At 37.0% G+C, this 144,179-nt stretch overlaps 1 protein-coding gene across 1 annotated transcript in view; it reads left to right on the forward strand.

Moving 5' to 3' along the window:
* Positions 1-4,183, forward strand: part of LOC116176760 (protein tiptop) — a 4,266-nt gene extending 83 nt beyond the window's left edge. Inside the window, exons 1-2 of the mRNA XM_031495523.1 lie at positions 1-133; positions 191-4,183. The exon at positions 1-133 is cut by the window's left edge and continues 83 nt beyond it. Coding sequence (XP_031351383.1) covers positions 1-133; positions 191-3,524 — 3,467 coding nt within the window. The 3' untranslated portion in view covers positions 3,525-4,183. The remainder of the gene's footprint in view (positions 134-190) is intronic.
* Positions 4,184-144,179: the final 139,996 nt, after the last annotated feature.

A 144,179-nucleotide genomic window follows, 5' to 3' on the forward strand; every position in this document is an offset into this window, starting at 1 on the left:
TGACGCCTAATTCCGCCGCGTCCCCTGCACCTGGTGGAGATGAGGCCTCCTCGCCTCCGCCGGGTGCTCTTCTATCACCAAAGAGCACAAATTCGGGCGAAGATTCCACCCACTGCAACCAACCTCTGGAAAAGTAAGTAGTTGTGATGGCAAACGCTTGCTGTGTCTAAACAAGCTTTTTAACTTACAGAGATCAAATCAGCCCACGATGCCATTCGCACGAGTCGGCAGAATCCTCAATACCTCCCAGATGCCTATCCGATGAATCATTGTACTCGGAACGGCCCGACCTACGCGGAATTTCGCTACCAGCAACCGCTCTAAGCCCCATAGGAGTAGCGCTACCTCCAACGTTACCTGTTGCAGCCGCCGCCGCGTTGTTACCCCCTCAGTCGGCGGCAATGGCAGCCTACCTTAACGCCGCAGCTGCAGCCGCGCAACATTCGCATCGGCTGATGATGACGTCGCCACTACCATCGTACAACAGGGTGTCCGCGTCACCTCTGATATCATCCTCCTCTCCACCCGACGGATTAAACGTCTCCAGCTCATCGCCTACACCCGACTCGTTGCCTCCGCCCGGTATACTCGACTTCAGTAAACGATCCTTGAAACACGACCCCGACGAGGCCGATGTGAACATAATGAACCTCAGCAAGGCGGATTCGTTGTCCTCGAGCGAACCACACTTCAACAGCCCGCTAGATTTGTCCGTAACGAATAGGAAGAGGGGATCGGAGGACATGGACTCACATCCGAGCCCGCGCAAGCAACGAACCGACTACAAATCGCCTCTACTCGCTCAGTGGGCCTCACCGATAGCCGCACCTCACCTACCTTATTTCGCGGCAGCGGTAGCGGCGGCGAACCTTTCACCAAAGACCAACGCCGTTAACGACGCTTGGAACGGCAAGCTGAAATACGGCACGGCAACTCCGAGTGACGCCACCAAGGCTTTGGAGAAAATGAGCGAACTCAGCAAGCTGGGCGGAGAAGATCTGTTTCGATCGATCGCGAATACGGGCGCGTCGGTGAATTCGTCCAACAGTCGACACAGTGCGTGGCAGTCGCATTGGTTGAACAAGGGCGCGGAACAGGCAAAGGACGTGTTGAAGTGCGTGTGGTGCAAGCAGAGCTTTCCCAGTTTGGCGGCAATGACGACTCATATGAAGGAAGCGAAACACTGCGGTGTTAACGTTCCCGTTTCGGTGCAATCTCAAAACTTACCTCCTCAACCTCCGATCTCATCCCCCTCGTCCAACGCAAGTTCAGGCGTTTCCTCGACATCCAGTTCTAACAAACCGAACCAATCCGACCTAAACTTACTTATAAAAGAGACTATGCCATTACCTCGAAAGTTAGTTAGGGGACAGGACGTTTGGCTTGGAAAAGGGGCCGAACAGACGCGCCAAATTTTAAAGTGTATGTGGTGTGGACAGAGTTTCAGATCTTTAGCGGAAATGACTAGTCATATGCAACAAACGCAGCATTATACAAATATAATTTCCCAAGAACAGATAATCTCGTGGAAGTCCTCCGATGATATGAAGGGGGGCGGTGGTGGTGGCGCCGGTGGCGCGTCTAGTGGTAGTGCGGGTAGTGCAAATAGTCACGTTAGCGCTGTACTAACTTGTAAAGTGTGTGACCAAGCCTTTAGTTCACTAAAGGAACTCAGTAATCACATGGTAAAGAACTCTCATTATAAAGAGCACATCATGCGATCTATTACCGACGGTGGGAGACGCAGGCAAACGCGAGAGAAACGAAAAAAATCATTGCCAGTTAGGAAATTGTTGGAGTTAGAAAGGGCGCAACACGAGTTTAAAAACGGGGACACCGCAAGTATTATTGGAAAGACTGCCGGGGTTGGAAGAATAACTTGTGAAAAATGTGGTGATAAAATTGACACTTCGCTTTTCGTGGATCATATACGACAGTGCGTCGGGGGTGGTGCTTTAGGAAGTAGTCAACGGAACTTTTTAAAAAGTGCTTTGTTGTCAAATAGCATTTTACCACCCGAAAGTTTGCTAGATTCTGGTCAAAATCCGAGCAGAGAGAATGGCAAAAACAACGAATCGCCATCGACACCGATCCACCAGTCGCCAACCGATCTCGCAACCGGTAAGAGATCTTCAACTCCCGAAAACAATAATGGTTCGTCGCCTTCTGTGTTGAATGCAATTGAGAAACTAATCGAAAAGAGTTTCGATTCACGCACAAGGCAAAATTCTGGGTTTGCTGCGCATGGACCTTCGGCGGCACCGATGGGGTCCAGTATTCTTAAACGATTAGGAATCGATGAGAGCGTAGATTATACGAAACCCTTGGTGGATGCGCAAACAATGAACTTATTGCGAAGCTACCACCAGCAACAAAGTCATCACTACTCAAAACGTGAACGAAGCGGGAGTGAGTCTAGTTCGGTTTCGGAACGAGGCAGTCGTGTGGATGCGCTTACACCGGAGCGAAAAATCGACTCGGCGCTGCATCATCCTATCACATCTACACCTAGATCCACACCCGATAAGCGAGATAAATCTCCATGCTCCGAGAAAGCAGCCTACGAAAACAAGTCCGATGGTGAGTTGTCCGTGAAAAAGGAAATTGAGGACGGCGATCCTTCAGAAGTTGGTCAAGGCGTTTGTCTCAAACGAGAGGTACCGGACAGTAGCGAGGATTTTGACAGAAGTAATTTTAGATCGTCCAAACGACTTTTAGAAATGAAAGAAGATCCCGATGCGGAGAAAACAAAAGGCAGCGATGGAATGAAGAGTAGTCCTGTAGATAGTCCACACCGGCAATCTCTTGCTGCCGACCCGGGAAATGTAAATAGTCCTTGTAGAAACAGCACGTGTAGCCCCGCCAGTAGTGATCGATCGACCACGCCGAGAAGCACAAACGGCGATAAAAAAGGTAACAACAGTTTGGGAGCTTTAAGCTCGATGTTTGATAACTTGTCCGGGGCCAGTACCTCCGCAGATAGTGCAAACACTTCAGGGAAACGAACCAGTAGTCACCCTCTGGCTGCGTTACAAAAGCTTTGCGATAAGACTGAAACACACCACACGAATAGGAGTAACGCGTCGGCATCGGCACCGCCAAACATGGCAGTTCCCAGCAGCCATAACGTAACACAAAGTGGCGGCCCGACTCCCGGCGCCATCTTAGCGTTCAGTTGGGCCTGCAACGACGCCGTCATGACCTCCGACTCAATTATGAAATGCGCATTCTGTGATACCCCCTTCATTTCGAAGGGAGCTTATCGGCATCATTTGTCAAAAATGCATTTCGTCAAAGACGGCGTCATTCCGGATCCGGTCGCCTTGAAAAGCCCCCAACCTTCGAGTTCTAGCGGCCCGGTAAACCTGAAGAGCGGAAACGGTAGCGGATCGAGCACTTCGGCGGCGTTAGCACCTACCGGAAGCAAAAGTCCGCCGATCACCGGTAACTTTGAGGAAAGTCCCCATTCAAAATTCCTAAAATACACAGAACTTGCCAAGCAGCTTTCTAGTAAATATGTATAAATAGTTTCGTTCTCCAGTATTTAATAAGTTCGGTAGCATTCCTACCTGTACAGATGAAAATATTTTAATTAAAGGCCGCTAGGCGGACCTTGTAAGTTGTGATGATATCATATCTTGCTACTGCAGACCATAGTAATAATATTAGTCTAGTGATATTTCAATATAATTGTGGTACTACAAATTTCTTTGGTGATTATACTATACAAAAAAAACTCATCTACACTGTACAGAAACCTACTTTAAGTATTCAGTATTTAGGATGTTACAAGAAACAATTTCTATGGACGTTCTACATTGTAATTAAATTTTTTGGCGAACGTCTTGTTAAAAGTTCCATTGTGTAAGAGATTGAAAATTTCAGTTGTACTCATGAACATTCGATCTACTTAAAAGAAAATGTAAATGTAGAAAAGAACTCTCAGTTACTTCATCTCTATTTATTAAGAATTGTAAATTTTAAGTAAGATTAAAACATTCGTATACGTATGTCGCAATCTGATTCTTCCAAGAGGATTTTTAAATAAATATTTATCAATATTATACTATACTGAATAATAAAAAGAATGTATACGCGTAGCTGATTAACAAATAAAAAGCTCTTCACTTGTGTTAATAAGATCAATCTCTTATTTCAAGATTTGTTGTATTTAAAGGCAATGAGAAGCTCAAATAAATATATGTTACAAATTACCTGAGTGTTTTATTCTAACGATCCATTTTTTTGGACGTAGTACGTGCGCAAGATCAAGTCGTCTTCTGAAAGGTAGGTGCAACTGTTAGGCGAATACTACCCACTTCATTTACTCAATTACGGATACTATACCGTAATATACCTGTCCAAGTGGTTTGAATTTTGCACTTTATAGGAAATGAGTTTTCAATCCGCGACAGAGAATATAGGCTTTATATAACGTCTTGCATGCAGGCGCCAAGTGCTAATTATGGACCGTTAAAATGAAAATTTTGTACCGTAAATACGATCGTTATGGCGAATTATGTCAACCATTGACGAATTCCATCACAACCGCTAGAGCCTATTTTTAACACGGGACGGCGGCCCGTGTTACATCAAATTAAATTGTGGGTTTTTACCCTTTTACTTTTATTAGTGGGTAGGTGTTTGTACTAACAATTTCTTCTAAACAAATATAAAAGCTAGAATGCGCATGAGCAGGTCTGTTTCCCTTCGTCCAACTTACTATTCGAAAGAAACCAAAGTCCAGATTTAGAATCTTCGGAAGAACTAAAGTAATTCGCGCAGGTACCTATCAGCTGTCTTTTTTTAAAATTAAAGATAGGATTATGGACTGAACACTGTAAGTTTTCACTTTCTTTTCTCCAGGGTAAAAACAGTATAAGTTGTGGATCAAAGTGCTAAATGTGGTTTCAACAAACAAACCGATTTCAAATTTTTCCGTGATTAAAAATTGCTTGCCACATTGTTTACTGTAGAAAATTAAATAATCTAATTTTGTAACAAAGATTGAAAAACATTCGCAATGAATTAACGGTTTTGCCCTTCCCCCGTGAGTGCGACGAAATTGTAATTTCGACGAAATTTGGTACCTGGATACGATCAAAATAACCAAACCAAATAAACATTTGTGAAAATTTTTCAAATGCGCAATATTTGGCATGACAACAACAAAAACCAATAGGTTTAACATTACTCTGACAGAGAACAAATTTTGTACAGAAGGTTCGTGCATTCGCGACTACTCTTATCGCGGCGTATTTGGAATCTATGCCTTCAGCCACAGATCCATAGTGTTGAGTTCGAGTTACAATAAAAATATATACGCTCGTGCTAAGGATTTCATAATATACCCTACCGCAACACTTTTCTGGGGTTTACTTTCATCTAGGAGAGAGGACACTCAATTTTTCTATATGTACTATAATGTATACCTTTTCACTCTCTCCAATTGTAATCACGCTAGATAACGAATACAGACAGGCAGAGAAAAGGACGTCTAGTTTTATATGTATTAGGATTGAGATTAATTATACAAAGAGAAAACTGATGAAAAAAATATTACCTATTACCTATAAAGAGAAAAATTCTTACTATAAACAAGTGGCGCGAATTAATAAAATTTAAAATAAAAACAGATATGACTTTCGAACTATCCAGGTAGTCATCATAAAATTAGAAAGTTTTCGAACAAACTTGCCAATAAAATTAGCGTATCGTTTTACTTTTTCATGTTTATCAGCTTTCAGTCTAAACTGCTTAGAGTACTTTTCCCCCTACTCAAAATCAAAATTTTCGATAAGAGCACAATGTTCGGTTATTAAACTGGTTTTATCTATTATTTTACCAATTGATTTTACACACTTTTCCCACTAATAAGAGCACTAAATGTATAGGTATTACCTTATATGCTTCGCACTCTCCTATTCACTTTATTTTCTTATTTGAAATCGCACAATTTAAACCAAGGATTGACACAAGGCTGGGATCTTCCGGAATTAGCTGCATTGTGCCCGATCCTGGTTTTCATATACAGGGTGAATTTTTTTCATTTTCACTATGGGATCTCGTAAACCGTAAAATATACAAAGTCGCTTAAATGGGTAAAGTTATATACCTACTGATTAATTTTCCCATTTAAAGATTCTTGTAGCTTTACAAATAGCAAAGGATGGCCAAAAAACTGAAAAATGTCATTTTGTAAAATGTATACGTTAATTTATATTCAAAGATGTCAAAAAATTGTTTTTTCGTCATCCCATACTGTTATTTCAATTTAACTCAACTCATTTGACAAGTGAAATGTCATTCGTAACGAACAGCGTCCGTTAAAAAAATAACGGACGCATATGCGGCCGTTAAGGAACAATGCTTTATTGAAATATAACTGCTTATTATAATGGATATGAAAATTAAAGTAACAGTTATTGCTAGAAATCTGTAGACCATCGTAGGAAACTTGAGGACCACTTGTGAATATTACACTTTATGAAGAATCTGTGGCTATGGATATTGTAATTTCAGCGTTTTCATCGGAACTTTGAAATAGTTGTTTGGTGATTTTTAATCGCTTCGAAACTTTTGTCCACAATGAATTGGGCGAGTACATTTCCGATTTTCCTTTTACGTACGCTAATAACATGTCTTCATTTACTAAATTGATCCTCTTAATCTTAAGCCATTAGTTGAAATCTTCATATTCTTAATGATATCGCTCCCTGTTTTTTCTCGTAGCAAATCAACACTTGCAGCCATGGAATCTGCTAATACGTCTGGAGGAATATTGATATTTCCTAAATTTCGTGCATATTTTTGGAAAAACGTCGTACAGCTTCTCAGCACGCGTTTTTAACGAATTGTTTACTTTTAAGTAGTTGCGTCCATGACAACCGCAGGCTAACATGTGACCATAAGCATACCATGATCAAGATAATTATTATATTTAACTATTACAAAAAGATGGATCTTTATGAAGTTAAAATATATAATTTCCAGATGATGGGATGACGAAAAATCTTGAACGGCACACGGCCGATACGCAAATAACGGACTGGGTTGAATATAGACCTCGGCTGACGCCTCGGTTTACAAACTTCAACCACGTCCGTTATTTGCTACATATCGGCCTTATGACGTTAATAACTATAACAAACCCTTTTACCGATTTTTTCTCAGTTTTCTGATGGTGCTAAAATAACAAGTCTATACGATTTGTGGGTTTCGCGTACATCACATTAACTTTCTTATTTCATATGGACGCCATATTGTTTTTTTGAGTATTGGATGAAGAGCTGCCCAAGATTTGCCTGTGACAGACATACGTCCAGGACCTCGTCGCAATCGAATTTGGATTTGTGGATTAGGCCTTCAGGGAATATCACATAAAAAGCGCCCTGATAGCTCTTCCTCTAGAGCGGTGTGGAAACGAGTAATACGATTAAAATCGAAAGATAGGTCCACTCATAACAGTCAAACAGAGCAAGTAATGAAATTTCATATTTATTCGTGAGTTTAGAACGCTGTAGTTCCGAAACTGTTGGCCTCAGCAAAAAATGTTATACAGGCTGTTTCACGCAAACTGTTACCTGAAAGTATTCAGACTTCCATTAATAATTTAAATCTGTAAGTTTTCATGCCAAAATATTATTATGATCGTTTCACTTCCGGTTTTATCGGATGTGGATAGCAACTCTCTTATTTTAATTAGAACACCATGTATTTTATTGCTTTTACTAAATCTACGTGGAAATCTATGTCGTTTGATACCACATTTCCCTATAGGTACCTAGCATCAATGGTTTTCAAGTTAACTCAATAAAAATGATTTAAATTTTAATCGCCCTTCTACAGGTTGTTTTAAGACTAATGGTTAATTGTGATAACTCAAACCTTAAAGAGTTGATTTATTCAAATGAAACCACTGCACTTTCAAATGTCGAAAAAATTCTACATCGAACAATGATTACCTACATTCCCTATACATATCTGTTAGCTTTCGTTTTATTTAAGATTTTTCGATCATTCGCATGTAGCATCACATCAGTATTGTTGATTTTCGAAGAGTTTTTGAAATTCATGTTAATGGAGCCATAGGTACAGGGCGCAAAAAAAGCAGTCAAACCTCAAAAATTTAGAAAAGAATTTTGAATAACTGGAAAACCTTTAATGCTGAGTATAGGAAAATGTGGTACCAAATTTTCATGTAGATTCCGAAAATGTAATAAAATATAAGGTGTTCTGTTTAAAATAAGAAAGTTGCTATTCAGATCCTGTAAAACCGGAGCTAACAAACCTTATATTATTATGCTTTTTAGTTTCTGGTTCATTTTCATCATCTGCTCTTTCTTTAAAAATCATTTCTCCTCCAGAGCAAGATGTGTCGTTATTTGTTATATTGCTGTCTAAATCTAAAAGAAGGTGCACGCTGGCCATTTAAATAATAAGGGCCATACAATTGTCTAGAGCTACACAATTTATTACACAGTTTTTATTTACAAAACTTCCTTCACGCGAAGCATCGCTGCCCTGATCGCTGATGTGTCACTAAAAACGTGAAAAAGTGGTGGAAACTGTAAATTGGACGTAGATTGTTACAATTTAACGAGATTAACACGTCTCAACGCTACTGCTGCAGGTGTAAATTATACAGATCAGTTGCGTTTTTTCATTAGTTGATAGCTATCCGCCGTTCATCTCTGTTCATCCGTTGGCCTATCAATTAACAGTAAACTTAGCGATTTTGAAATTTACTATTTTTATTGATTGACGAACAGATTCACTGAAACGGACAAATACTTGTGAGTAGGTACGCATTTGGTTCGGTTTTTAATTTTCCAGTTAAATTTATTTCATACATAACTTCATACATCATCGCTTCGTAAGCAAATCGAAATTCTTTCCAGATACGACCGGGGCTAAATTAAGTGGCATCAGCCCACTGAGACCCATTATAGCATTGCAGATGCTTAAAAGGCGACACTATTTGTTGTATTTCATGACTTATTCAGCTCACTCTATCATTTTAGATAAACGTGCGGTTTAAAGCTATTGCACAATTCAAATTACGGAATGAATTTGCTAACGTTAGGGGATGATGAAATACTAGGTCATCCTGATCTTTAAGAATAGAACTAGGCCAATAAAGACATAGTGCACGGCCACAAAACTTAAGTAACCTTTGTATATGTATAGGAAATATAATTAACCTTAAAGTTCTCTTTCAGAGATTAATTAGAAAGAAACTAAGCATTTTACGTAGTTTAAAACACATTAATCTTTACATAACTGCGATGAATAGTAATTTAATTGCCTAGTTTTATAAATTATATTTTTTTAACAAGAAGATTAATTTAGGTATTTAATTAGTATAAATAACTCCCCAAAACTGCAATGATGGACTGTCATTAATTAAAAAAAAGTCAACCTGTGTTTTCTATAACACATTTTTATTTAATGAACGCGATTGCGAATTTCACACCCTGCACAGAAGGTGGAAAATGACCAAATTGCGTTTGGCCGCTGCCGAAGATAAGATCTAATAGTAACACGATTAAGTAACTTATTTAGTGGTAACACTTGCAGGTGTAAGGTAAATTTATAACAGGAGTAGATTTAGTGCTTATCGGTTCAGATGTAAGCTGATAAAACGGAGGCTCTTTCATCAGCTTACAAAATCGCTAAATAAGTGTTGCCTAAATTGTAGAATGTTTTAAATAATCCTTGCGCATTTTTGGTGAAGTGTGAATTTAAAACTCTTGTATGAAAATATTCTACAGATACATGTTATAGAATATATGGATAGTATTTACGAAAGGCCAATCTTTAAGAATTAATTAATAGGAAGCGCTGTCAACTTGTATGCTATAATTCAGGCGTGTTTCTTCGTCATCAATCAATTTATCCAAGCAGGATCAATATCATCCAAATATTATCTTATTATGTTTCTGTGTCCCCATCGGCCATCATGCTTACTAAAATAAATCGAAGAGAGCTGCCCATCAAAATACAATAATTTATTTGATCAACCTATACATACAATATCAGGACATGATACTAAGATTAATATCAACATTCTCCTTCTTTTTATAAACAAATATATTAAATTAATTTTAGTTTTTAATTGTTTTGAACGTTCGATCGACTAAACGGACGGAGGGTCAAACGGACGGACGGACTCTGGCGCCACCAGAAGGTGCCGAAACCTGCTTCTGGTGAGGATTCGGAAGGGTGGCGATAGTCGGGTGCTCGAATGGAGATCGGCAGTCCCAGGGATTCTTAAGGGCTGATAACGGCTAAACTTGCATGGATTTGCAGTTACAATGCTCGTTTTAATTTACCATAGGCAACAAAACCTGCTAGTGGTTTATCATGGCTGAAATTCTAAAATATTAAACGTCAAAAGCTTTGCGGACGCAACAAAACCTACTAAAACGTATTAATTGCCGCTTTAATTACGGTAAGTGCGACTGCAACACAACTCTAGAAATTAAATTAAATTAAAGCTTCTATTTTTCACTTCTAGACCCACCACAAATACTTTCTAACGAATCGCATCTTTATACAGGGCGTTCATCAGAGCGGGTCGACTTCACAAATATATGGAGCGGTCATAACTACGGGTATAAACTTCAAGGTGGAAAACGGGTGCTTCGTTACAATGTTCCTTAGCTTTTCATAATACTATTTCATAAAAAATAAACAAATAACAATGCTGCTATTTACTCTAAATTAAACTAAATCTTTGTAGAATTCTGTTAGAACCTTTCCAATTTCTGAATTTGACACAATTCTTAAAACCCTTAAATGTTTCCAGATTATCCTTCGAATCTTCTTAGAATGAATTTAGCTTGACTAAACCACGAGTTCTTAGAAATATTAATGCACCAATCCCCAGACCAAATTCGACGACATTCAAAAAGTTTTAATTATATTTAGCCCCAACATTTTTTAATTATTTGCCTAGAGAAATACAAGAAATAAGGAATAGAAATAAATATCTGAGAGATTTGAAGAGTTTCCTACTAGAAAATGACGTTAGCAGGTTCTTTGATAATGTATGTTAGTAAATTAGTCTTATTATTTTATTATATTTTTTATTATAAATTTCTAATATGTTGGTATAATTATATAAGTTAGTCTGAAATTAGTTGCAGGGACATGTTAAGATATCGCTCTTGTTGTGTGACCGGCCAGCCACTCCACTCCAAGCTCACAAATTATAGAATCATTGTAAAAAAATGCCCCGAACAGGTTTCGACCTTGGGACAATGAATTTATTGGTCCCAGATTGTTTTTATAGGCGATATTAAAGTGGCAGTACTGTATTCTATAAATGATTTTTTGTTAAAGTATTTGTTTTCATTAAATATGATTTGGTTCTATCACATAAGTGTAATACTTAATCCTGTACTGTCTTGTTCGTTTAAAGTGGATTAATAAATATATTTTTCATTTCATTTTCATTTCTTCTTAAGGATTCCCTTAGGATCACCTTCCTTTGAATAGTGTTATTCAAATTTCCGTCTCCACTAGCCAGCCTTTACCAGCGACTCGAAAGCGTTTTCACCCACTGGAATTGTCATGATATTTGACTCACACTGATTACAATACAATAACCAAATTTTTACAATACTTCTAATTCGGCTTAGCTTGAAGTCACGTCGATCTCCGTAGAAATTATCTTGATTCCGCATTCTCCTAGGTTAAGGCTCGTATTTGTGGTATATTAAGTTGAACGGAGAGGACAACGGTCTTAAATATGTGGATAGATTGATTTGCCTTACATTGCTCCCAGTCAAGAGGTCTCCTTACTAGATTATACGGCTTCAGCTTTCCTGATGTCAAGGTGCGCCTTTGTTGAGAATGGATTAATTATTTCATAAATAAAAGTGCATTAACTTTGGTTCAGCTTGCATCACGTAATACATGCGTAGAATACTTCATTTCGAGAGAATATTGATGGTATTGTCGAATGGAAATATGAAGAGCTAACGATCCTGGGGCTGTTGATAAGGAAGTACGCCGCCTTTGCAAAAACATATTGTAAAGGACCACTCCCTTACGGTTGGCTCCTCATATCGTTTACTAACCCCCATATAGATTTAAATGATGTAAAGAGGGTGTTACAAGAACGGTAGCAATTAACGATTGAACTGAAAATTCGATTCGTGCTGTTATGCTGTAGCTAACCTTTTAAAGTTTAACCCCCCAATGCCACGACATTTACGAGCCTAAATAAAGTTATTAAAGTAATAAAGCCTAGTTTGTTATAGCCCTTATAGTTGTTTTCAGGAAGTGGCAATAAAACGTTTCTAGAAAGCAAGTTTTGTTAAAAATGTAATGCCGAGTTGTAAACCTAATGAAGATGGGGGCAGGTGCGATTACATAGCAAATACATCACCGTTTCTCATAAGCGCTCACTTGTCAAAGACACACGTAATATATTTACTCATAACCCAGTTTCCTGATTAATAGTCATAACTTTGAAATATGTTAAAATGTTAATTAAAATACAATTTTTAATTAATATCCACATATCTTGCGTCCGGACGTTGTATGTAATAAGTTTGCAGTGTTACTCGCTTGAATATTGACTTTCTGTCTTGAACTTATAATTTACACCCTTAAAATTCGGAGTGTAAAAACGGGTCCCAGTCTCAAACGCATATGAATCATTATGATGAATTAACGACAAACGTTTAGAAAACACCCCTCACTGTATACGACGCCAATCCCGAGCCACCATTCTATTACTAACATGACACAAGGGTGTACAAAACATTCTTTACAATTACACGCAGATGTGCAGGTATTACCTACAAATATCATTTACTTTCTAATTCTATTTATCAATTGTCTCTTACTTCAATTAGCACGTCTCTGCGCAGATTTGACATTCAGGATCGGTCGCCCACTCCTTCAAGCATCGATACGCAGAGAACACTACATCAGGTGGGTGTTGGCTGCAAGGAAGATGAAAATTTATAATTTTGATTAAATCGCTCTTGCTCCGTTAGGTGAAGTTAAACGATCATGACAAAGATGACATCTTATCATGACCATTGAAAAAAGCGTGTGTATAAAGTGTATGGTTTGTAATACGTTGTGACAACGTCATGTACGCTGAACACTTATAACCATAATTGGATTACAAAATAATTTCATCGCGTATCTTCTCATTCTGTAAAATATATACCTGCATGCTTAAGTTCGTAGCAGTAACTACAAGCATAATTTTTATTAAACGTGAAAACAGGATCCACTCAAATATTTTGACGTAATTTAGTGTGCCTTTGTTATACGGGATAGGTTCTCTTCTCTCTTTTATAGGGCGCGTTTATAATTTTTTAAACGTCAACCAAGCAGCTGACAGCGATGAGGTTGAGTTTATAATTTACTACTGATAATAGATTTGCCCTACCTTCTACCAATGGTTCTATTGGCCCGAAATTTTGGTTCTTAGATAAAGTTATGGTTTTAAATTAGTTTTAGCGTCACTCCTACTCCTACGTGACTACCAAACACATGAAGTAAGTATTATGAAACACAAATATTTAGTCTGTATAAACTAAAGGTGATTGTTAGTTGACAATCACTAGGCATGATGAGTAAATTAGCGCAATACAAGAAAACCCCTAAAGAGCATCTAAAAAGGCGGCAGAGCACCTCGGTGTGACTCTACGGGGTCATTGGATTTGACCCATTTTCAATAGACTTACTACATGTGGCATATACGTCAACTGTGTAAAGTTTGAACTGAATAGGTTCAAGCGTTTGGCAGAGACAGAAAGGCGTGACTCCAAGGGATCATTGGATTTGACCTATTTTCAATAGGCTGAATACTTGTGGTATATATAGGTCTACTTTGTAAAGTTTGAACCAAATCTGTCCAAGAATTTGACAGTAATTATCGTGTTCACGGACGGACAGACGGACACTATCGACTCCCCTATAAAGCTTGCGTCGCTGTCCCCTGTCGCTTAATAATGTATTATTACCATCACCAAAATTCAGGTATTACGTATCTAAAGTCGCAATGTTTGGAAAGTCACGTAGTCACGAGAGACTAAAATGTCATTTTTATACATTAATAAAAACAGTTTACGTGATTGAAAGATATATTACTTGATCATCAGGTGGTGTTTCGCAGTCCATGCAACCATCGCAAACATTGGAAATGCTAACCGTATAACGCCATACGTAAAACACAAATAACTCTTATTTTCTTGGATCACTTGCTACACGAGCGTCACCCTTCTGAATAATAAGCGTCGTAATGTGCTCGCAATACTATCGAAGGAGATGTGCAAGCATTCGATATGGCATAATCATCTGGGGAACCAGTCCACAGACATACAATACTCTACTTCTATAGAAGCGAGCTGTCCGATCTATATCAAGAGTTTCTTCAACAACAACCTGCAGACCAATATTCACTTAGCTCGAATTACTAACGGTTATTTCATTGTATATTTTTGAAGCGGCATGTTATGTACATAAGTTTAAGCCTCAATTCACAAACAAATACAACATCGCACACGCCTACAATACACGGTTTGATCAAATTAGGGTTCCACAACATAGACTGAATACAACAACTAACAGTCCCCTATGCATGCCCATTAAGATCTATAATCACCTACCAAAGACCATTAAACACTTACCTTATTACCCGTTTAAAAGAGCAATAAGGAGATACCTTGCAGAAAACCCATACTATAATTTAAATGAATTCTTTGCCAGGTCAACTCCTTAATTCCAGAATTATTATTACTAGTATATTACTTATTTGTTAATTTTTCTATTATGTGTATGACGAATGTATGTAATCTTCAAATTACTCGGACATAATAAAGATATTGATTAATTGATTGATTGATTGAGCATTCTAGATGGGAATAGCGTATCGACAGTATCCGCAACTTTTCCTTAACCTACCGGACCGGTTGAGTACGGTACAATCGTTACTTGATGCGATACCGTTGTCTTTTGGCATTGAACGCAACCGTAACTTTGTTACGAAGAAACATAAACATTTTCAATGTTCAAAAACAAGTATCTGATGTGAAAACTCGTTCTGTAAAATTAAATTAACCATAGTTCGATTAACATTATCGGTCACGTCACTGTCGGATCACGGTCCGGTCACGGTGCGGTCAATTAATTGTAGCGTGTATTCCTTATGAACATGTTCTGACCGTAACCTAACCGATAATGTGAAACGGGCTTAAATATAAATATCATATTTATAATAATTAAAATAACAGTTTTTGTTTGTATTTTATTTCTTAATAGTATCACCTGTAAATTGTAGTTAAGCCAAATATCTATCTAGAGTTTAACATAGATCTTTACTTATGAGTAGAGCTGTGAATTATATGCACGAAAAAATGGTAAAATATGCGCATATAGGTATAGATATGGAGAAAATTAGTGCAAAATATGCAAACAGTTTATCAAATATATGTAAACTTGCATAATTATATGTTGCAGAATTTCCAAGGAAAAAATAAATTGCGATAAACACTAACAATAAGATGATTCTCTAAATTGTCTGCAAGAAATGATTGCTTCTATCCCCATGAATTAATTTAAAAGCAGAGAAACTTCTCTCTCTATACCAGCAGAAGTAATAGGTGCATTAGAATGGGCCGACAAAATATTGGGAGCAATTTTCCGACCTTCCACAATATCACCCATCAAGACAAGTGAGGCACTATGTAAAATTTACAACAAGTATCATTTAATTTTTTTTAATATGTCGCGACCCAGCGCAAGTGGTGGAGATGCATCCCTGTTAGTTCCTACCAGGGACACATCCCCACCACAGTTGACTAAATTCAGGGAGAGGGGGCTACCAAAGTATGAAGTATCAAGCATCAATACACTTGCCAATTTTACCCTTTAAACTATTCATAGTCAACTAACAGAATTTTTTTTTTTTTTTTGAGTTGGATCCATCGTTCCTCGAAATGGGGGTTGAAATATATTGTATTATCAAAACTCTCTAAACCTTCCCCATATAGTTTTATCCGTTGAAGTTTTTTTTAAAAGTAAAAGCGACTATAGTTTCGGCGTACTGCCATCATCAGGCGACTAGAAGGGTATCACAATATAGCAAATTTGAAAACATTAAGAGCTAGTACTTACTGTGAAAGTTAACAGGAAAACGGTAAATTACAAACGTTGAAGACGAATAAGACGAACATTTGTTTTTTAATTATTAACTGGCCGAAGCCAAGTGAAAAAACCTGAAGGGTGGTTAAAACGGAAAGGTTGTCCTAAGTTTCAAAACGAATTATTATCAAGCCTTGTTAAGACAACCAACCGGAGGTTTTGAAACTTAGGACAACCTTTCCGTTTTAACCACCCTTCAGGTTTTTTCACTTGGCTTCGGCCAGTTAATAATTAAAAAACAACATGTTCGTCTTATTCGTCTTCAACGTTTGTAATTTACCGTTTTCCTGTTAACTTTCACAGTAAGTACTAGCTCTTAATGTTTTCAAATTTGCTATATTGTGATACCCTTCTAGTCGCCTGATGATGGCAGTACGCCGAAACTATAGTCGCTTTTACTTTTAAAATAAAAAAAAAAAACTTCAACGAATAAAACTATATGGGGAAGGTTTAGAGAGTTTTGATAATACAATACAACTAACAGAACATCTTGCTTTTCCAGCTTCAGAAATAGTTCTTTTGCTTTCCCGGGGGCCACCACAATTCCAGAATAGCTGTTGTAGGGTCGTTGTTGCTTTTTTTTCTATTGCTTTCACGGCATGTATCATGTATTCCAGGTTTCTATCAAGTGTGACTCCTAGTATCTATGTCTATTGTTTTTCCTACCGGGATCTCAACTCCTCCCACCCGTATGCATGAGTCTCCTCCTTCCGACCATCAGTGTAGCAATTCTAAGCCATTTTGCTCCATCCACCTTTCTAGCCTCCTTGCGGCTTCATTCGTATTTAATATTGCTTTCTCGAGGCTTCAGTCGGCAGCGGCTATCATTATGTCGTCCGCGTACCCAATTATTGCACCCCTATCGGCACTGTTACCTCCAGGACAGTGTCATAATTGGTATTCCATAAAAGCGGCTCCAGCACTATTCTGTTCGCGAGGCGGCTACGAACCTACCTTGTGGCGTTCCATTGCCTGGACGATCATCTGATCAGAGACTGGATTGAAATCGTGGAGCACATCCATAGAAATCATCACCACCACTGGTTTTCCTAGTTCTCGCCATTGCCCTCTCCGCTAGGAAGTGGATGCGTCGAAGCGATTCTGTTGTTCCCCTACCTTTGCGAAAACGATATTGCTTTGGAGACAATTTAACCTCCTCCTCTAGTCTTACTGTCCTCGGCTCCTTTTTTTGGTATTGGGACTATATTTGCCGGGAAGCCATGTGGGCTCGACGCTTGGTTTGGCATTTTTTTGTCGCCTGGGTGATTTCTTGGTTCTCTACTATCTCTTCCCTTCAGACTTGGCCTTTCATTATCTCTCTTTTGTACTCACGCAGGGGTAAAAGGGCTTTAAGTGTTTCAATTATCTCTGCATCTTTACCTACCACTCTCTCCCTGCGACTAAACCTCCCTGCTACTGTCTATACGCTTGAAGCCATACGTTTCCGTCCAATTCCTGACATAGATTCTTCCAACAACGCAGTTTCTTGTCTTTAATCATCTTTTTATACATCCTTTTTCTATCTCGATGATTCTCTGCTAAGGCTTCGTCGACTTCGCCTTTCCTCGATGCTCTAATAGCGCACCTCGTGGGACCTGGGAAATCCAAATAAGCCGTAAAGATTGGGGACACAACTAGCGAAGTGTGGCATACCGCAAGGAACCATATAGGGGCCTACATTATTTTTTTATATTTTTATATAAACGGATTACTAGGTTTATATTCAGAAAATTCATGGACTGACGTAAGGTAGACCGCAAAAAAGGATTTAGAGATATTATTTAAATGGCTCTGAAAGAAAAAAGTTGATATTGAAGCTAGATAAAACCGTTTGCGGGACCGTTATGCAGTTCTACGCTAGTTCTCTACCAACTTACGATCAATAATTGTCGTTTACCTTTCAAAATTAGCAAATTAGATCACTAACTAGTAGGCGGGGGACACTTTGTGACCCGAAGGTCCAATCTTCAAAAGAGTAACTTTTGTTTGAACAGTGATATTAAAAAGCTGTTCGACAATTTTGTTCCTTAACTTATCAAGTATGTACACAACGAATTTCGTGGAATTCTCTCCATTTTCGTTGTCCGGCAGTGAAATTTTGTATTCGAATTTTCAAAAACTAGTTTCAGATTCGTGATTTTCATGTTCAAAAACCCCCAGATATCAAATTTCGTTATGATCAGAATTTTTTCGCATCCCCATCTAGGGGTGCGTCCTTTCCTGGTAGGAATTTTGAAAAAATGTTTGCAAAATCAGAAAGGGCATACCCGAAAACCTATTAAAAAAGATGTACCACCAGTCTTTTTAACTCCTGTGGTTGCTGAGAAAAAAATTAAAAAAGAGATGCAAATTTCACAACTTTTGTGCGAGCGGCTGCAAAACGAAACACGTTGGCAATCGGTTTATTTGGAAAAAGTGCCTGTTTTGATCTCCTCTACCATCCAATTTTTTGTTACGTACTTATATGTAACACCCTGTATTTACGACTACCAAATACTTGAAAATCACGTATCGATAATAGCACAGATCAAATCTGTGATAATAGGTACACTATTGCTAAGTATTATACCATTGATCAGTAGTTCGCTTTGCCTCGCGCTGTTTCAGGATCGTTAATTCGTTTGCGATTTCTATCTTATCACCTACCTTGTAGTTGTACTGCTCACTCCCTTCCCCAAATGCTTCATCTACAGTACGCTTCAACCCCCAAGTGCTTCAAGTGTGCGCAGAAGCTACCTTTAGCGTAGGTTTTTCTCTGATGGAATCTAACGTCCAGAAGGTTTAATCAGAATCTCTATTAAATCTATGTACGACTTTTAGTGCTGCTTCCAATAACGATTTCGCACTTTATCACACAAATCATTCGTAATTGATTTACAAGATTTATTAGGTGCCTACTTGTGTCGTATTTTATTCGCGACACGTACAATAATCATGACCAATTGAGTTTTTCAATCAGCGTTAAGAATTCTAATTGCATTATCATGTAAACCACAAACACTAATTAATTTTCTTAATAAGCAAATTAATTGATCAAGTTGGTAACTTACCGGAACTGTGAATTGCACGTAGGCACAACAAGAACAAGTGCAATGCCTCCTGTCAAAATACTAAATAAATCACTAGATCGACAGTATGGAGATACATGTTCTAGATCTAGAATATCATTACCAAAATGTTTTAAAGAGTTAAAGAGGTACTTTACATTACTTTGTTGTATAAAATTTTGAAGCATTTTCTTATTTTCCTATTTTGTTAACACCCTGTACATGGGATCTAAAATCTGCTAACGTTTAGGACGCGTTATAATGTAACGGTAGCAGTCAAATATCTTAATAGCGCCACAACGAGAATATTGTATTATAGCCTTTTTAATTTCGACATAACGCCTTCTGCCTATTTCTCTGTAATATACAATGGTATTATGTAACTCTTGCAACAACGAAGCACGACAAAGACAATTTACTTATGCACCCCTGCTTCTTGCATTATAGGTACGTGTTCGGCATGTGTGTAATTACTGAATGTTTATAACAGCTAAGAGCAAAGAATTATCATGTGGGAACAAGAGACATTGTTGAAATTCTGAACTCTTGTCCACCGCAGCGAAACTGGAAGAGACATTAGAATGATTTGCAACTATTATCGGCGAACTGCTCCATGTTGGCGAGAGCACTAAATTCTTCACCAATCAACCCATTGTGAGCTCGGGGGATACAAATCTCAAGAGAAAGGCGCGTTACAATATCCTATACGAGACAAAAACTGTATATCCCACCGCTACTTATCCCTTTTTCGCAACAATTTATAATTATACGGCCAGTTAACGTAACAGTGCTAATATCCTCTTGCGACGAAACCATGTCCCCGTTCGTTCACCGTCCATCTTTCATCTGTCGCGAATCCACAGGCCGAACGATGATAAGACGGACTCTACAGTTAAGGGGAAATTAAATTTATTGCTTCTATGGAACTGGAAGACTTCCTGGATAATAATTTGACGTGATGCCTTACATAACTTGTTCACCAGACATGAGTAAATTCTGCAAGTTCAATAATTTATAAAGCCACGTTTCCTTATGTTCCTCTTAATAATTGATAATGATTCAATGCGAGGTAATTTTTCACTGCGAAGTTGCTTCGCGTGTTATTTGTTAAGAGGTTGTTATGCATACTGTCTTTTTTTTGCGAGGAATTTATTCTTTTCCGTTCAAGTTTTGTATGTGGGGCATGAAACAGAAACCACTTTATGCGCCACTATTATTGCTTCACTGGGGATGTACCGAAGAGTTATGAATGTAAAGAATAATCACCAGCCCTATTCTATTCTTTTGTTTCATTCCATTTTGTTTCTCCTCAAAGAACAGTCCTTGCCTAGAGATACCGGTTAGTGGCCCTCGATGTGATACCGAGTTTCGGTTTGAAAGGCTGATGTACATGCTGTAGCAATTAAGATCGTCAAAAAATTAGTTGGAGAGGGGGTATTTTCATTATAAGTCTCGTAAAGACTGTAAAAGATTTACAAGTCTCTGAGGGGCTCTTAAAAAGATTGAAGGTTGCCGTTATGAACCCTTAAAGCCTTTTATAGCTTGCAGAAAAGCTTAAAGACTAATAAGACCTTTTCAAAGAGCATATTTTAAGCCCTTTTAAACCGTATTAATCATTTTTAAAGGGTTCTTAAAGATCCTAAACGCAAAACAAAGGCTGTCAGAGCCTCTGGGAGATTCTTGGGGACTCATGCTGATCTTACTTTAAAGATTAAGTATTTAAAATCCTGTTTGAAGACCATTGAAGACTCATAACGAAAAAACATTTAGCGACTCAGGAATGCTCTCAAACTGTGGCCAATGAAATACCTTAAAAGTTCATAAATCTCAAAAATACTCCAAAAAGTTCCTCCTGAAGAATCGTGAAACCTCTAGAAGAGGGTCACATGTCTCTAACAAAGCTCTTGGAGACACTCGGAAGCTCATTAAAAGGACCTTGAAAACCATTCATGATTATGAAATATTATGAAACTGTATAAAACTCCACACAAGTCTTGAACACTAATACATGGCTCCTAAGTACTTTGACGATTTTATAGGTGCTGGAAGGCTTTAAACGCGTTTACAGCTCTTAATAAAAAACTTGAAAAATACTTTAAAAAGCATCTTTCTTAATGGCTTGCTTAAGAAGCAAATGCAGGGTTGTTTAAAGACTCGATAGGTGTGACAAAAGGCATTTGTAAGCATATTTATGTTTAGAATTATGTAATGCAATGTTCACGTGCTCTTATATGAAATACCCAAAACGGTCAAATCGTATTTTAATAGAGAATAAAAAAATTTAATTTAATTAACTTGCATTTATCAATGAGTTGAAATATTCTTCTATTGACAACTGATTTTCTGCTTTGGAAGATAGCAGCTATTTAGAATATTGGGTGGTGGAAATATCAACGTGATAATTAACCGTAATTACTTGAATGGGTTTCAGATAACCACCCCCGATTAAATCGAGATTACATCCGTTAGTTGCGCTCTTAAACAAATTGAAGTTTGACATCGGTCCCATATTTTTACGATATCGGACAAAGGCGCAAATAATTAAAAACAGTTTTAATTTGTTTGAACGTATCGAAGGTATAAGGGCACGAGACTAGAATTCCAGTTTGTCCTTACTCGAAATGGACGTTTAGATAAATAGAAAACGCAATAGGATCTTTTTACTTTTGCATCTTCGCAAGCTACGATTTGTAAGTACCGAAATTATGAGCTTTGCCGGAGATTTATTTTTGCCGTAATTTTGTTTTAGTTTTTCCGAAGTGACCGCCCGCCGCCATTTTCTGAATCCGTCCGATCCCTGGGAAATCCGTTCTCCGTTCGAGTTATGCGGAGCACCCGACAGTCGACACCTTTGTTCCGAATGTTGACAAGAAGCAGGGCTTCCGAACCTTCTGGTGGAACCCAAAGCACTCCCGTTCCGTCGTTTCTTGCCGCCGCTCCGCCGTTTTCCCCCGACTATCATCGCCATCGCCGTCTATCTAGTTTATCGTGTAAATTACCGCTGGATGTTTTGTTCATACATATAATTTTGTAATTATACCGTTGAATTTGTGTCTTTTTTTGTGAAGGAGAAGCGAACCCTTGGTGCGCGAGCTTCCGGAGAAAGTTCGTCGTATCGTTGAAGGCGAAACTAGGAAAATGGTAGACGAATTTGAAATCGGCACAAGTGTTTCAGGTTCCTCACTATTTATTAGTTTTAATTTGGTTTATGTATGAGAAAAAGTACTAATGCTTTGCAGTGTGTAAATGACTAAAATTACCGTTATTACTTAGAGTTTGCAGCTACCGAAACCACACATTTATTGTCTTTAACCTTTTTACCGGTTGCTGTTTTATTTGTGATGAGTACCTCGTATATACGAATTAAATGCGCAACTGGTTTTTCAATGAAACTAGCCGCACCGGAAAATAACGCAACGTAATGTTTTGCACCTTCGATCCCAACGCTTTCGCGGAAACAATTTATTAGAATACGAGCACCACAGTTACAGTTAAAAACTAACTCTGCCAGCCGATCGCCTCCTTTCCGCAATAAAGTTATCTTTGCCTATTAATAAACCAGCCGCGTATTATTATTAATTTACTTATAATGGCATCTCGTAACAAATTTAGAAGGTATCCACCTCAAAAAACTCGTCTAAATGGCGACACAGTCTTCGGTTGGGAGACTACACTGCTGTTATACGACCTTCGGGTCGAAATTTTGATTAACAATGAAATCTTAGGCGATCTGAAAAATGGTGTAGACAATTCACAATATTCGCCTTGGCAGCTTGACGACGACGACGAAGAATCTTCGGCGCTCTCCATACGTACATTTGCGCCAAGTAATCAATACGCGATCGAAAAATGTAGCGCTCGACCGCCGTAGATTCTTTTCGAAAATTTTAGTAAGAATTTTGCTCTTCTACCCGATTTGTACTTAAATACCTCGCCGAATCCCAATTACGAAACGACTCCCTTTTTCTGACCGAAACTTTGCGATAAATACAAATCTCATATTTTGATCGCTTGCTCGAGGTCTGTGAGACTGTGGCAACACTGTGACGTTTCGACCCTAATCTAGTTGAACACTCGTTTCTTATCTTAACGCGCTTTATTTCCTCAAATATAAGTCGTGCTGTCTTTCCTTATGACGCGGTATACGTAAATTTCCTATACTAATACATTTGTAAATTTAAAAAAAAGCTTTAAAGCCCAAAGCGACCACCTGTTACACAGTCCTATTAAAACAACCAGGAAATATAATGCTTACCTTCTAATAATTAAAAATGAACAATATTACTATAATAATTATGGAGTTTCTTCTTGTTTAAACTACTGACAATATGATAAAATAAAAAATATCAAAATCTAACAAAACTCCACTGCCCTAAAGTTTTTTTATGTACGGTTCCGAATTACAAAAACCACAGTTATTACTATTTTTCCGTCTTAATTCGAGACTGCGTCGACCTCCATAGAATTAGTCAGGTTGAAATAGTGTTCGTATTGGTCTTTTTTCAAAACCTCTGCCCATCGAACATTCAAATCTGTTTTACCAATAAAATTCGTTTAACTAAGCCAATCATCTCTCCAGAAACTTGAAATGAAAGACACCTCGAATACACACTGACGGAAAATTCTCACAAAATCGGCAGTTCCCATGCCCTATAGTGACCTTGACAATGACGACTCAAAAAATAATCAAAATCTGGCGTAATCTATTGAGGTGGTTGAGATACCGAATGCAAAAAGAACGAACTAAACATCTTGAAAACTGTAGGAGTAGTTAGGATGGATGGGGAATGTGACACTAATACTGCCCTCCAACATGAGTTGGAAAAGCTCTAAAAATAGCACACAATGAGATACAACCAGGGATATAACAGAGATTTTCAACTTTACTGTATCGTTGAACAACTGTCGATCCAAATTTAATTTGCTTCCTGCGTAGTGAAGTGGGAACATAAAAAATATTATTTGTGTAAACAGATCGGTTTGCTTCATGAAAAGAACTAATGAATTTTTTTTCGTAATTCGCAAAAAAATTCACAAATGTATATAGCAACCGATATTTGCTTACCTATGTAACATAATCCGTTTGGATAAACTTTGTACAATCGACACCCCAAAAAAAATCACAAAATTAGATATAATTGAATCAACATCCGATAAAAGGAAGATACTGCCATTATGAAAGGCGTAATGAGAAAAATTTACCTAACTTGATCCTTTACTTAACTTTTGATTGGAGATTTTAGGGGCATTGTCATTTGCTCCTCGATAACAGTGATGTGATACGCATGTTAGGCAAACGTAATGGATATCAATAATTCAGTTGAGACTAAACGTGTCCCTAATTGAGATTTCCAGTAACATGCGTCAAATATCGGTGTGTGTAGTGTATATATAGGTAAAGTTCATTGGACGCTTATTTCATGGTACACTGCGTTTCATTAGATTAGACGCCATTCATTTGCCAAATCACACGCTACATTTTGCAGCTGATCTTTGATAATATTAAGTATTTTTGATACGTTTATTTCCCACTAAATGAAAACGTTGAGGCGATATTGAAATGTACATGTTCGTATGCGGTCATCCTTATTGGTATAATGTTTACGTAACATTATCTAACACCCCCTCATGATCGTCACTGCTTACCCTGGAAGTATTAGCGACTAATGCTCTTGTTATTTTCACCCGTTAGCTGTATTTTTCTTTTCGTTTAGGTATATAGGTACCATTGGTGTAATACCATTATGTTTATCAGAAAGACTGATCATGCTATTGATGGTTTATCTTTTATATAGTTTGCCTGTAGTCCATTATTATACAAAAATGCGAAATTATTGGTTTTATTTAAATTGGTAAGAAATTGTAAAATGGTAAAGTGTTTTTATTTTTGATACAATTTTCTTATCCTTAGAAACTATTCGTTAGGGTTTATTTTCGTGTAAAAGAGGCATCTGTGTAGAGAGAAAACGGTTCTAGATAAGACATTTATTTTGCGCTTGGGTTAACGCTTGTTGATAAAAGGAGTGTTGAAAGAAACTAGTAGAGATTGTTTGATCTTGACACTCCGTTACTTTTGAGGATGTTGAGGGGCGCTAGTGGACGTCGCTCGTGGACGTATATTAGTATAATCGTGAATATCCCCCCCCCCCCCCCCCCGATTTACACTTAATGAAATTTAAATGTTGTCATATATAGTCCCGTCATTATTTTTGGTATTTAGACCGAAATAACGGGTACAAGACGTCGTTTACATAACAATATAATTAAATCTAAATTGCAAAGCCGATACTCAAAGAGAAGATGCTGGTGGGGGTCCACAACCTCAAGTGAAAGCATTTTGAGAACACTTTCGTAACTAGAAAAGGAAAGTGGAAGGTATGAACGAGCCGCAGGCTTTTAGGGTTATTGCAGTACTAAATAGATGCATTCTTCTGTGATTACCATCATACACCCTATACCATTTTTTATGCGTCATTTAGAAATATATCTAATTTTATACCTCGGTATCTGATCTTGTCATGGTCTTTGGGAGGGAGAGGACTTATTTGCCCTAGTGAGGGAGTTAGGTGATCGGAATCAAAAATTGATGTGTTTCTCACTATGGGCAAATTTTCCGCGGCAAATCTTGCGCTATGTAATAAGAGGGTTAATTACAGATTATAGATAGAAACCTAAAGAAAGATACACTTCAAGTACATAAAGGGCAAATGGCGCGCTTACGAAGAAGAAGCAAAAAACACAATTATATCCTCTCTATATCGGTGTCAAAGGTGAATCCGTCCAATAGTGCGGAATCCCCCAATTAAATGATTCAATTGCCAAAGATTAATAAAATATGGATGGTGGCAATTAAAATTCCATGCGTTTTCACGAACGGCCCAGCTGTTTGAAATGAACGTTGCTACAGCTCACAAACGAAAAAGGAAGACGAAGGGCAACAAATGAAAGGCAAAAAGCACGGCACCGGCAAAATGGGCGCTAAAATTGAGCCATCTATTCATCAAATATACCGTGAACAATAATAATGCTTGTGATTAAGAAAATAAACCATTACATAACATGTACCTTAAGTATATTTCTATTTAATCGTCTGAATTTATTTAATTTGATGTCATTTTATATTAGACATTTAGGACTAGTGTCATGCGCATTAGTACTGTAGTAAAAAATGTGGATTTCAACGAATGTAATTCACGGACCTATATAATGTCAGAGTTCACATTCGCTCTTGTTTTAAAATTCTGACTCAAGGCCCCTCCTTGTGGAGCGGGAAAGGGCGTATGTGATTACTTTTAGCCCGCTTAAATTGGTGTCTCTGCTCGTTGTTGGGCACCCTGTATTATAGACGCAATAAAAGAAAGTAATAAAACGCCAACTTAAATTTGAAATTGGCACACTTTTAGAAAGAACTAGACAGTAATTTGATTATACAGACGAATGAATATAGTGACAAATAGTTGTTTGTTCAAAATATATAGTTACACTATAAATTATTCCTTCCATTTTTTTAAAAATAAAGCAGACTTATAGAAAAGACATTTTGTAGGTGGTTATATTTTCATACTACTTACTAATAAAATACCCACTTGTACACATACCCACTGTCTTCGCTAAGAAAATCCAATTATTCGTGATATAACAATAATGATATATGAAATATGGGCTTCATTCAAAGCAATTACGGAAAATGCTATAAATTGAAAAGGTGATATTATAGAACTATCCCAAATATAAACCTTCGTTTGCTGAAGCATTAATTCATCATTAGTATCTCAGCGGAAATATTTATGAACGAAATAAATTACTTTTATTAGACTTTTGTTTACTGGCAGAACGAATTTTTATCACAAGATGAACTACGTTTCTATTCCAAAATTTTAGATTTACATTCCGGGTGGCGCATCCCTAAAACTGTAAATATTAGCATTTCATAATAGGGATGTTTTCAAAATCAAGCGTAGCGTGGGGGTGCTATACAACGTTCTTAAAACGTATATTAACAAAAATTACTCAAAAGGCACGCAGTCTCATAATTTAAAAGATATCAAGCAGGAGCATCAAGCAAGCTTAGCTAATTCGGCTAGTAAGTGGTGGTGCACTTATCACATGCCTACAGGTTTAATATTTAACAGAGTTTGGGCTATAAACTCGCGGTATCCCTGACACTCCGTGTCTTTTTAATACCTAACTTTCATTAACGCCCGCATATAAATCTCTATTGTAACACAGGCACCGACTAAATACAGGATAATATCGCGATGAGAAAGAATTATGTAAGTGTAAAGTTTTTAGTGGTTACCGGCGCGGTGAGGCTTTAAGGAGTAATTTAGATGTGTACATTACGAACGTGCATGATTCCGTCAACCGAGGAAATAGGCTACCTAATTATACATTAGTGAGACAAATTTAATACATTTCTTTTAAATCCAAATTTTTAATATCTTTTATTAGAAATTACATAATGCACTATGTATAATATAGTGCTGAAAATAGCATTACGTCTAAGGTTAACTGAATCAATAACAAATGGAATTAATTGATTTAGATTTTTTCCGCCAAATTTGTTATTCTGTCATGGGCAGGGTTGAAGGGAGCAAATCATCAAGACTTGCATATCGGGATACTAAAACAAAACATGTTTCCGTTTTAAGACTTAGAATCACCATTTTTGGTTTCCGATTAGACACCATTGTACTACATTTATTACATGTTTATGATTTTCCAAGGCTAAGATTTCGTCCCTCACACGAATGAGGTAGCAAACGATAATTCTAATAAGTAGAAAAAAACACAAAAGTTGTAACGATTTATTTTCTCCATTACGAAGCATTATTATTGTTTAGGGTTTATCACTTGTCGAAATACCCCCGTAACTTTTGAAACGACTTTTGACAGATGGCTCCATCTATTGATGCATTTATCCACGCAATTTTGCCCGCGCCGTGATTTTTGGTTGTCGATTGTCACCTTCTTTTCCTTCATACGCCGTATCGAAATAAAACAGCTGAAAGCGTGAGGTAGAACGCATGGAATTTTAATTGCCATCTTCCGAATGTATTGATCTCTGGCGATTGGATTCATAATTTGGGGATTCCGAAGTAATTAGTTTGGACGGGATTCACCTATGCTCCTAGTGAGGATATACTCGTACATTTGCGTTCTTCCTTTTTTATCGTAAGTACCACCATGTGCATTTTGTTTATTTGAAGTGTACCTTCTTTAGGTTGTAATGATCCTAGGGGTCTATCAAGCCGACACTGAAAACGGTGACTTACCCTATACTTACCGTTTGCAACTCTGGGAAAAACTACGAGCAGAGCCACCTACCTTTCAAGTCGAAACGATGGACGTTTCGCGGTACTTTTGAATTTGGATGGCAATAGGCTCGATATGGGTGGCAGGAATGAACTCCTACGTTGTATAATTGGATCTTGTACGCGTTGAGACGTGAGACATAATCGGGAAGGGAGTTAAATAAAAGACAGAACTTTTGTGCGTAAGAAATGACAAGAACAAATAAATATATTACGCACATAAGAAGACCATACCAGGGAAACCTTCTACGGGAAAAAATCCCGGCAAAGGCGACACAAATACATGAAATAAATCACCCACAGCAACGAATGCAAGAGAAAGTACACATAAATAGGAAACATAGGAAACATCATAATGGTGTGGCTCTACTTCAGCCTTCATTAACATAATTTTATTTAACACGAAGTGAGAACGCCACTAGCAAGTATTCATGCGGAAGTCGATCATCGCTCGCGCAAAACATATTCTAAATAGAAGAAATGTTAATGATATGGCCCCCTAAATATCTCGCATTGCCAAGATGCCAAGAACTGAGATTCCGCACGAGATGAGTAGGGAACAGATACAGCGAACGGTCGAACTGTATTAGGTACCTGCTCCACGGAGACAGGTTGAACCACTCGCGCACAGAAACATCAAATAAGAGAGCCCCCCTTTTCGTATAGCTAACGCACAAGAACTGTGGCGCGAATAAGAAAGTAACAGATACAGCGAACAATCAAACTGTATTAGGTACTTCCCTCACGGAATAGTTACGATTCAATGGAAAAGAGCAACATCGCACTGACAATCACCTCCTGGTGATATTGTCACAAGAACTTCAATGATTGGTTGGTACAAAAAAAAATAAAATGGGTACTACCTGTAATTACACTTTCAAAACACAACAAACTAAATAATCAAGAAGAAAAACCTAGGAAATCTGCCACGCTCTTTTTTTCCCTAACTTCGTTATGAAAATCCCCTAGTCTTAGACATCTGCACAGACCGGTCGATTGGTTATATACAGAGCATATCATATTTATTGTTTCAGATGTAAAGGTGTGTTGCTTAACCATAATGGTGGATTGTCAAGCACAAGCTTTCGCCTGTAATGTGTTGTACTGCAAATTCCATCGACAATTGTTGCTTCATCTGCGATTAGTCCTTTTATAAAAGAGGTTGGTACATTTTATTTCATTACAAAGGGGGTTACCTTTGATTTCTTTTAGGGTTTAAGTTTAAGTTCAAGTTTATGTTCCGGATAAGTTTTACTTTACATACGAAACTTGTTCGGCATAAAAGTTTGTAACCTTGGGTTAAATTCATCCTTTCCTGAGAGTGCCGACGCCCTTTACTCCCACATCTGCTGATAACAAGCGGTCATTTTGCTGTGAAATAGGTCACCGAGTCATGAAGCAGATGTAATATCAAGGTTCGGTCCTCATAAGGGACAACTTCCGTAACCTTTCAGCGTCTTAGTATACTATTTTGCCCCTTCAGGGTTATATGCGATTACATTTAAGTAATTTGTGAACATCAGTACCTACTCAGTATCTTTGCCTTTTCGGTTACGGTATGATCGAGTTTTGAAACGCGAGTGTTGTTGGAGACGACCACTTCCTTCTGAAGGGATTTAATTAAGTACCGTGCCTAGTATAGAAGCAGATTACGTGTAGAGCGAGGCCCTTCTTGGCGTCAACGTCTAACTTCATTCAAGGTAAGGGTTGCTTAACATGTTTTGCATGTACTTGGCCCTATACGTGCGAATGTTTGCCGGGAATATCAATTTATTTGTGGAAAGTTGTCTTGAGCTTCAGTAATCAGTTTAATCGATCATTACTGACTTGGGATTTATTCTTTTGATGATAAACAGGTAGAATTTTATCTGTCTGTGTCAGATTTGTTCTAATTTCTTTCTATCCGAATGCTATTTCGGGTTTTATTCAAAATTGGAGTAGTAATTTCATGAAATTTGGGAAATTTCGGCTCTTTCAAGTTTATAAGAGTTTTAGGTCGGAACCCAGTCACGCCCTGAGAAAAATTTAAAAATAACAATTAAATTAAATTGTGTAATTTGAGCCTAAGTCTGTTGGGTGGTATAGTGACAGCATACCATTGCACACAGCAATATACAGGTGTTAATCAGGTAATTTTACTGTGGTTATTTTGCAAATCGAAATAAAACCAAATAAACAATGCAATTTGCAAGAGTGCTACAACATTTCTGAAGAATTCATGGTTGAAACCATGAAGTGTAAGGTAAATCTTTTCTTGATCGACAGTCATGACAGTTTCTTTATTTTGTACAATTTCTCTCCACTTATTATTAATTATGTTAGCATAGTCGGCTTGTTTACAGAATAGGGTTGCGACATGGCTCTGTGTGGCTCAGTGGTAGAAAGTTGGGTTACATAGCCGGGAGGTCGGGTGTTCGGACCTGGGTCGAGGTGAATTTTTCATCTGTGGCAAAGATAGGAATTTCCTTAGATCAGTTTCGAGCATTCTGCCGGCTCCTCCGATTTAGGTTTTCCTGCAGTTTTCCTAAGCCGTAAGGTAAATACCGGAGTAGTATAGAACACCTTAAGACCTTCTGCAGGAGTACCTCTAAAAAGCGGGTCACTCTGTAATTGGGCCTGTTGAGGGCCCAGAACAAGAAAGCGACAATAAATAAATAAATAAAAATAAATTAATGGCCGGGACTTTCCAGGATTGTCCCGGATTCCGGTTTTTCATAATAACGCTGTCTAGAATCAAAATTCAAAAGTTACAAATACCCAAACTCAAACATAGTTTTGGTGCTAGTGGTGACAAAGATAGCCACAAAGCTCGACGTGAACCAATCGCGCCGCGCTCCACAGTTTTCTGGTTGACGTCTGACGATCGACGATTTCTTTATCTTAGCTTTATTAGATAGAAATAAAGTGAAAATATACATACATTAAAATTTTTAATTGTTATTTTCGGAAACTCTAGAAACCATATCATACCTTTTTACTCTCTCTTAGGTACTGCTGTTCGGAAACATCCTATAAGCAGTTCATCGTTATAGGTTAAAACTAACATGCCGAATATGGTATTATTCGACGCTTATTTTTATAATTTCGTGTTGTGATAAAATTTATAACTCTTTCTACTACATCTTGTTACACGTTGACTAGATTATTAATAGCGTTAAAATTTATGTCGAGTAGAAAATGTAAATTTGGGCAATAAATTGTGATATTACAAGAAGAAATATTAATTAAAAACATTTTTGTAACATAAACGACATTCTTGAAAGTAAACCATTGGTTTTTCAGGCGGCAGTCATTTATGAAACTTCGTAGCAATAAACCAATCCATATCGGTGCATGAAACCGGTCACGATCTGTGCTCTATGATAATTTGAATACAATAGATGTCAGTAATCACGTCACACAATATTAAGTAAACTCTGACAAACACATAGTCGGGGTTCTTTTGCATAAAATGCTTCTTGCGTATTGATGAGAAACGACAACGAGGTAAACGTTGTTTAAGGTCGTAATTGAGACGCCTTCGAACGTTGCACACGTGTTGTTTTATTACCTAAACCTTGTTTTGTAAAAATACGAGAGTGGCCAATAACGAAGTTTTCTCAGAGAAGCTATGTAATTTTGTCCAGAACGTCCGCGATAAATAAGACCAATATCCAAACTTCGATATGACACACTTTGAACATCTTTCAAGTTTAGGTGACAGAGACATCAAGAATCGCATCTGCTACCATTGCGGTCCGGCCTTTGTTCGACTTTGTCTCTTTTCCTTCCATATCGTAATTCCATTTTCGGTTTACTTTCATATAACTTAAATGCTTCCTTATTGTTCTACGACAGAAATGATTGGAGATGTGCTGGTGACTTTCGGAAGTGCCACTGCGGCCGTCAAGTGCTTTCGTCTTTAATGTACCCTGCACCCTTGCCCGCCCTTCTGTCTTAATATTAAATATTGATTACGAAATTGACACATAACTGAAACTTCAATTCTTTCAAATCAGAGTTATATTGCGCCATTGTAACAGAACGCGCCTACTTTGTGATTTTCGAGAAAAGTTCGTGCACATACGCGAAATTGAAGGAAAAGTTTCGTCATTCCAAATGACACGAGTGGTTTTTATGACTTCGACTGTATTGACAAAAGTACCGACGGACCCGTTGCTCTTCAACGACAATAATCAGGCATTGATTGTCAACTCCCAATTTGCGTTCACAAAGTTATCAATTGAACTCAACTCTCCGGAAGTTTTCAATTAACATTTTCATATATATTTTATCACTGGTCACTATCACTTCCAAAATAATTAACAAAAGATCTTAAGCTATCGTCTAATGAACATGCCTAATTCCACTTTTAGCGTTTGTTAGGTACGCTATACGTAAAGCTGCATGACTCATATACGGAATATACACGGTGCGCCAACGACGGTTTGTACGAGTATTCCCCTAACGTAAGCAAAATTTTGACAAAAATCTAAAAATCGGTCAATTTTTATATCAAAGGGATGGGGGGGGGGGGGCATTATGCAAAAATAATGCTTGTAATTTTAACTGCGCGCTAGGAGTTGCACCCACAAATTTTTAAATATGGCAAGGGGACAAATGACCCACAATTTGAAAGGGGTTTTCATTACTAAAGCTCGCTTAGAATTTCTGAAGTTTATAGAGGGTAAGTAAAAACTCTATGAAAAACTGATATTCACCCGAGAGTAACTCGAAAAGTATTAATTTGACGAAAAAAATGTATATACTGCTCAGAATTAATTTTTCTATCTATTTTGGTGGTTAAATTTATAATACAAAATTTCCATCCCCGAAATGGGGTGGCAACCACCCCCCGGGTGTAAGCGCTCTTTGGCATGTTATAGATTTTGATCCTTAGGCTGTTCCCTACCTAGAGGTACTAAGTGTAATAAGTAAGTGTGTGGTACAAAATTCCTTTTATTTTAAAAATAAATAATATAATAACTTTATTCACGCCATGGGCATTTTACAAAGTAAAAAGAAACAATAGTATATTAAGAAACAAGTTTCATAAGTGGCGCGTTTAACGCACGAGTTCAAGTTTAGAAAACGAGCCGCTTGCGGTGAGTTTTCTAATGAACGAGTGCGATGGGGCGTCTTATGAAACAAGTTTCTTATACTATTTTTTCTATTGAGAAGATATTTTCGAGAAATTTTTATCAAAATGATGTTATAGTAACTTTTTGTAACTAGGGAATTTTGATATAGAAGTTGTATTAGTGCAGGTTGTATTAAGTTGGCAGTACGACGTCCCAAATATTTCTCTTATTTAAATACAGTCTCATCAATTTTGTTTTAATTAATAAACTTCAGAAATTAGTACATTAACTGTGGAACAATTCATAAAGGCAAAATACAGTCCTTCGTCCTCTTATAAAGTTATGTGAAATTCAGTCGTGTCACTGTCGATTAACGACAAAGCTAACAGCTAACAGATTTCGCCCATATGACACTGCTTCTACTTATATTGGTGACTGACATAAAAAGAAAAACAAAGGTTTCTTTTCGCGATTTGCCATTAACGGTCACTAACGGATCGGTCCTTAGTGGGTTGTTGTTACGTGATAGGTGTCACTCATTAGGACAGGTTCGGCTTCGGAATGTCACCTCCTCTTAGGAGCATAACGATACTACACAAATCAGGCTCACGGTATTAATAACGCAGAACAAGTGCTAAAAGCTAAATATTGTTTAATGTGTTCCGAAGGTATCCTCGTTGTCATCCTTTCCCCATTCGAAATCTCCTTTATAACCTGTAGGTCTTTTTTGGAAGATAGGTACACTATTCGTACTAGTAATCATTGGTCACAGATTGCACGTAGATGTTGAACGTGCTACAAAAAGAGGCATTATTCATTAATGTAAAAATTTACCTCAAAGCCCCACATTTTTGATATCTCGGTTCTTACGCTACATACCGTAATATTTAATTCCCTTTTGAGTTTTGAGAGAAAGTAATTAAGTGGTTTTTTCATATTGTTCTTCTTGTAATTTGATTAACACTTTATCAGCCTTACATGTCTCGCTTTTAATCAAATAGAAAGGGAATGTTGTCTTTCTGTATATCAAAACATAACCCTAATTTGTAAATAAATACAATCGAATGTCAAATGGGGTAGTGAATTTAGGTTTTCCTCTTTAAATACCAACTTAAAAACGGTGCGTTAATAGGTCTCATTAACGCACTGTTTTGAGCGGAAAACAGTGCGTTAATAAGACCATTTAAAAATCGAAATAGAAAAACTAACTTATAAACACAATAAGGAGACCATATAACGGAACAGTACACCAAATGGGATCTCACAAGCGAGAAGTATAGTGTCCTTAGAGCTGTTATACTACGGAAATCATTACACTGGCGTTTAAGAAGTCCAAGCATTTTACTTGCCTTCGATGTCACTTGGTCGTAATGGAGGTGAAAATTTTATTTCTTGTCCAGTATGATGCCTAAGTCTCTGATGGAGTCGACACTATCTAATGACTGACCACCAAAGTAGTAATTCGGCTCAGAAGGACTGTATGTGTTTGAAAAACAAATAGTGGAACATTTATTCACATTAAGCTGCAAGTCGTTGTTTAACACACAGAGTTCGAATTGCACCAAGTCTTGTTGTAGCATTGCAGTGTCATTGATACCACCAATAGCTCTGTATATCTTGAGATCGTCGGCGAAAAGCGCATGTTCATATATACGTACTGATGAAATATCGTTAATGAAAGCCAGGAACAGTGGAGGGCCAAGATGAGAGCCTTGTGGTACTCCTGATCTTATTACGAAGGAATTTGACCAGGTATCTTCAATGAGGACCTGTGCTGTACGGCTACTCAAGTAATTGTAAATCCATTTAAGCACAGCTTCCCCCACGCCATACTTACTTAATTTGAAGATCAATAATTTTTGGTTAACTCTGTCAAAGGCTTTCGAGAAATCGGTATAAATGGAGTGTACATCATTGCCTTTGACCATAGAAACAAAGATGTAATTCAGATAGGAGAGAGATTTGTTTCAACCGATCTTCCGCTGATGAAACCATGTTGGTTGCTTGATAACACGTTACCAAGGGCCTTGGTGAACTGTAAGGCAACGATTGCTTCAAGTAGCTTTGGTATTGCAGATTGAATTGTAATGAGCCTATAGTTCCTGAAATCAGATTTGGGACCGCTCTTACAAACAGGAACTATCTTCGAATTCTTCCATCTGGACGGCACAATACCTTCTTTCAACGAATATGCAAAAAGATGAAATAATGGTAAAAACAGTGACGTGGCACAGCTCCTTAGAAACACTGGAGGGGGCCCATCCGGCCCGGTACTACCCTTCACATTCATTTTAGCAAGCCTATCTTGAATGTCTTATGCCGTAACTACAAATTTGACCAGGTCTATTTGGTCAAGCGTGGCGAACGAATTACCAGATTGAATACTTTCCACAAAGGCACTGGCGAAATGGTTAGCGAAATGATTGGCAATTTCATGTCGATCTGAGATATACCTACCATCCTTAAACATGAATGGTAAGCTGTTTGATGACCTATTTAGGTTATGATGAAATTTCCAAAACAATCTGGGATTGACAGTGATATTTTCTTTACATGATCTGATAAAATTCTCATAACACTGCTTGGTTAATATGCGTCACTGATTGCATAGACTTGAGAAGATAGTCGTCATCACTTCTGGATTGCTTAAAATGCTTGTGGGCAAGTTTTTTCTCCTTAATTAGGAATTGCAGTTGTTTGTTGAACCAACGAGGGTAAGTCGACGTATAACACTTAATTTTAGGAACATATACATTTAAAATATCATAAATCACAAAGTAAAAAATATCTACACTTGACTCCACATCACGATTTAAAAAAAGGGAAATCCAATCTACCGCGCAGATGGAATCATTAATTACCGCATAGGGGGCTTTAAAAAAGTCAAATATGTACGATGGTACCGTTCTTAAGGCCTCCTCTATCAAGAGAGATGACCACTTGGAGCGGTGGATGGTAGGAATCACAGTTAACTAGATGATAATCATCACATCTGGTTACCGATATATCATTGGTTGAGAAGATCAAATCAAGTATATTGTTATTTACATTATTTATCACATTATTGTTTTGATGGAAACCAAGAAGATTCAAATTGTCACATAGGAACTCCGCATTTCTATTGTACTTTCTATATACAGCTATTAATCGAGCATCGTCCACGTCATAGTCCCAGTTCACATTGTTCAGATTGTAGTCGTCCAGAAGGATAAACTTGGCGTTTGGATATCGATTTTGAAATGATTTTACAGAGTTCATGTGAGATTGATTAACAGATATTGATGATTTTTTTTTTTTGAGTTGGATCCATCGTTCCTCGAAATGGGGGTTGAAATATATTATGTTATCAAAAATCTCTAAACCTTCCCCATATAGTTTTATTCGTTGAAGTTTTTAAAAATAACAGCGACTATAGTTTCGGCGTACTGCCATCATCAGGCGATGTAAAAGTTAACAGGAAAACGGTAAATTACAAACGTTGAAGACGAACATGTTGTTTTTTTAATTATTAACTGGCCGAAGCCAAGTGAAAAAACCTGAAGGGTGGTTAAAACGGAAAGGTTGTCCTAAGTTTCAAGACGAAATATTATCAAGCCTTGTTAAGACAACCAACCGGAGGGTTGAATTTTTACATTAAAGGTTGAAAGTTGGGTTAACACATTTCAAAAGAACGGGGGGAAAAAATAAACTTATAAATACTTTTATAAGTTATTTTTAAAAACTTCAACGAATAAAACTATATGGGGAAGGTTTAGAGATTTTTGATAACATAATAGATATTGATGAGTTCGGTGGTATATAAATGCAACAAACAAGAAAACTAGACTGATGTCTAAAATCAATTTTTGTCCAAATTTCCTCCATAATAGAACCAGGTTATCACAGGAAATGATTTTATTTGTTACTCAGTTGTAAACGTTGATTAACAAGACAAAACGCAAACGGGTAAACGTCATGTTTAATCGCTACTGACTTGTAAAAATGACAGCTAACCTGTAAAAATTTTACAAGTTAGTATTCTATTAATTTCATTGGCCAGAATTAATGCGAAGTCTCTGTTACATGGATAACATGATATTTTAGACATTTCTTCAAGATCAATTTAAGAACTAATTATTTACGTTTACTATTGTTTACAAATGAGTAACAAATAAAATATTGTACATTATACGCCAGGTAATAGTTTTTACTGGCTCTAGGAAATGACAAGCTCGCCTAACGGCTCGCTAGTCAACTTCTCCTATCGCCAGTAAAAACTCACTTACCTGGCTAATAATGTAAAATACTATATACGATGATTTAATGGCAATAAGAACTCCACCTCCTCGGCTTTTGGTGCTTGTTTCGACAGATCTGTCCTTGCGATACACTGTGTACATGTTACTATCAAACAGTTCGCCACTAAAAATCTCAGGGGTAGCCAAGTCTCAGTCAGGCTTATGATATCAAAATCGGCTGCCAGGGAATTGCAGTAAACAGCCTTGATTTTCGTCATTAGGCCACGTACATTTTGATAATAAATCGTTAAGTCTGCATTACCTGACTTCCGCCCGTCTGAAAATTTACATTCCCCGCAGAACCACCTCTAATGGGAATGTAAACGAATTCTCTTACAGCTACTCCTTTAGGCCATTTCGTTGCATCAAGAAGACTTTGCAACTGGGATTCTCTCACCCCAACCTTAAACGAGGCATTCTTCATTATCAATCAGTTTCCGCATACGACATCAGATAAGTTCCATTTAGATTTAACATAGCTAGAAATGGTACCAACTGTAGTGCCACTTTTAACTCGACCAACATAAATCCATTGGCGACGTTCAGTACCCTCAAACAATGTTGTGTTATCAGTTTGATTAATTGAATCGCCTGTGCCAAAAAGGATTGGTTTTTTGATCCCCTTTCGGCGCGAGCGAACTTTTTGAAAACCGTCCTCATCAACTTGCGGCTTTGGCATGTTGTTAATAGCACTGGTATCAGCTTTACTGACTTCATCAAATGATATGGTCGGATTACGTAATGGACTGTTGAAAACTTCAGAATTTTTGCGAGCGTTGACCATAGAAGGATTATGGACGGCTGATTTGCGTTCATGACCTTTGATAGCATTAGCGTAAGAACGTAAGATATCTTCTTTATAAGTATCTGTTTTCCTTTCTGACCTCGGCATTTTCCCCTTTCATTTCGTTCATGGAATCCAATAACTCTTGAAAGACACTACGATCAATCATGATGACACCATTTTCACTACGCAATCTCTTCCGATTAATGCTGTTATCAACATCAGGAGTAAGTACAGTTGCATCACAACCTTTACATTTCCAAGAAGGGCGCTTCTCATGAAACCCCCTTAAATCACCGACCCAGGCACAACTAGCATGAAAAAAAGCTGAGCATTGGATACAATGGATCAAATGCTTCGGATCGCTTATAAATTCGGAACAGACGGCACAATGTTCCTTGCTCTGCGCGCAAATGATACATTCTTCCACGTTTGTCGATTGTATGAGATGATAAATGGATACAATTTTCATTTTCTTTAATTACACTTTTGCCTCGACCTATATACAGTTTAGTTTGTCTCTTATAAATGAATGACAATCCAGTCACAATTTGGCTGCATTTAGTGAATGAACTGAATTTAATCATCTTCATCTTGAAATGGCGATTCACTTAAATGGCTTTGAAAATCTTCTTCACTGTCAACATCACTGCTGTCTTACTTCCCTTTTCTTCTTTTCTTTGTTTTCAACCTTTTCCTTCTTTTCTTAGAAATTGCTTTTGTTTCTTTTGCAATGTTTGGTTTTTTTATTCCTTTGAGGTGGCGTCTGTTGAAGTATTCCCTTCAGCTACTGCAGACATTTTCCCACTTGGTTAAGGCTTTTGGTGTTGTATTATTTGTTCTAACAGCAGCTCTTCAAAGGATGTCCTAGTTTTTGATGGAATTACGCGGGACCTTGATGGCGCTTGAACCATTGCAGATGTAGCACCGTTACTATTTTTATTATCTTTTTTGCACACCCGATTTTCTTGTTCAATTTCTTGGTTTTCATTTTCACGCTCTTGATTTTGCTTGAAAGCAATATATGTTAGGGGTTAACAGGCCCCGGGCTGTGTTTTTAGGGCTCTGGGCAACTAATGTTTATAATAGTAAAATTGCGCGACCGAGCTTCATACGGTTATGTACTCGTATCTGTATTGATTTTGAAACGATATGCACAGAGGAGCGGAATGCCACAATGGCAGAAAAACCAGTTTGCTACTGCCGCGTTGAATGTATTATATTATTAATTCAAAATAAAGGCACCAGTTGTATTAAACATTGTTTTAAATTCCTACCACCATCATATATCACACATCAACATAAAAAGTTACGTTACAGTAATGCTTTTTTTTCTGTGAAGTGGGCCCTGCGCCCAGTTAGCCCGTTCATAACCCGAGGCCTGGGCGCTAATATCTGACAACTGGTACTACAGAATTGCAGAACAGAAAAGTTGCAGCTTTTGGGAAACCATTTTTGATTATGCATTGTTTTTCCAGCAAAAGTTGGATTTAGGAATATTGTTACTTCTGCAACTTCACGAGCGCCTCCTCCTACTTAAGTTCTAAAGGGCGAAATACGCTAATACCTATCTAGCGGTTGAAGAAGTGATTTGTATGGGGAGGAAGCTTTAATATGACTATATCTTCCTGTCTCGCTAGATTCACAAGTGAAGATGCCTGCATTTGAATTATGTCTATTAAGCACAATTGAACTCTCTTCTTACAAAATTATTTTTGAAGTAACTTTCAAAAGATATTGAAGTGGATGTTCATCGGTATTACATCAATGTGTCCTTTCTAAAAGAACATATTAATTTAAGAAATTACGTGAGCCAATATTTCTAAAAAAAAATTGTTTATGCGCCTTCGCCTTACGATATATTACACGGTATTTCGGAAAGACATTGAAAATTATATTAGACATCATAGAGATGTAATATAAATTTGATCTTATAAATTATTTGTCTTTTATATAATGATCAAAGATTTACAGCTCCTTTTACTAAAACATATCACATTTATCTGTCTTACGTTGCAGATGGCGGGTTAAATATTGCATGTATTGTGATGTAAAGATGAGATCTCACACTCCCATCCCAGTGGCAGGACGACATTCCGGGGACACGCTGAGATGTCCCATTCATAAGTGTCTATGCTCTAAAATACTGCCTCTTCTTGACAATTCTGAGTCTACGAGATGTGATGGAGGTTGGAGGTTAATGTGCATCAGGACGTCGTTAGTATTTACGAATACGATGCACGACAAATTAATTTCGGTTGTTTGTTTTGTGGATATATTCCCATTTTTGGTAAACGATCGTATTTCTTCTGCCCTTCACAGTTCGTCGCGAACGTGAGCGAAACGATAAAAAATAAAAGCCTGTATATCACCACCACAATTAACTTAAAAAGCAAACCGTAAATATTTACCGTCAATCAAAATGATGTATGGCAGTCAAACTAGTAATTAATACAAGTTTAAGCCTTATAGATGCATTGAAATGGGAGTTTGTAATTAGCATTAGTTCATACTAACCTTTCTAGCTTTACCATACCTGGTTATTATCTCGATTGATTTATAGACACTTCTACCGTTGTTACACCTGCTTTACGTACTTTTTCCCGGTCGGTACTTTGTTTATCTACACAAGTATTTACCTTGATGACAAAAGGTGCATGACCGTTGATTTTATTTGCTCAGATTAATTAAACGCGATTCCATTCAATTTCTAAACTAATTTTCTTTTACAAGTTAATCTATTTAAATATCGTGTTACCAATCGAAACTTTCCGAAGGAGTCCATATATACTAAAGTCAACGGGCTTTTTAATATTTAATCCAATTTAAAAACTCGCAAACGTTTGGATTTGACAGAAGCTGAATGAAGCTTAAACTATCAATCATTCGTAAAAAAAATTGATGGATCCTTATGACGGCGCTTCATAGGTTTTAATGGGAGTACGTTTTAGAGTGACGATTCGGAGAATCGGCGAAACTTAATTACTTATTTCATTTTAAGGGACCCAGTATACGTAAAATCTCAATTACCCAGACTTCCATAGACGGGAATTCCACAGCTCTGGGACGATATCCAAGAACCACAAGACGGAGTATGATAAGTAACGTTTCGTTGAATGTACTCTTGGTTTGTGTAACTGACTGAATGCGCTCTTAGTGTGTTAGGAGTAACGGGCGATCAAAAATCGTTGCTGACGAGTCGCCTTTGGAAGTAGTTAAGTACGATTTCCCATGTAAACAAAAATTCCGACTCGACAGCAACTCATTTTTGATCGCATAGTAGATGGTACCAATGGGACTGAGATAATATCATGTTTGCTGTTGAAATTCCAGAGCCCTTATGCTAAAATTGTTTAATCTAATTATCTAAGCGTTTTTACGCGAATGGGGAGGTAGCTGTATCCTCTTTAGGTTACGCCATATGTTTTAATTTGAGTTACCTATCTTTGTTTTACCCATATTACAGTCCGAAACACATTTATTAATGGGGTACGTAAAGTTTAAATTAATTGGAATTCTGGCATTGTCTGTAGTTTTTGGATGTATCGTTCGTGTAACGAGCATTAAACCACTCATTATCTATGAAGTACCGTTCTCTTATGAAATGCTGAAACGGGTTCACCAATCTATAATTGATATGTCTTCTGAGCTGGAACTCATCTAACACTTGGTATTCACGATCAGACGAAACTCAAGGCGCAGTCCTGTCCAATGCAAGGGAACGTATTAAAAATCAACTACACGGAATATAGACAACACCCACAAGGTAAGCCTGCCGCCGAAGGGAGAAGTTGGGGAATTGGAAAAGGCAACCGCTTGCCTTCTAGATACGGAATCCAAATTCAAGGTACCTCGAAATGCAGGGGAGGCACCTGCAAAATACTACATTCTCCACCATACGGCGTTAACAGCGGAAATTCCCATCACAACGTTATGAGTAGTGTTGCAGCGGACACACCTGCATAGTACTACGGTCCCATACGATGTTAAAAGAAGAAAACTCCATCACAACATTATGAGGGGTGTTGGACGCCTCAACCACTTCCAGTTCAGGAAAAAACAAAGTGTTGCTAACTGGTTCAAAACTACAACGTTTATGTGTACATAAATGGGGTTAATCTAAGCTGGCCCGGATGACGTTGAAGAAAACTCTAACGCGGTTGGAGCTGGGTGGAGAAGTACTGGCGATCAAGCTGTTAACAGGGAACCAAGCAAACCTCAAAACACTCAGTCTCTTCCTGGATGCAATGGGACTACTAAGAGTAGGGGGCGAATTCAGTCTCCGTGTCGACACAACTAACTAACGACGAACTGGTCTATATATCACGCGAAAAATATCATATGCAAAGAGTAAGTAGTTGGCAACCGGTACGAAGTCGAGTGACCCACCCAATAATTCAAAACAAATAACACATATACCAGATTGTTTCCCCCCCTTGATATTATCCCTTACGTTAAGTAACTATCAACACATCCTAAACTTCCCCCAAACAGTCACTTGTCTACAACGTGAAGGATGCTCATGCCGGATCCCTTCATGGGGAGGCACCTCAGCGGGAACCAACGCAATTTCCCATTGGTACGACGAAAATACGGGGTACTGCGAGCAAGAAATCTGGTCCGTCGGGAAGGTAGAAGGTGCATCCGCTGTCCGGAAGCCACCACCAAAAGAAATGGGGATTGAGTTGAAAGCCGAGACGCCGAGAACCGTATCATCCCAAAAACGACCTGTTTATACTATTTTACTATTCCTAGGAAATAAAAAAAGTAAAACAAGCAGAGGTAGCAGGTTGCTGATGATATGCGAGTAGATTCCCGCCACCTTGGATTTTGTGAAGTCACAATGCCATGGATTTTTCCAATGTCATGATACTTCACAAGGTCATGGCCTTGGGATTTAGTAAGTTCGCGACCCTGGGGTTTCTAGAGGTTAAGGTATTAGGTACTAAACTAAGGTCGTAGACTTGGATTCTGGACCAAGGTCATGGCTTGTGTTTTGGCCTTTGGCCCAAGGTCGTGGCCTTAGAATTTGTCCTGTTGCGTAGCTAAGGAGTGACCTTGTTTGTTGGCCTCGGTCGGTGGGCTTGGTACCGTAACTAAGGCATGTCTTTGTTTTTATGGTGCACTATTGTATATAATAATTTCAGTTAGTTTTCGCCTCTTCCTGCACACGCGTTAACGGGGATTATCATTACTAGATTTTTGAGGCTCATTATCCGTCTTCTAAAGTTCTAAAGTTATAGGGATAACTACATCTCTTTCATGAGTGGCCCCGACCCTGGTCCTGAATCCAAGACCACCACCTTGGTCTAAAACTAAAACGCATGACCTTGGACCAAACCCAAAGCTACGACCTTTGGACAAACTCCAAGGCCACGCCTCCGGGAAAAGTCACAAATCCCAAGGTCATGACCTTTTGGTGTCACTTGTAAAATCCCAAGACAATAACCTTGTGACGACACATGACCTTTGGTGAAACCCAAGGTCATGACTGTGAGATTGCAAAACTCAAGATGGCGGAGGGTGGCCTGGTACGTAACCATAAAATAAGACGACGCTTGCGCGATTGTCTAGCCATTGATTCTGAATAAATGCTTATCAAAAACTCTGTGGTACAAAGAAAATGCACCAGCTTTCATTTTCTTTAAAAACAGTCACTAACATTTACAGAAAATTATTGTATAATTTAGCCAAATAAGCGTTAAGACACTTCCTTCCTTTGAAAACGGTAAATAGTTAGATATACGACTGACGTAGGAACAGTTTTACTATCGGTAGTCGAAGTTTCCAGAGGGTTCCAGAAGGTCACAATGCGTGGCTACTGGAGGTTATGAGAAATATTTCGAGAGAGTCCCTGGTTTGAATCAGGGTTCGGGGATGGATATTTGTAAATGTATAGTGGGTTGGGTTGGTAGAGCAGCCTTGGCTGAAACCCCGCTCACTCAAAGATAAAGGCAAAATAAAAAAAATAAAATAAAATATTCGGTTTTTCGTGTCCTATTGCATTTGTCTTCTTCTGATTCCTTTCTGATAAACTGGTGTAATACTGTTGGGTAAACAACGCCAGGGTTGAAATAATACCGATAATAGCGGACCATCCTGCACGTGTGAATGTTTTAATTATATTTTAAATCTGGAGGATTTCATTACGAATAAGCACGGAATTGGTTTATTTAATTAGAATTTGTCATTTTAGTGTCTTGGAATTGTTTTTTATTGTTTAATTTTGTGTTTAAATTTTATCATTCGTGTAAATTTGTTTAATTAAATCGTAAGATGTGAAGATTGCGTTATTTAAAATTAAGGAACATCTGGTCGAGTGCATTTAAGTATCTGCTCGGATACGATAAGGACGTTGTTATCGTGAAAGTTAATTGATTTTTGAGACGTACGTGTGTTTAGCGTTGGTAACAAAGCATACAGGTGCACGATTTCTTTTGGCGTTCCTTATTCGTGCTGCATTCTGAGATTGGCGGAAGTAGGAGTGTGATTGTTTTAGGACTTCCTGTGTTTATTTGTGTCGACTACCTGCGTAAGGGGTAAATGTAAAAACGGGCTTGTGCCTCTCTTTATTTTAGATTTTCTCTGTTGATTTGCTGCGTATTAGTTTCGCAATAAATCGCACTGATGAAAATCCAGGTTCTTTTTTCAAGAATGCCCCCAAGAGATATATTGTTGGCCCTGATTATATACCGAATACGGATTTTATGTAAAATGGTATGTTCTTTCGAATTCAACTCACAGAGCTGAACTAAAACTAACTTATGTACTTTGGTGGTAGGAAATATGCTGGGCATTTAATTATTTGAGAGGTTCAACCCTGTATATATAATCTATGATGATGCATACATTTTTGAGAGATGGCAACCGCGCAGCTTTTCAGAAGGGAAAGGCGGTTTGCACCGTCTTGAGAGCACGAACGCTTCTTACGTTACATCCATCTCTATTATGAGCTGTCGTCGAGAGAGCATTGTGTAGTTTAAATTTGTTCGTTTTTATGTTATTTAATCAGGGTAATGCTTGCGTGTCTTTATAGTTTATTTGTGTTTTGTATACATTATATACTTTTTTCATAATTTGCAATCTGAATCTTTGAAATTGACATGATTTAGTTACAAGTAGTTACAAGGATGGGAAATACTGTAACTAAAATAGTTACGACATAAGGCCGTGATTGATGTAGAATCTCAACTGTAGGCTTGGATATCCCGCACGAGGGACAAGTTACAAGTTCCAGGAGTGGGACTCGAATAACAAAAGTCTTCGTTTTTGAATTTGTGTGCGATATAGCATTAAATTTTTTCATCCAACACCATATTGTGTAACAAAAGAGTTTTATTGCACCAAAGACGCATGTTGTAATGCTTTTTTACATGTTACCCAACCATTTTTTATTTTGCAATTTGATTTTGACCTGTATTTGTTATCACCTTTTGTGTATGTGATTTATATTTATCATGCTTTATTATCAATGACACCAAAGACCTATTCAAAATACAAATTCTATTACGTCGTTATAGTGTTTTATTTTGGGTTCCTTCCCTACCGCACTTTAGGTGCCTTAGGTGTTCGACTACGTGTCACATTTCGATTTTAAATTTAAGCGAGATGCGATTGTGAGGGAATAATAATTCAGGTGGTCATTTTTAAGCCGTTTTACTTCCGTTATGTTTTCTTCGATATTTTTGGGTATAATCTAAAACGCGAATCATAGATTTGTGTCTGAGTGTCTCAAGGCGTGATGCTATCCTGGCACAGTGCTCAATGCTTGCGCGTTTACTTCCTGTCCACCGCGAAGTGGGCTAACGCATGAATGGATTCGTTGACCACTCAGTTCAGGAACCGAAGCCGTTTTCGGATAGGTAAATAACGTTAGGTGGTAATTAGTATGTGCTGTAAGCTGTTGCATTCCAAATAGACAAAAAGCTCTTAGTCAACCCTATTAATAGCAGAATGTAATATTTTATCTCACAAATGAGTAGGGTAAGAAATTTGAATGCCTCCCGTGGTTAATGTGTTCTCCACTTAAAACAAATGACACGTAGCAATGTATGAATTTTCCAGTTGACGCGTAGAATGTTATCAATAAAATTAATAGCTCCCTGTTTTTCCTCTCGTCATCGTTTGGGTTTTCATTGGGGACTCTTTATCGTTGTCACCTTGTGATACATGGCAAGCGAAATGAAAAAAAATCAAGAAGTTATCTGAAAGTTCGTAAATAACAAATATAGAAATTACGAAGCGCTAGTGTTGTATCTCTTTCAGCAGCACCTTGCAGGATAACTTATAACTTATGGTTTTTGCACCCTGGAACAGACGCGTACGTCTGCCAGGCGAGTCGAGATAGGCATTAGTGAGTTGTATTTCGTTCTATTCTCAAATTCGCAATGATTTGTGCGACGGGTTGGCCCACACCCACTCATATCTATCCTCTATTCGACGCTGGAAAGTGCAATTTACAGATAAACTCGGGAGGGGCAATGATTTACGTCTGAAAGCTTGATAAACTCATATTCCCTGCTTGAGTGAGTAATATCTGCATAAAACCTTGAATAGGATTACAAATGTTCATAAATTGTGTGTGCCATAATTCAGTCAAGCCAGCCAGGCGGCCGCTCGGGAGGATCTCGTCCGGGACAAGACCCCTCGGAGTACATGTGAACCAATATTCTGAAGCTTTAACTCGATTTTCGAACCTCATTCCAATGTCTCCGTTCAAATGATTTTCTAATTTATACATTTTAAGATGTGCAAAACTCCAAACGTACGAAGCTCGTGCTTAATGTCCTTCTGTTAAGTGTACTTATTTGTTGTAGATTATTTATGGTCGAAATTCGCATTTTCTCGCGACGCGATACGCTGTTAGTTATAGTTTAGCGATGATTTAAACAGACCTTAATGGGGCAATAAATACAACCGTTTCAATACACGACAACGATCATAGACGCCGCAATACATTAGAAGCAAAATGGAAGAGGCCAGCATCATCTCTATAGGCACCCAGATTCCTGAGAGATATATGACCGCTCCAGCTTGAAACATTTCATAAATTTTGGCTTTCCTCTCCATCGCTGTGGGTAAAGTGCATTGTTTAAGCCCCACGTGCATTACTGACTCCTTAAATTATATTCATTGTTGTCTATGAAAGTAATCACTATTGCTCCGAATGGCTTTGTTTAATACACGTGACATTTAACTTTTCCCAGCGCTAAGTTAACCTATTGGAAAAGTAATAAAGCTCACAAATTTAGTGGCCGATAGATATGTAGGTCAAAGTGTATTGTCACCTTCACGATAATGGTATGAAATATGTTTCATGTTCGAATAGGAATCGGGTTTTAACACTGTGTAAGATCTAAAATTTTTAATTTCGGATTCTCCTGAATGAATCCAGTTCCGATTATATGACATTAGATTTAAATCTTTATTTCTCACAACAGAATATGAGAAAATCGTTACAAATACTGCAAATAAGTTCCTGGCCATCTTTTATTATTTTGCCGATTTCAGACAAAATCCCCGCTGTGAATTGCGTTAAATTAAATTAACATACGAGGTATATCCAGAAAGTAAGTTCCGTTTGGTAATAAAAATAATTTGTCGACATACATGCAGAAAAAATATTTATTGCACTAAAATTTACAACTCTTAAGCTACTTTTCTACATAACTGCCGAAATTTTGCAGGCATTTGTCATAGCGTGGCACAAGTTTTTCTATGCCTTCTTCATAGAAGGTTACCGCCTGTGTCTTCAACCATTCGGAAACATTTTCTTTCAGCTCTTCGTCATCGTTGAAGTGTTGACCGCCAAGGAAAGACTTCAGATGTAAGAACAGATGATAGTCGCTAGGAGCGAGGTCATCATGCACTTCATTACGTCCTTCATTAAACTGTCGGACCCATCTTCTCACCATTGAATCACTCATCGCATTTTGTCCGTAAACCTCGCAAATTTGCCGATAAATGTCAATCGGTTTCACTTTCTTAGCATTCAGAAAACTAATCACAGATCTGATTTCACAAGCGGCGGGATTTTCGATCAACACCGACATTTTAAACAAGCACAACAAAGCGTACGAGACTGACAGCGATCTCAAAATGGCGCACGTTTATTCTCCTTGATACAGAGCGTCTGCCGCGCATGCGCGGAACTGCGATCGCATCGCTGCAGCGGATATAAATGGAAACGGAACTTACTTTCTGGATATACCTCGTAGGTGATTTTATAGTTATCTGGGTATGTGAGGTGAGGCGGCGCAGCCGCCGAAACCAAGCGTATGACCCATGTAAAGAAAACTAGATTTCTCAAAGGAGGTACAACGTTCGCGGAGTCTTCTAGAATCTACATTTTTGCAAATTTGTGCCGGCGCCGGCGGCTAGCTCAACATGAAGAAGTGTGTAAAAAAATTTTCCAGGAGACATTTTTCTCTATGACTGAAAATGAATCGGCGCACCTGTGATCCAGATCACTTATCGTAAATACAAACAATGAAATTTCAAAATATTGATATACTATTAGAAAAAAATCATATGTCGAATCGCACTCCGCAGAAACATCCGTCGACCGAAACGTGCCTCCGTCGATAAGAATTATCGCCGAAGAGTCCCGCCACGGTAACTTCACGTCCACCGAAACGGCACCTCCGCCGAAAGACCTCGCCACCGAAATTTATCTCTCGATCAGTATATGCGAAGTGTGAAATTTCTTTTTAAAAAACCCACCTCACGGTAATTTATAGGTGGTTGACTTAACTTCGCCTCGTGCTTCAACGCTCAACACAACATATAAAACCACCATGCGGTAATCTACACGCGTTTAAACTTACTGCTCTCGCGGCTCAACACAAATTGCCCGACGATTCTCTCCGAACAATCAACTTCCCACTACTTTACTTTTTTGATTGACGCCCATCCCTTAACGCAAACGTTTTCCACCAGTAAACTAATTTTACACAACCAATCAGATTCCTCGCCGGTCATAACTCAACGTGGAGTTGATTCTGCAAATGTCACACGCGGCAGCAACTCAGATAACGACGTCCTGCAATCTATACGCCACGACTCATCGCCATATTATATGTTTCCAAACGCATTTACAACGTGAGGACCGTATTTTTAGACCATTCGCATTCGCATTTAAGAAATCCCCTGAAATTGTCACAATCGAGAGCTAAATCATAATCGGTAAAAAAATTCTTGTCATTCCATAAACACCCTCCGCTCTCAAAACTTTAACGCTGGAGTTGAGGTTAACTTGTCGTTGTTTAGTCACCTTCTACGACACGCAGTGCCTTCTGCGTAGGTGTTTTTCTTTCCGGCCTATACACGTATAATAATGTATAATGATCGGGGGCAATATTTTGTGGTTGAGAAAACTTATTTGGGCCACATTATCGGAGTGGCATCACAATTAAAACCATTAAGTGTGGGGTACCTCAAGGTCCTATCATTGGTCCTACATTGTTCATAGTTTTTATTAATAATAGTAAACTACTGTTTGTGTGGAGAAAGAAAGAATTAATTTTATCAAGACCGGTTTTTTAACAGTTGAGATTCGAATTTGAAAACTATTACGTGAAAAGAAGATTGGCAAATTGAACCACGACACAGATCTGTAGATATTGTTGGCGGCGACGCAGAGAGAACCAGATGGATGACATAAGTATATCCGGTGACAAGGATAATCCAAGTTATCGAGCGTATTAAGAATAATTTAAATTAATAATTTATATAGATTATTGCTAGAATAGGTATATTTTTGGGTTTAGCTAGGAAACAGACTTTTTTCTTTTTAGGATCACTGTAAGAATTTGTTTAGTTTCATTTATTTAATCATAATAAATGTTGGCAATAATCTATTTATAATTACAATGGGAAGAAAAAAGGATGACGACGACCCACCAATTGTGAAGGACTTAGCTGATGAAGAGTGCATCCAAAGTGACGGCCCAGAGTCATAAGAAACCAAGCGACGATTTTGAGTGTGCGTCTATATTTGATTAATTGATTACCGCAATTTTGATACCTTATGATCATAGTAAAATACATTTTACTGGTATTTAGCGCATTTTTTAAGAATTAAAAAAAATGTGCTATTGTTTGCGTTTTGTCCGTTCGTCCGGACCCACGTCTGCCGTGTCGAACTACTTCTAGGGGAATGGTCCTAGAGTCCTGGATTTTTTTGCAGTAGGTAGTCTATACCTTGAAGGTGTGCCAGACGGCCAACAAATTTCGCTGAAGCGTATACATACTGCATTATTAACATTATTAAAGAAAAGGTAAAATAAAAAAAGATAAATGGTATATAATTATTACAAATCAGTAAGAAAAGTAAACAAACAGTAACAGAAAAGGGTAAGTGTATATAATGGTAAAAGTGAAAGTAAAACGTGCATAACTTTTACATACGACAACCAATAATTGGTCTCAGACTTTGCATATGCATGTCTTTAGTGGTGCCAAGTTAAACTTTATAAAAAGGGGGGGGGGGGGCAAACATGTTCTAACCTTCATGATATTTAATGAAAGGTCTCATCGAAATAATTTGGTTTGTACAAACTATAACTTTTCCAATGCGACTCTTTTTCGAGATGGTGAGCGACGGGATTTTGGAGGGGGGGGGGGGGGCGGTTAAAAATTAATTTTATTCTCATTGTATTCTAATTAAAAGTCTACGAAAGGAACCGTTCCTGAGCCAACTTTCTTTTTTGGTGTCTTATAATGTAGGGGTGGAGAGGGCGGGGGGGGGGATGGAACTAGCTTTATCCTTCGTGGTACTCGAATGAAAGGTCTCAACGAAAGGAATCAATTTCTACCAACCATAGTCCTCCTCCTCGCCCTCTTATCGTGATCGGGTACATTCTCTTATACCTCAAGAACGGATTGTCGGAAGAGAGTACTCACAAAGGGCGATTGAGACGTCTGCAAGAAATATATCCATTGGTGATGTCAAAACAAAAGCTATTTCGGTTAAAAAAAATGCGCTTTATCTGCACAAGAGTTGTGCACAATTTATACTTGTTTAAATGATTGTATGCTTTCTTTTCATTACCACACCAAAAAAAAAAACAAAAGATCAGAAGATTTTGTAACATTGTAGAATAAATTGAGTTATTTGAGATTTTGAGAGAATTACAGGGCCTACAGACCCCTTTGACTTGGGCATACACTATCGTAATGGGTCCAAACAACATACCGGCCCGTGTGGCGCAGTTCAGTTGAAGCTGGACTGTGGTGCTAGGGTCCCTGGTTCGAATCCGGGTTCGGGCATGGATATTTGTAAATGTATAGTGGGTTGGGTTGGTAGAGCAGCCTTGGCTGAAACCCCGCCCACTCAAAAATAAAGGCAAAATAAATAAATAAATAAAAATAAATAAAAAATCAGAGATATATAAAGTTTTGTTGATTTATTGATTGTATTGACTGGCCTACATGGTTAACATAAAAGGAATTCCGAACACAAGAAGAACAAAATAAACTTACGCACAATTAAAACAAAGAATAGAAGAGGAAAACCAAGAGGTAGTTAAACAAGACCTCAAGAAACTAGAGATAAATAAATGGAAAGAATAACCAACTAAGAAGAGCGAACTATAAGCGTACATAAATCTGGTTTTATTTGTTATCCAAAGAAATTAAATGGTTACATTTTAAATAAAACTTAAAAACTTTCATCAGAGGTACCCCTTCTGGCACGACTTACTTAATTACTTACGTGAAACCTGCAATCAAGCTCTTACATACTTACTTTGTTACGAGTATCTTAATCGATTGTTTAGATAGAATTCGTTGCTGGATCTCAGGTATGCTTTCTGGTATGGGAGGTGCATACACTTTATCTCTGATGCATCCTCACAAGGAAAACCACAGGAGGATGTCCGGAGATCTTTGACGCCAGGGAAGAGCGCGTTATCATTTAGAAGAGCGCCAAATTTTATGAGTTTTTCATTCATGGGTACAGTTAATGTAAGTAGTATTGGGGAAAGTTAGAAATAATTTTTTATTTAACGTGTCTAATTGCTTGTACATTTTGTCACGTGTGTTTACGAACCCAGGGAATTTCGAATCTTGTGTAATTTAGGCAAGCCGAGTGTGTGATTTAAAAATTGCTAGTACAAATAAATACATAATAAATTTGAAAAATGATTTTGTAAAACACGACTACGCGACCCGCTAAACTTGGTTTATTTAAAATTTAAAAAAAAAATGTTAGGGTGCCCTCTACCAATCTATAAAATGTTGCTTGATAATTGTTACATTTTGTATATGAGTTGCATTTCTTGATTTACATACATCAATTTGTTATAGACAATGATGAATATTTTGTGTATTAAACCTGTCTGCATTTTAGTTATGCATATTTTAAACAATGTGCACCATCAGGAGCGTCTAAAGCTAACATTATAATTTATAACTGATTTACAACTTCAATAAACAAAAATTCTAAGTAAATTTGGAATGTTTTCTCGCAAATAACCGTACTATGTATAATACAGAAACACCTATGAGGAAAAGTATGAAATCTGGACAATGAACTTTGTTATAAACTTGATAGGGTAAGTTATTTGTGAAAGACGTCCTAAATAAAATAATTATTCCTCCTTCTGTTCTATATAAAACTGAAAGTAAAATACTTATCATAAAATTAGTGACAGGAAATATAATTTAGAAAATATGAAGCGTTCGATTCATCTGTTTATAAAATCCTAAACCTGAAATTGTCAACTCGGAGGTTGAGCTGAAGGATTATTTATATGCATCGTGTTGGAATCCTGCAAAGTTGTTGGCAATCAGTTAATTTTTTTCATGAAGCAAGAGTGGAGACGTAAACGTAAATACTTAATTTCGATTAGGAAGATTTATAACATTACGTTACTGATTGGGAAATACAACTAGCTGTGTGAGTCCTTTAGTAATTATTCTCGTCCGTGAAGGAAGCGATGGTGACTGATTTATAGGCTGCTTACAGGACACGCAACTGTCATGCCGCAAAGTTGAATCCAAGCGTGGGCGTTTCGTGATTTTTCATCTGCACCACACGGTAATAATTTTATTTGATTGGTTTAAAATATCAAGAGACACACGAATTACATCTAGGCAGGTTTGAAGGAACCATCAATTTGAATAAATTAACCGACAAAAATACTTGTGTTACTGCTTATTTGTGATTTGTGTGCATAAAAATTAATAGTTTCAGACAAGACCATAAAATTGTCCATTTTATAGAATTTATAAGATGGTCTACTATAATTACCATTTAATCTAACGGTCAAAAACAAATTCATCTCCTTCTGAAGACTACATTTTTGGTTTTGTGTATAGTATTTCATGGGGAACAGTTGCCTATCTATAACCGACACCCGTTCCACCTCTATCTATAGTAGGCACTTTTTTAATTTTAAAAATGTAAAGAACTGATTTACTTATTTATTCAAAGTTGGTGAAAAAAGGCAATGTTAAAAAAACCTTTGTGTACCTACCTACGTAAGTTAAACACAATATATGTTGCCTGGAATGTTTTATGTAGGTATCTATTCTTTCATGCAATTTCACAAATTTGAACTTGAGAGAAAAAAATTTATGGTGCTATCGACGTGTAGACATAAATTTAATCAAGAAGAAGAAGATTATTATAAAAAAACTAAATTAATTTGCAAAACAGGCAATCAACGTGAAGCATCTTTTACATATAGTATTAAGATGATTTACAACAGGTACACTGCGAACAAGATGCAGTGGGGTGTAAATTTTTAATCTGATATCATTTATTGATTGGCTCGTAGTTCAACCGCCTTTTGATAGATTGTTTAATTATTAGTCGGAACGAGACGTTCTCATGCACTATACAAAAATAACTGAGCTTTTAAAATTGTTCGAATATTTCCATAAATTTCTTCTTTTTTTGATACCAAAGCTCATGTCAGTGCTCCTCAGTGAGTGACACTAAAAATCTGTTATATTACATTAGCGACTTTCTTCATTATCATAAATTGAACGTTTTATGTAATAATTTAATCCGTTACTATCCGACACGAAAGACTGACGCGATAATAATAATTAGTTGAATGAATAATACGGATCCGTAAAAGGAATTTATGATTTATGCAGCAGGTGTCCTTGATTTGTGATCACAACGCATCGGGAAACTTTTTTAATCGTCATTTTAATTAGCGCTTTCAGATAATTCAGGAGTCAAAATTCATTTCTTGTCGTGATGAAGTACTTTGATTCAACTTAACCTTCGAGAATCGATAAATCTTAAATTCCGTGCTTGTAACTATATTCGGCGTCCAAAAAGATGAAAGGGCATTCCTTAATTCATTGATCTTTTAAAAAGTGGCACGTACAATATGATAGATTTATTTATATCAAACAATTATTTAATCTTTTAAAATACTCTAAAATTAAAATGTAAAAGCAGTGCCTGGTGGAAAGTTTTTGTAATTCTTTAGACGCTTACATTTTTGACAAAGTCGAACTTATTGCTGCATTTTTTATGTTTCAAAGATTTTGATTTGGAAACCATGGTGACATAGATAACAGATTCGCCAAGAAACATGTGTTATCCGCCTTTTGTCTTAAAAATATGTCGCTTTACTATAAAATAATATGTGCGATAAGATTGAGCATAAAGCTCGAATGAATGTAATTTTAAAACAAATTTTGTTTGTTTGGTTGCACTTCTCTACGTAATAACGTGGCATACTACAAATTAAATGAAATTAATTAATAGACCGTTGACATTAACATAAGTTTTAAGGCCAACATGAAAATCAATTAAATGGTGTGAATGTGATTACAGTTTCCTGCAACGGTCAATGACCAGTCTATATTTTTAATTATTTTTTCTTAAGAAACAGTTCCAGTAGGGTTGTTTCTTATTTTTTCTACAGGGGGGGGGGGGGGAGTTCCATACCACCGGGACTAACGCGGAGGAGGGCCACAGAAATAAAAATCATTCACAAGTAGGCCACCAGTAAAAAAAAAAGTTCAGAAACACTCTATATGCAATGGTCGCACAATGGGTTCGAATAAAGACAATTAATTGATTGACACTAACAAAAATTTATTCTGAAACACATTAAATGAAAAAAATTAAAACAAAATTCATGGAAGAAAGAGAAGCTTACAAGGCTCGTTTAAGCAAGTCACCCTGCACGAAAGCGTTCGATAATTAAACATAAAAAATCTTACAATGACTTACAGTTTTTCTCTTTTTAAATAGTTCAAATAATCTGGTCCTAAATGGTTTGCAATAAACAGGTGCACTTCACTCAGCATAAATATTTTTTATATATTTCGTTTTATCAGTCAAACCCAAGGATGCTGTATATTATATAATAGAGTCAAATCCAACCAATATCTACTTGTAAAGAAAAATGAAATTCGATCGTTTTTGTGTTTATTAATATATTCAATCAACTAAAGTCCTAATGCGTATTTATTAGAGGTTTCATCCAACCAGAGCATTGAACTTTGAGTTTCAGGTATTGAGAGACAAGAAGCCAAGCTTCTGTAAGATATGGGGTATATACAATTTTTTATTACTGAGCTATCCGCGGGCAAATTATTTGTTGTATTGGGATTTCTGCCAGAGCCGTAGAGTCCATTTTATTTTATGGATGAGAGATCTTTAGCCCCTGTAAATGTAATTATACCGCATTCATTATAAGAAGGTAGTAGATTGCGCTGTGTTTGGAGCACACACAGGAAAAAATATACAACGGCACCAAATTATTGTCAAGTAGAAATATCCAGCACTGCGAACAAAATAATTTTTTTATAGCATATGATAAAATGACGTTTTAATAGGTTTGAATGAGTAGGCTAAGTCGCTCTTTGACCGGCGGCGTAAATCTTCATCGCCTTGCAGTTCCAATGCTTCGTCTTCTAAATGACAGCTTTTCGACGCAATAAAGACAATTGAAGTATCTTGACGGGAAGCAAATTTCCGTTCCCTATACAAGATGGTGATCGGTGGCACAAACTCGTATAGGATATGGAAGTAGTGAATGTATTTACATATCCTATCCAATTTCGTGATTGTGATCAATTATGTGTAATGTGAACATTGCACTATCCTCATTTCCATTTTCAAAACATTGGAATCAACTAATAAAGGGAATTTTGGATACAAACAAAAAATAATGAAAAGTATGAAATATTTTACGATTTTTTTGGATCTTGGTAATTCCGTTGGACAATGCAGTTTGATTTTGTAACTTTTGAATAATCTTTGATCCAGTTAACTGCATCTACTTCGCAAAATTCGGGTCTAAATTTTGTTCGCAGTTCTACATTTTTCTTTGCGTCTTCTTCACTGCACTTCTTTTATAACTTGACACTGTTTATCAAATATGCTATATGCCGCTAGCAAATCACGAAATCGGATAGGATATGTAAAAACATTCACTGCTTCCATATCCTATACGAGTTCATGCAACCGATCACCATCTTGTATAGGGAACGGAAATTTGCTGACGGGAACGGTTGTAAACGGCAGATTAATTACAGCTTTTGTTTGCGGCAACGGCGGCTGAAACACAACTCTAGAAATGAAATCAATTACCTTTACCTTCTATCTTTAACTCCTAAACACAAGTACGTTCAAACTGTCACAACGGTGGCGGAGGAAAACCTCTCAAGTTTTGTAAGTGCTTGCTGAACGATGATGTTGTCCAGGTAGGCGAACGCTCGTGGCTGGCCCTATCACTCGGTCCAAAAGACGCTGGAACGTGGCGAGTGCGGAATGTAACCGAAAGGGCATGACTTTAAACTGGAAAAAATCTCGACCGGTGATAGGTCGACTTTCCTCCGGCAGCGGTATATGCTAGTAACCTTGTTTCAAATCTATACTTGAAGTTTAGCGCGTTTGGCAGTCAAGAATCCCATTTATGAACGGTAACGGGTTGGCATCTTTAACCGTAACTTTACGGAAACGCATCTTGCCATCTTTCTTCCCGACCATGGCCATCGACGAACTCCACGGATTTTCAGACGGTTCTATGATATTTTCAGCCAGCATTCGATCTACTTCTCGGTTGACTAGAGCTTATATTCGGGGATTTTCTGGACGGTATCACTGCTTAATTGGAGTGGAATCTCGGACGTCATGTTTAATTAAGTCGGAGCACCTATTGACACTTTCAGTGTGAAGAAATTCATGTAATTCGACTTCTACAACTGCGGTTAACGGTGTGATAACGGAATCAGGAATGCATTCCTGAGAAACAGGTCTAACTCGGGAAACAAAGGACACTGACAAGAAATAAACTGTCGTTTTTCATGTTGAAATGGAGATGGTTCTGGAAAGAAAGTCTATTCCAAGGAGTACTTTCTGGGAGTAGTACGTTTCGAGGCAATCAATTATTCCTAGCTAATACGGGTTGGTCCTTGGGAGCAGTCTGCGGAGAATCCCAATGCCTTTGATTTTGAGTGGAAATTGTTTCAGCGAATCTAACGGTCCTATCGTTACCAAGCGACGGCATCAGCAGAAGTACGGTAACTGGTTTTGGTATGGTTTGCGGTTTCGGTTCGGGACGGTAGAGCCTGACAGACTTCTCGGTGACGAAATCCGTCCAAGTGTGCCAGCTGAGACGGTTCCGGTACCATTGCAGAGCCAGGCCAGGTAAATAATTCTGGCAACACACGAAATAACTACTGATCACTCAGTATACTATAACGAAAATTATCATTCCAGTCTCGAGTTTTAATTTTGTACGGCACAGAGGACGACTGAAATGGATGTGGATTCCTAACAGGGATAGTATACTGTTAGTGTTAGATGACGGCATCGTCCAAATTGGAGGTAACGGTTACGGTTGAGAAAATCTCTCGGGAGCTCGGCGTCGTCGGTAGCCTTATTACAGGACAGTTCGACTTCGTCATCGGTTGCCTCGGTTTTGTCGTTGTAATGCCTCACTATAGAACACCTCGGCTATGTCGACTTGATCCTACTGTTTATTATGGGATAGCTCGCAACCGAATGAATTCTAACGCTTGCGCGTCTCTTTATAAAGCCCTATTGGACGGTGGGGATGATTGTTTTGCACAGTGTGGGGGGAAAATACCGTGTTGATTTTGGTGATATCCCACTATGTTGATTCTCCTGCCCATTGTGGTGTGAGCGTATCACCGACCATATGTTCCACAACGCTGCTATATCCATAGGGTACCCTTTAAGAATATGTAATGAAAACTAGTGGTTGCCATTAAAAAAATAAACCCCCCTTGACCATGCAAAGGTACGTCACTGATCACAAGTTTAAAGCACGTTGATTGGTAGCAAACTTTTTATAATTTTGGATACCATAAGACGCTTCATTGTTTAAAAGACAGACAAAATGTTCACCTTGTATAATCATTTGATCACAAACTTATTACAAACTTTCCATGCAACGCTGCTATACTAAATACAATTTTACCAAAAAGATGTTTTTCTATTTCGGTGTCACAATGATGATTTTGTACAACTGTTTTCGGCCGAAAACAGTTGTACAAAGACAGTGATTATAGTCGTTTTTTTTGGTAACTCATCTCTTAAGTTGGCAGTTACTAGTTAGTACAAGTAGGTACTTCGTTGGGTACTTCCATGTTTGAACTTCAAAATGTCAGTCTTACTACGCTGCCAACCTAAAACTTAACGGCATAAAAAGTGTTCCCAACATAAAACATGTTAGTTCTAATGTTCCCTATAGTTTCTGATAATGATTTTTTTAATTAATTAAAGCACCGAAATAGAAAAAATAGTATGAAAAACGCGTGTTACAATGCTTTATTGTAATACTCCTATCTTGCGGACACTCGTGGCTACGCTTCGCGTCGCCACTCGTGCCACAAGATAGTCGTATTACAATAGGTCGCATTGTAACACTTGTCTTTCAATATACTATTGTTTTGTGGGAAACTCATTGTGAGTCTCTCGCTAAATGTCAGTTTCTTTCAAATCAGAAGATTCTCAATAACGAATTAGACACTTAATAAATCAAACAATTTTCAATGTATCGTTTTAGGTGCTGTTCAGCTTCAGAGCGAATTTAAAAATGTAACTTCTGACGAATAAATCTCGTTTCCTGCAAAGTGTACGTACGGCCATAAAGCACAAAATATGTAATGCAGGATGTAAAATATGGAAATGCAGTAATTATTAAAGTGTTATCATATAATTTATGTTGTCTAAACACCGCAGGTTCAATAATAATGGTGCCATTTTCATAAAAGCAAACACGAACATAATTGAGGTAACGAAGATCGTGTCGTCAAATGGTTGATGGGATTTCGAATAAAATTAAACCAAAATTAATCGTTCACCTAGGAAATATTTGTTCCGTTAGTAAGCGGTCGCCTTCTTCACATTGCAGACTATCACTTTGTGGTCTTAGTGGCAGTTGCAAAGCTTCACGAGTTAGTGAAATGTAGTTTCCCTCTAAAAGCGATCGTAGATCATGGCGTAATGGCGCTATGAATCTCGATGTCCACACTGATCAAATTTAATCCTTAGAACTGCACAACCATTTGTTACAGAGTCAGTGTTTGACCGGCTACAACGATATTCTGGGTTTTAGATCTGTTATTTACGACCGCCCATAAGATTTCTTGTAATAGATACTTAAGAGATTAGATTTTAATTGAAATTTTGAATTAATATAACGGTTTTTGCATTTCCGCGCGTACATCGTAGCGAAGCGGTTAAGAAAAAAAAAAGCGGCGATCGCTCGCCAAATTAAGCTGTAAATTGTTAACAAACGTCGGAATTTCCATCTTGCAGTCTAATTTGTCAAGTCAATTGTCGGTCAGTTAGGGTATCTGCCAGTATTCCGACTATTTTGTTTGTGTCATTCGCGACCGACGCAGCTCGATCGAACAGTAACGAAGAGAATACAGACGGCCGAATTATGAAAATGACGGTGTGTCGCTGCCACCCCAGAGACGTCCTCGAAATTGTATACACTCGTTCAGCGAAAACTAAAACCGAAAAAGTATCCTTAAATATAAATTTGAGGAGATCCCGCATTTCCTATCTAATGAAGTTGTTTAACTGCCTGCGTTGCTGAAGTCCAGGGAGGAGGAGTCGGGGTGATGGATGCTCGGACAGCGACAGATAAACGCAAAACACATTGATTTAATGCTTTGAATTGTAGTTTGTTCCGAGGAACGAGTTCCCTTTTGTAATTAGAGTTTTTGTTTATTTTGCAGAATCAGGGAGCTTACTCGTGCGAAATTTATGCGTTTTTGGGGAAATTGTTTTAGGAGTATGTCAGAAAAACCTCCCGAGCCTATTCGGAAACGGCTCTGAAATATTTAGCCGTCCCGATTAAAACACACATAGCATTAATTATCGCAGATATACCGCTTTTAATTTTTTCTCTCTTCCACGATTTACACAAATATGAATTTGCGTAATTGCTTAAGTACCAATTTAAGAAAGTACTTTGTACTTTATAGCAGTTTAGCGCGCAATTGCTGCAATTCCTTCGCAATTAGATTAGGGGGGAGTTTGTTCAATTTGTAAAACGAGTGCAACGTCTGTTTATATATTCTCATTTATTTAAAAATGGGGCGCTAATTTATTTTAGATGCAAATCGACAGCGGTGTTTAAAATTCATCGAATTTTCTCTACTCGTCGCTTTTTTTTGTATAGGGCGCAACAGGTGAAGTTAGAAGAGCTAAGTTAGCAACCCTCGCCGAGTAACCCTAAACTTTTTATTCTCGAGTACAGAACGGCGGATAGCAATGAGAAAGAAAAATCGCGACTGCGGAAACGAAAAATTTTTAGACGTGTCGTAACACTGGTATATATGGTTGTAGGATACATTAGGAATTCTTAAGCGCGTTTTTGCTTTAAATTTTGTATGTGTACAAAGAACGGCCGAGTTTTAAATAATGCATTACATTATTCCTAACTCTTTTGACACGTGAACCTTCGATCAACGTCGAGATGCTGTCAAGTAATCCATCGTTGTTTGAAGTTCGATCTTCGGCCGATCTACTTTTGCAGACTACCTGTCACGTGTGATTGATTGATCTGGATCGCAATTATCTGAAGATCAAGATCGCAATATTTGTTTCGTACCCAGATATCAGATTTCGGATTAGTTTTTCCTATAGTTTCTTATTCAAATTGATTTATGTTGGAAGTTGGAAATTTAATTTAGCATTCTGGCATAAATCACGAGGTGAGTAATAATAAACAGTTAATGTGGCTTAACCTTATGATCTTTCGTCTTATCAGACGAACTTAAGATAACTCCACCAACTTAAGGTGTGCCCTAGTAAATTTCGTAGATTCGTAAAATATGAGCAATCCATTATATACGACCCAAGTTTAGCGTAATGACTACACTATCGTCTGTAATTTAGAGCTGAAGAAAGGGTGCGGATAAAGGTGGGCGAAATGGTAAGGGATGAGTTGAGTTGGTGCGATGCGCGACCGTTTCTCGTGTAAACTGCACTAAATTATAAAGTTATTACGACAGCGGAGATCCTTGTGTTGATAATGTGATGTTGCTTTAATTAATCTAAAATATATATCGCGCATGTAGCAACCCACTGTCTTATCAATAATATCCGTTCACCCCTTATATTCCTGTTTGCCAACATTTTGATGTGGACATTTTATTGTAAGAGAATTAGGAATACCTCCTCTTCTATCTTTTTACGTAAATACAAAAAAATGTATTTAATTACCCAAAAGATAATTCAAAAATAGAACCGAAGTACGTGAAAGCAAATAGCATACTCGTGATGCTCGGACAATTATGTTCGCTTAGAGCAGTGTGTTTCCCCCTTGCGCTGGAAAAACGAGGTTAACAGGAAGGAAGAGAAAAAGTGGCTTTCGACACGCATATCATCACCCGTTTGATAGCCGAAAGCCATTCTGCCATTTATACAGCTCTGAGTCAACACAATTATGAAAATAAGTAACTCTTATTACGCTTCCTTCTATTGAAAATAAGATTATGTTAACATTAATTGAATAAAGTAGTACGTCCCATCCCAGTTTATATTTCAACCGCTCGCGAAGGGGGAACGAAATCTCCAGAAAACCAACCTCCAAACCACATGAGCATTACTTTCTGAATTCTGGCTGTAACGCGTTAATAAATGAAAATTCGTAAAATACTACTTCAAACACAATTTTGTATTACTTTTTTAACTAAAAAAATCTGAGTCCACTCAACCCCCAATGATACAGGATCTCTATCTGGTTACCAATAAGACCCAAAATGTACTAACTGGTTGGATATATTAAATAAAAGATTCCTTTCTTTTCGTTTGCTACATATACCAAATTTCTCGGCCCTTTTTTAATACTTTGGGGTACTATACTATCAAAAGAAGAATTCCTATTTATGTGCTACTGTTACCAAGTTACAAAAAAAACAGGATTCACAGCATCTTTGTCTTAATTCGATGCTTCGTCGACCTCCATAGAGCCCCCCCCCCCCAGGTTAGAGTTCGTATTGGTTGATATGTTACGTTTCTTTTTCTACCTATGGTTGAAAATTTTGAAATGCATTTACGTCTACAGATTAATCAGATCCAGTCCGTGACGTATGTGATTTCAGCTTTCCCAAGGTCAAGGATATCAACAGATAACTTCGCAAATATGTTACGCATCTAGTTCCGTAATTGTCTATATTAAAATTTGTACTTAATTTCATGCTCTTTCGGACATAAAAGAATTTTATTTTTTATCGTGATTATTTTTTGTAATCCGACCCGAAATTTTATAACACCTTGGTCTGAAACTTTCACCAACTCAAAAACAGCTCGAGTGAACGTTCGGGTGATATCATTGAACACTTTTTTGACCCGCGTAATGAGACCGTATCCGTGGCTATTAGCACATTGCACCACGTTTATCCTCCTACCATCTTAATTTTTTGAACTACGCCCACATACCATCTGAATTTGTTCAACTAACGGTATTCATTAGTAACGAATGATACCTCCAGAAACCAAAAATGTCAGTCTAACCTACACAGCCAGAAAATTCCTATAGATGCTGCAAAAAAAGAGGCTTCGCAGTACCTTGTCAACAAGCGGATCTGATTCAGCAGGATCGTCCCGTACTTCGAAATAATTTTTCTGATGTCACAACAATCTGGAGCCCCAATTCTTCAGACGCAAATACCCAGCCAAAACCGTAATCCAGCACACTTCTCCAAAAATATAACAGGAAAAAATTTAAATGCATTAGCGGGCTCCCGTTACAGGGTAAGGCAACTGAAAAATGTATATACCGTATCCGGGACCAATAACGTTAGTAGCACATTGCCAGCACAAATCTCGGAACTAGATGCATTGGTTGGTACTGTATGCCTTACATATAGTTTTGCAGAAAAACAAATCGCAATTATCGACCTTTTCGCAGTGCCGGATTTTACCACTAGGCCGTAAGAAAAAGGGGGCCGCTGCGAATGTTACAAAAAAATTTATACACCGCAGTGTGTGGATCTTAATCACTAATCCAACTATATCCAAATTAACATGACATTTTTCAGTATTAGAGAATAATGTGCGAATTGAAAGACGTAGAAGTTTATTTGTGGTATTCTTAATATTTTTTAGCGCACTTTCCAAAAGGAAAATGAATGCTATTGTCCGTCTGTACCACTACTAGTCCTCCAGTTTAAGCTTCTTAGTTATGTGGTTTCTTTCTTATACGCTGTAGTACAGCCCGGAGACCAGAATAGCAAAAGTTCATTTGGATTGATCACTTTTTTCCCGAGTTATTACTGATTCTGTGCGGGAAAAATGCGTTTTCGTCGGTCGCGAGTGATCGCGTTTTTAACTTGGTTTATTAAGTAGCCAGCTCATATTATTTTGCTTTTACTCATAATGTCTTTTCAACTCTACTTTTTTACTCTGTATTTTTATTCTTGCCTTTATTTTTAAGTGGGCGGGGTTTCAACCAAGGCTGCTGTACCATTCCAATCAACTATACATTTACATAATATATCCATGCCCGAACCTGGATTCGAACTAGGGACACTTAGATAGCAGTTCACCTTCAACTGAACTGCGTCACACAGTTTTTGTTATCGCATGACATTTTTTGAGGAGATAGTTTGTAGTTATACCACCATGTTGTAGGTATGTAAGTATGGATAATAGGATAGTCAATAAGTGATGTAATAAAAATAAAAATTTTTCTATACAATTTTGGAGGGAGTTGTAACGTCCATACCCTCCTCCCATGAGTGCGCTCCTGATATTTTAAACATCTGAAGTAATTATTTTCATTGTTTTGTTGCCTCGAATAGATTTTGTTTTGTTTTTTTAATTCATCACAGACTACTTGATTAAAATAAATAACCGTTGATATTACCTGGTACCTTATTTTCAATTTTATGCTATGACAGCTCGTTGAAAAGAGAATTAAAAAATCTATCAAGTAATCTAAAAATCCTTTAGGAAGTTGGTAAATGTTCCTCAAAAGTAGCCATCTTGAATTTTTTTTTGACATCAATTCTAGGTTAAACGTATCAAACACAGCAACCTTTATATAAAACTTTTTTTATATCTCTTATTATACTTTCGATGATATAAGACATTCAAGGAAATGACCGATTTTAGTTTTTTTGGATTTACGTCGAAACTATTCGACAAGGAAATTTTAAATAAGTATCTAAAACTGCAAAACATTGTCCAGTCTCTATCTTTAATAACAAGAAGTTACCCATGCAATCCCACGCGATCTGGGACACACTGTATATAAGAATTTGAGAGCAACCGTTAATAATGCATATCATTATTCGCTAAAATATAGTGAAGTTATTTGAGCGTTATTTAATAGTCGTAGATAAAAGCAACTATTACTAAGTAAGGGAAGAAATACATACACATATAATTTCACCCTGAATTTCAACTAAAAGTAGCTGGAAAATTATAAAAAATACCAACTAAAGATAGAGAAGGATACAAAAATATTTTTGATATGGAAGAGGTTCAAGGAGGTAAAGTGATAGCGACAATAGACCTAGTTAGGGAAAGCATTGGAAACTAAATGATCATATAAAAAAAATCGGTTGAGCTAACCATCAAACCTTAAATTTCCCACTCGTATTCAAAACTAGTACCACGTTTTAAACAGAAAACCTACCATATACTCGAAATACACCCGTACTCAATCATCTACTCCTGACAGCATAACAAAAATAATCCTGATCAATTTAACTACATGAAGAATATTTGAGATAGAAATTCCCATGATAATTATCCGAAAGGTATCTAAATACTCATTATACAGGGTGTAACGAGAATAAAAAAACACTTTTTCCAAATAAACCCAAGGTCCTACGTGCTTCGTTTGGTAGCCACCCCAAAAAAAGTAATGAAATTTGCATTTCTTCTTTAATTTTCTTCTCGACAACCATAAGAGTTAGAAAGACTGGTGGCACGTCTTTGAATAGGTTTTCGGGTATGCCAGTTCCGACTGTCTCCATTTTCGTTGTTCGGCCAAGAATGGCACGGGAATTTTTTTTTAGAATTTTCAAAAACTAATTTCAGATTCGTGATTTTCATGTTCAAAAACCCCTTGATACCAAATTTCGTCGCAATCAGAATATTTTTCCCACCCTCATTTAGGGGTGCGCCCTTTCGTGGTAGGAATTTTGCAAAACCTTTTTTGCATACCCGAAAACCTATTCAAAGACGTGTCGCGGATAGTTCTAACTCTTATGGTTGCTGGGAAAAAAAATTAAAGAAGAAATCTAAATGTCACTACTTTTTTGGGGCTGGCTCCCAAACGAAACACCTTGGACCCTTGGTTTATTTGGAAAAAGTGCTTGTTTTGATTCTCTCTACCACCCAATTTTTTTTACATACTTATATGTAACACCCTATATATATCTGTGGCGGTGTAAAATGTACGTATTAAAAGTTTTGCTAAAATGAGTGTCATCAATATGAAAGATCACGTAATGTGACGTGAAATAGTTCCTACATACACAACCCTTATATCGACTTTATACAAAATTATTAATATTTTCGTTAGGTACAAAATGTAATAAAACACACAATTAGTTCCCTCATTTTTGCAGGCAAAACCAATAACATTAATATCACTTACAATAAAAGGGCCAGATTTCGTTAACATCTAAATGGCCCATATACGAAGCACAATTACAGTCATTAATATTTTTGTAAAGAACAGCGCTGAGCTAAAATTATCCCTTTCATTAAGTACATTTAAAATAAATACGACATTATAAGAACTTACGGGGACTACACTAACGCTTTTCATGCAAATTTTCTGCAGGGTGAACTAGAAGCTATCTTTTTTAAACACATAAGGAAACTCAAAAGGGAAGAGGGAAAGCAAACAATGAAAAGTACAGCGCTAATATAATTTTACGCTGCAATTATAAAGGCGGATTTTGAAATTGGAAGTCATGTAATGGGCAGTGTCCAGAACGTTATTGTGAAACAGACCTTCAGTTTACTCTTATTATCAAACACATTATATTGTTGGTTAATTTTTGTCTGGTAGAATTTTGTTTATGGAGTTACAGATAATTTCCTTTACGCTACGCCGTAAATGTTCTCGTCCTTTTTTCCTACTTAACCAAATTTACTGGTTCGGTTTTAGCTGACTTTTCTCATTAACTAAAGTTACACATTTTTGAGACACTTAACACGAATTTATTTACAATTCCGTACGGCGAACAGGCTTGCAATTTTTCTTTTATAGATTTTAATCAAATTCCACATACAGGCCGTACATTCATTACGCACATAATGAGAAAAATACATTGTTTGATCATCCTCATCCGTCTATTTATTATGAGATTGATTTATAAATGAGACTGTCACCACACTATTCGTCACTGAAAATGATTTGATAAGGTTACAAGCACTAGCTTTTTATACAAAATTTAAGGTAATCTTCCCGTTGCCTGGACTCGAGAAAATTTACCAGGACTTAATGAGTCCTTTTCGATCCATTTTCCGCGCAAATGGCACAGTGTTAGAGGTGATCCCCTATGATTCGCAGATATAACAGTTTCCTCGGTTCGCGACATTCTACACCAGAATGACCTAAAAGTTCGCAATTTCAACAAGGTAAGCAATCATTTGTTGCTGAATCAACAGCAATACAGCATGAACAGGCATTCGATCAGGTACTCGACGTGGATTAGAAACATAAGCGAATCCAAATTCTAAAAGTGGTCGAACATGACTTCGCAAAGATTCATGACGTGCAGTGTCATGCCGGATGTTATCAAAGTGGTGGCATTCGGTAATCTTGATCCCACATGCGTACTTCCTGAATGTTTGCCTCCAAGAGAACAACATATTTCCAAAAGGAGATTAAATACTCGCTCCTAGAACTTGTCCCAGAAAAATGTTATTTTAAAGGTATATATTACGACGCCAATCTTTGACCTGGAAGTTAACAGGATCAGCTATAACTAACCACCTTGTATACTCTTGCTCAAAGCGACGTCTTGGTTTGGACGGACGAAGAGGTCATATAGATCTAGAAAAAATCGCTCCTGAAAAATGCGTCATCAGAATACTCGAATGACGAAAAGTAGGTTCTGCGATATTCACCCCTTCCAAGAAAACTTACCTTCAATTAAATATTCATCCCCGATCCCGTAAGCATCATTGCTCTAAGTAAAATCGCCTTCATTCACAGAATGTACCAGTGAAAACTCACTTTCCAAATACTCGTCCTCGGAGTGTTCGCTACCGGAAACATTTTTCTCCGCATAATTTGGCTGGCCTACAAGTAAACATTCACCCCTGAAAATTTGACATTGAAAAATGCATTTTCGTAATTTCCGTTTTCTGAAAATGCAGCCCAGTACTCTCGAAGCTTTGCGCTAAAAAAATTTGCCCTCAAGGAGCCTTCCTCATTTTGATCTCCAGGGCTTCTCTCCGCAATATTCGCTTCCAAGAAAACTTGCACTAAGGATAAATTCGAGGTTTTCACCCTAGAAATTCTTGCTCTAGATGTTCGCTCCCGTACCGGTCAGGTACGAATTAAAAGGTGGTTTGGTATTCTTACATGAGGAGGGGTGTAAATAATTGTTTCAGGGTCGTGGTGTAAATTCTTCTTGTAAGTTCTTCTTCTGCTTATGTTGAAGTACTTTTGTACTTTTGCTTCCATCAGCTAGTTAGTTAGATAAAAATAGTTTAAAAGAGGAAAGAATTTAGTTCACTTCTATTTCATTGCTGTCTTATTAATTGTCAATAATTTCTAATCAAAACTTCGAAAAATACTGATTTCGAAAATTATACTCCAATATGTTATAGTTAAACATTGAAATTAAGCAATATATTACAAACAAAAAAAAACAAAAAAGAGAAGGGAAACCTAATTCCTACTAACTCCTAAATCCTACTAAAATTCTTCTATACCTAAATAACCCTATCTAAACAAGGCAATGATTATGTCTATATAAACAAATTCCAATAATTAACAGTTTATGATGACACACGAATATAAACGCGTTAAAGATGAATCACTTATAGCTCACATCCAGAACTTAAAGTAAATGATAGGTACCTTTTAGTTGTTGCAATCGCAGCAAGCTGCTGACCGCTGGGGGATGAAGCTTTTAACGCCTCGTTAGTAATTTCTACAGGCCCGCTCTCTGGACCTCTTTGAATCCTGGGATGTTTATACTGATTTGCCTCGATTTTGCTGGTCGTTTTCTCAAAAAAGACAAATTTAAAAGCTGTCCCGTAAAAATATCGGAAGTTGGTTAATGGCACGTCGCAGGCGAGTAAAATGAAGCGGTGGGTTATTCAAATGTTCATTTCTCAATGGAAAGTTTTATATCGACGATGAAACTGAAGTACGTTTTGTTTATTATTACCTTTTTTTTCGGCGAAGAATATTGGAACTGAATTTCTTTTTTTTCACTCACTTTTATAATTTACTTAGCCCTTAACTATTGGACCAACCCGCTTTTAAAATAACAAATTTTAGCGCCAATTGTTTTATATACATTGCAATAATTGCACGTTACTATCTTACGTGGCCGCTGCTTTTTTTTTACATTACCTACTACATGAATCATAATTGTTGCGCCATAATCTCAATTGATTTGTTTACATCATGCTAAAATAATATTACCTACTTACTTTAATATTATACATTGTTGAAAAGTTACCCTGTCACATTCAAATTGTACCCTACTGTAGAATGTAAAAAGAAATTAATTTTTTTTTAGAAACAGTAGGCCATTAACTCAGGATCCATATGACTTAGTAAACTCTCACCACACACAAACAAACAGTTTTTGGATACATTCCTCCTTACGCAATATTAGTATACAGCAAAATTCGCTCCTAATAGATTTGCTCCTGGTTAATGATTCAATTACCTGGGAGCTAGGCAAATCTTTTTACCATCCTTCGGGACCAAGTAGTTTGCAAAAATTGTACCGTTCTATTTTTCTATCCGAACAATTAGGCACAGCAAACTTAGCGCTAGCATCTGGGTGCCAAGAAAAGTGGGCACCTGGACACCTGCGCGTGGGGACGATTGGCCACAATTAGAAAATTTGGACCGCCACAAGAAATGCCTTAAAACCAGTTCTAAACTTTAGGTAACTGAGGATTTAAAATTGGTTATGTATCCTAAAGTGCATATTGCATTAAGTATATTATATGAGAAAAATGAGTTTCTTCAAAACTTTTCCGTACGTTAGTATCTGTTGAGACCCATCATCTTCCTTTTATTTACGCGTTCGCAGTTTTTCACATGTTCAATATAATCGATCGATTTGTATTAAAAAGTGCTACTGTTAAAATTTCAGTAGGATCGCATCACAAATAGAAAGTTATTTCTGCGCATGCGTGCACGCATCTTGTTACATGTTTTGAGATATCGTGCTAACAAACCGGACTGTATTTTCCATGTAGGGCCGTTTAGAAATATCCCCTTCAACATAAAATAACGGCATTTACGGTATTTCGAAGGTACAGATACCAAGATTATCACAATTATTTGATAGTAGCAAATTTTCTGGAGTATTTGATTTTTGTGATTTATAAATTTTTGACTTCAACTTCGAAGTTTTTCCGAATTTTTTAAAATAACTTCAACAATGCGAATTTTTTAAATCTTGCGTACGTTTAATTTCATAGTTTGCCCCTTATGCAACAGTTTAGAAAGAGAAGTTTGGAATTTTTGTGATTCATATACTTGCGAGTTGTGATAAACAATTCGGCATTATTCGGCTTTGTAGCTCAGTGGTAGAGCGTTGGGCTACAAAACCGGAGGTCGGATGTTCGAACCTGGACTGAGGTAGGAATTTTCCATCTGTGGCAGAGATGGAAATTTCCTTAGATCGGTTTCGAGCATTCTGCCGGCTACTCCGAATTAGGTTTTCCTACAGTTTTCCTAATTCGTAAGGTAAATATCGGAGAACAACTTAATACCTTCTGCAGGGGGACCTCTAAAAATCATTATATGGGGGTCACTCTGTAACTGGGCGAAAGCCTGTTGAGGGCCCAGAACAAGAGGGAGAATAAATAAATAGATAAATCAAATCAATAATGCCACCCTGAATCTACTTCGTGGTTAAAATTTCCTGTAGCGCACGGAGGATTAATTTCCATTAGAAAATTTTAGAATTCAAGTCCGCATAGAAAAACGAATAAAGTTCAATCATTTTCGGCCAGTCTGTATTTACATACGTCGATAGAGAGAACTGAAACTAGAGCAATTGTTTGCTCGAGTTAGTTTTTAATATTTCCTTGCTTAAAGTTTAATTAGAACGAAGTCGTTTTCGTTAAGGTACGACATATAAACCACTTTTTCAGTTCAAATCCCAGATCAGTAGAAATTTATATAAAGAATAATAAACGCTAAAACCATATTAAAGTTCAATGTGGCACACATCCTCATCACTAAAACCCTTCTAAATCCTTTCAACAAATCCGGCCATCCTAAAACTTCAAACACATCAACAGAAACAAATCACGAGGTAAGTAGAGGCAGATGAAGACTTATTCCTGGCGATCCATGGATTACAGTGGGTTTTCAGGCAGCTTGGAAAAGCATCATGCAAGACCAGTCCGCAACAAATTAAGATGGAAGTGTGGAGGGACCACCGTGTTGATGGGCGAGGGATTGCGGCCTTCATCGGTGCTTACGTTTTGCCTTTACTTTATTCAGGGCGGGATATTATCTCCGGAGAGCACACGAAAATGACAAATAGCCACGAAACGTTTTAGTAGCATTTTTCTCATTAACGACGCCATTTCATAGGCCTTCTCGTATAATAATAATCGGCAATTTAAGAAACGTCAAGGAATATAGCGGCGAAGTGTATATCCTCATTGAGCGAAATATTCCTAGGTGAGTCCCAAAGGATAGAGATCCGACCACAGTCCATCCAACACCGATGACTCCAGGGGGAGAGCTGCTTCTTAGGCAGAGAAATAACACAGATTAATTATATCTGTCAGGTCGTGTTACTTCAATATGGATAAACGATATTTAACAATTAATTGTGACATTTTAGTTAATTCGAGTTACTCGTGCAGAGAAAGGAGTTTACAAAACAGGTATCTGTTATTATTAAAGCACACATTTGCTGTCAGCCACTCTACATTTCATTATATTACCTTCATTAGATTAAAATGTTTCTTTTATGCATTTAATTATACTTTTGTTTTTCGAGCCGGCTTATTTAATTGCAATCACTTGGTAACTTACATTTCTCATTCCGTTACTGTAATTAGGTAATTAGTTCGCCAATTACATAGATTATTTAATTTTTCACAAATTATAACTACCTACAAAAGTACTGTCTTGGAGGTCAATTCCTTCAATTATGGTTATACTACATAAAATAGAGGTCAATTATTTTTAGATAGAATATTTACATCACAAACAAGATGCGTTGCTGCATTGTGCATTCATGATCAACCACATTAAACACTGAAGAAACTTATTTATTATATTCTTGATTTGTTGTGTAAGTGCACCACAAATAGATGTTAACGTAATTTCGGTTGGAATATTGGAAATGGTAGTCGGAACATCCTGTACATAGCATAATTCCAGTTATTTCATAGGACCTGGGGATTTTATTACAAATGGACACATAATGGGAAAACTTTGTTGAATGCTCATTTTAATGTTTCTTATTGTAAATTTATTACGCATACATTATGGGAACATCTAGTCGTCGTAACGTTAAAAGTTTTTAGTTGGTCAGGTGTTGTCAAAAAGTTTATTATCGGGTCAAAATTAATTGGTTTTGCGATAAACAATGCCACTTGCTAGATAAGCAACGCAGGTGTTTATCAGTTCGGGCGACGGTAATGAATTTTGAGTATCGTCGAAAATAATGATGTTGATTTTATTAAGGGAGGTGGTTTTGGCTAAAATAGCTGGAATTAAGGCGGTTGCTTTTTCAGTCGAAGGCGACTGTCTTGGTTTTCTTTGAAAGCGTAAGCGAAAAATACAAAATGTCTTCATGAGCTGTACAAAAAAAGTCTCATACACTTTTTGCGTCGGGTTCAATTTAAAAAAAATGAAAAGGTGCTACCATTGACGTTTTGTTCATCCGGCCGTAGTCAGTCCGTTTGTCCGTGAGTTTTTACGTGTGACGGAGGAAAACCCAGCAGTGAAAAGCTAGTAGATGTTTTGTTTCATATACGTCCCACATTAATGCAGGAAAACACCACTTTGGTAATTTAATTCGAAATAATGTCTGAATTTGGGAGAAATATGTTTTTCTACACCAATTTTTAGTCCACGACACACTGAAAAAGAAATTTTTAACTAATATCTGCATGAACTTCGCTCGCTACATTGCCCCCCTCTTAAAACTGTTGTTGTAACAGACGGTTACAAATGATTCACTGTGTATATTCTTTTTATCGGTTTCTCGGTGTCAATGTCGGTGTGAAGTATTTCGGAACTCTAGTAGCAATTGTCATAATTCGGTGTACTTTTGAATTTCAGAACCTTTTTGTGCATGTTCGTAAAGATTAGTCTGTATAATATTTATGATTGAAAAAGATTACATTAATTAGAACATATTTATTTTAACTAAACACACAAATAAAGCAAAGTTACGTTGAACCTAGAAAACCTAAACCTGAACTATCTAAACGGTTCTAATTTTTGAAAAGACTAGCACTTCAGTCAGGGTTAAATTCAAACTTCGTAAATAAATTGTCATGAGTTACCACGTAAGGTAACCGCGAATTTTAAAATACGTACGCCGCGCCGGTGGATTTTAATTAGTATACAGGAATATTGTCTTTTACCTTATAAACGAAGTCTCTTGATTCATCGGGAGTTGTTGAACTTGATTAGGTCGATGTCGAATCTTGGATTTAAGCCGTTTGTCCTTTAATAGTAAGTAGTTCGTGAACCCTTTTAACTGAGCGTTACTGTGATTTCACTTAGGAGACTTTCCACTACGGTATATTTGCACGTGAAAGGTAATGCAATTTCTTTCTCGCTGAGCGATCTGATTAGTTGGCAGTAACTCGCTTTAATTTACACTTATTGATTGAGTGTTGTTCTAAAACAACAATTGTTTTAAGCGCCTTTTTTATATTTCGCAACGCCATAATGGTGCGCGTTAAAAACTTGCGCTTACAATGCGAGTTCCACAACGACTTACGTAATTCGCACTTAAGATTACCGTCTTTCTCTCCCCGCTGCACATTTTACACCGTTCTCCGGCCAAAGTACATTCCCTCTATTCTAAATTTAAGCTTACAACAGATGATACGTTTACAAAACCTAACATACATTGTATACAGTTATTGTATACAGTTAATTACAAAATGTTATTTTTTCACGCCTTGGCCAAAAAGCATTTCTTACGTGTAATTGAAAACATTCACGCCCATTACATTGCGTCTCACAACACCGACGACGGGTGAGCGGAGACACAGCCCCGGGCAACTCTTGTTCCATAGCGCGAACTTGATCGTGATACTTGCACGACCACCCTCTCGTGTGCATCTTCAACTTCGTTCTTTATCGCCGATCATGGATTCGAACCAAGGACCCTTAGCACCACAACTGAACTGCGCTATACGTTCGAGAATCGAGACTCTTAAGTCCTATGCCTTTTGACCGAAAGGTCTAAACAAGTAAAAAGATGTTCGCCCTTAGGCGAGTAACTTTAGCGCATTTTGCATGTATTGGTCAGCCATACCCTTGTGCACTGTTGTTCTTTACTAGAAGGATCCTGATACTTTGGCATATGATAGGCATATCCGCCTATCCAAGAATATAGTCAATTGTCGCGGGGATGTGTGCCTGGTAGGAACTAACAGGGAATGCATCTCCACCACTTTTGATGCCATTGCGCTGGGCCGCGACATATGTCAAACAATGTGGTGGATTTTGTGGATTGCGGAGGTTATATTGTGGGGGTGGCTAATTGGATGTTGTCTGACCCAAAAAGGGTACGGCCACAGCTTCATCACTGGTATAACTGTATTAGAGGGAACTCTGCTTCCTGTTGATAGCCTCTCCCCCTTCGTTCCATTAGTTCCCGATGCTTCCATCCATTGATTTCAATTCCTTCTTTCCTGTTTCTCCCTTTCTTATTGTTGTCTTCTCTTCCTCCTCCTTTTGTCTGCTTGTACTTCCGTCGCATTCTTCCCCCACCGCTATTTCCTGCCGTCGAGTGTTCGCCTAGAATCCTCCTGGTCGTGAGTATGTGGTCGTCCTTTGATGTCTCTTATGAAACCTGCTAGGCATTGTAGTAGGTAGGTTGCGTATACCTTATTGTATCCCGGACTTTTGAGATATGGTTAAAATTTCAAAGAAAATAAAGTCTGATTTTTAGTATGTGACATGCTTGTTTTTACTCGAAGCATGCGTTTATAAATTTCAAAAAAAATCTTAATAAATAAGAAAGTTAGCATTGCGCATTCTGCACATGCGCACACCTGATGTTTACAATTTGCGATATGCTTGCCTTTACGTGTAGTTAAAATATATTAATAAAGAAGAAAGTAAGATAGATATTGCGCGGGCTGCGCATGCGCACATTAATCGTCAAGATTTTTCTTGGCTAAGGTTGTTAGCAGTGTATCCTGCAAGTGACAATAGTGTGCGAGTCGCCAGGTGTTCGGTGGTAACCAATTCAAAAGACAAAAGAACTATGTATAAGTTGTGTCCTACAAAATCAATGAACAGTAGTCGGTTGTCACAACAGTAGGGGTTATGGACATGATGTTTTGCAGCTTTCAGAATTTTTCCGTTTCATTATGTTTATAATAAAAAATAAAGTAGGTACGTTAATAATTTCTTTATCACTAATATCAGATATCGAACTGCACAATCCGATTGCTGTACGTAGGTACCGTTCGACCAGTCAATATTTCATATCAGAGACATTTTATATTCACGGCACGTTTTAGTTAGTGTTAAAGAAACCTTTTCGGTATGGCCATGAAATAAGGAATAATAAGTAATAAATATTATGTGTAAATAAAAAATGATTGTAGATGCATCACAAGTAACGAAAGCAATAGCTCACTTTGACAGAAGGGCGTGCGGCAGCAAGTATTTTATGTCCCTGAAAACTATAATTAGAGAATAATAAATAATTGTGTCAGATAAAGGCAAATGAATCAAGTTGAAACACAACTCACACGGAATCGAAAGGGGATAAGTCAATGTCTGAGATGACAGAACTCTTAATGCTGAAGACCAGCCCACGGATCCTCCTCGTTTATTATTGCCTTGTCCGATAATTACAAATACCGAGTAAATTAAAACTTCGGCATTATAAGAAACGATCTATCAAAATGCGTTACGCCAAACCCACATTTTAATGGTGTTTAATCGAAAATGGCTTTTTTTCTATATAGGTAGGTGCGCGGAGCGAAAGTAGTATGTGTCTGGATGCTAGAAATTGACCTGTTATCGCGGATGAACGCGGTGACGAGGAAAATTGCTTGGTTATTCTGCGAACGCGTAAAGAGGAAACGGGTGGGCCAGAACTACGGACGGTCTTGTTCCGGACCGGGGCACATCACTTGTCCAGGCCTCTTCTGCAGATTGAATTCGCTGCTTCCACCACTTCACTTCATCTTAGAAAGGACGGGTTGCAGTTGAGACCTCTTATTGTGCCAGGCCAGATTTAGAACTGACAGTGCTCCGTTGAAATCCGATGTTAATGCATAGCGCGACTCTACATCACAATGAATGCGTTCTCGTTGTGACTTTCGCGTAATTAGCCCTTATTAGATGGAAGAGAGAGGGTACTTACGGTGAAACAATTTTGTCACTTTGAAACCTTCGTATTTTAGGGTACTCAAAATATACATGTACGCCACAGTCGTGGCAATCACCCGCTACATTAATAAGTAAATAAGACAGGCATTAGACACTTGCAAGGGCTGTAACGAGCTTTCGCACGGACGCAGCTTTTGAGTGCTTAATGCCGCTAGTTTATGTAGGCTTTATCGCTCTCCACTACCGAGCTTTTATTGTAGCCTGACGTTTATGTAAGTTGATGTGCTTTACTTTATAGCGTGCTTTCAGCGGGTAAGCTCGGACATACTTAACGCTCTGATAGGTGATCGCAGGTGCTGAATGTTTAGATCCCATTAACGCCATCAACTCCGCTGACTACAAACATGAACTACGACTGCCGAAAAGCGTATATGAAACAGCTTCTAATTGCTTTAGTCACTTTCGCTTTACAAATTATGTTACTATGTCTTTGAAGTAAAAGTGCTTGTTTAGTGTTAGTGGTTCTTCTACCTACATCACATTTCCCTTTTATTTTCCTGCAACATATTTATTTTATGTTAAGAAGTGCTTAACCGCATTTTTATACGTTTTTGGTAAATTTCGACAGACCATACCAAGCATATTATATGCTAATTCAGAAGTACCTGTTCATCTCATTTTCCTATACTTTATGTCTTGAAATTGATAGTGTAGCAGAAACTTCATTTAATCTAATTCAAAATGTAAAGTTTAAAAATACGCGGGTATTGCCCGAATGTGCAAACTTGTTTTGCCGTAGTTAAAGCAGGCGCTGGAACTGTTACCTAGAGGAAAGGGAATTTGATATTTTATATTGCAACGTAGCACAATTCAGAGCGAAATTTTACGCACTCTAAAACCTTGTGGTTTTGGTCAAAATAATTTTTAATTATTCCACGCCAGCGCCTGGTTTAGGTATGATTCTTTCAAGTCATTAGGTACACTAATGTGTTAAAACTTTTAGTTTGTAAAATCAAAAATGAAGCCAACTCGTTCTGCCATCTTCTTTCACAATCCAACCCACCTACCAAGCTACCGGTGCAATAGTATCATAAATTGTTTGTAAAATGCATTAACAAATGGTTTAAGCTGTTCGAATTCTTGGTAGGTATTCTACGGGTTTTTTAATTTTTCGAGTTCATCTATGGGTTTTTATGATTCTTTTATTTCTTCCAGTTCGAGTTTAGATTTTTTAGGTTCATAAAGAGATCTAGCGTGATGTTGCCCTGTATCATTCGATTAACCGTTTATTCCGTGGAGTAAGAAGTTAGTACAGTTTTGATTCTTCGGTTATTGGTTTCTTTCTCATCTCATTCCCGCTGCCGGACGGTACGTAGGCAATACGAGAAAGGGTGCCCTCTAATAAACTTTTCTTCTATTGAGTATGTTGGCCTGGTTTTATGATAATGGACTTTAACTGCTTAGATTCTCTCCTGCACTTTTTTGTGTTAAATTAATACTAGATGATGCCTGAACAAAGACATGCGATGTTCTTTAGGTACATGCAGTTTATTATTTTCCGGGTTGTTATATCTAATTTAAGCCGTGGATGTGCTTGAGGGTTTTTCTAATAAATTGATTCATTTTGATTTTTATTTATGTCACTCGTATCTATCTTACTTTTATTAATTTAACTCGATTACCAGATTTTTATTGTAATTACAATTTAACATGTTTGACTTTGTCGGTGTAGATTTTTTCTTGTTGATTTTATTCGAGCATTTTCGGTTTGGGTTTGATGCGCGAAACCAAGCTTCGTGCGTCATATATTTAATTGTTTGTATTTTCTGGTGAGCAAAATCCGTAGTTTTATTCATTTCTCTTCCCGATTGTGTCTAATGTCCCAACACATAGAAAACTGAACTATACTATAACGCAATGCAGGAGTCCTATTCGTACCACCTAATCTCTCCCATTTTGATATGAAAGATAGATGGAGGTGAGCTATAGGAAGTCAAAATTGCAGTGTGGGACCGCGGATCTTTATCACTACAAACTTATCAGATGGATAAGATTTATCGAAGTCTTACATATTATTAGTTTTCTAATTTTTCCATGATTTTTAGCGCATTTCAAAAATAAAAAAAGTGCGCTGTTGTGGCCACTTTGTCCGTCCGTCCGTCCATCCGTCCGCTCGTTTTGAGACGCTACTAGTTTTTTATCTTAAGAGCTATTGTTCTACTTTTTTCGCTATTTGGTTCGTTATGGTGTCGAGTCTTGCACCAAGGAAGGAATTTTTTCTGTACCGCTTACAAAAAAAGTTATTGTAAAAAAAACAACAAACCGTTTTTACATCTTCCATAATTTTACACTTTTGTCGTTTAAACGATCCTAGAGATCGTTCATAATTTTGTATTGCTGTCTCTCGTCTGTCTGTTGGTCTGTCCGTCTGTTCCTTTGTCTGTCTGTCCCTCTATCTGTCCGTGTGCACGATAACTTTGTTTAGAAATGTCCGATCGCTTTTACATCTCCGTTAGTTATTAACTGAATTGCATGAAATTCAATATGGGCATAGCTTTAGCCATATAATACGCAATGCCAAAAGTTGAGTCGAATCGATTCAAAATTCACAGTGCCTTTTTAGCATCTCGACCATTTCTAAACCAAATTGCAAACTTTTTTATTTATAAAAGTATTTGAATGAAATTTGATAGATAGGCACTTGGAATAAATGAAAATTGAACGCCAATTTCAAAATTTGGTTTTGCGCATGCGCAGTGCCAACTTTTTTATCTATGGAAGCATTTAAGTGAAATTTGATACAAAGGAAAATCTAACCTTAGTTTCAAAATTTAGGTTTGCGCATGCGCAGTTCCAACTTTCTTATTTAGAAAAGCATTAAAATGAAATTCTTCTTATAAATTGAAATTGAAGTAGCACGTCAAAAATGGATTGCACATTTGCAACACTATCTTTCATATAGGTATTTGCGGCCGGATTTTTACGATTTTAGCAGGAGTTGCATCTTACAAATGGGAAATGAATGCAAGTGGAAATGCACTTTATGTAAATCGTTTACGATTACTTTTTAACTTGTTTTCCTTTCTGTCGTTCTTTCAAACATTTTCTTTGAATTTGTTTGATTACTTAAGTACGTCGTTTTTTAGTCACCCTCTAATTTTAAAAGTAGTGTTTTGACTAAGTACTATATTTACTGTAACACTATTTAGGTACTAAAAAACGAGTCTTCAGAACCTAATTTTTCCACCAGAGAGCGTCTTGTTGAAACGTACACCCTTTCCTTCTTTTTAAAAAGAACCTTCTATTAAAATCTATGAAAAATTTGTCAACAAATATCGAAATTGTTTGTATACGTGCAAAATTTAATTGTTGATACATTACTTCAACTTGATTGTATAAGAACACCCTATCGTTTCGTGTAAATACGTTTGCCTTTGACATTCCGTTCTAGAGATATTCGCACTGGAAGTTTTATCCTACCAACAAATACCTCTGGTTTTGGGAGTATTCTTCCGACAATCCGTTCTCGAGATATTTGCACTTGAAGTGTACACATCACTAACGGATACATACGTTCGTCTTCCTTTCGCGGGGACATGCTCTGTTCTCTGTAACACTGTTCGTATTTGCAATTATAACACCTAAGCACTGTAAAAACAGTGGTTTAACTTTAATATCACTTCCTGTACAAAAATTCTTATGTTAACAATTGCTATTGGTTCAAATGCTACTCCCCTAGATGTGTTTCTGATTGATTCCCGACTACAGAGACTGTGTAAAGACAGTGTGGTCATACGGTGTTGTTATTTTGTATTGGTACCTAATCCAGAGATCCGGAATGTGCTAACCAAAAACAAGGGGATTGGGTAGAAATCAGGACATGTCATGGAGCATGTGACCGCACTGTATTCCCGATTTATCTCGTCTCGACCAGCTTCATTCCCAGCCTACCCGTACCAGGATACCATGCAGGGCAAGAATAAAATCCCGATAACGTAATTAATAATAATTGTTTCATTTAATCTTTTTCACATTTCCCTGCCTGCCAAATTGCGTTGTTTTATTTATTTTGTAGTCTGCTCAATAAAACCGACGAAAGTTACGTATAGACAATCCCCGTCGATCTGAGACACGCGGTGTATAAATTTGATTGTATCGAGCCTCTGTATGTACAAAAAGTTTGATAACGTAGTAAAAATGCATATTCTAAAAATAGATCTTGTCTGTGTGAAGGTGTGTTTTGGTATTTTATTTAACCGCAAGGAAACTAAAAGGGAATTAGCAATATAAAACAAACGGAGTAAAAATACATTCTATTGCAGATGTAAATAAAGTAAGATAATACATACTGTTTTACGTGTGTATATTCAGGATGAGTAACTGAAGCGGGTCATTGTAATCAAAATAAGAGCGAGAAGGCCGAGCTAAACGTGTCTCTCGTAACCGAATGTTGAATGACGCGAAGTAGATTATTTAACTCATTGTAAGATAAAGCGCTGATTGGGTCAGGTTTTACTACGCGGAAATTTATAAATATGAGTGTAAATAGTAGGAAAGGATAATTTGTTCGGCGTCCGTGCAAAGTATAGCTGCTGAGTCAATTGCAATTCCACTTCGAAGAAATACTCGGTCGTCGGCCGAGGAGAACACGGGAAATTATGAAAAACCACCAGTCTCAGCCGCCGACGTTCCAAAATGGTAACAGAATTTTCACGCCTTCTTGCAGCTGTAACATCGTTGTGTGGATAAAACACCAAACAAATAGAACATAAGTAATTCAAAGCTCGAATTTTGCAGTGCATCTACTTTTCATCATATTTTTCTATTACCAGCTCAATAATTTTTATGACTATTTGGATCACTCACTCCTCGTGTAGTCTTCCACTTAGACTTACTGAATGTTCAGTGCCAATTTTACTCTTCTTCTTTATTGTGGTTATTACTTACCATAATTTTTTTTCGTTAGTTAACGCTAGATCTAACTGTTTTTGCAGAACAAAACTTGTCATCAGATTGTTTTGTCTCTTCAGTATTCTTATCATATTCATTTTTCAACGCCTTAATCCTTTCTTCCATTTTCCATTGCTTTCATGAGATATGTAAAATGCAGAAGATGCTAGAATAGTACTTTTACTGACACTAGAAACAAAAAAAATTGTAGAAAATTTTAATCGAAAGAACCACAAAAGTCATAACGCAACTAATGTAAAAATATAATAAGTTTTGCTTAATTAATTGACCTTTGCAATCAAGAAACACATTTAGGTAAGTTGTTATATTGCGTTTATGAGAATAACGAAATTAAAATAGAAACTGATAAGTTAGTTTTCATCGTACTAATTATGTATGCTTTTGCATGATGGGGATTTACCTTTTCCACTATCATAGCATCAGAAATGTATTTTCATATAAAATATCACTCAGCACACAACCCGCACGTTGTAACAGAAATTCGGATTGAGCGCGCTGAAATATAGGTGCACGAATTAGACCATAAAATACTCGCACCGTTCAGATCGTGAATCAGAAATCATCAAATTTACGCTTTAACATTTATGTTTATGGTTTTTTTTTACATTACGGATATTTTACGAACGTCGAAGGCACGAGCGGCCTAATTTAAATGCAGCCATAACGCGTAAACCACTCCATCAAACGACTTGCCGCGTCGGAATTTGGCAACAATGTGATGCCGCGTGTATTAAGGAAGTATCCATTTAATTTATGTAAGTAAGATGTAATATATTCAAACGCTACTCCCAAAGTCTATTAGAATGTTTGACTGCAGATCTCGGGCTAAGCCAAACCGAGTCGGAATGATTCCAAAAGCTTCAGATACACGAGCTTGACGCGAGAGAGGCGACATCTAGCGTGGGGTTAATCCCCTTAATGGCCAAGTGGTAACGGTGATTACTTTAATTGGCTCGATCTTACTTGACTCCGTATCTTTTCTAGTTTATGCTTACGCTAGGTATTTTGGAAATTTAAACCTACCTAATAAATAAACGTCTTATAGCGAGTCTATCTCCGAGTTACAAATTAATACCAGCGAATACGCGTGAAGGGGTTCTCAAACTTGAAATTGTGTCGTAACGAAAATCTAAACGCTACGTACGGCACCGCGTAACGTAAAGGTTGGCATAAAAAATGAAGTACAATTAAGTGACAAGGCGCGCGGTCAAATTAAGTCAAGGCGACCAACTTTCATATTAAGTAGATTTTAGGTCACCCTTTAACTGGATCTAGTTGCCCGAATGCGCAGTAAGGGAGCAAGATTGATGTTGGCTGAAACTGAACTTGATAGTTGGTATATAATCCAAACCGTAATGTTGTAGAATGTATTCATTACTTCACATTAACTCTCACGGCGATTTGTAATGCGAAACTTGCAAATTCTAGAGCAACAGATCATCTTATATTTCGCAACTGATTAATGGGCCCTTTTTACCGATTTTTGCAGAGTATAATATTTTGTTTATTCTACTATAGGTCGATTAGTTCCATCGAGTAATAGTTATTTGTACAACTAGAGGAGAAAGTTGAGTTTTTTGACTCGAGTCAATTGAACGAGGGTTGAAAAACACGTTCCTCTCAAGTTTTACACACCATTTTTTCTATAATCAAAATTGGAAAATGATCGTGTGCAATAATGAAGTTTTTTGACACTTAGCAATCTAGATAAGGGTATGTTTCAATTTCAAATGTCATTATTAAAATTAACGCAGCGATTGTTTTTTACTTTCCTCACTAGAGAGGAAAATCACATTTTCTTCGCCCTTTTTAGAGACGAAAGTAGTTGTTTCTAAAGTAGTTTCGAAAAAATAGCTTATCACTTAACTTATATTCAGTAATTGCCCCTAATGCCTAATTAGTGACAAGCATCAAGGGCAATTCTATGCTGTCACCTGTAACTAACACAAACAATCACTGTCACTTGAAATTAACGATTGTCACGTATAACTGGGTAATTTAACGCAATTCTATCGTCACAAGCTGTGGTCATTTTATTAACTTTGCAATCAACAGAAAAATTAAATCTTCGTCATAATACTACACTTCGATTTAAACAGTGCATGTTTAGTAGTTGATAAGGGTTGTATTGTAACAAAAGACCCGTGCAGGAATTATATCATAATTAATGAACGTATCTACATTGCTGGAATCTATCAGCTTTAAGGGCCCTCTGTAGTCAATCCGCCATATTGGAAAAATAGCTAACCTTTCTTATGTAATGTTGCTTTTGTAGTTGAAGTCTAACAAATTCTCGATAGTGGATATCCTTTGCAATGATGAAAAGAACGGCGGTACTTAAAAAAAGTTGAAATATCGGTCTTAGTTTTTTAGGAAGATCGATGAATAGAAAAATCGTTTTTGGTAAATAACAGCCGTTCTAATGAAGGTAGAAAAACGTTCAGCACCAATTTGGAAATGCGACAGTATTTTCTACGGCGGCACTTAAAGATTTTATGTCCATCCATTATGATAATGCATTTAAAAAAAAATAGATTCCGCGATTTTCAGAAAAAAAGCAAAACACTAATGTCAAGATAGGCAACTTAAATAATACTTAAAACTCCTAAGGCGATATCTCATTACTTGAAAGGGAAAACAAAAGAAACTACCTGGCATTATCCTACACATTGTTACCCCGTTCCTAATGACATACATTACTTATTACATATTAGGTGCTAATAAATTGCTGTAAATTTCTTCCTTTACAAAAGCGCACAATAATTATTCTTGAGCTCGTTTGAGTTTCAGCTTTTTGCGAGTTCCAGTAATACCGGAATTTGTCTCACCCATCGTTATTTCAAATTAAATACCGATAGTCTTTTTTTATCATTTTTAAATTTTCGAAAATGAAGTAAATATCAATGAGGGACCATTAGTCAAATCGAAGTATTCTAATTATTTGCGTTTTTTCGAAATTTTTGGGAAATATACCTAGTCATTCACCGAATAATATTGCCTTTTATAAGGAGAGCGAGATGTACCATGTACGTAGATGTATGTAGAATTGAAGTTTTCTAATATCTAAAAACCGATGGCTGTTTAAAAAATGCACTAGTTTTATTTTTTTAATGAACACCATTTCTTCCTATATCTAAATTAAACAAATTTTGCAGAAAGAAGAGCTAGGCGAAAATGTATGCAACTATTTCTTAGTGTCGAATCCATTGTTGAAGAGAAAAAGTAGGTTTTCATTAAAAATTACGTTTTCTCAATTTCACATCTGCAAAATTACCATGATTTCCTGAGCACACTGTCTAAATTTTCTAACATTGCATTACGCAAATATGTAACAATGCCTTACCGACGCAAATCTTGAAAAGAATTGACTTATCTTGTCTGCTTTCTAAAATAGGTATATAGAAAGTGTGAAAGTGTTTATTTAAAAAAATTCAAATAATTTCAAAACCGGACGATTTGTTAGTGAAACTTGAAACTTTGACATATGCCTGGCGTCGCCGTCTCTCCCAGGATTTAGTCAACTATCGTGGGCCATTGAAATTAAAATTAGCCCTTATTTGGCGTAAATTCAACAAATGAATACAAATTAGGGGATTAGTAAAGTACCAGGCTAGTCAAACTATAAGTCGTATACAACAAAAGAATCCCCCCCCCCCACGAGCTCTTCTTCATTCGTATACGAGTATGTACATTGTTGGAAAATGTTTTAGCCGAAACGGGCTTATTGACGAGCTTATAAAGTTTCAACATTAGCTTCCCAGATAACACCAAATCACTTTAGCTCGTCGATGTGTCCTACGTTTACTTTGTCTTATGCATAATACTTTCAAATTTTTGGAAACATACCACAACATTTCTTGATTTAGTATAATCAGTAGTTACTTGGATGTTTATGTGTATCTTTTTTTTTATAATATCCTACGACTTCTACTAAGAAACATTTTGCTTCCGTCATGTTATATAATATATTATGAATATCTACTATACATGATCTTTTCGTGGAAGTTGTGGGAGAAGTAGTGTACCGAGTATCCTAATTACTGCTGCAATAACTTTTTTTATCCAAAAGAATATTAGGAAATATGTGCATTTTAAAAAAATAGCAAAATTCGTTTTCTCAAAACATCTCATTTATTATTATATAATTATTTTATAAACAATAACATATCTACACTGTAATTTTGCGTTAGATTGCGGTTTTTATTTTTTACTATATTGCACTGCCAATACCGATTTTCGATATGTGTCACATATCATAAATATTACAAAAAAGTGTGTATATTGTACAATATATTGTAATGCTTATCAATTATTACGACATATATATTTCACGTAAATTTTCATCTCGACATCTCCTAGGATCTATCAACTCCGGCAATAATGAATTAAAAAAAAAAACTCTGATAGTTTGTTGACCATTTTTGTTTCCCAAAACGTATCATCCCTATAAAGAATGATATTAATACCAAAAAGAACAATGTATCCAGTGATAGTTACCTTCTAATTTTTTCTACGAATATTCCCCCTTTGGTGGAGGTGATAAAATAACAAACTTGCCTTCTTGTTGCGTGTAGTAGGCTTTGAACTTGATAGTAGTAGCTATGATTTATCCTAAGAGACCATTCTCCGTTTTTTTAACGCAATATTTAATTTTTCCGCTTATAAACGCCTCAAGAGGTGCTGTATCTCCGCTTTTATAAGAACTTTTAATTTCTATAATCACATCCTCATCAATTAATCCATCAGGGGAACCGGCAAGGAAAGGGTAGTCAATGTCAACATTCATACCACTTTGATTCACTTTTTTGCGATAACTATGTTCAAAAAGCTGTATAGCATCCTTCTCATGGCGTAACCCAAATTCAGTTGCTGGACTACCTTTAAAGGTCGAGTAGAGCAACGACTCCACCGTCTTTGCAGTAGATGTGGTTTTCTTCAGCTTGCATATTCTCCCAAAGTTCGACTCCGTCAAACGATTCTTTCTCTCCACTTTCCACATTTCGCATTGCCCCTGAAGCTTCGTTTCTTCACAGTTCGTGTCAACATTTTTGAGTTCCTCCATAAATGCTTTAGTTTTTTCCATATATTCAGTTGCTTGCGTATCCGGTACACCGCTTTCGGCTCCTTCAGGACCATAATGCTTATCTGTGGTTGCAAAGCGTATCTGTTTGTGAATTCGACCTTCAATAGTATATTAAGTATGGAGAACGGTAAGGGATTTTTACCGTTCGAAGACAATTGTTTGGAGGAGGAGCGAAGCGACGACTCCAATTATTGTCTGAGAACGGTAACCCTTAACGTTCGACGTGCTTATAACATTTTTTGCGCGATCGAAATTAAAATTATGCAACCAATATAAATATGCACTAAGAAATTAACGAGCAGAATAAATCGAAATGATCGAAGTGGTATGGTTTACATCACTAGGCAACCAGTTTAAATGTCAAAATTGAAATTAATAATTTCATAAAAATGTGCATGTGTCTGATGTAGTTTACTAGCTTTGCACTTCCTTTATGACTTTATGAGCGTCTTGCTATAGGAAACAACAGCACAAATTGTACGTTTAATTTACCTAACAATAATTAAAGATTAAATGTAATGTAAGACTGTTGATTTTTAAAAAGGCGTCGGTAAGTATTTTTGCTGTTCTGTTTTTAGATCGGTAAGTAATTTTGGCGTCGTCGTAATCATAGTAACTGGTAAATTCTACGTACTGTCATGGAAACACCCATGGTAAATAGTCAGAAATGACCGATCGCGCAAAAAATAACAAATAAATTTTTTTTAAATTGCTGCGCTTCGTGGCCAAATAGATGATCGTACATTGTACATAGAAAATTTAATGTATTATATGATATTGCTGCTGCTTTACATCACGTTTCATAAGCACCCTTCAAGGAAAAGTTAACTCTTTTTCCTCCTATGAACTTAGCGACGACCGCATTAAACGTTTCGGCAGCATTTGTGTCTACATCATGTAATAGACCCGAAACGTTGTCCAATAATCGTTTGTTGATGTTCATTACCGATTCATACATTCCGCTCATCTTCAAATCCGAAACCAGGTTATCCTAAAATGAGAAGACTGAATAGATTTCAATTAAAAAATAGACAAACGTTTTTTGCCTCTTGAACATTTTGTCTTTTACAAAAATAGTCATCGCATTGTGAATGTGACTTGGGCCATTTGCTATGTCTTTTTTTAACAAACATATTTTTTTCGGAAGTTCAGGAATTCTGCTGTTTCCGAAATTCCATTGCTTTCGTTACGGATGTTCTAAATCGCCGTAATGTATCTGTTGAAGTTACAATCTTTCTATGAGCCATAGGAAGACTTGTGACTTTAGAAAGGTCCGCCAATTTATTTATGTAATTTCTGAATAGATGATTTCAACATTCCACTTTTTCAAATAAGAAGGTTGGCCCATATGATGAACCTTCTATTAACTGCCGCTCCAATTTTTGAAACATAGATGTTCTTCTGGGCTTGACCTTGCACAGACAAAACTATTTATTTTTTACACCCAAAAATAATATTTTTTTGTCTGGGCACCAATAATACAAGCCTAGAATGAGGATCAATTGCAAAATTAAAAACTTATTTAATTAATTTTCTACTGACAAGTTACAACTACCGACGATGCGTTGTAGTTTGTCCTATATGATCTTTTGCACCAAGTCTCATCGACAATTACAGAAATTATGGGAATATTGTCCTTTGTAATGGAACCATTTCCCATCGCTATCCGTTTCTCTTCCTCTCCTGCTCTTTTAAGTTGGTTTAGACACTTTCTGTCAATAATAGTACTAAGAATCGAGTGGCAGTTATTGTATGTTTTATTCGACATTCCAGGAACATCGACAGCTGCTAGAAATTCTGTGAGTTGAATGTATCCAATTCCAACTGTCATTGCTCCCAAAACAGCTGAGATGTTGGTACCACTAGCATTCTGTTTACGGGAATCATCGGATCGAATAGTTTCTAACGTTCCACATACATCACATTTAAACGTGAATATACTCTCCAACCCTTGATTTTTTTCAGATATAAGAGTGGTATCCCAAAAACTACAGCCAAACCCTAAACACAGTTGCATTTACAAACTTCAAAGGTTACAAATATTATTAGTCATTATTACCTCTATGCGATACATTTTTCAGTTGATTAATGAAGTATGAAATATTTATTATACGGCGACCAATGATAGGTTTGCTTTTGATTTCGTTCGTTTCGAACTCAATTTCATAATAGGAATCGATCAAATCCCTGTCCCATCGCCTAAAAATAAAATAATATATTTAGTTATGCAATTCAGAGAAAATGAAAAATGATAAAGAACAAATTCAAAAATCCAAAATTTAGACATACCTTAGATAAACGTGCTTCATTCTTCGCGCCATACTTCTTCTCATTTTTGATGCAAATAATTTAGTCTTTACCATAGTATATCACGTAGTCACAATAATCCACAATGATCCAGTGCGATAACCGATTTTTGTGAAGTAAAAGCTTATTCAAAAGATCGCAACTATTTATCGCCAAGAAAGGAAGGGGAATACAAAGGGGCTCTAATTGAAAGAGGACCGTAATTAACCTATGATTATTTCTAAATCAATGTATATGCGGGATTAGATAAACTAGAATATAACTAGCTAAAGTTCACCAATACCGTTGATTTCTAAGTCATAATGTCACATAAAGACCCAAATCAGAATAACGAACAGTAATCTCCAAGACGGAAAGTGTACTAAATGGATAATCTATTAGTACATTGGAAATAATTTCTTATGTCTAAAACCTTTTTCATCTATCAAGATTCTTAAAGAAATTTTTTTCGGAAGGTATCAAATAGTAGCTCCATTTGAGCTAAACTGTTAGGCTTATGGGTTTTTGCCGACTATACGAGTTAGTAATTTGAAGGCTTTTTTCCCAATTTAGTTCTAGTGTAAAAAATATTGTATAAATTTACACAGCATTGGAAAACTTTCTATTGGGAAGCCTTGTCGGAGAATTCCATTGGTGCCAGTTTGCGTATGTGAACTTTTGGATTTCACGTGACTAATAAACGGCGAACGTCTTTGCGTTTGATATTATATTCGAAAGCTAAAACTTCCCTTAACAGCTGTTTCAATTGTAAGCTAGTTCTGTTGTTCTATTACCTCTTCCTCCTGGCGCAGTAACGTCCCTGACGTGATCGATGTCAGAGGTGGTACCTTTTTGTGTAAATCATGGTCCGATTGCGATTTTAGATAAATTACACAGGTCAAAAAAAAAATAATTTTTTTTGCGCATGGGATTTACATAATATATTCTGACTATAATAAGCAAAAATAAATAAAAAGTGCAATTAGACATCGAAAATATTTGCTTTTACAAAAGTTATAGCGATTTGATTGAAAATCTTTCAGGGGCGAAAATTAAAGCTGGAATCTTTGTTTTCCCTCAAATAAAAAGAAAAATTGAGGGTGATATTTTCCCGCGGTAACTTAGCAAAGAGGAAAAAAAATCCTGGAACAGTTTTAAGGCAATAGTCCATGGTTTCCCGTTCAGTGTTCTCGGGAAACCATAGAGCTAAAAATTATGACGAGCTGACGGGTTTTGGTTTTGCATCATCGGGTATAAAATGTCTCTAAGGATGCACAGGTTAAATTCTCATTTAGATTAATTTAAGGATAATATGGGAGCTTATTCGGAATAACAAGGACAACCCTTTCATCAAGACATAATGGAATTTAGGCACGTTACCAAGGCCAGTAAGCTGGAAGCATGATGGAAGATCGTATTTGGGGGGTTGATGAGAAAAACTTCAGTTGAACATGACAAAAACAGCAAAACTGTTCCATTTTTAAACATTTAGACGCTAAGACAAACAAATTATAAATGTAGGAACGTTATCTTATAATAAATCATGCCTATACGTAAGTAAGATTTTATAGGTATTTTTATTTTTTGGGTTTTTGCATTTTTTTCGCACAAAAACAAATACATAACCTTTTTTTGTTCTAATTCTTATTTGTGGCTATACAAGCAATACAAATAAGGTATATATGTCCCATGCGCAAAAATGCTGTAGACCGGTGTTATGAGTACACCTATTCACAAAATAGTGTTACTCAAAATTTTGAATTTGATACCTACTTCAGTTTAATCTCTCAATTGAGCATGACACACATGCACAAGAAACATCAATTATGAACCTATCAAATACAAGACCGATAAAACGCTATTTTTTCAGATAGTTTAGTCACGTAACTTAAACTGTGACCCAATTACTTGTACAAATTCAGCTTCAATATATTTACTTTTAGCGCATACATAAATTTGATCTAAAAATTCTAATGCTTTGATGTTCATTTAAACGGATACATAGGCAAATTGTCCATACAGGATACAAATTATATTTCGGTTTAAACACCTAAAATAATTACGAGACACGAAAAGCACAGATGCGGTTGATTTCATTTGACTTTGTACTTCTGTAGTGTTATTTTTTCCTTTAGAATTGTTGTAATTGCGTATTGTTTATTTAAATTTGGTTATTTAATCGTAAAACATGGAATTGCTTGTTAAAATGTAGGCGCATCTGGTCATTTGCGATAAGAGTGTTTGTTATCGACCGAGATTTAACTAACGCACGTGTTTTTTTATCGCTGTTCGAAGAGATAACGGGAGATTCAGGTGTTCAACAATGTGCGCTTTAGTTCGACGTGTGAGGAGGCGTTCTGCCGAAACTGGCGTTATCAAGGCTAATTATGATTGACATGTAATCTATAGAATCCAAACAATAGAGATTTATTTTATTATGCAAGCGATGTTTCGTTAAGTACTGCGAGCAGAAGGCTGCAAGCTAGCTGGTTCGTGACTGTTTGAAAGCGTACGTTTCTTTACGCTACTTTCATGCGACCGTTCCACCCTATTTGATCGATTGAAGTTCATCGTCTTCAGAACATTTCTGTACAGAAGAAAGTTCTTACAACGTTGTGAGAAGTTTAACGTGTGTTGCCCGTAGTTGAAGTTGAAGCAAAGGAAGCAGTTTTAGTCTACCGGGAGGATTTCTATCAAAGTGAAAAGTTTGTACCGTCTGAATAGCCACCGGAAATTCGTCATTTCATTCATCGATTGTTCGTTATAAAGATTCGTGTCATATAGAAAAATGAAGTTCAGAAGCTGTCGGCGTTTGTGTGTGGATTTAAGTTCGCCTAGTTTATCGAACACTGTTGAACGACCAGATTATTAGGGTTATTCAAAGAGGGAAAAAATTGTAAGAAATTTTATGATTTTCAATTAAAGCTTCTTTTTCATTTAGGAATTTTAACGTTCTTTTCATGTCTTTCAGAATAAAATTTTATCGTAGACAATTAATTGTGTATTTATTCGAGTTTTCATGTCTAATTTTTGGTGTGATGTAGTTGACCACATATCATTGCACAGAGCAATTTTTTTTAATGGCAACTACTACAGTGTGAGCAACAATGATTGAAGCGTGCGTCATCACCGCTTGTTCCTATTAATATCAAAACTACCTTCTTTGTATGGAGTTGTATACGAAAATGACGTTCTGCGCTGTCACAGTGACGTGCGTCTATTCGTATTTCGTATCTTGTATCAAATCAGCATATGCTATGAGCGGCACATTGCCAATTTAGCTGAAGCGGCACGCTTCAATCTTTGTTGCTCACTCTGTACTTTTCATTACATATTGTTAAAAGTAAGCAGATTAATAATTATATTATTATTATATATATTTTATTAAATTATACTAAGTATATTATATTATACGTAATACAATGTATCCCAAGCGATATTATATATTTTATATCTCGATCTATATTTGTTCTCAGAATGCTGTGTGCGAAATACGCGACATCAACTAGTGCAATAGCCATCACACTTGCCAGAAATTGGCCAATGTTTCAACATGTATGCAAACGAAAGAGCAATTAAAGAACCTGATTGCTTTTTTTCGCATTTGGTTTCAGCTAACATTGTCTGCTCTAATTCATGTTCTTATTATGCGACCGTTTAAATCTGATGAATGGGGCATCAGAACAAGCGAGTGATTTTACAATATAAACACTCAAATACCTAGTAAATTCGCATCCGTTTCTCTTCCACAACGAAGCAGAACTGGGAACATTGATGGATGATTGCGCAAACAGTGCATCCGCTGCGACCTGTTGCCTTCCACACTGCATACGTTTTCAATTTGTCCAACAACTTCGAAAGTTGATCTTTCACTTTTCCTTCATTTTTTCCGCTGCGCCGTTTAAAGCTCTTTGGAAATTTAACGTCTTGTGCTTAATAACCGAATAGGTGTTAAATGTAGCACAAATTGTATAGACGTCAAGTAAATGTGTTTACAAAGCGTTTTGCGTCGAATTTGAGATTGGTATTGCTATATAATTATTAATTGTAACGTAAGCAGGACAAATGATACGAGAGTGACCGCAAACATATAGAGGCCGCATTTATGTTTATTTTGTTGTTTGGACGTGGCAGTGATAATGACATGAAATGGTTTACCATTTCTGACAAGTGGTTAAATGGTACTACAACATACATAACGTTTCAAATATTTACATTTCGGTTGACGTAGAAATGGCATTGCTATTAGTTCGGTTTGGTAGCGCAGGGTCCTTTATTTCTGATTAAACCGCAGGTGACTACTTCATTTAAACGTTTCCGGGGTATAAATTGTATGCAAATCCAGTCATTTTGATAATTATCTGCAAAGTGCAAGAAGGATTCTTACAGCGCGATTTTACGGTATTTTCACAAATGCGTACAAGAGCTAAGAAAAGAAGGACAGATCAAACTTGTTTATTAAGAGAAAGTTTTAGTCTCTTTAAAGATGCGTAATTTTCGTGAAATGAAACTGTCAGATTGAGTTAACGGTTACTTGAAAGACCGTCACTTACCTAGTTAGTTTTTATGTCGGTGAATCGCTTATGAGCCTATTGGATAACAGCAGTGAGTAATCATTACTCACGGGGCGTCCCTTGAAAAACGCAATGCTGACATCCAATCAGAAATGACAATAGGTTAATAAGGTTTAACTGAAATTTGATCGCTACATTGAGAATATGAATACAGAGCACTGTATAGTGTAAAAAAATCCGCCGTATAAACGCCCAGTTAGTTCAGGGTTGTAAAATATAAAGGGCTTGAGATTTTTCACAACAGTTGACTCGATGGGGTATAAAACTTCGTAACCTCCTTGCAACATACTATGCGGTTGAGCGCCTCCCAGATTTTTAAAATGTTTAACCCTCCCTGTATGACTCTGGATACAAGGGAAGTAATAATGAAATCCAATAAGGAAATCTAATACATAAAAATGTCGTGTCACTGTGTTTGTGGTCACACTCCTCCAAAACGGCTCCACCGATTTTTATGAAATTTTTTTATATATTTGGTGGATATGAGAATAGGTTGTAAAGTATCTCTCATATCGCTAATAATAACATTGGGCGAGGTGAGGCGGCGCAGACGCCGAAATCGAGCTAATGTCCCATCGGCGAGCAGGTCATTTGGACGAGGTGAAGTGGGGCAGTCGCCGTTGCCTCACATCCGGGAGCGGGATATTTGTGCGGCGCCGCTTCAGAAACCAATCGTATCTCCCATCCTAGAAAACGAGATTTCCCAAGATACAAAGTTCGCGGGTTCTGCTAGTATTGATACATTGTTCTCTCAATTAAATTTAACTTTTCATACCCATGCAAAATAAATCCCTATAAGTACATCAAAAGTTTTAAGTTAAAATTGACCTCCAATAAATCTCCTAACTCAATAATGATCGAGGAAGTTAATGTACTGAATGTCAGAATGATTTCCAAAAAGTGGAATGGCATCTCGAGCAAAAATTCGCATTGGTAATAAAAGCGCAAGTACAATATATAAAACAAATCTTACCTTGAATCTAATAATCACCGTTGCAGAAGAGAGCTCGCCTCCTAGGAGCCAAGAACAAACGAATAGAGAATCGCAAATCCGAGGTACATTCCTCGGTAATAACGAATTGATCAATGCCTGAAGGTTTTTAACCTATTTGTAGCCAACTTCAAAATCGTATACGTTAAGAACTCCTTCGCGTACTTACCTAACAGAATAAAGCGTTCAAAATCGATCATATATTTATTTATTTATTTATTTATTTATTTATTTATTTATTTATTTATTTATTTATTTATTTATTTATTTATTTATTTATTTATTCATTTATTTATTTATTCATTTATTTATTATCCCTCTTTTGTTCTGGGCCCTCAACAGGCTTGCGCCCAATTACAGAGTGACCCGCATAATGCTTTTTTAGAGGTGCCACATATTAACGACAGAGGCCACAATGAACCACGGCCAAAAAAATAGCGTCCCCAAAGTTGTATTTTGATTCCAGTTGACCCAATGACTCCAAATCCTTATCCACGCGCTAAGATACTGGTTATGATGTTCACGTGTTGGCATTGCCTTTGCTTAACTTAACATGTACCTTCTTACAGAATTGACGTGATGGTAGATCGCACAACCAAAGGAAAAGTCTTTTCAATACATTAATTACGATGATTTGACGAGTACAAACAAAGTTCAAACCTGCTTTCGATTCACGGCAGTAGAATTTGCCACACCAAGCGATGACCCACATATTCGAACTTATTTACATATTAGAGTTGTTCTTTTCAACAATAACTACTACAGATTGTGTTATTACATTTCACGTTAATATTGATTGTGACGGATGTGCTAGGTGTAACGCACTGGTCGCAATAGGTTGAAGAAGGTACTACACCGTCCATTCAATGTCTTGTTGCAAAAGCAGAAAAAAAGTTTGTAGGTGCAAAATCCAAATCCAGTAAAGCCTATTATAAATAATATTAAAAGTTGTTGGCGTGGAGCGCTAGGAAGCATCTTAGGAACAAAGTCTTAAATGCATCGATAATGCTGGAATATATGAGGAACACATCCGAATTCCCGCACAATAACAAAATTTTTAAATTAACTTACCTACATTATGAAGACTCCTGAAGTGTACTTTGGGTACGAATCAACAGAATTAATCATTATTAAGCATGAGACATCTATCTGGATCGTTAAGGGAATCGAATAAACATACCATTTGCATGATTTTACACTAACGAAATTTATTCTACACACACAAGTAAAGTAAACATAAAATCCTAATTATCAAAATTGGAATACAACAGCAGTCGAATACAAATTTAAAAAAAAATCAAGAAAACACAGATTTCCGTTACATATCCCAATAAAAATCCGGGCACACAGAACACTATAATTGCGAATCCTCTTAATCATCTCTTAAGTCACCTAAAATACATTTCTATTGCGGTTTAGGTCACTAATTTACAAAGAATTAACTCACACATTTTGTTAACATCTGACAATTCTTTGACACGAAAAGAAAAATCTGATTTGATAAAAATTCTATCTGGGTAGCACTTTGGATTCGAATAAATACACAATAACTGATCGACAATGTCAAAAATTTATTCCGAAACACATGAACGAATTAAATCAATCCCTGAAAAAAAGAAAAGCTAACAAAGTAAGTTTTGACATATTACTTCGCACGCAAGCGATCGACAATTAAAATAAGAAATCTTAAAAGAACAGTTTTTTCTTAATAATCCAAATAATCTGGTCGTGAAAAATTTGCGATACTTGGTGCACTTAACTCACACAGCTTCAAAACTCCACTTCGCTCTTTTTACGATACACCACGTCCACCATAAAATAATCTCCTTCTTCAAGAATTTACAAATAAATTGCCAATCATGAATACTTAGCTTTGATAAACTTCGGCCACGACTTAATGCACCAAACATCTCCCATTCCTCCAATATGAAACGCGCAATTGTTTGAAACACCTGCATCCTTGTTATCAGGACAAGATGTGCACTTAAATTAATTAACTTTTGCCTGAAAACACTCCTTATCGCAAACGAATCAATAAAGACCTTTTTTAAATAACTCAAATTTTCAAAAGCGATTAAATTTAAATATGAATTAAAACGAAAACTGCGCAATTACAAATATTTCTAAAAGAAAAAAAAACACCGTAATACAAATTCAAATAAAACAAACCAATGTTGTGCTTATTTTGTAAATATTCTCATAAACCTACTTACAGGATGTCTTGATATTAGTTTTGGTGTTTAGGCCGATATACGGTCTAAATTACGTTGTTTACCCAGCAATACCACGCGGTATGTAAAATGTTATTATAAATATAAACTTCCATGGAAGATGAAACCAATGCCGGAGATTAGCCCACTTACAGAAAGTGTCGCCTAAACTGGTCTATTTTTAGGAATGAGTCATACACGGCTTAAATTATATAAAACTCTATGCTTACATCAATTTTATCATTTCGAAAATGATCGGTGTAATTTTTAAACACGTTTACTAACTTTAGTAATTTACATTTCAAACTAGAAGTCACATAGAATGCGTGTATGAAACCAATAGAAAGTATTAAAAGTGAATCTTACAGTTGTAAAATTAGCGCCTACAAGGAATTCCCGCTTTTTAATTAATTTCTGAATTTCGTAACGGACAATTCCGCAAATGTTATTCCCACTTCAAACTGGTAGAAGTGGTAAGCCACGAAAAAGTTCCTGTCCATTACAAGTTCTGATATTCAACGTCATGTCAGTTGCAAACTCATCAGGTTCAAAGCTCAATTAAAAGTGTATCCGAAACTGTATGAATTTAAAACCGCCCCCAGTACCGTATATGTAAAATGTAAAATGATAAAATGGTCACAAATTTGTATATTTAAAATTGTCAGAAAACTAACGAAACCAATACGGTCACTTGAATCACTATTCCTATTGGATCGGGAATTAAAAGAGGGTAAACATGAAGACACGTACCGCAGATTTAAAGCACTGTCTACCGATTCGGACAGATTCATATTTTTCCACAGCGGGAATTTCACCTTTGATAGATCGATCAACTAACGTTTCAAATGATAACTCGATTACCAGTTTATTAATGTCTCCAATTTATTGAAATTACCGACAATTCAATTTATTGTACATCGCCGATCTTCTAAACTTGGTACGTCAGTCAGTGTCTTCCATTTTATTTATTTCAGTTTCTCCAATGTTTTTTATCGTGATATTACAAGCGCAGTAATTGCTTGCGTGTTTGTCGTTTACGACCGTAAACCCTGCATATTTTATGGCGTGGTTTATTATTGTGCGAAGAAGTTGCCCATCGTAATTGATTTTAAATCGGAACAGCGTAAGTGAAAGGAGAGTTTTATATTGATGTTGTTTTCATCCAAATCAAATAAATTTGAGGAGATGTTTATGATTTTGCAATAATTCAATAAATCTGGGAGACAGCTAAAAGCAAGCTTTGCGTATTTATGAAGGCATCGAAAGGACGTGAACCAAATGGTTACACATTTTAAACAGTGTTGAAGCTTATTTATAAAACTTCGGGCTGTCCATCAGGCACATGTGATGACTGATTAATTACGTCAATATTTATACCAATCCAAGAAAAGACTACTAGTTTAATACTTACATGTTCAAATTGTGGCTTGAAAATATCTATTTCTGCATCGTAAATCGATATGGAGTTATCGCTTAATGCACTTTTAGTCAGCAAAATTTATTCAATTAAAATTTTCAATTTATAGCTATGGTGTATTTGTACAAAACCTTTTTGTTACAAATTGCTTCTCAGTAAAAGTCAAGAACGCCGTGCTCAAGATATTCACAGTCGAGTTTTTGACCATCACCAAACTACTTCACCGTTATGGACGCTATTTTAAAATCGTCTGTGAAATTGCCTTCACAAATAACAGTTTGCGAAAGCCAGACAGGCGTAGGTACAGTGCAACGTTACGTATTTTACAGTTTAAAGTAATGACCTAGCTAGATCTAGACAGACCTAATTTACTTCATTTTCATTTTATCCGTTGCTTTAACCAAATTAAAGACCGCTGTAAAACCCAAGCATATTAATCTACATTCAACACCACAACCTGAACCAGATGCAAATTACTTAGTGAGGGTTTATCCAACGAGATTGGAATATAAGATTTAAAAAAATGTAGATAAAAACCTACGCTTGCTGCAAGATCATGGAGGAGAAGGAATGAGTTTTTTTGTTAAGAAACTGGCTCCCAATTCTTATTAGTCGACATAAATTTACATGAAGGTTGAAAGTACCTACATAATAATATGGAATAAGAGCAACATTTGCAAATAACATTGTAGCGGGGAATACTTAACACTGAGAAAAAACCAAGGATTTCGAACCAATTAAAGAGATTTGTAGTATGAACTGAATGTCAAACAATTGAGCGTAAGCACTACATTATGTTGAAGGAAAATAAGACAAAGTCTGGATTTAAACCATTTCTATATAGAGCTTTGTAAAGGGATTCCGTATTTTAATAGAAATTGTTGTATTGCTTTTTTTTTTCAGAAAATCCCTATAAAAAGCACATGTCATTTTTGTGATTAAAGATAATTGGGAGCGGAGCGGATGAGCAAAGCGTTGCAAGGGGAGACTATATGGTGTCCAATTGTCCGTCTATCTGTCCGTGAACACGATAACGGCCAAACGCTTAAACCGATTCGGTTCAAACTTTGCACCTAGCTTTCCACAGTTGACCTATATGCTATATTTAACGGCTAGCCTATTGAACATGGGTCAAATCAAAAGATCCGTATTGTCACTCCTAGGTGCTCTTCCGCTTTTTTAGATCCAATTTAGGGGTTTATTTGTAAATGAGATAAACTGTCGAATTTTTTTGCTAAACACCTAACTATAATATGAACTGTGCCAAAATTGCGGTTAGGATATTGACAGGAACAGTGAAAGTGAAGTTGAAAGGGATAGGGTTAAATAATTTTTATTTTATAGCATATGTTAAATTGACATTTTAATAGGTTTGAATGAGTAGGCTAAGGCGTTCTTTATCCGTAAGGATAGATAAAGTGATCACCTTAACCATTAAGGGTAGATAAAGTAAAACAAATGATTGTGCATTCTAGTGACATCTGTCATTCTTATTTCAAATGCACATATAAAATAATGTGCAGAACATATGACAATTCTGTTTCTATGGACGCGATCCTTGCAATTTTTGTCGTTTCTAAATTAAATTCAGAATTCAGAAACTTTACAATAATTTGTATGGCTTCTGCTATAAAATAAAGTTTTGTATTATACACGACGATAAAGGGAAACTAACCATCTCTCTTTCACTCAATGGTTAAAAATCCCTTTATCGTCTTGTATAATAAATAACTAATCATTTACAATCATTCACAAATAAGTTATTAAATAAATAAGCGTTCGTTACAATATTGGTGTCTGAAATGGGATTAAATAAATTAAATAACTTAGTGGAGGTGCATGGCCATCGCGACCAGACCTCCCGCGGTTAAAATGGAAGAAACATTGCTCCAACTACTTCAAGAAGTGAAGAGTGGCCAACAATATACTCATTCCCAAATTGAGCAAGTACAAACGGATATGAAGAATGGCCCACAACAAATTCGATTAAGGATTTATGAAATTGAAGATAAAATTCAAAACCGAATTACCGATGTGCACGGCAAGGTAGAAATGGTAAGACTCAAATAAATAAGAAGATTAACTATATCGAGCAGACGAATGAAGAAGTGCGTCAAGAGTTTCTGCTGTTGACCACAAATGGCCAAAGTGACCACAGCGAGTTAGGTTGGACTCAAATCTCAACATCATGAAAAGACTGCGTTCAGCGTTGGTTCAGGTTTATGGAAGTTTAAAGTTATGCCATTTGCGTTATGCAACGCCCCTGCGACTTGAGCGGCTAATCGAATTAATACTTAGAGAGCTGTCACGGAAAACGTGTTTGGTGTACCTAGATAACGTTTTAGTTATTGAGTGTACACTCGATGAACACCTTAAGAACTTGGGAGACGTTTTTCGCGAAGAGAAATAACTCGGTCGTGTAGTATCTGAACATGGAGTTGCAGTGAATGAAGATAAGATCCGTGCAGTTCTAGATTGGCCCAAACCAAAGGACAAACACGAAGGGCGAATTTTCGTTGGATTGTGCACCTACTATCGTCGGTATATGAATGGTTTTGCTGATATTGAAAAACCCTTTACCCAACTTACGGAACCAGGAAGAACCTTTAACTGGGATGATAACTGCCACCGTAGTTTTGAGGCAGTTAAGAAGATCTTAATTACTGCACCAGATAAATCTTTACCAATACTTACCTACTCCCCAAAAAAGGATTACAGAGATGCATTGTCACTTGCACGATGGCTCATCCGGAGGACACTTGGGCTTGACTAACACTCCACAAAAAGTACGTGAAAGGTTCTATTACCCAAAATCGTCCTATAACCTTCATTTTCATGCCTACTTTCTGTCAGGAAATTGTAGTTTCCATGACAGAGGCAGAGCAGGCTATGTTTCCTGTCGCTTGTCACTTTACTGGCCGCACTGTCACTTTACCGGCCGCACCGTGACTTTACCGGCCGGAAAATTGAAATTTTATATTAAAATATACGATTTCGGGTAAAATTTAATACAAAACTCGTCAGTAAAATGACATTACCTGACTCGGAAATTAATATTAATATTAATAATATTTCCTCGCCAGTAATGTATTATTTTCCGGACTTTTATGTAAATAAATAAAAAATAAAAAATATTGGGTAGATTACAAAAAATACTGAATTGGTGCAGGAAGTGCACGGTTTGTATAAGTAGAAATGGGCCTGCGAAGAAAATGGTCTAAGATTCCACATAAGCTCAACCGTCGCTCATCTGTTTACCGTGTGAAATACATTTTTTTTTAGCAATCTTAATATGTAAAACAAACCTAGCAAATGGGTTGCCTAAAAAAACTAAGTCAAGATTACCCTTAATTAAAATTAATATTTCTGTCTGATTCTGTCACATGGAGAGAGCGCGCAGTACAACAGGAGCAGCTGTTACACTGCCCCCTTCTTTTCTCTCACTCGGTAAACAGATGAGAGAAGGTTGAGTTTATATGAGATCCGTTTTCAAAAACAGACAATTGGACCTATTGGAATTACACTGCGACCAAGGGCGGAACTTTAAATCAGTATTTACATTTATTTTTAATGGCAAATGGGGTAATGTTTTCTTTATTTTTCTTTGCATAATTTATCATTGCATGGGTTGGGGGCATGGTACGAGTATAATTGATTGTATCACTAGCTGTCGATTTGACGAGTGTTTGATATTATAAATTTCAATTGGTAGGGCTTTTGGTAACGTTACGCAATGTTTTTAAATGAGTTATCAATTCAATAACTAGTGTTGTGCGTACTTAGTACGTTATGTTTTCTTATGTAGGAAGGTAAAAGATTAATTGTGAAAATCGCTTCAATACATTTATAGCAATTCCGAGTTGAGGATTGAGGAATTAATCTTTAGCTTAATTATTAAATTGTATCCTGTTTTGACGTCAGGGTTAGTTTTACCATTTGTTAGCGAGAACTTGAGATACAGGGTGTTAATACGATTTAGGGCTTTGGAGTATGACTCCGATTTTGCGAATTTATTTTCAAAAACGGTGCACCCTTTAATGGGGGTTTCTGATTTCGACGAAATTTGATATCTGGGGGTTTTGAACATGAAAATAACGAATGTGAAACTAGATTTTGAAAATTCGAAAAAAAATCCGACTGGAATTCTTGGCTGGACAACGAAAATGGAGAGAATTCTACGAAATTTGTTGTGTAAATACTTGATGAGTTAAGGAAGAAAATTGACTACTTTATTTTTTTTTTTTACATATTTATTATTCCTCTCTTGTTCTGGGCCCTCAACCGGCTTTATGGTTCAGTGGTAGAGCGTTGGACTATAAATCCGGAGGTCGGGTGTTCCAACCTAGGTTGAGGTGAATTTTTCATCTGTGGCGGAGATGAGAATTACCTTAGACCAGTTTCGAGCATTCTGCAGGCTACTCCGAATTAGGTTTTCTTGCAGTTTCCCTAATTCGTAAGGTAAATACCGGAGTAGTATAGAACAACTTAAGATCATCTGCAGAGGGACCTCTAAAAATCATTATGCGGGTCACTCTGTAATTGGGCGCAAGCCTGTTGAGGGACCAGAACAAGAGAGGGATAATTAATAAATAAATAAAATAGGCTTGCGCCCAATTACAGTTTCTGATACATCTTTGATACGTTTCTGATACATCACACGGCTGATTATTATCTATTTAACATAACCTTCTTATGGACTGATCAGCCGACGTTAATTAGTTTGTTGGATTCAAGTAAGCGTTACATGGTTGTAACTGGTCAATCGGAAGTAAAAGTGAATTTTAGTTTTAATTCTTTCTTCGGGCTTAAAACTAAAAATAGTGACACATAAGTTTGAGTTAACCTGCTCTGCTATAAATATGACGTGGCACAACGAGAAAGTTTCCATTTCCCAATTAAAGTTCATTCAATGTACAAGTTACTTAGTGAAAATAACACGGTAAAGCTGCATTTGGCGGCATTACAGCGGACCGAGTTCAAGAAGGCAATAAGAATCCATTTTCTATGGGTAGGTTTTCAGATTACAGCGGCTTTAACATTAACATACGGCAAAAGCGGATTATCTGTTGTAAAGTTGTTGTAAACATAGCATGATCGTTTTGGTATAATAGCACTGCGACGTCACGTTCAGTAGCCAATATCAGTAGTAAGCGTCTTCCCGGTAATTTGGTGAAACAAGTAGCGAACGAAGCGGTACTAAATAACCACACCGATCTAATCTAAACGACTCTGAGTTATTCGGTCTGCATTTGTGCATGGCTCGCTTACCATCCCCCCGTTGTCTATCTTAAATGCCGTTCGCGAAAAGAATTGATACACATATTTTTAAAAGATATGTCAACGTTTCTGCGCCTTGGAAATAAAGGTGTTTAACGGGGCGTCATCGTGAACACCGTAAAACTCCCTTATTCACACAATCACGAAAGACCCCTCTAAAGAACTAATGGTGGACGCCAATAGCTGAACGAAATATTTGGCAATCTTTTTAGTGGCAGTTTTACATAATTGACGTCTGAGTGAACTATGACGAGATTTGTGGAAAGATCCGTTTTGAATAATAAAAAAAATAAACAACGTGTCTTTAAATGCCCACAGAATACAAAATTACCTATTGTGTCATTTTATCAGTTTCCGTAAAGATAACGGAAACACGTCCAAATTGTATCCTACAAAACTTTTGGGTTTTTGGGGTAGTTACCCTTTTCAAAAATCAAAATTGCACGATGTGTCATGTGATACATCATTTGAGAGCCCATGCTCTCTTCTAATTAGGTCGATTATTTATAGACAATTAGGTATCATATTTTAAAAACAATAGACATATTTATGCACAGTCATGCTAATTAAAATTCAAGTGAACAACACAATTAGTACCTGACTTTCATCGCAATAGTCGGCGTACCCATTTGTATATTTAATGACCCTTAAATCACTATTCAAGTCTGAAGGATACTTATAAATGCAGATCAAATCCGTGCAGGATACCCCATTACTAATTTAAATTTTACCACGGCGATTATTTCCCCATTACGAATTTAAATATTCCCACCACCATTATTTCGGAAATATAAAAACCAAAGTAACTAGGTGTTAACTTTTGACCATATTTCGGTTCGGAAAAGTTGGGTGATTAGGTGGCATTTTCTCATAGTATTTTGAGTATTGATTTTTCGTTTGATTAATTTATTTGTGTATCAAGAAAGGTGGAATTTTATAGCTCCTAAAAGATTTCACAGAAACCCACAAAAACCATCATACATTTGAATATAGTCAATTTTTAGTTTTCCAAAAAAAATTAAAAAAATGCTCTATTGTGGTCACTTTGTCCGTCCGTCTGTCCGTCATGATGACTCATTAAAGAATAAGATTTTTCGAATTCGCTTGCACACACAAGAACTTCAAAATGCGATCGTAGAGGAGACGAGCAAAAAACACCGTGTCGGCGACGCGACGGTTCCGACTTCACGTAAACACAAAAAAATCGTCCGGCGAAAAGACCAAGGGCGAAAAGCCTCGTAAAAACCCCTACTCTTCTCTGTAATAACTTTTCTCTCAATTGCATGTCCGTACTTTCTCATATTACTAAAATACGCATCATTATCGTATCTAAACGCCACCTGCGACAAAAATCTGTTAACAATATTAATTCAATTTTAACGATAAGCGCAAACCTTTCTACACTCGGAGAAAAACATGAGATAAACTTTTCAAATATGACACAAATATTATTCCATACCTTACAACGCGTAAATTCTTAATAATTAAATAAGCACATTACAGTGCGACTGCAAACAAAATTTAGACATCATCCAATAGTACATAAATTGTTTTCATAAATATCTATTACTTGGTTTCTTTTCGATTTTGCGGCCATTGCAACCTAAAACTGTCTGAAATAGTCGAATAATGCAGGAAACACCGTTCGAATTTCCACTGACATGGAAACAAAATATGTTTCTCCGTAACGAATACGGACAACTAGGCGCATCCAACTGGAGGCGGCTATCTGGGCGCATTACCTAGGCACCGGATCAAATGGGTGCCAGGTCAACTGCGCGTCGGTATACCTGATCTCATGGGTAACGTGATACCAACTATCTGCTATCTTCAGATTCTTTATAGTTTAGGACTGTTGCGCATTCGTTCATGTGTGGGATAGGATAATTCATTTAAGAGGCGGTCAAACGTATCACAATTTTGTATTCATGTTTTTTAAAATAAATTAAAAGAATATTTACTCTCAGGTGCCCAGCCCATGTACCGAGTGATCCAAAAGTAGTGCGAATAGTTTTTAACAGTGCTTCTTTTGTAATAAGGCCAGCTCAATCGAACGGGTAACTCCTTTAAATGTCAATCCCTAATTATCTTTAGCCAATTAGTCGGAACGGAATCTCCAAATTCGACAGTCCAGCAATGTTCTTTTGTTCCTTGAAATGTGAGGTTAAGCGGCGTAATCGGTTATCTCGTTGATATTTGCCTATATTTTCGTATACTAAAACAAAAATCGATTAATCGATAATTAACGGACTTAAAACTTAATAAGATTGATTTTCTTTCTTCCCTGGTAAGAGAACTTTCGGCGGCTGTAAAACCAATTTGCATATTCTTACAGGAACCGTTGCAAAAAGGATCAATTCACTACGAAACTTACTTGCGTTATCGGCGATACGACAAAACAATCAAACAAAATGAAAACACACAACGCTCACTCCTCGTCTCCTAGAGCAAATAAGTAAGTTCAGAAAGTACTTAGTAACGAAGCGCCCAACCTAACACGCTTCAATATACCGGATGTTCAGCTGGTCGACTCTACCACCGGTGTGGTCATAACTTCGTGTATGAACGTGAATTAAATGTGAGACGTTCTATTAATGCAATACAACAGTGTTTGTTCTACGTCAGTTAGATTGTGGGAAGTAAATGTTATACAAGAAAGTTTGGTTAACTAAGAGGCTGTGAATAGGTACGTCGGAAAATTAAAGTAGTTGAATTTGTGTTACGAAATAAAGTTGGGTTTGTGCGTTTTTGGTTTGAACATTCAGTCTAAGATTGGTTTTTGAATTATTGGCAATATCAATGTAATTAAAAGTTTATTTAACCCACTTGAATCAATCGCATTGTTGCGTGGTACGTTGACTCGGCTCTGCATGCCTTTATTTATTTGCAGCGGCTTTAATTGTTTATTAAGAATAAAATCTTGATTGTGTGTTTAAATGAACAGTTTTGTATCAGTTTGAGCCCAAATTACGATTCTCAACTTTGAGAGTTTCATGCAATTTGGTTTATGTGAGTGACTTTATTTAACTGAGCTAACTGGACAGGTGTTTCGTGGGTGGCGTAGTGACCGCATGAATTATTCATTTGGCGCCCATAAGGACCTTTTTAATGAGTTCTTTTGAAGCTGTGATTATCAAATCTTTTGGTAATTGGGGAGGTTTCTAAAACTTTGTTAAAGGAGATTGTGGTGTAGTGGAAGTGGTGGTCTTTAAAATACTGGAATCAACGGAAAAAACGAGTCTTCTTTTTGCGACGGTTGAAGTGCGGGTACATCCTTTTTACGCTAAACTTTTCGGCAGTCAGCCTTATTTGCTTAGTTGAAGACGCATAAATTTTTGTAGAATCAAGTTCACTAACGTGGTATGAGAAGTTTAATTTAACTCGGTTATTGTCCGATTTCGTAAAAAGTTGAATCGAGAAAAAGCAAGCAGTTGTAGTGCGCAGTGGGGCATTTCATTAAGGTTCGTTTCTTATCGTAAGTTAAAAGTTTTCTATCGTCCAAATTTTCACCTGATCTAATTCTGTTATAACGCAAAATGAAGTTCACAAACTCTCACCATTTGTGTGTGAGTTCAGTGCGCGTGGTATAGCAGAGAAATTTAATATTTCTTATTTAAATTGTCGACCGTCTGCGTGCGGGGTAATATTTCCAAATAGGCTTTGCAAGCCTTTCTTCCTTTCAAAGATTTTGTTAAAATTCTTTCATGTGTTTCGGAATAAAATTTTACCATTGTCAATCTACTAATTGTATGTTTATTTGAATCCAAAGTGCGACCCAGATTAGAGTATTCATGTCAGATTTTTCTATTCGTACCCAAGATTTATTTCAAGTGGTAATCAAACTTTGTGTCAATATTGGGATTTTTATTTCTAGCAGATGCCGGATGTGTAGATTGACATAGGGAAATAACGAAACACCAATTGCGCGTTGAATTTGCGCTTGTGCAAATCGGGTTCGGCGAAAAAATTGGTGGTCTATAGGCGCTTTCTTTCGGCTGCTTAGCAATCATGATTTCAAAATCGTGATTCGTAGGATCACGTTTTACGAAAGAACGCGCGAATTTAAATCAAAGTATGGTTGAGTTTACGTAGTACACATTTGCATTCGAATTACGTATTTTTTTTGGATTATGAAAATAAATACAAGTGGAAGTACTTGCACAATTATGCCCCTCTTCAGTTACAAATATTGACTAATCGAACATTTGAGCAAAAATATCCTTGCATTTATAGGTTAGGAATTCGTGATCATAAAACTTTTATGTTCAGTTTGTTTACGATTTTAGCAATCATGATCATAAAATCACATTTCGAAAGAACGTGATGTGACAATCCAAACGCGTTTGGATCACCGAAAGAAAGCGCCTATTAATTGATATACGTGTCATTCATGACAGTGGATAATTATCTACTAATTGCTTTTAAATTTTGTCACATGTGTTTACGAACCCAGTAAATTTAGAGTCTTGTGTAATTTGGAAAAGACAAGTGTGTGACATAAATTGTTTGTGAAACTAAATGCAATTAAATATTGTTTGTAAATCTAGTTTTTGGCCTTTTGAAGTCATTTTCAGCGACGAACAGTTGGGGTGACAGTATCATTTATTTTTTGTGTTGGCCCTGAAGTTCTGCATAACATTTCAGTATTTTGTAGTTTTGAATCGGTCACACTGGGCCACGAGATGCTTCACACAGCATCATGGCTTTAATTACAACTTCGTTTAAATCTTCCAGCGAAAACCGCAAGTAACTAATGTCGATATTTCGATTTTGGTTAACATAATATCAATCATTAAAAGAGGAAAATGCAAAATGCATTCTCCAAAACGTAAAGAGCGCAACATGTGGCTTCAAGTTCATTTTTCTCATCGCACCTTGTCACCGCAAGATGCACTTATCGGCATTTTCCACTTAGCCGACAATTTACTACGTTCCCCAGCGAAAAACTATCGATCTTGCTTTAAATAATATCTCGAAAATGAGTATTGAATTTCAACAGTTCGCGTATAATGGTGCATTATATCTTCATATTACTGTTACATTACGAAGCCGAACTAGGACGGGACTCTACTAACATGACTTGACATTTACCTTTGAAATTCCCGTCTCTTGAAACTGATACGCCGTCTGAGACCCGTCACATCCCGACGTCAATGTAACTCTTAAGTCTTGTCACCGTCAATGTTGTTACGGAGAGTATTAACACCCTACTCCTCACGATGCACGTTGCATCCATTTACTGGTAACAAATTTCCAGGTGCAGTAAGTTTACAATGTAGAGAATTGCAATAATTGAATTCTGAATAAGGTGTCGTTCAATTTTTTTAATGCAAAGGGTACTGCGATATGTCCCTTTTCACTGTTAGGATGTTGAATCATTTTCATTGTAAATTCGCGGACCAACTCTGTATGGTAGACATATAATGCTAGATGTTCTACCGTGTGCTTAGCTCTCTCTAGGACGCTGATCTAGTCAACCAATGACGCTGTGCTAAATGTGACATTGATGGAACAAGGCTCTAATTACTGTTTCTATTTCAAATTTCCTCTGTTGTGATAGTTTCCAGCCGAACACTTCATAGGAAGTGACTTGAAAAAAGGATTGAAGTATTTGAAGTGGATAGTTGAGTTTAGTGTTAGTATAATGTGTTCATTAAATATTTATTGCTCCTTGTTTCGAAATGACCCCGTTCTGCTGACATTAAAAGTATAATGTGAGTAGAATAAAAGGAGAGATGATGTGTAATTTACTGCTCATTAAGTGCTGACTTACTGATCCATTTAATCATTGATTTCTCGCTCCCATTTCAAATGAATCCCTGTTCTACTTACTGGATTTTTTGAAACTCGACAAACCGCTTCACCACTTGTGGAAACAACAAAGCCAATGAAGTCGCATGATTGAGTGCTAGTTTAACTGTACTGTTAGAGGATCTGCTTTACCATGGAATAAAGCAAAGTAATTTACAATACGACTTCTATTACTAATGATTTATCAATTAGCGTTAAATACTTTCTATGGTCAATCAGTGTCACATGTTCCAATCTATATCTGCTCAAAGATTCTACAAGTGCAGGTATCTACGGTGTTATTACGAGTAAATTAATCCATTTCTGATAATTGAAGCTCAGCCATCCGCATGGGGTGGCTGATCCCTACCAGGTCGCGGATACAGGAATTCTTGGCTGCTATGAGCGGCACTGAGGAAATCAAATACACAGCGCGGACTATAATCAGCAACATCAACGACTCATTCACAGTAGAAGGCTATGGAAAGAGGCCTATCAAGATTGGGCGGCTGAATAAACACCGCCAACCCACCTGGCAAGTGTGACGTTTCAATACCATAGCCCTACCCCCTTCCTAAAATAAGAATCTACGTGTCTTGGAATGGAAAGTAGGTCCTGCTTCACATGGAACACCATTATAGACCAAACAGTGGCAGCCTTGGGGATTCCCAAGTACTGGATGGAGGTGGAGGAAGAATCAGATATAACCACAAGCAGTCAACAGGAGGAGGAGGAGACAGAAATGGAGGCAGGGAGAGGCCCACAATAAGAAAGGGAGAAACAAGAAGGAAGGAAACGAGACTAAAGGATGGAGGCAGCGGAAACTAGTGGAACTCCCGGGGGCGAGGCCATCACCTGGAAGCAGAGCACCCTTTAATGCAGATATTCCAGTGGCAAAGCTGTGGCCGTAACCATTCGAGTCGGATAACACCCAGTTAGCCCCCCTCCCCTCTTCTCCTACTTTCCAAAGAAGGAACACTGAACCTATAAAGGAAGTCTGTTTGGTTGCAACTGTAACGGGAGCCCGCAAACGGGTATACATTTTTTCAATGTTCATAAATTTTTGGTTGGGTGCTCTTGGATTACGTATTTTCGTATGAAAACTTGGTGGCGACAGCTTGTGACCTCATGAGATAAAAATTAATGGGGTGTACGTGAGCGTTTCGTGAACAAATCATTTCGCAGCCTAGAGGTTTCTGGCAAATTACTCTTCTAAAGAGGTAGTTGATGAAAAGAAATTAATTCTATTGGATGAGCAGCCTTTTGGGGTGTATTTTTTGCAGTTGGTGGGGAATTAAGTTGGAGGTAACCGGGAGGAATTATGCGTTAGACCATGTGAGCATCTTCTTGCTCGGCCAAAAAAATTGGATTAAATGGACCTCGGCAAAGGTATAACGGGGTAGTAGTAATTACATATTTTGTGTCATTGTTAAGCCACGGAGTGATTAGCTTCAATGTCATCATAAAGCAACTAGCAACATTTTCTACGTTTACTGTATGCGCAGGGGCCTAACAATAAGGAAACATTAATGATGATATTTTATTGTAAAAGACCTCCCCATCGATTTCAAAATGGACGTGTGTGAATGTTAATTTTGAACTATCCTAATATAACTCAGTTAATCAAAAAAATTAATAATTCGACCACGGTGTAACGACTTTCGCAAAATCATAGCCTTGATACAATAAATAGATTGTGTACAACTATTTCCAAATAGGAATTAACAATAACAGTCATTTTTAGTCGTAGGGGTTGAATCATCTGACATTGCCGGTGAAATTAATTCTATGGATACCTACCTATTATCGTGTCGAGTGTTTTGGTTTCATTATAATATACCAAAAAATGTGCTGTAAGTAGAAAGCAAAGAAAATGAAAAGAAGCGTTTATGGGTTAGATGAGATAAATTTTTTGAAACATTAGCAGCTATTGTTCCCTCCTACAGGCCCATAATGCTTTGGAAGTGGTTATTAGGCACAATTGTTGCAAGGCACAATGTCCATTTCTTGTACAAGAAAATGCCATGCCAACATTTTATTCTGTCGTTTCTGGTCGAGTTTCTGGTACAATAAACAATAATTGTATGTATCACATCTTTTTCTATTCAGAAACGATATAATAAGAAGATATAGTATCGTGTCATACAGGCTTAAGAAATACAAAATAGTTGTATATACAGGGTGATTCAAATTGGAGGGTCACCATGGGGATTTCGGGAACTGTAAGAGATAGGTAGGTAGTTTAAATTTGGCAAAGCTGCGCATTTTGATGCGTAACAAAATGCAGTTTTGAAGTTTACAAAATTCCGACTACTTTCGGAGATATCCGGAAAAGCCAAAACTTTGCAAAATCGTTTTTATTTTTACTGAACTTTTGTTCCTCTACAAGATGCTACTTTTAAATTTTATGTTTGCCGTTTCGTTTCCAGTCAACCATCATCAGCTTTGTTTTTTTTATGGCAGTAATTTTTACTTTTTGTGTCATTTGATGGAGAATTTTTTCTGATTTCAAAAATGTAAACATCACTATCTTTTAATCATAAATAGCGCTATTAATTCTACCTAAGACAAAGTTTTCTAGGCAATTTTTGAGCTCTCTTTTGAATTCTCTATCAAATGACACAATAAGTAAAAATTACTTCCATAAGAAACAACAAAGTTGATGATGGTCAACCGGAGACGAAACGTCAGATTTAAAATTTGAAACTAGCATCTTGTAGAGAGAAAAAAGTGGCCATAATAATGTGTTATTTATTTTGAAATAGCTTTTTAAATAACTTCAGTGAAAATTAAAAACGATTTTGCCAAATTTCGGTGTTTTCCGGATATCTCCGAAATATAAACTACCTATCTATCTCTTACAGTTCCCGAGATCTCCATGGTGGCCCTCGAATTTGAATCAGCCTGTACAGGGTACTAAAAATACTACAATTTTCTGAAAAAATAGAACATAGTCTTGAAGAGTGAGTGAATTACATGCCCCACAACCTTAAAAAGTTCAAGTAATTAATTAAATTCCTAGCATATAGAGTGATATATTGATGAAGGCTATTAGCACTATAGTCGGTGTAATGATCTATGTAAGTGTATGACGAGATAACTCACACAACGGTTTTTTTAAATTTAATATACCTATCTGTATCTCACAAGATACCCAAGTAATTTACAAGCGAGAAAAGGTGCAGTGGTGTGGTAGAATGAGGAACAAATGTTATTCTGAATATTAAAAGGCAACTTTGTAATGTGGAACAGTGTACATTCAGAGGAAGCCAAATTTTCTGCGTTTCTGAGTTGCGCCCTAACAAATGAGAAAGAAAAACGTGTAAGCTCCACACCTTATCCATTGCTAAGTAGATGACCAACTTTTAGCGAAATAATTTTATGAATTATTACGCAAAGTGCAAACGTTAGAGTAGTCACGATTAGAATTTGTTTTGAGAGAACAAATCTATGTATAAATTGTATGAGTTCGAGTCGAGATTTATAAATAGCATTATAAGTAATTTATGTCTGTTGCGATTGGGCGTTCTCCTTTTGACATTCTGGAGATTTATGTTAACAGAGTGATGGGAGGTGCGCATTGTTCAACATTCGTATCAGCTCGATTCTTACCAACCGAGAAATATTATTTATGCTTTATATATCTATAAATTATTATTGCAGAACATTCCAAAAGAAGCGATATATTAGTTTTAAGTACATTAGTATGGGAATATTCGTAACTTCTTGTATACAATTGTGCTCGAGTTCGTCGTCTTAAGCGTTGGCACGCTTTCCTTTTACATCTTTTTTTTTTCATTCGTTTTCTTTGGCTGATGTCGCCGTGGCCTTGCTCTCTGTGCAAAATGTCCGTAAGGATGAATAGCTTTTTGAAAAGAATAATAAGAATGGGACGGAATAAATGATCTAGATGCAGTTGTCTTATGCGAGTGCTTGATGATTCATTGATTCAAAGTTGTTCAACATTCCTTTGCCTTTTAGCAGTATTGCGAAATGGAGATTGGTAACTGAGCTGAATTCCATAATTTCCATTAGTAGGTATGCACAAAGTGGAATAAACGTGCACATTATGATGGATATTCTGGAAAGTGGCTTGACGCAAGACCTTACTCTCCCCTTCCGCGTCATAATGTGTGTTGCATCAAGTTCCACTTTATATGCGATAGCTGAATTATTGCAAACAATTTATAGTACTTCTACTTGTTTTTCAAATTAAATGACTGAAATTAAAAACGAACAGTCTTACGTCAATTTTTTCAATTTTATTGTTACCTTTTGACAATGGATTAACATTGTGTAAGGGCTAGTCAAGACAGTAAAAGAATAAGATTACACAGTTGCAATTTACAAGGTTTAAATTAAAAAGTAAATAAATTTATGTACGACTGCTTGATAATGCCGTCATTACAGTCGCAATTAGTGGCCATAGCCATGGCCTAGTCCATAATGATAAAGTAAAACGGCCGCCTGTCAATGTGACAGTCGTACTTAGGTGTCAATCCAGGGTAAATTCAAGTATTTTAGAAATACTTGACAAATGCTTGATATCTGTTGTCAATGATATATAGATTTTATCGTTTATTGAATTCCATGAAATTTTCATTTTTAAGGGTTGTTGCAGTCGTACATAAAGCTTTGTATATATCGCGTCCATAAATAGGCTTTATGGGGACTCGCCTTGTTTATTTGTGTGTAAACGGCTCGTCCATAAAGACCCAGTTTATGTACTTGATATATAAATAGTTATTATTTGCAGATGTTTACGAATTCATCGATTTTATAGATCGCATTTTGAACTAATAACTTTTAACCTGAATTCCCTGAAAGTCTTTATATTTTTCATGGTGCTGGGGAGGTTGTTGAAGAGCTTAATGCAATGATATTGGGTGACTGTTGGGATACTTTGAGTTTTGATACCGGCACAGAGAAATCTCGTTGCCTTCTTGTGTTGTAATTGCCATGTGCCATTTTGATATGAAAGAAGGAATTGTAGAAGCACGTCCAGTTATATCTACCATATGAATAACTATAACATGTAATTACTTGGTAATACCTATACCTTTGTTGTGAGTCCCTGAAAATTGGAATGCACCGATCAAATGCCAAACTTTTAGGTCTCCTCCTATACTAAAACCTTTCTAGATGTACAAACTTCACATATTTACATTGTGTTAAAATGTATGATGATACTATTTGTTTTGACTACAAGAGCAATATAAATTTCAGTGAAATGTCAATAATTCCATGATTTAGTCAGGAAATGCACTCGAAGTAGTTTACGGTATTGTGTATAGATGGCAACACCTATGAAACTGATGAATTGAACACGGACGCTTTAAATGAAATATATTATGTTCTCCTTGCAGTTCCTTCACTAGTAAAGAGAGACAGAAATTGCTTGATTTACTGTAGCTGTATGCGTATATAGGTGTGGGATTACCGCCCATGTCAATTCATTTATTATCTCTATTTTTCTGGAAATTATAAGTATTTTGTTATTATGTGTAGGTATACTAATTTATAGAACTGAAAAAGTGACACCTATAGAGCTATAATATGATCATTAAACTAGTTTTCCCCAAAATCGTCCTGAAACCATGATGTTCATTCCTACTTTGTCAGGAAATTTGAGTGTCCATGAGGGAGGCAATTTCCTGCCGCTTGTCACTTTACTGGCCGTACCTGTCACTTTACCGGCCGCACCGTCACTTTACCGGCCGCATCTGTGACATTGATAAATGTCTATAATGACTCCTGTCATCACTGACATATTGACATTAATCAAATGTTCTATATAAAAATTGAAATTTTATATTAAAATACGATTTCGGGTAAAATTTAAGACAAAACTCTTCAGCAAAATGACATTACCTGGCTCGGAAATTAAAGCACTCGGTCTTATTGTCATGACTTTTAATTATCTAAATGACTATTTTAGGCTATCATCACAAAAACGGTGATTTTGTGGTCGCTTTTGCGGCCATAAAGTTTCACTTTATTGTACGCTTCTGTCAAACTTTACTTTATTGTACACATCTGTCAAACTGTACATATTTGAAACTGATGTGTGAGAAACAGTAATCTGTTTGATACAAAGCGTCTATCTGGTCTAGCCCCATCAAGGATTGGGCTACCCACGTGCGTTTTTTTCATTTTCGGACTTGTAGGAATGTTTCACACTATTTTGCATAATCACAATGTTCACATTTAAAATTATAGTTTGACGTTTCAATCTTTGCTGCTTGCAGACAGTGGCGGCGCGTAGTGGTGTGTCTTGGGGGTGCACAATTTAAAAATGGGGCCACGGGCAAAAAGCCGGAGGCGAAAATTTTTTGAGTGTCACTGCAACACGAAGTTTTTTGGGCCTATTAAATGGCATAAAAAAGCTTATTGATGAGACCTCTAAATACTCCAGGGTTTATTGAATTTTCTCGTTTTGTCAATGGCTGCGGAGAGCAAGTTCCAAAGCACCACAAAATTTTATACGGTCTATAATTTTGGATAAAACATACCTGTTCTTTTTTACTTCCTCATTACGTTTTTCGATACTCAAACGGTATGCACTATTTAACTGCTGCCTTATATCTTGCTTACCTAATAAATTAAATCTCAATTTAGCAGATATATGATGTGCCTTTGAAGATTGATATTTTTTAATTTTTTCGGATAAATGCACTAAGTCTGTAACGCCATTCTTTGTCCATTCTGATGCCTCATCACCAAACAACAAACACGGAAAACAATAGACTATTGTTAAAGGTACAACCGCATAACCAGTCAGGTTTTTCATACATGTCTATTTTAAACGATCGTTTATTCTTCCTTTATTGATTTTCGATATTTCCAAACTCGGTTTTGGGCGACCCGCATTTTTTATTTTAATTTGATCTTCTAATTTTAGTAAATTAAATTTAATAATTGTCTTTAAATAATGAACGGTAACGTCGCAACGTTACTTGTTAAAACCGAAACGATCAACAAGCCCTACTTCGTAGTCCCGCGAATACTGGTTCACAATGAGAGTGTGCTCTTGCTATACTTTACAACTTGGACCTTCGCGGGGCGCACGGGGAAAGGCGACGTAGCGTTTGAACGAATCAGAGATCGTAAGCTAATCGTGCACTGCACAGGAAGGCGGAATGGGAATAATTCTTAATACACGTTCAGCGGTGTGTCAATGTACCCGTTAGGTTTTGCATTTCAGATAAGATAAGTGAACTATTTTTATTGCGAACGTGCAAGAATGTTAAATACATAAATAGAATTGTTATTGTTTTCCTTTTTTTAAAATGATTTTTGGGAGTGCACGTGCTCATGTGCACTTATTGAGAAACCGCCACTGCTTGCAGACCTTTTTGAAGTGTAGAACCAAAACATGAGGAAGATGTTATTGCTTACATTATTATACGAAGAATCACCAGCAATTAACCGAAAACACAAGTGGCTACCTATACCTGCCATCAAAGTAGGTAATCAGGTTTCTAATAATTGTACAGCATGTTAACTATAAGGTCTTGGAAGCCACAGTTTCAAAGGACCTATTGCATTTGACGTTATTAAAATCTTGTGCAACGGAGGATGTTGCGATTGTACTTTTACTCTCAAACGCCTGCTCTTATATCATATATGACTTAGGGTCGCAATGCTTGCATCTTCCAAAATTTCATTTAGGGTATCTGAACTGTCGCTATCGCCCATTTTGATACGCACAAAACACACGCAAAGATGCTAATTATAATTACATACGACAGGAAATGCTATGTTTTTAATTGTCTAAGATAACTATGATTTTCAGAAAAAATATGTTTATGAGCAAATTTTTGAATTCTTTTTTGATGATCGCCTAAAAAATGTTGTGTGCACCTTGGCCAAAAGTTATTTGTTTAGGCCTCATCTGAATTGCGGCCTCGGCTACCGCCTCGGCCACAAACAACAGCTTCGGCCAAAAAAGATCACTTTTACGGCCTTGGTACACAAATAACTATTATGTTACAAGTAACAACTGTTGTCTGTTGCCTAAACACACAAAACCTATGCGAGCGCTCGTAGTGGTCATTAACCGTAACAGCCGTTGGGGACTGCCACCTTAAATAATTTTGCGTTCATTTTGTTCAATTTTTTTGCTGTATTATTTATACAAATTTTGTGTTCTAACGGTTCAAGATATTGCTCAGGCAGTCCACAGTGACTCAGTAAAGAGTAAAAAATGAAAAAAGGTTTTCTCCTAGGTTTTCGCCTTAAGGCGAATAGCTTTAGCGCATTTTCCATGAATTGATCAGTACCTACTTCCCGAAATGTCATATAACGGACTACTTATGTGTACAAAGGAAAATAAGTTATGGCATATATAATATTATAAATAAGAAACTTATTGCGCATGCGCACGTCTGATTTTTACAATATGCAATATCTGCGGTTTAAATTTCAAAAAAATATCTTCAAGATTTTCTTTGGCTGAGGTGCCAGAGCTATTAGCTAGCGAATGCAAAAAGACCAAACTAAATATCTTGAAAACTGTAGGAGTAGTTAAGGCGTCGGTCGGACGGACGGACGGAGAAAGTGGCCATAATAGCGCCTTCCAATATGAGTTGAAAAATGCGCTAAAAATGCTGAACTGTCAGGGTTTGCTACTTTGAAAAATAAACCAGACGACAGTGACATACACTACTATTCGTAATCGAAAATGACTTTAAAGGTCACAATAACTAGATTTCAAAACAAAATTTAATTGCTTTATTACAACGTATCTTTCAGAAATTTAGCGATAAATTAAAATGCTTCTTTTATATTTGTTATAGACTATTCCACTACATTTTAAAACACATTCAGAAACTTTCACCCAATATTCTACTGGGACTCTCGAGCAGTTTCTGGATTATAAATTAAGGTATTTTACATAAAATTTTTGTTGATTCTTGAACGTCTTCAGAGATTGTTTTCCGATTTTTCGGACTATTTCAGTTTATTGGGCAATTTTGGGAGGTTGTAACGGGCCTTTGTTACATAACGCAGATAGCGTCTTTTTACTTATGCTTTACTTAGCTATCAATAAGATCTGTAACAGTTAGTTTTGATTCTGAAGTGTAGGGTGTTTGATCAGTATGATTTTTGCTCGTAGTATGATTATTGGTTTGCTTTATCTTCGTTAGCTTCCGAATTTTGCACGATTCGAGATTTTTCTGTAGAAGGAAGCTGGCCGTTTTGTAATTTGCTTGTCACCTAAGTTGTTGCTTAATGTAAAATTGGTCTGCATCGGAAATATCTATTTGGGTTTAGCTTGGAGAAAGCAATTTGGGGATGTTTTGGATACCGTTGGGCGGGAGTTCGACCTTCGACATCGATTATAGTGGATTTTGGGGTCATGCGGCAAATTTTTTTGGTTACGGAGATTTGAAACAGGTTGGACGAAATTCATTTAAGTCCTGAAGGTAAGGATTTTTCCGAATTTGTGTTTGTTTTGGATTTGGAATTTTGGATGTGTATATTAGGCATACGGAAACGAGAAATAAAAAAAATTTTGGAGCGCCGGAACGGCTTCGAACTTTTTTTTCGAATAGCAACCTAAAATTTTTCTTAAAGTAGTTGAAAAACTAAAAAAAATGTTTCGCCAAAACGGTTAAGTACTATGATTTCGTTTCGTTAAAATATTGCGAATGTACGATCACCGACTAAAGTAATGATAATCGGAAGCTTACTGCCACTTAGGCAACCAACCATACACTATATAAAATGGCAATAAGCTAGATAAGATTTAAGTTATATGTGTCGTGTTTGCTTGTTGGGATGTGTGTGTGAGAGGCTCCTTTGCAAACTGAAGGTGTCATCTGAATTTCTCAACAGCTACGGTCCGGCTCCCGGTATATTCAGCAGAGGATTAGGAAACGAGCCGGTGGTGCCCACATTTCTTTCTTTTGTCTTTAGTCGACGTTGTCGTAGGTTTCGGCCATTACATCCCGTCCTTACTGATCTTGTGACAGGGGTGCTCTGCTGAACACCTGGATACAGAGAGGCGACATCAAAATTTGTTAATAGTTACTATTTGTGCTACGCGAAGAAAATTTCAACATGGGCTAGTAGAGGTGTCCGTATACAAGACAACAATACCGTGTATCGATTGAAAAGAAGAAACCTCGAAAAAACTTTCTTTATAATGTGTTTTTATGGATTTTTGAAAGATTGTTCAGATATTGCCCAGAGGTTCTTTTGCGATACGTTCTTCAGATTTCCTTTAATAAGGCACGAACTTTTCAGAAATTCCATTCCACTTTTTGAGAGAATTTATGTAGGATTTATAGAAATTTTCGGATGATTTTCAGGGGTGCTTTCTAGAAGCTTCTTAAAGGCATATGATCTTTGAAGGCACATATGTGTACCCTGGTTTGCAGATGAGTGTACTTTACTGCGCCAGTTCACCTTAAATTGTAGGAAAAGTTCGAGGATATAAGAGTTATTCCTTTAGGTTTTTTGTTCGTGATACTTTATAGTTGCGTTTGAATTGTATCCTAGTCTTTTATATAACAGTAAAAATTCTAATGTTTTGTTAATCACATTGATTAGTTAATTATTGACAGGTTGACACGGTAGAACGGTTTTAGTAATCTACGAATACCTTTTCTGTTGAGATTAAAGGTACCCTACAATTTCAAAATTAATTCTTCTTTTTTCGTTAAATGTACCTATTTGTTTATATTGGGAACCTTCTATGTCTCCTTTTAATCTCACTTACTACCAAATCCATTACTTTAATCAAATTACTGCGTGGGTGTATTACAAAATCAAGTACGTATTGAGGAATTATTGACGACTTAGATACGCACTTCACCTATGGATTAATTTATCCCAACAGTTTCGCAAGGCTAGTATTTATATGAGGTTAATTACGTTCAAATTGTCAATCATTCGTAATCGTCGATAGAGATAATACATCATAATCACATTAATCTATGTTCCCATACCATCTTTGATACATGAGGAAGATTGACGTTCCGATAAACTCCTCAATGCTGAATACACGTAAGCCGATAAGATTGATTAGGTAAGTGAAACGTAAACTGGACTTGCATAATTTGAATAGAATTGCAAGTCAGGGTGAAGAAAGGCTTTTAACAATACCGATCTACACGTTGATCGATATCCCACTCGCGGGAACAATAAATTAAAAGGAAATGGCTGTATGGGAATGATGAGATTTTGACGTGTCATGTGATGTGACGTGACGATTTATCTATTTATCGATTTTTTTAGGTAATGCACGACTAGCTTGCTGAGTGACATTGTAATGTCTATATAGGATTCTTACACAAGACCAATTATCGAATGAGACATGACTACTTTTACAGTTGTCTTTATATTAATGGTGAACCTTGCTGATCGCGATCACTTACATAACATAAGTAACATTTATTAACTGGCAATCACGAGATGAATGTTGATTCCTGTTTTGCATCAGTATAACTGGATATTTCTCAAAATTGACTAATAAAAGTCTCGCATTACAAGATCTATCGACGTTTTAAGGGATAAAGTATGTAAGGACCACCGGACGTATCTGGAAGACATTCCATGGAAGGAACTTGGCAAGCACTACGCTTCATAGCCCCCGATTTTTATCCCAGAATGCCAAGTACTAATTTTTCATGAAGCTGAGTCGATCCCGACGAGGAAAAACGTCAAAGATCCTTTGTTGGTCGGCCCGAGGATCGAATACGACACCTTCATGTTGTAGGCTATGTGCGCATGCGCCTTATCGTCTATTAGCCCACAATCCACGCAGTCTTCGTTATCTCTTTTCCCGATTTTGTGCAGATAACTCCCATAACTACGTTTAGTGTAACCTCACCAAGCCTGAGCCTCCTTCTTCCAGTTAGAGTGCTACTCTGGTTTTCTCCGGTGCCATCCGCAATCTCCTCTCAGCTGCAACTTCTGTATGACTATCTGTGAAGTCATCCACAAACCCTATTATTGATACTCTTTGAGGAAATCGCAGCCTCAGCACTTCTTCGTACGTTAGATATCACAGTGTGGGCCCTAGTACCCCCCTCTCATGTGGCATTACTTTCGGGCTAAACTTATATAGACCTCCTTCCGGTTTCTGTACCTCGATAGTCCTGTTTGTGAGGTAGCTCTTGACTACGTACGGTGGTGCCCCTTTTCCCTCCAATTCGTTGACTGTATCTCGATGTGTGATCGTATTGAACGCATGCTCCACGTCGAGCGAAGCCATGAGGCAGATTTTCTCGTTTTGTGTGTCCCCGCGTTGGTAGTATTCCTGAATTCCGCTATTGCCTTAGTCGCCTGCACCGTCGACCCTCCTTTGCGGAAACCATATTGATTATATCCGCCATTGTTCCCACCCGTGACCACCTCCAATTTTTGTTTTATGATCTCAAAGATTTCCCCACAAAATCCGTTAAACATGGGTCTCAATTTCTAACTGCTTTTGAGTATGAGTGCCAGGCGGGACTGCTTCCACTCAATCGGGTAGTGGCCTAATCTTAGATATTTGTTTGGCAGCCTGCTTAGAATTTCTGGTGCGTTTTTTATAACCTGTTTTCGACCGCTGGCACCATGTCCGGCCCCCCAGCATTATTGTTTGGTAACTGCTTGGTAATCGCTATCACTTCGGTATTTGTAACCTCCTGCAAATCGCCGCCCTCTGCGTCATCTAGTATCAGCACATCTCTGGTGGGAAAGAGCTCCTTCATCCTTTGATAGAGGGTCTCGTCGATCCACCCCATGAGGTAACCCCTTCTTTTGAATTTTCCGGTCGCAATTTTATGCCCGTTGCCCCAAATATCCAGCTCTTCGCACAGCTTTGCCAACAGTTCTTGCTTTTGTTTATTGTGCGCTTCCCGACTGCCCTTTAGAGCGATCAGTAGTTCTGCAAGTGGTTTACCAGCCTTCCTTCTCATATCTATGCACTTCTTCCTTATCTGGGCGATATTGTCACTCCACCAATATGTGCCTCTCCTCATACGTCTTTTCACGGGTATTGTGGCTTCGCACATCCTCCTTAACTCTGCCCTTAACTGCCTCGCATCTGGAACACTTCTCCCCTTGAGTTTTTCGATTTCTCTATGTAGCTTATTTCTATTTAATTTATTGGTGTTTCACCCCCTCGTTACACCGTTTCTCTTCCACCTTCGCTTCCCAGTTCGTGACCCTCTCCTGCAGTGTTTCGGAGCACCAAGTGAAATCTATGTAGGAGCACTTCTCCCCGTGTACGAAAGTAGGTGTTCTCCCCTGTTCAAGATTGAGAGGTCGTATGTGGCTGCCCATTCTAACAGTGTGTTTTCCTTCTTATTAGCTTTCCTCGAAGTTGACATTACAATCGCCGACAACGGTAACCCTGCCCACCCCGAGTCTTCGAATTTCGTTCCTGAGTTCGTCCAACCGCTTAGTATAATCATTAATCACAGATATACACTTATATCTGTGGTCTAATGTTCCTCCGTTTCATTGGGTGGTGACACGGTGAAGATGAAATCCCCCTCTACCGTCACCACGCGTCAATATTAATTGAAAAGTCGAATATTTAACGCCTTAGAACCAATTTAGACACAAACTGTGGAATATATATGACCAAACTTAAACATTAGTGAGTGGCGTAAGGGTTGGCATCTGACTTAATTCATCAGTTCTGCATAATAGGGATAGCTTCAGTCAGTTTTATGGCTCTAAATTTTCCAGGGTTATTAGGAGGTTTTATTATGTTGATTTTTCATGGTTTAATTGCTTTGTGTAGCTAATATTTCCTATAAACGTGTTTATTCACGTAAAATCTATTTGAAAGAAATGTGATTTGACAGCGTGTATTCTACAAACGACTTGCTCAAATTTGAAAAATAAGCCATAGGCATGTAGGAAATTAAGAGCCCTTTCCAATGATGTGTCACTCGACCCAACGTTCAATTTAAAAGTATGGAAGGGGTGGCTGCTACCCTGCTTGGGATTTGATAGCAGGGGTGTGAATTTTAAAGTAAAAGTTGTCTCCCTTCCAACCAAAATCGACGTGTTTTTGCGTTTGTATCAAGGGTATTATAACAAGACCTTGATAAATAGTCGACTATTTTGATTGCATCTAAATTTCGATTGTATTTTATAATAATTTAACGAGACATATTAATTTTGGCGTTAATAATCTGATGAAAGCCCGAGACCGAAGCTCGAGGGCTTTCATCTATGATTATTAACGCCAAAATTATGTCGAGTCAAATTAATAAATACAAGAGAAATTTAGCAGCAATCAAAATAGTCGCTTATTAATCAAGCTCGTGTTATATTTATGAAGATTATTTCTTGAATCCAATTATTTATACCAGGGAGGCATATTCACAAAATGAAACAGTTTGATATCATTTATGCAAAATATCAACAACAATCTACAAAATACAAACATACGTATCAATTGACTGAATTGAATTCCACATACACTTTACACTATATTCTTTATAACCTTATTCCCCATCTTCTTTTTTCATGTTCCAGGTCAAAATATCATTCAGTTTTGTGAATGGTGTTGATTCATTTAGTTTACATTGACGATGCTCGCAAAATTTGGTGAACTGCCTCCATACGCTATTTTTACTCCTCACTGTATATTATGCGGGATTGTAGACTGGACCACACCACCATCATTTCTTCGCTTGTGGTTTTGCCAAAACGATTCATTTCAAAAACTTCAAAAACACGATTTTGACGTTTAAGTTAAGTGCTGTCAGATGCACAAGCTGTCATGCTGATAGTCGGCTATCGTGCACCATGCAAAATAGTCGCTAATGGAGGGTGTTGATTGGTTTCGTCAAACAGGAATCAAAAGTGTGATTGGTTGATAATTGACATTTAATAGGCGAAGGAAATAATCCAAAACTATTTCCTTACGAGTTATTCAGTCTGTTTCGGTTTCGTTGGGTCACCCTGTATACGTCTGTATATTTATAACGCGCAAGCTTAGAATGCAGGTCACTATAAAATACATGTGCAATTTGAAATCAACACACGCCGCTGATCGGCCAGCTAGGTAGCTCCGTTAGGCAAATAGTTAACAGCGTAGAGCGATATGCTCTTACTCAGGGTAGTGGGGAAGTGAATTAAAAACTTTGACCACAAATCATTATAAAAGTTCCAAGTAAATCTCCGCCACTGATACTTACTGGTGCTTCGATTCGGGTCTTTCAGGCGCCACCTAATTCCGCTTACAATTTTATATGCAGCCATCGGAATTAGGAAAGGTAGCTTCACTATAAAAAGAGTCAACAATTGATCCACAAGAAAAATTATCGTTTATTAATCAAAGACAATGCAAAATTTAAAAAAAAATGAAATCTTCTCATGAACTATTAACGCAGAAATTAACCCACCAAAAACCCCTGAAGTGTGACACCTCGTACCGCTAAGCAACGACAAGTATAATTGAAATGATGTACTATAATCGGTAGCTTGAGGTTTTGAAGTTAATCGTAGTATCGAGCTCTTTACCTTACAAGTGATTACTTCTCTAGAGTAATTCGTATGTGATAGTTAAACAGTCCTAAAGATCAAGCATACTAATTACACGTAAAAATTTCCACTTACATATGTGGGTCAAATAAACTGTTCATAGATATTTAGGTCTTAACAACAAAAAAGAAGGTTGAAGGTACGTCACCGCTAACGATAAATTGTGTCGGCACTTCCACAGGTTCCTGGTGTAACCAAAAATAGCTCCTACGGAGGTAACAAAGCTTGTTCTCCAGATATATTTCTCTCACGATCTACGTTCGGCTGCCCTTAAGATTTTAATGATTCTACGGGATGTTTTACAGCACACTCATCTGCAGTAGGTCGATTATTTCCCCGGATTCAGCTGAACCCCCTTGCAAAGACTCTAAAAAGTAACCTAATTACGACTACGTTATAACCCACAATCAACCCTATGCTGTATCACTCTCGTTATTCTATACGATCAATCGTTATCGCAGATTAACGATCAAAGGTTATGATGACCACAACGACTATCGATAAACGCGATATGCTGTATCAATATTTTTACGGTATCGTAACGTTGCCCGGTATCTCGCAGTGGCTATTTCGGAAAAAAGTGTCACATTCTAGAAGACAAGGAACGCTGCGCAACGGCAGTGCGTGTAAGAGTGAAATACCACAGCGATAAAATATAAAGAGGGCGTTGTGTGCGCGCTTTATCTTTAAACAAATGCCCGCCAGATTTGGAAATGCAGACGTTTCTTTAAAATTATTTGTATTATTAATTGTACGTGTACCTATACCTAGTTGTTTTTTCACGACATGGCGAATGTCGAAGAGAATAATAAGAGGCGGAGAAAAACCACTAGGAAACAATTTGAGGACTTGTCATATTTTATTGAAAGTAATAACATAATCCTCCACGGAAAGACAAAACCGTTGGAGGCAAACAAAATCAAACATTTGTGGCAGGAGTTTGCCAGCGGAAATGGACCACCAAATACTGCCTTACAGATTCTCGAAAATTTTTTTGAAAATCAATTTCACCCAGCTGAAACGGATCACTGTTGCCTCGTAAAATTCTTCGTTGGATGTTTTCCTCATGTCTCAATAAAAACACACAGAACTCACCTCCTTATTACATTTTCCAATTGCCCAAACAAAGCTACTTGCAAAAATCCTTGAAAATTATTCATTTTCTTTCTCTTTAACACCCGCTTAAACTCCAAACGAATCGCTGACAGGACCGTTACGCCCCAAACGGGTAGCATGAACCCTGTCGTTAAGTTTTTCTGGTTATGGTTGCAAAATAACGATAGAGAATTACGATAATCGTTATCCCACACTTGCTACGAGTGATACAGCATACCGATTTTTAAAAAATTATGGTAACGCCGCATAACGATATCGTTATTCTTAACAATAGTGATACAGCATAGGGCCGAATAATGCTAACCTCTTATTCAGAGAGTACACAAAAGAGAAGAACTGGATACGTCCCAAATGATTTCAAAATTTACTATATGGTCGGCATTTGTTCCCCTACAATAGAAAAAATATCATCGGGTAATATTACCACCACAATATACAAAAAAAAACAATTATAATACTTAACAAAACTACAAAAAAAACCTTTTTGTTTTCTTTATTTCAAATTTTACCAGTTAGTACGTATATGGTGGGCCGGGTTTCTTATAATAATATTTCGAGCAGATAACGGAACAACGACCCCAAATCTACTTAACTTCTAACAAAATTCTTATATTACCTACGTATGTACAATAATTCCTAGGGTACCCTTATACCACAAAAGAAATCAACTCGACTTACAAACACAAACGGATTACAGTTATCAGCTACACCCTTCACCTTCTTTTCACGCAATTCAGACGTGACGACCTCGAGCACGTGGATCCTCGTCCAATTCGACGATAATTTTCTGTACTTGGCTTGACAACGATAATCACGACCCAACTCCTCTTTATCTCGTATCACAAAAGAGCAACTGGTGATACACGGCGAAAAAGCGGCGGACTGCCGAATGATTTGATGCGTAACCGGAATCGAAATAGTGGGTGAACAGATGTCGGGTGCACTCCACGGGCTCCTGAATCTTTCCTTAGCTTTATCAGCACCCCTTTTCAGCAAACCCACAACAACAAAAAAAACGCTTCCCCCTGCTTCCAGTACCAGCTCCCAATCGACAAACCACGCTAAAACGCGGCCGCAAACAAAACACCCAGAACAAAACTTTTACAATTTTACTATTTTACTATACGTTCCGATTCAAACGAAAACAACGAATAATCTGCACCGGCTCGAAGGTTTTCCGCGCTAGCCTGTTCTACCCAAAGCGCACGTTATCGCAATACAGATTTACGAGTTTCTCCCAACAATTTCCCGAAATTTTACACGTACCATTACAACCTCAATTCGTGCACAAGACAACACTTACGATTTGGAATGCTTGAGTTTTCCGTATTAAAAGTCCATTTCGGAAAAGATTCTGACTGAACGTCCAAAAACAAATTGTCGGCACAACGGGTAATCGATCGATTAAAGATGCTTCCGCTAATTATTAAATCAATTCGACCATTGAAAAATATATCAAACACCCAAATTCGGGAATCTAATACGACCGATTCTATTGCAGGTTGCTAGAAGACGCCACAAGTTTCGAAATTTTACCCAAGCCAAAGCTACGGATAGTTATCTCTGACGAATAGTAGAGCAATATTTGATACATGACCATATAAGGTAATTTAATGGTACATAAAAAAAGCAAAACAAACTAAATGTCCTCTAACGACAAGAAGACAAGTTAAATCGGAGGGGCAAACACAGAAATGCAAAAGTAACTAGAAATTGTTCGCATTCAATGCCTCGAGAAAATTTAGAAAATATACAGGTGGAAATTGAAGACAGAAATGTTAATATTATTTAAAACTGTTACAGATAGTAGAATGACATATTAGATTGGGGATTGCACTAATTCTACAAATAATGCATCTCGTCCCTATACAAGGTGACTGGTGCACGGATAAATTATGAAATACAACAAAATAGGTTTCAAAAAATGATCACGTTTGAGAGGAAAAATCAGAAATCCTCTGAACGTCTAACCAAATTACTTACAGCGTTGCCGTGGTCGTGATACACTACACCATAACTTTTCCTAACAAGTGTATTAGTGTATAGACCGGTAAGATTTGATTAAGAAGACTTTCATTCCTTAACTGAGCGATTATGAATCACGCAAATGTAACAAGCGAAGCAGCGAACTCGAGATGTGCAGTGTTGAACTTGTAAGGAGTTTATACCACCACCAGCTACACATAGCACGTAATATTGTTGTAACTTACAAATGTGAAGTTGGAAAAGCTTATTAATTATAACTAAAAAATCGGGAATATCTTAGGTTGTGAAAGACAAACACTTTCTCAGATAAAAGTTCTTCCTTGTCTTTCAGGTGATATACAGTCACATTGAATATTTTAATTAAAGGAGGAGTGTAAAATCCCTCAAATGAATACGAACTACTAAATTGAATACGTCGGTAATAATTGGCGTAACAAACGGCACACACAGTACAGTACAGAAACTTCAGAAAGCATAATCCCCGACAACAAGAATGATAGCCGTTTAAGCGGCCGAGTATGACTGCAAATCTTGCATTATCCTAAAATATATGAAGCAATGCAAAGTCATAATTTAAATACTAAGTGTTATTGTTAATATCAGAAGCGAATGGCGATTTACTCGTGTTTCCAGGAGGGTTGGGGGTGAGTGTCCAGAGAGCGCGATAACCGCGATCCAAGCGGCCCTGGTCATTAGCACGCCCCGGGTCCAAGAATGGCCGCTCGATGTGTGCTTATCCCACTTATAAATCATTACAATATGCAATATAATTCCGAGGTCTATCTGCTTTTTCGCAGGCAGATGCTCTTTATATGGGGAGGACTAGTAATAAATCGGAACCCTTTGGGAAGACATTCTTATAAATATACACACAAAAAGCTGACACTCATATATCCCAGTGTCACCATCCATCTCGGGCCCTCCATTGTTCTGTACTGATTTACCACAAGTCCAGCGGAATACAATGCGATGCAGTAGTGCACCGTGGATCCATATCGCTCGGTAGTTACAAGACATTATGTATACCCGATACACTCGATAGAGTAAGAATGTCTTGTGACTGACCTCCCGCACTATGTTAAAAGAATCTAATGAAGATCCCGATGCTATAAATCGTTTTCTTCTTAAGCGTACGATGCTTACGACTTACATTCAATTAATTTACTTCGTTTCGCATGCACAACGTAAGTTTATGGTCAACTTCGTCGAAGACTTTTACAAATAGTCCACGCAATTTTATCACACAGCGATCCTATATCATCATCGGAAACATTATGCATCACAGTTTGGTTTCGGAAGCTATCTTAAATACTTCGGTTCATAGGGTGAAAGTGAACTGTACAACAAAACAGTGCGGTATGCTTTTGAAGTGAAACATGGCGTAGTGATTATGTTCCAATGCTATTAATTTCAATACTCATTCCATGACCTACCCTAGGCTTGATTCCGTTGCACGGATTTTTAACCCTCTGTGGCTTCAAGGCTGGCTTATCTACATAATGTTAAAATGGAGTAAAACCTTTTTGTCCCACTACTTATTTCCCCTTTCTTGTGAAGTTGGCAACAAAAATTGGTGGTTTGAAAATGAACGAATGTATCTCTTTCTGAATTGATGTACCTCATTGTACAAAAATTCGTTTCAATTGTACCCTCCGCCATTTTCGTCAAATCAAGTTCCAAAAATTAGGGTCAACTTCACGAATAACCCGACAAGGTTCCATACACCAAATTTATCCTAAATATGAAAAAGCTATTCGGAAAGTAATTTGGGGGGTTTTAAGCAGAATTAAATATGGATTACAAATTTCGGTAAAAAAAATCGGCTTACTGAAGAAAACAATCATATTTCATCAAAACGTGTTCACACAAGTGTGAATAAATGGTCTCAAAATGTTACAAAATATATATTAATTTTCCTAGATTACAAAATTAAGAATAATTTGCCAAAAGAAACAACTCGTAGTTAAAAAGATAAATAAATTGAAAGATTCGCAGCCGTCTGAATTCAGAAGGGTGCGCTCTGCCAATAATCTGCAATCAGATAAAACACAAAAACAAAAAGCGAGAGATATGAACAGCACGGCATAATATAAGTTGCCAGAATAAAATTAACGTTTGACACGTCAAATAACTCGAATACTAGGAAACGTAACTAACACTTCATGACAAACAATAATCTAAGATAAAATTTTATAGCCAAAATTTTGCTATAGTACCTGAGTTTAATTGAGCTCGCTGAACTGGAAAGGTGTATTTATGCGGGTGGTTTAGTGACCGTTTTCCACTGCACATAACAACACTTATTGAGTAATAAATGAACTTACTTTGTTGGCAATTAATTTCTGCAAGTGTGATAACGTACCATTTAATTACTTTAATTATTCCAAAGAAAAATGATTTCTTAATGAGGAAGTACTTTTGAATCTGTAGCAACACTAAACATTGCAAAAAACTTAAACGTAGATAAAAAAGCGAAGGGCCGAATTCAATTTTAAGTATTGTCGCTGTTTAACAATTTTTAAATACACAGTTAAATCTTAAATATAGTAGCATAGTGTAACTTTATACTATGATAGTAGGAAAGTTCGTTAGTGATCCATTTCGATGCTGGCGCTGGCTGGCTACTGAACTTTAAGTTCAGGTTCCTATCTCATTTTTTTAAACGCGCAGATTTTCATAAAATCCATAAATATAGCAGTTAATTAAGCATTGTATTATTATAACTCACTTTTGAAGTATCGGTCCATGATTTATATTCAAACGTAAAACAACAGACCATAATTTATGGTACGACATAATTTTCTACAAATAGTTTGCGGAAGCAAAACTTGTATTGGCGTTTCGCTATGACGTGATATTTGTCACCATTTTTTCAAATATCTCTTTTATTCGTTTGATTGTGTAATCTCCGATGATTTATAAACTATGGGATATAAAATAAATTCAAATACACTGTGGATAGTATTTGGTTAAGCAAGCTCCTTAATTTATACATTTCATAAGGTGCCGCTTCTCAACTTTATCCTTGTCAGACGCTCCCAAATGAGTTTCAATCACAGTAGACAGGATCTGATGTATCAATTATTTTAGCTTCTTTAAATCGACACAAATTGTTTGATTTCGGATGCTTCAATGACGACCGGTTTCACCACATGACGGCACGTACCATGTAATAAGATATTTAGCAATTTTTACACGTCTACACCACCACATAGTAAGCGTCCAAATAACAAAAGATTGAATTTAAACGTAGCACAATATCGAGTTCTGCAGGATTTGACGGCAATCTTAAACATTCATAGTTTAAATGTAGTGGTGATTCGATAAATTTATATAGCGACCGCGTAATTATTCTATGAATATTTTATCACATTTACAATTGTCGCGGCGCGAATGCTAATTCTTGCTAATAATACTTCGTCGAGATAAAAAAAACAATTTGTGTGCATAAGATTGAATAAGGGCTGCCGTTTAGTACTTACAGACACCGCTGTTGAATTATTTTGGCAAACCTTGTTGTGTTACCCCAGGGTAGATAACAGATTTTTTAAGTTTAGCTAGAATAAGAATATTCAATAAAAAGTGTATGTTACCCTACACCTGACCACCCTTAGGGCACAGTTATGTGAAAACGTGCACAGCATCATTCAATTAAATGAAGAATATTTTATATAAATCAATTTTGGGTACTCGTAAAGTTTATCGCAACTCGCAAAAGAAATCACCGCTGCACGTCAATTAGTCTAACTTATGCAGGTGCAGTCTAACTCAAATACATCATCCCTTGAAAGTAATATCTTTTCTAGGCAAAAATGCTTGCTTGGAAAGTATCCTACAGATGCTGTATTGCAAAAAACCTAAGTTATTCTCAAAGAAATAACGAAATTTTACAAAGAAGAGAAAAAAGCAAGCAAGCAAAACTTTACTTACAAAATGAAATGGTGACCTCGGGTTTTTCCAAGATCATGACCTTGGGCTTTGGTCTAGGGATTTTCTTAAGGTCGTTGGCATCGGGTTTCCTCAAGGTTGTTGGCATCGAGTTTTCCCAAGGCCGTGACCTTGAGATGTTTTCGGTTGCCGACCTTGGACGTATCTATGACTAACTAAAGAGTGGGCTTGTTTTAAGTTTAGGATGTTTGAGATACCTCTTAAGTTTTAGAAATACCTTTTAGAACTTGCAAGCTTTTTTGAATTTAACTTTGTGCGTTGATAAAAAAATGTTTCTAAGTTTTAGGGAGATATCTGAAGTACGTTTTAGAACTTGCAAGCATTTTCCAACATAACTTTGTATATTGATAAAAAATGCGTTTTAGAACGTGAAAGTGTTTTTGAGTTTAACTTTGTATGTTGATAAAAACGGATTTTGTTACGAGCGATGCTCCAGGATATATAGTAATTCTTGCAGGTTCTAAAACGTATTTCGAATTCCTCCTAAAACATAGAAACTTTTTTATCAACATAAAGCGTTAAACCCGAAAATGCTTGCAAGTTCTAATACGTATCTCAAATATTTTTTTAAAACCTAAAACCGGGTTTTTGCAATGTCGCGGCCTTGGATTTTGACTGCGAGTTTTTCCCATGTCCTTGCACTTTGACCTCGGGGTTTCCCCAAGGTCATTTCTCGAGTGTAGAAGAATTTTTGAAATTATGATAGAACCCGCCGAGGAACTTGAATGCATTTTCCAGTTTAGCTTTATGTTGGTAAAAAAATTTTGGGAAGATATTTGAAGAAGGTTGTAGAGCTTGAAATTAACTTTATATGGTGACCAAAATGTTCTGTCTGTTAAACTCTCCTGAGGTCCCTGAGGTCAAAGTCCAAGGTCAAAGTGCAAGACCTTGGAGAAAACCCGAGACCATCATTTGATTTTCCAAAGTTAACATGTTTTCGAATACGAAATAGCTTTCTAATGTCAGTTAGTTTGCGGCTGTCCCAGCGTGCCTGCGAGTAAACACGTGTTATTACTAACAGTTTTAACAGCTTCACCACCATCTTTCTCTAAAAGTTAAGCGAATATAGTTATGCATCTCTCATTTCACGTGTGAACCTTGAAAAAGTAGGCAATTTCGAAGAAGAACTAGGATAACGTTATGAAGTTTTTTGTTTCGCTTGCTTTCTCGGTACCTTTGTATAATATTGTCTTTTTTTGGAATAGCTTAGGTGTTTTGCAATACAGCATCTTTCTCTCATCACCTTATTTACTTAAAGCGCGCTTTGGTTTTTACTTTGTACGCAATCATCTCGCAGATTACAATAAGCCACGCTTTACACTTTAGTTACAACAAACAAGGTCACTCCTCAGCTACTCAAAACGGGAAAATTTCAAGGCCACGAACTTGTGAAGTAATCAGGGAAAATCTTAAGGCCACCTTGGGCAAAGTCCAAAAGTCAAGACCATAACTTTCTTCAGAATCCAAGACTATAACCTTGTCGCGCATCCATCAGTCGGGGCAACGACCCGTTCGGTCAGTACCTTTACTTCAAAGGAAGCCTATATTTATTTAGGTTTGCAACTCTACACTTACAGAAATTTAAATTTCCTTATCTGTTTATCACATAAATGGCGAATTATCTTCCAAAATGGTCATGCCCAATTTTTTATTGGACAGTTTTTTTTTCTACCAATCCAAGTTGATTTTAAAGTTCGGCAATCAATCTCATCTCTAATTTTCACGTTGACTTTATCTCATGATACGCTTACTAATGTGATACTATACCTCCATTATAAGAGGGTGAATTTGCAACCCATCACCGCTATCTTGACGACTCAAGTATTCAAGAACAAAGACCATTTGAAAATGATTAGTCCGAAATGACACATTTTTCGTTGACCGAAAACAACCAGATCAATTCTTTCCATCATCACGGCCAAAATTTGTTCCAGAAGACACATCAGAACCTTGGGATTTTTATAACTTGAAAATTTCCTACTCTAGTTATTTCTGCGAAAAAAATTCAAAAATTTAAGTCCAAATCTATAATACTCTCGTTACAAATCTGAAATAATAGGAAACGTTGCCTATTACGGCATTGGTAGTAACATGGGCAAATGAACATTTTTCAATGGTGATCGTTCCCCAAATGCATATTTCTTTTGTTCAAGTTCAAACTGGTGCACTATGAACAATGAATTGAAAGACGTTAGAATCAAAAGAATAACTGTATAATCAGCCCCAAAATACTTTAACAGCATTAGACATAGATTTTAGTTTGATCCTACCCCTCTAAGTCCTCTTTCAATTCGAGTTCAAATCAACACATCAACATGGGATCTTCAATTCGTTAACGTTTTAGTAAAAAAACATTATTTTTCTCCAAAACTACTAATTTTAGACATCTAATTTTTAATATTAAATTCTTGAAAATAAGATGCAACATTCAAAAAGTGAATAAAAAAGGTCAGGCCGTTTAAAATAATATTAATATCAACTTCCGGCCTAAGCGGAAGTTCCGCTATGTTGAAAATATTTTCGTTCGATCGGAAAATTATGTGTTTTTAAACGGTTCCGTAAAATATCTGACGCTAGTTGTGAAAGACCCCGTATACACATACAGTAGGCATCGTATATAACGATTTCTTACGTTTCCGGATGTTAAATCTCCATTTTTCTCGATAATTACATAAGTTTTCTTTTAGATTCGTTTCTTTGATCTGTTTACTTATTCCTTCCTTCGCTTCCTTTTCTTTTATTTACTTACATTAAAACTACACTAAAAATTTCAAAAGAGTTGAAACATTAAGGATAACTCAGATAACTCGTAAAGTGTCAATAATTTATGCAAGAGAAGGTTGTAAACGTCAGCTCAAATGAAATTGGCGCATACTACTATAGTGCAACATAATATTGTGTTCGGTGTGCGGTAAATTCGCCCCGGAAGACTCGCCCCGTAAATTCGCCCCCGAAAAATTCGCGCCCCAAGTAAATCGCCCCCGGAATATTCGCCCCCAAGTAAATTCGCCCCCGAATATTCGCCCCAAGTAAATTCGCCCCCAACAAATTCGCCCCCGGAATATTCGCCCCGACAAATTCGCCCCCCGAATATTCGCCCCGACAAATTCGCCCCCGTAGCATTCGCCCCATAACATTCATTATTAACCCTCGGAAATAATAGGTTGGTTTAAATTAATTAAATAAATATTTGCTAAAATTACGATATTTGGAACTCAATACGGCGAGACTCGAAATTGTTCATATTCAATAGTCTCTCACCTGTAAAAGGCTGATTCAACGGTTCAACGTCAACCGTATGTTTACAATACATTTTACAACAAATTGCGTTTACAAAGGAGTCTAAATACTCAGCCATTTATGGATGTATTGAAATGTGTTTGGCATCAATGTATAAACAAAGGATGATTCTTTCTTTAGACTTACATTTGAAAATTGGTCCAAATTTGATGTAAATTTGTGTTGAAAAACACCAACATTGATGAAGTTTGCTGAAGTATCAAATCAAAATTAAAATAATCTAAAAAAATTTAACTCAAAACGTCCCATTTTTTTAAAATATAAAAAAAAATTTGCTTATATATTTATTAGTTAAGTAGCAACTATACTCTATTCATTTTAAGAAGGTAGTGGTAGAAATCATAGGGAAGCTTTGACCTTCACTGTGATTGGTTAAACCACGAGTCTGTATTACGCCGAAAAATAAAGTGCGAGACCAATCTTGTTATGTTAGTAGTTTCGGTTACGAACTAAACTGTCGAACTGACATTAGATGTCAATTTCAATGATCCAAATGTGAAATCTTTTGATTTATATTCATATTTTTCAAATTTGGTGCGGTTTTATATTTATCTTGTGTACGTCTATCTTTAAACACAGCGCCATCTACTACCTTCTTATAATGAATGCAGTATAGTCTGCTAGGGTACTCTTGTACTCGTTTCAAATTCAGCCCGTCGGATTAGCCTTAAATTTTAGAATTTTGGTAAAAAATGTGCAAATGCCATAAAAATTTTAAAATGTCCAAAGTATCCACTTGAGATCAAAAAATGTTGAACGTTGACCATTTACCAAAAATTTAGACCTTAAAAAAACAATGAATTTAGTATATACTTTGTGTCCTACTATTATGTAAAAAAAATGACAATACAGGCACGTTCTTATTACTGATGCCATAAGAGTTCCTTTTTTGTTGTTGTCAGTTTGATTTCCAGATTTTTGTATTTACGAAAGGTGAAATGTTGTGTTTGATTTACAATAAAATAAACTCTATTAGGATTGTAATATTTAAAATCTTAGAAAATCGTACACAAAATTCGTTTTTTTAAGTAAATCTAACTACCTAATTAAAAAATATAATAGAAAACTTACCGACACTACGTGAAACCGATCTTCTTCAATACTAAAAACTATTTTTTCACACGGGTTTATACCAAACTCAAAATCCGTGTTCAAGCCAAGTATTGATCCGAAAGTTAAAAAAAGGCCGTAGAATCGTTAACCAAAAATCAAAGTTCGTATTCGCGCCAAAATATAACAAGTAGGAACATAAAAAGTTTCAAAACAAATACACCACCAATGACCAATCGAGCCATCAAACGTTCTGTTAGGAAGAAATTAAGAAGCTAACAACTCAGTCAATCAAAAATGTCATTTAAATTAGATTATATATTACCTTCTTTTGTAATACAAGAGTTAAGGGAATTTTCCATATGTCATGTCTGAAATAATAGAAGTCATTAAGTCATTGAGAATACAGGATTTATTTCCTTTGGATGTCAAATCCTTTGCAAATCACCCTTACATTTATTTAACCTTATCTTAATTACCTATTCATATTTTAGTTAACAGGTATTTGAGTGCTATTATTCTACCCCCTTTATGTAGGTATACACAGTTATTACAAAAAGAATTAAAAATAAACAAAATTCATTTTATGAACTGCTGGCCCTGTTACCTCCGAGGATTAATAAATCTTATGGGGCGAATCCTAAGGTAGCGGAATCGCCGGGGGCGAATCTTCTAGGAGCGAATTTGCCGGGGGCGAACTTGCCGGGGGCGAATTTTCCGGGGCGAATCTTACAAAGGCGAATAGTCCGGGGGCGAATTTACTTGGGGGCGAGTTTTCTTAGGGGCGAATTTTCCGGGGCGAATCTTTCTGGGGCGAATCTTACGGAGGCGAATAGTCCGGGGGCGAATTTACTTGGGGGCGAGTTTTCTTGGGGGCGAATATTCCGGGGGCGAATTTTCAGGGGCGAATTTACCGGGGCGAATTTTCGGGGGCGAATCATCCTACAATCATTGTGTTCACCTTCCGAAAGAGCGTGAACACTGTTACTATAGTAATACAATAACATTACGGGAAGTCGAAGTGGTTTTATAAGTTTTTTGCTTAAAGTAGGTATGATTTTACTTGTTAAACGAGGATGTAACATTTCAACATAAAAATTACATACAGGGAAATAAATGCTTACACAAATTTTTGTTACGTGCATACAATATGCAGTTAAAAATCGCTATATATTAAAAGAATAACAAAATTAAACGAAAAACGTGACTAACAGCGCAGGATAAAATCTCGTTCTGTAGGTTACATAACATATATGTAATACAATTTGTTCAAATAAATAAATTATTTCAATATATAACTGCTGAAACTTGGTTTTCGCTTTGACGTTATTTACCTACAGTGATACAAAGGATCAGAGCAGGGACAGTGGCACAGATATTTAAATTTTCGTAGAAAATTGAATAGTTAGTGTTAAATAATTGCGACTTTTATATTACGTCGGTAACGTCTTTATCGCGTTGTCCTTTTCATTTTGAGAGCGGCGCGGTGGGCTTTCTCCTCGAACGCGGAGGTAATAAAAATGGTCGAAATGTATCGGGTAATTAAAAAAGCGGCAATTGTTATAATTCCTGAAAGGCGTTTCGTAGAAGTGCTGATTTCGCTCGGTGAACGGTAGCCGTAGAACTTATGGCGATGGCCTAGTGACGCTCGTAAATATCACAAGAGGCGGCATAATCTCCTGATGCTAATCTGCGGCCGATCTCCGCATGTACGAGAGAACAAGAATAAGGGTAACCGGGCAGGTGAACGAGAGAGACGGATTTGTCACATCATGGCCTCCAGTTGTAATTAAGGGAGGAAGAGATGGTCCACTAGTTTACCGGACGTTTCTGATAAGGCTAAATGCGACGCTAGACATACGAAGACGGACGGTCGACTAGAGACGTAAACCTATTCAAACATTGGGATATTTTTTGCTCATGTTGTCCTTAATCTCTTTTAGGTCAGGATGGTTTTCTAATTTGCAATAAATTCCATGACAATCGTCACTTTTATTAATTCAGAAACGACGAATGTATGCGGATAAGGACAAAGTATCGGAAATTCATTTTTCCTTTATCGCAAGTAACACCAAACTAAAGCTCGAGCAGGTTTCAGTTTAATGAGACGTCCGTAAATTACTTACGTACGTTTAGTACACAATAGATAGCAGTTGCCTGAATTTGAAACTAAGCACGCAAAAACTCTCCTAGGCCACTGTATAAATAAATGTTGATCCAATTCACAACCTTTCCAAAGAAGGCCGAGGAAACGAAAATACCATATGGAAAAGTCGCTCAACCCGTAAAATGTAAATTAAAATGTTGAATTAGGAGAAGAGTGGGTCTCAAACTTTTGACCGGGGATATTCAATTCAACGCGCTTTTGAAACATACCTGCTATATATTGCTAAATTTTTCTTGAGGGGAAGATTTCGTTAAGGAGGAATTTACATAGTTTGCTAGACTTTATTAATTTGGCAGTGAATTTACTCAGACGAATTTTTGATCAATCTTGGGGGGAAGGAGTCAAAACCAGTGATCGTCTGAGAAACCCCAAAAACCTCAACATTTTTAAATTATAACTGATTTACACATAATTTTTTCGGATATCCTCCCTACCTGGGGCGCTCCATTTTAAAGTTTTTTCTATCCTCAGGTGATGCGGAAAATCAAACATTTATCCAAATTTTCAGACCTTAATTTTTTTAGAGTAATTTATTGGCTGGGATTATCTAAATTTTCTACAATTTGAGGTAGTTCCGTCATTAGCCATTTTATACCCAAATGAAGACGATCCGGATGTACTCCACGACGGAATATGGTTCGAACAAGACGGGGCCCCTCCACATTTTGGGATTAATGTCCGCCAGTACCTTAATGATACATTTCCAAATCGTTGGACAGGAAGTAGAGGTCCATTAGAATGGGCAGCTCGATCACAAGTCCGCTGAATTTCTTCCTTTGGAGTAACATTAAAAGTAAGATTTACGTAAACAATTAGAACATTTATTATATTTTCCTTTTTGTGTACCCAGATTAATTTAATTTAAAATAGACTTGTTAACATTTTTATTACTAAGGTAACGGTCTTGAGTGACTTGACTAATGAGCAATGTGGAACGTTTCGCAGTTTTCTCAAAATCTTTCAGATGTTACATTTTTGGAAAGCGAATAAAATACTTTATCAAATAACCTGCCAAAATATATTTCTAGTCCTTAAAAAAACTGCAAAAACCATAACAGGAAAACGTTCATAAACAAGTGGCATGTTCATAAAGAAGTGGCACCACTTCGAGTCTTATTCTTAAAAACTCTGGTTCTCGCGGAAGAAAAAATTTCAATTGTCCTAACTAAGGCTTTCTTTGTATCGAAGTTGTTAGTAGTTAGGTAATTGAGTTTATGCACGTTCAGGACCATAATTTTATTGCGAAGTACTCTCTTATTTAGTTGTGTTAATCAGCAAATGTTACGAACAGAAACCAATACCATTAACAACGTTAAAAAGACGGTGTCCCACTCATGACCATACCGTACACGAAAGCTTCAATTAAATTGATACTTTATTGTTTTAGATCACCGACGTTTATTATGACTGAAAATGACTCGCACTTCTACTTGTCCGGATGTATTTATTATTGGTTTAATCTTATCCTCATTTACATATTATGCACTGCGTTCTTACTTTTGTGGTTATTACTATCTATTTCTAAGTAGCAATTTAGCAACTAGCAACTAAATTATCGCGAAATCTAATGCATATTGCATAAACGATAATCATTTTTATATGTGAAAAACAATTAATGTCCATCTACTTTGAAAATGGACCAACTGTAAGTACAGGTGTTGAAATTATAGCCTTTCCTACTTCACGTCGTGAAAGTTTTTGACATACCTTAATTTCCGCTTTCTTATCTGGACTCTATTAATAAAATTTTTCAAAATAGTTCCTGTGTATTATTATCGAAGGTGAACTTTCCAGGAAGTTTTTATTAAATGAAGAGAAGATTAGTATCCCTTTATCGTCATTTTATATCATGCATTTGAAATAAGAATGACATGTCATTAGAATGCGTAGTCATCTGTTTCACTTTATCTACCCTTACGGTTAAAGGTATTTGCCCACTACACCGTACCGTATCGCGACCGTACTATGAACGTATCAGGCACGGTAAGTACACGATAAGGACTATTATACCCACTAGACCGTATCAACACCGTATCATACCCGTGCGTTATAGTGACCGGATTTGTTAATGTGACTTGGAATGGCCGTTTGCCGACAGACCCTTAACAACTACGTTTTGTCGTACAATGAAAAACTGTTTATGATTATCACATTTCGGCTGTATTGAAGGTCATTAAATGGTTGCCGTCATAAACTTCTTAAAATTGCAAACTCCGGGTAAAATTTGGAGGATAACAGAACGTTGGGGGTTGTATCGCGTTGTTAATGACCAGGAAACTTTCTTTGCTGAGTGAAACTCTTTAACTACCACAAGATTTAATGAATACAGTCGAAACCACACAGTTAATTGCACTGATTTTTTACAGAAAAGGGAAACCACGTCGTAGGTATACTTAAATTCTTAATAATGCGAAAATGTTCCTACACAACGAGAATGGGTGTATTTAGTCTGTCGCGCGAAAATTGTTGAAGTTACTTGCTTCTGATGCAACAGATAAACTGTCTGGTCACGATCAACACGCGAATGCTTCTATTATTATCGAGCCCAAAACTCTGGCCGCTCTAATTGATAAAATACGAATCCCTGAGAACCGTATTGGCCGCGTTGACTGCCAAAACGCGAATATCTTCGAGTTTTTGAAAAATAATCCCCCCTTTTTGTTACTCAGATATTTTTTCACGCCCACAATGGTGAATTATCATTCTAACTGTTTATTGGTTAGTGTCCTTTTTACCATCAATCTCAAACAGCTGTTAAAGGTCGTTACTCAATTCCAAAAACAATACAATCAGCACTCTCCACGGTGCGAATTTATCTCATGATGATCTAAAATAGGTAATACTATACCTCCATTAAAAAAAAAAGCTGTAAATAGATCTATACTATCGCAATCTTGATGACAAAAGCAATTAAAAAGCAAAAGCCCATACATAATGAATACATAGATGTGACATGTGCGTTGACCGCAATAATCCAGATAAATACTTTACACCATCACGACCAACTTTGTTTGGGAGGACACTGCTGAACCTTCACATTTTCTACCTGAAGAAGGCAATAACAAGATGCCAAGGAGGCCTGAATAAGATATAAAGAGAACGTGAATAAATCCTTAAGAAGAGACCCAAAGATCATAGCCAAACGCGCGAGTTTACTGAAAGGTGAGGAGTGAAGAGGACGTGAAACAATGTGAAGAAGACGCGTAGGAGAATGAAGGATGCGCGAAGAAGGTGGGTAGGAGATGGGAAGTAGTTACAAAAAAGGTGTAAAGGTAGTTTAAAGAAATCGTGACAGAAGTGTGGTAGAAATATGGAGGAGGCGCAAACAACACGTGAAGAAGGCGTGAAGAGGTAAAGCAGGTGTCAAAAAGTGGATGAATATGACGTAAAAGACAGCGAGGAAGGTTTGAAGAAGGCGTGAAAGTCATCCAAAGACGATGTGGAAGGGTATGGAGGAGATATAAGCAGCGTGTGACTAAGGCATGGGGAGGAGAAGAAGAGACTACAAGAAGAAGAGATAGTGTGAAAAATATCAGTATTATTGAAGGACACATGTTAAAAGCGTTTAGAAAAAGTGAAGGAGACATGTAGGATATGTGAACGAGGTCCGGTGAATTAGTGTGCATTTTGACTGTGCAATACGTGAAGGATTTGTGAAGGAGACGCAATGTACAGGCGAATATCACACGAAAAAGGTAGGTGGCATGGGTAAATAAATGATAAAAGAAGATGTAAGACTTGCGGAAGGTATGTGGAAATCGTGAAGGTCATGTGTAGGAGGCGCGAAGGAAACGAGAAGGAACCGCAAAGAAGAAGTGGAGGAGGTGGAAAAGAGACACGGAAGAGGCGTAGGGTTTGACGGCGTTAATAAGAATTTTGATGGATCGATGTATGGATGGAAATCAAAATCGCGCAAATTCATCCTAACGGATCCATGCAAATTAACGCAAAGTGCTTTTAAGCGTTTCTAGGGATTCTTTGGTGAATTCACTTTTGAGTTAAACGTGCGTGTGATATGTACCCTACCAATGGCACATAAAGAATCAAGTGATCGGTCGATCAACAGTTAGTGAAACAGTTACTGAAGCTTCCCTTTGAAAGTAAAAAAAATGTCCCTTTGCCTAAATACAGGTCGATCACAAAAGGCCCCCAAACGAACTTCTGCCTCTTGGTTACATAGTTAACATCCGCAGTTAAGCTCTTCAGGTGTGTAACATCCGGATTGGTAGTCGCAATTCGCATGTTATTGCTTCGGGGCACCGAAATGGGGAATAAGTGCCTAGTGTGGTAAAAGTACGGCAAAAAGAACGACTTTTTCACAGTTTTTCAACTTTCCAGGCGCGATATTGGTATGTAGGCCCCAGGCATATGGCGCTGCGAGAGGTCCCCACATACTTAAATGTTAACTTTACAATAAAAATAAATATTGGGCGCCGACAACAGGCCACAAAGAAAAAAATAGACGAAAAATGACGAATGTTTGCATTTTTGACGTTTTTAAGCGGCATTTTGGCAATTAGGTCCTTAATATAAATACTAAAGTGTGCCTAACAGAGTTGGACTGGGTCACTGGGTCACCGGGTCAACTGGGTCACCTGGGTCACTGGGTCGCTGGGTCACGTCATACTCTTTTCAGTTAGACCCAGTGACCCAGTTTGACCCAGTGACCCAACTTGACCCAGTTTGACCCAGCCCAGACCCAATTTCACCCGGGGACCCAATTCGACCCAGTAACCTAGTTTGATCGAACAACGCAGTTAAGTCAGTGCCCTCGGTTCAAGTGTACAGATTATGAAATAAATGAAATGCTGGTTTGTTGAAAATAATACTCGATTGCTTGACAACTGCCATTTCTGTGATGTTTGCTTTAATACTGCCATAAAAAACTTTCCATGTCCCTAATTGTATTAGAGTAATGTTATTTCTAAACAGTTCCCTCCTTCATTTCTTTGCTTCAGGGCTTACCAGTTTGCTTACAGGTACTCATTCACATTTAATTTTTTTCTACTAGTTAGCTTAATCCAAATAAATCTTTTGTCTCTAAATACTTTCATTTACTACTTGACTACAAACTATAAACAAATGCATTTGATTTTTTTAGGTATTAGTTCTCTTGAATGAAATTGCGCTACGTGCTTGTTGGCGAATATTATTGAGGAAGTTTTTTTTAAAATTAAAAGTTACTTGAAATTGTTTTGGATGATACCTAACAATAATTTAATTACTGGGGCACCAGGTCAAGATGGGTCACTGAGTAAAGCTGGGTCAAGATGGGTCACTGGGTCCAGCTGGGTCACCGGGTCAAGCTGGGCCACAGGGTCAAGCTGGGTCAAGCTGGGTCACCGGGTCAACTGGGTCACCGGGTCACTGGGTCACTCTATGCTTGACCCAATCCAACTCTGGTGCCTAAACGGTATCGTCGTGTGTACCAGTGTACTAGATGTTATTCTACCCGTAAATTACCCAAAATGGTTAGCGGCGTGCCTTGGGGGTTCGAAATAACCGAAAAACGGCAATTTTGGTTGCCATCTTCGATTTAGGGGCTTAAACATCAAAATCGAGTGTGGCAACTGGGTGCATCGTTTTCAGCGGGGTCGAATTAGTCTAGAACCGCTTCTTGCCAGTTTGTAGCACAAAACGCCGTTAGGCATGAATTAGAGAGTTTTTC

The sequence above is a fragment of the Photinus pyralis genome, unplaced genomic scaffold (assembly GCF_008802855.1).
Source record: "Photinus pyralis isolate 1611_PpyrPB1 unplaced genomic scaffold, Ppyr1.3 Ppyr1.4_LG7, whole genome shotgun sequence".
Taxonomy (NCBI): Eukaryota; Metazoa; Arthropoda; class Insecta; order Coleoptera; family Lampyridae; genus Photinus; species Photinus pyralis.